Source organism: Pleurodeles waltl, chromosome 4_2 (assembly GCF_031143425.1).
Source record: "Pleurodeles waltl isolate 20211129_DDA chromosome 4_2, aPleWal1.hap1.20221129, whole genome shotgun sequence".
Classification (NCBI taxonomy): domain Eukaryota; kingdom Metazoa; phylum Chordata; class Amphibia; order Caudata; family Salamandridae; genus Pleurodeles; species Pleurodeles waltl.
Genome location: NC_090443.1, coordinates 489,132,443 through 489,276,621, shown reverse-complemented (window position 1 = coordinate 489,276,621; position 144,179 = coordinate 489,132,443). Strand labels below are relative to the sequence as shown.

The window sequence follows — 144,179 nt, the reverse complement described above, 5'->3', positions numbered from 1 at the left end:
GCTGCCTTGGAGCAGGATGATTTTGGGCGGGCTGTTGGAGTGAGGGAGAAGAGCCTTGTTGGGCCTTGTTGTGCCTTTTGTTGTTTTGAGGCAGTTAGGAGTGCCGTCCTCCAAAAAGAGGCTCTAACGGATGTTGATATCTGAGTGTGCTATCACCCTCAGGGGATTTTGGAGATTTTGAGGGCCTGAGTCCGGAGATGCTGGACCGTGCCAGACCTTATTGTGTCATGTTGGTCTCTCCCGCACCTGCCACTTGCTGCCCTGGGCAAGGGCGGGTGGAGGAGCAGGGCAAAGAGGGGGGGTGGGGAGGGGTGAGACCACGGACTGCCTGGTGGATCTACCAGGGTGGGTCGGGGTGGGGGGCGCTGCGCGCCCTTGCAGTGGGACCAATACCAGAGCCTGGACCAGCTTCCCTCCGCCCTGTTGCCCTCCTTGCCCTCCTTGCCCCCCTTGCCCCTTCGCCCTCCGCCCTTGCTTCCCTTCGCCCTCTGTTGTTCACTTGCCTCTTGTTGGGTGGTCGCGGGCAGCACCTGGAGCACCCGGAGAAGAGGGCCGATAGCAAGTGTCCTGAGCCTGATGCTGATGCTTGATGCCTGGTGTGCCGTCCTTGAGGGGTCCTTTCTTCTTCTTGCCACCCAAGGATTTACAGGCAAAGGACCCCCTATGCCCCTATGCCCCCCGCAAGCCGCCCCCACGATCGGGCCGCTTCCGTGGGGGTCCGCAGAGGGGGGGAGGTGATGGGAGACGCTGTCCTCCTCTGCTCGCTGTCACGGTGCTGGCGGCACCGGTGGCAGCTTAGTTGACAGTCAAGCTATGGGTAGGGTAGCTATGGGTAGGGCGCTCCTGGTTGATCCTGGGAGGCTCACCGGTGCGGGTGAGCTGTGTGCGGCGCTCTGCTTCCGCGCTCCGGCGCGCTGACCTGAACCCGGAACCGGAAACCGGAACCGGAAATGCATCTCGTCTCGAACGTCGTCTCGAATATTCTCCGTGGCTGAATTCAGGCTAACGTTCATTGTCCGTCATCTATTCTCTAGTCTGTGTTGTATCAGTAACTCCCTTCTCCTGCGTCTGGTTCCCAGGACCGGTACTAGTGCTCGGGACATTGTCGCTTACCGCATAAGGTGGCGGGTGATCATGTAATATCCGAACCATAAATTCTTCATCGTCTGAATCATCTTCTTCTTCCCAAGGTCTTTTAGTTTCTTTAGGCTTACTAGAATCTTTGTCTGTTTTCCCTGTGGCTTTCTTTCCCTGTCTCATCTCCCTGTGTTATTGCGGGGAACAATTTTAATCCATCAACTATTCCCCGTCTCCACATTTTGCTTTCATTATCCCACCTAGCTTCCGCATAAGTCTTTTCTGCCCTTTTTAGTCTTCTTTGGAATTTCTCTTGTCTCTGTTTAAGGGCCATTAAATCCCAAATCGCTAAAGCCTCATACTGAGCTGGCCTTGGAGGTGGTTTTTGTACACTTAACATCCATCTTAGATTTTCTAGAACTCTCGTATTGAACATCCCATGTTCTGGGAACGCCAAACATCCCTCTTTTTTTGTCAATTTATGCCACTGTTTCATCCATAAACAAGGCGCGACACCTTTTTCCTCCATAACTATGTAAGCCGGAGTTCCCAAAGGCGGTGTAGGCTCCCCTTCACTCGCCATAATGTATACATCTTCTTTCAGAGCACTCTTAAAAGCCTTGACAAAATTCATTTTTGTGTTTTTCTCTTATTTAATCAGAAAGTAACTTTAATTCCCAGGACACTCTTCACCTACCTTACTCAGCCTATTGCCTCTCACGGACGGCAGCCAATCTGTGCGCGACCCCTCTCGAAAACTGACCTATCTCAGCGCGGCACCACTGACGTCACACTCACACACTGCAGCTGACAAATTCTTGCGGCTCGTCCGCCCTTCACTGGATTCACACCAAAACTAATGCAAAATTACTGCGAGCACCTTCAACAACAACACAAATTTGCCGGTTTACTACAGGAAGGGTAACACATTCGCTTCAGAACTTTACAGAGATTTCACTTGAAGCCTCGGCCGCTACTCTCTCCTACTCAGTTCCCACACCCGCAAGCAGAATTTGACCCGCAAATCCTACTCTCGACTTGTCAGTGGTTCGTCCTAGTGCACTTTAGAACTTGCCAAATCTCCATCGAAGGTTTCACACATACAATTTGACTCGACCTCTACTTGTCAACCACGCCCGATTGACCTAATAAACCGCACAAATTACAACATAAACCCAAGTGTCTCCCACACTTGTCAATATACTCCGGAGTCTTAGACCACGACTGGTCCGTACATGAACAGCCAACCACGTGGATAATTTTGAGCACAAAGCGCCACACTCATATGAAGTACGCCGACTTCCCTACTCTCATACTGCGGAGTACGCCCACTCCTACTAAAACAACATTTACCTGGCCTAAATACACACAAACTTCACAAGTCACCTGCAAGAATGCATAAGCTGAGCAAGCGCAAACCCTACACCATACATGCTATGACGCCGAAAACATTCCCAACTCACTTAGGCAGGCTCCGAGATCCCGGGAAAGTCATGGTGAATTTAGAAACACATCATACCTCCAATTTGCATTATCTCATAAAAACAACGATTCTGCGTCCTAGGGCCCCAAAGGGCCAAACCGTCGCTCTGCTACTAGAACTATTAAAGCGTCCCTTTATGATAATTTATCACACATCGGGACTCGTTTTAGGCCAATGAATCTTTTGACCCAGTTGAGAGACACCTTAGGACGAGATAGCTAATCAATATATCAATCAATACATCAATAATATCATCAATATTTATCACGACAATGCATTTCACTTTAGTCAAAGTCATTAATCAATTCAAAGACGCTACCATGACCTTTCAGCCATGAATAACCACACTCTGTTTAGTAGAATTTCATAAGTTTTATTCCCTATTAGTTACAATCTAGAAGCAAATGCGTTAATCTCAACACCAAGAAACACAACAACATAGTCACGATATGGCTACTGTGATAAGATTTCAATAAGGCGAGGATCACAAACATCAGAACATAACACGGTGTGAACATAGATCAATTTAGCAGAGTGTCAATAATGCATCAATTCAACAAAGCATAGTCTCGGCCGTTTGTCTATTTGCGTCAGTTTGGTGAACACCTGTCCTAACCACTCATTAGCATTCGCATGTTGGGCTTCATGCAAAACAATTTAGAACACCAATTTGGAAAACATCTAGCTAAGGTCTCTGTCAAAAGCAAGCAGTTGGTACCTAGAAAGGAAAAGCAAACAGACAAATCACAATTGCATTGTCATAATTACCCTCCAAATGTTAGGTCAGCACACAGGTTCAGTCTTCGTCCTCAGGACATCAGTCAAATCGCTATCAGTCAAAACTCAGCTCCGGGGTAAAAGGGCACTTCCCTCATAAGGATGTAAAGTGTAAAATGGACAATCTAAGGGCGAGGATGGTTTTAAGTAAAGCAATAAGTCACCAAACAGAGTGACAGAGTTTCTGGATAAAATCAATAGCATTCCCTACCTAATTCTAAATGACTTCCCGTGACATGGGTTTTTATCCGTTTTTCGTTGTACATTCCCCCAAAATTCTATTGGACATTTGCTATACCTCACTATCTTTAACCTATCATAAAACACATTAGGTAATCTAACTCTTCACCCCATATTATTTTACAAGTTTCTGATTGGTCTTCGTAATTGACGTCTTCAGAGGTGGTACGTCCGGTATGATTTCATCCTTTTGTAATTCTTTGCAAATCTTTTGGTCAGCAGTTCCATTGTCTTCACCGGTTTGAATGACCTTGTACATTATATTAATTTACATTGTTTGAATTCACTTTTAACATTTATTTTGCAAACGAGAAGAAGCAGTGGGAAACGGATTTAACATGGTTACATTCATCTTCCAAGTCGAAGAAAAAGAATAAGCAGGGTCATGTCCCCTTGTGAGTCAGCACACTGGAAAATAGAAAAACGCATTTAATATGAGAGCCACGGCAGCTAAGCTTCGGCTCATGCTAACTTGAGGCCTATGAGGATTTCAATACAGATTTAATAACGCAAATGTCAGTATAAACTTATTTAAACATAATAAAAACATTTTGGTCATTATTATTAGTCTATGTATACATTGGTGGCCACTCATCGTGGTCACTATTCGAGTGCACGTCCAAGCAAAATTACTATTATTATAGTTTCTATGCGGCAGTATTACACATTGATTCACAAACATTTCATGTTAATATAGATTATATAAGCTACGCTCTCTCTACATCAACATCAACATTAAAAATATACATAAACAAAGTAAACTCAGACCCAGGAATGTGAGTATTGAGACTGAGGATTGTGTTTTCCCCTGTACTGTTACACGTTGTATTATGGTGGTCATTTTAAAGTCCTCCAGGTTAGCCAACCCCAAGTGTTTTGTCATATGTATTCAGGCCTCAAAACAATCAGTTTAAAACTCCTAACTTTTGGAACCTGTGTTACAGGATTTGTCAACGTTCTCACATGTCCATTATTGTTGCCCCAACTGGTTATGTACAAATGGTTCACCTTACGCTATGAAACATGGTTGATGGACACACACGACTTGGAAAGGCTTAGGCTTCTATCAGTTTGCGGAATAACGTAGCTCCTTGTGCCTTAGCACAGAAAAATCATCTGTTCAGAGCACATCTGATGTACTCTTCACCCCTCATTGGGGCAGACCACAGACTGGTATGGTGTACCTGAAAACGGGCAGACATTGTCAATGCTGGTAATGCCCTGAGCTGCTTTAGATACAAATCCTGTCCTGTGTCTTCCAAACGACATGCCCAAACAGTAAGGCCCAACAGCACACCCATCCTTAGAAGCCCCCAGCCCCACCCTTGCTCCCAGGTTGATGCAATGCCATAACCATCTGAGAAGCATCTCTGAAAGAAGCAGGGTCCCCCTAATGATCAGGACTTTACCCTTCCCACTTAATCAGATATTGCAATTGCCGACATAACCGATGGTATCAAGAATTGTATTCACTTCATATTCCAGAGGGTCCTTTACAAATAAAGGAGGGGAAACACTGTAATTGAGTTGAACTGAAGGCAGTGGTTTTATAGACAGGTATGTGGATAACCTGATGTGCAAGACTGTGGACAGAGAAGAAAGACATTCTTTGCAACACAAATCCATTGAACCCAGTCGTCTTGTTATTAGGTGCAGACTACACTTTTGTTGTTTGATTCCAAGATGCAGAGGACTATGGCTGCCAGGAGACCAGCTGTATTGGTGTGAGAGCGTTTTGCCTGAATGGAAATATTGCAAGTTTTCACACGTTTGGTACATCCGAAGATTGATGAGGTCACCACAACCTTTCGAATACCAGGTCTTCAGTTCATATGTGGTTTGGCTGTCCAGCAACCCTGGCATCATGACACAACTGCTTTAATGTGGTCTTGTAATTACTTAGGCAACACAAAGGGATGATGGACTGAGTGCTGAAACTTTTCAAACACTCACCCCCAGGCGCAGATCTGGGTTTAATTCACTGTATTTTTGCTCATCATGTCATCCTAGTTTGGACGCAGCCACATGCAAACCAGTCTTGACCCTGTTCCATATGGGAACAGTCCAGCCCAAACTGCCAGGACAGGACCTCCCTGGACCAGAAACAAGCATCCTAGGACCGGTTTCAGGGAATCACTCTTCATCTGCCAGGCTACCTTGAATCCAGAGGCCCATTGAACATGGGAGCCACGTCGGGGCATACCCTGCCCACTTAGGGCAACTTTACAAACACTGAAGGATGATGGACGGAGTGCTCAAACCTTTCAAACACTCACCCACAGATCTGGGTTTAGTCCATCGTTCTTTTGCTCACCATGCCACCCCAGTTTGGACCCAGCCATATGCAAATCAGTCTTGACTCTGTTCCCAATGGGAACAGTCCAGTCCGAACTGCCAGGCCAGGTCCTCACTTCACTAGAAACAAGCATCCTGGGACCGGTTTTTGGAGTATCACCCTTCATCAGCCAGGCTAGCTTGAATCCAGTGGCACAGTGAGCACAGGACCCACGTTTGGCCATAACCTTCCCACTACTTGTTCTTTTTGCAATTGTTGCCTTGAGTTGGATGGGTATGCCCAAACATGATTTGCATACGGCTGGTTCCAATCTGGAATCCTGGGTAGCAAAAAAATAATAAATTAAGGCCCAGATCTCTGTACTGGGGGTGAATGTTTGCCATTGTTCAGCATTTCATCCATGTGAGCACGTCTGGTCTTATTTGGTCTTTGGTCATTTATTTATAAGGCGACGCGTTAGAGGTTCGATGGACCTTTTAGCTACGCTTAGAGTGATTCTACCATGTACAAAAATCTTTACTCATAATCTAACCAGCAACATTATAACATGTTCAACAAATCAAATGTCAGAGACTTTGAGTCAGTAATCTTCACGCACCATGGCCCATGTGGCCGTGAATAACCACACCTTTAGTAAAGTTAGAAAGTTTATTTCCTTAGATTAACAATGCTAATATCACGTAAAGTAACGTCAAGACCAGATGATATGCACATACAAACAACACAGGCTGACCATAGCGGCGGAAGAATTTCAGTTTGACCAAAGCATTGATCATTAAGCATTCAAGAGTTACAGTACAAATACCAACAATAACTGGACAATAGAGATGGCATACATCTAGATTCACCAGGTGAACAAAATCAATTATTTGTTAATAACATTTGTTAATACATGATACACTAACTAACCCTCCAATTAGAATGGCATGTTTGGGCTTCATGCAAAAGAAATGTTGTCAATAATTAATTTGGAAAACATCTAACTGGGGCTCTATCAAAATAGCAGTTGGTACCTAAAAGAAAGAACAAAAATCTATAACAGAAACAATAGCATTTTTTTATACCTCTCCTGAATGGATCAGCAAGCTGTGATTTCTTCGTCAATTGGACATCTGTCTGGTCAGCTTCAGCATAGGACAGTGAAAGAGATTGGCTCAGCCACGGTTAGGCTCCAAGATAAATGAACCAACTAAGAATGGGCATCAAACTAAGAAACAGCATCAATAGCATTTACAATTAAGTTATAAGGCTTAAGTAAGGAAGAGAATATCAGGAACTGCTGTGCTCCTCACACAGGACTGGAACAAGACTAACAGAGTAGAATAGACTAAAAACAGAATGAACTCATTTCTGCTAAGTGTAGTTGGGATAAACTAAAATCCACAAAGTACTTTCTCACGTTGCCATTGGTCAGAGCCAATAAACATTAATTTCTAAATCTATGCTATAGCTACACAGTCCTTCACACATCAATGATTGGCTCCTCTTTCCCCGTTCCCATCACCAGTTTCGTCTAGTAACTTTTTAGTTGTCATCATAACTCAAGTCAGTAAAGCCATTGTTAAGGCCTGAAAACATTTGCTTCTTACGCAACAAAGAAACATTTGTATCCATATGTAGTACATTATGTTTCAGAACAGTTCTCACAAGAAAGTTTAAGACATCAACTTGTTTAACATTGCAAGGTTACAAATCTATTTGGCACCACTGCATGAACAATAAACAAGTTTTAATTCTCTGCTTTTGCAGAAAACACTTACAAACATTTATTTATGCCATGAAGCTTAACATGAGGCTCTGTCAACTTGGCCTAAAATCTCATAATTACTCTATGCCTAATATAGTTAAGCAAATACATTGGTTAAAGTATAAGTATGCTCCACTAATAAATTGTATTCTACATGTGCACATTATTTAAACTATTAATGCCAATTCTTTATTAATGTCCTACATGTTATGCTGGCCACTTCAGTGGGTACATTTTCCAAAACACTCGATTTTCTCTATGTTAGCATAATTCAATTCATGTAAATTCTTAGCTATTAATCAATGCAAACTTATTAGTAATTAATTCAGCTTTCACAATCCCTCCTCTGATGACTAAATGTGTCATCACACTTTACATCACTTAACACAATTTTTGTTAATCTAAAATTTTGTTTCATGATAATGTTTGACATTTCTTTTCTTTTTCCAATTTTTGTCGACATACCTATTCCTTATAATTTCTAATTTAATTTCTTCTCTCCTCTGATCATTTTTCACTTTTTGCCTTTTAATCAATGTATACTATTTACGAACTCCCCATAAACCAATGATACATCATAAGAATCAATATTAAATGTAATATTTTCACAACTATACCTTTCCCTAGGATGTCCAGCCAATATCCCACAAAAGCAAATCCTTTGCCAACCTTTTCTCAAACTCCAAGTTCTTTCAGAACTTTTAGGTCAGAGTTAATATTAGTCAGATTGTTAATAAAGCTTTTAATTTCTCTACTAATATCTGGAATATATGTGCAACAATTTTGCGATTTCAGCATTTTACAGACTCTGTTGTCCTTTGCTAAAAGGGTGTCTAATGCAAGGTGGTTCTGAAGAGTCATAGAACATACCACAGCCACTTCCGTGTCCATTAAGACCATGGCTTCTGAAAAACTAGTCAGCATGTTCTCCACAATAGTAGATAACTTTCGAACTTTCAAAGAATTTAGAATAACTCCTACTGAGGGAATCACTGCTCCAAATATATCTCCAATTATGCAAGTTGTAATTTATTCAGTTTAGGTGTCTCATTCAGGTTTTCAAGTTGATAAATCTTTGGGAACACAATTCCCAAATAACATGTGCCACACCATCCCCTTGGAAGATGGTAATAGGCATTTTGTCCACATATGTAATAAACAACTCAAATCGCTGTGTCTTATCAATTTAGCATGAAAATCCATTTACTCTGGAAGAGAAACACATGTCTGCATTCACTCGTTCCCACAAATAAGGTATCAGTTCTGGATTGTGGCCTGTATATAAAAGGCTTCACTACATGTTGCACATCTAAAGCTAATTTCCTTTGTGTTTTTGTTTCACTAAATGCCTGGTCATTTCTAAATGTTTTTTTAACTGAGCCTTTATCTAATTTGTCCTTTAATTCCTTTCTCCTGTCATCAGTTTGATCTAGAAAACTCTTTTCTACAGGTGTAAGCTAGCATGTAAGATTATTCCTATGCATGTAAGCTGTGCCAAACGTTAATGTAGGTTCAAAGAAACCCCTCACTAATTCTATATTATTTTTCCTAGCCAATAGGGACAAGAGAAAGTAAATCATGGTTTGAATAAAAATACTCTATGTATTCCTGGTTATAGAACCTTGTTAATAGGAGCCTGCAACTAATTCCATACGTTAGTGGCAAACTGTGGTAGATTATCCCTTCCTCTACTGATGAAGGAATGTGGGTGCAAACATAACATTCTCTCACAGTCATTGTCTCTACATATTCATGCAGCAAGCAATAGAAAACATTAGAAGAAAGATCTCCTTGTGAGTTATCTAGATGCAAATAACTGTCATCCTGCCTAAACGTCTCTGATTCTGTCAGTGTAGTGGTTTCTACAGAAGAGATATGATTGGTTTCATCTTTATTAAGAAAGCTCATACTCACAATCAATAACAAACATACTATCAATCACACAATTATTAAGCCACTACCTCAGTATTTACAGCACCTACTGCTCCTAACCTGCTTGTTGTGGTTATTCATGATCTGTAAAGAATCTGAAAGTAAAAGAGGAAAAGATTTCAACTATGCAGCAAAACAAAAATCTTCTTTGCAATTATTTACAGCTTTCAGTGTCTTTTCCAGAACTTCTTGTCAAAATCTGTTTAACAGGTTGTCAATTCAGTTTATCTCAAAAGTTTTTTCAGGTTGTTTTAATGTCTCTTTCTTTTGTTCAGTTTCACAGAATCTTTCTCAAAGTTCAGTTCATGGATCAACCTCACGTGCCAAAGTATTGACCTGGAGTTTCACAATTAAAACAAAACTACAAACATTCACTCTGCCAATCACCAGCTGTTGCATATGCCAATTCAGGCCCTGTGTATCTTCGATTTGCAATTCGTTTTCTTTTCAGTCTTCGATCACCTCTTAATTCTCCATCACTCGAGTCTTCTTTCCTAGTGGTATCTACTTCTTCTTCGATGGTTGACACTGTGATTGATTCTTTTCCCTTAGCTTGTGATTTCGGCCACTTATCTCCTTTCAGTGTTCCCTTTGTTAATGCTCTTTTCAATGCTGGACTCTCAGCTTCTTCTTGTTTTGCAGGATTTTGACTTGAAGTACCTGCGATTGCTCTTGGAGGAGTCTGGATCGGTTTGACTTTGATCTAACTCAACTCCTTCCACCGGGTCTGTAGGTTGCTCTGTCTGCCTTTCGAGCATGTCTGACTAGATTCTCCTGCGGCCTCTGCTGAGGCTGCTTCAGTGTCACTCTCCTGGAGGTCCTCCGTTTCGTCTCTCACCGGAGTACCTGGATTTTCTTCGGTATGCTTAGAGTCTGTTTCTGATTCTCCAGTTTTCTTCTCTGTTTCTGAAGTTTGTCCTGATGTTGTTGGTACTCTCAAAAACTCTTCTTAATTGTCCAATGGACAGGGTACTTTTTGAGTGTGACTAACATGAATCCAGTTCAGAATTCCTGCACAGTAATCAGTACTACTTGGTCAAAACCCTTAAACCAGGGCTCCAAGAAAGTCTTCCTCACATGTTTTCTGACCACAACTCAGTCTCCTGCTCTCAGGTCGTGACTCTGATTTTGGGATGGCAGCACACTTGTTGCTTCCACCTGATGAGAAAAAGAGTGAACCACATCAGCTAGACCCTTGCAGTAGTCCAACACTATATCATCTGTTATGTTCACAAGAGCATTGGCAGAAACCGCTGGCAACCTCATTGCTCTGCCCATGAGGATTTCATGCAGCAACAGTTTGGTTTTCCTGTTGGGTGTGTTTCTCATGCTCATCGGAACTAACGGTAGTGCATCTGGCCATTTCGGATTCGTGGACGCACACATTTTCGCAAGTCTTGACTTCAGGGTAGCATTCATCTGTTATACACGCCCTGGTCGTCAACTACAGTGCAACTTCTGCTCAATGTTTAAGGCTGAACATAGTAATTCAATTACTTCATTATTGAAATGACTTCCTCTATCTGATTCTAAAGAGACCAGAAAACCAAAACGTGGTATCAGTTCACTAAACAATAATTTTGCTACTGTAAGGCTGTCATTCCTACGTGTAGGGTATGCTTTAATCCACTGACTACAAATGCAAACAATCACAAGCACATATCTTAATCCTCCACACACAGGCATTTCAATGAAATCCATTTGCATTCTGCTGAATGGACCTCCCGCTCATCCAATGTGGCTCATGTTGACAATTGTCTTTTACCCACATTCATCTGTTGGCAGGTGATACAACGGCGGCAAACTGCATCGGCAACCTGTCTAAACTTTGGATTAAACCAAGTCTGCTTAAAGGTGTGAATCACAGCATCCCTCCCAACACGTGCTTGACAATGATAATATCTAGCCATTTGTGTCAGCAGGCCATTAGGCATAACTACTTGGCCTTCTCCTGATACCTATATGTTGTCAATCCTCTATACACATTTCATTTTAACCCATGTTTTCTTTTCTTCTTTGTCAACAGTTACCTGGAGGCTCTTTAGGTCATCCCAGGTATCTACAACAGCCAAAACATAATTCGCACAAAATTCTTCTTCAGGTAACAGTTCCAATTTATCTCTGAAAAATATACAATTCAGTGTGCAAAACCTTGCGATCTCTGGTGTTCACTGCATTTCACCACAGCAATTTTTTCAGGCATTTGTAAAGCTTGTAACAAGTCATGAATTCTTTCACCATTTCTAATTGGTGAACCAGAAGAGGTCATGAAGCCTCTCTGTGCCCATAGCTAACTGAAATCATGCACTATTCCAAATCCATTCTGGTTGTCTGTATACATGGTAATTTTAAGCTGTGCAGAAACATGGCATGCTCTAGTAAGAGCCACTAATTCAGCTACTTGTGCTAAATACACTCCCTAAAGCCAGGAAGCTTTGAGTATACCAGAAGTTGTGCACATGGCATATCCTGCTTTTAATGTTCCCATGTTATCTCATAAACAGGATCCATCAACAAAAATAATTTGGTCATTTTACTCCAATCGGATATCTCGAATATCAGGTCTAGATTTTGTACACAATTCATTTACCTCCAAACAGTCATGTTGAACATCTTTCAATTTGTCAATTTCAACATTTTCGTTTGGAAGCAAAGTTGCTGGGTTAAGAACTGTACACGTTTTCAGAGTAATATTTGGAGATCCAAAAAACCCAGTTTCATATCTGGTTAATCTTGCGTTTGCCAAATGTTGAGTCTTTGTTCGGGCAAGCAAAACTTCAATGGGGTGAGGAACCAAAACAGTTAAGGGATGTCCCATCACAATGCTCTCACTCTGAGTGAGGCTCATTCCAAACGCGCCTACAGTTCGCAAACAGCCAGGTAACGTTGCTGCAACTGGGTCCCAAGTAGCTGAAAAATATGCTACTGGGTGGTTTACGCAACCATGTACCTGGGTCAAAACAGATAAGGGATATGCATCACGCTCATGACAAAACAACATGAACGGTTTTCCAAAAGCCGGACCTTTGCACAAACTTTCTCCCAACTCAGTAAAGGCTTTCCTACAGGCTTGGACTAATTCAAGGGGATCAGTAACCTCTTTATGTGTCAGCTTCTGCAATGACTTTGAAATGATTGAACAATTGTGAATCCACTGACAACAGTAGCTCACCATTCCCAGGAACATTCTGACATCTCTTTGTGTAGCTGGGGGATTCATCTGCAATATGGCAGTGGCTCTCTCTCTGGAAATCTTTCTAGCTCCCATTTTATTTCACTTCTTTCTGACACTACTGCAATTTTGCTGGGGACACATTATGTCCGTCCTTTCCCAAATAATTTAGTAAGGCAATAGTATCTTGTCTGCATGCTTCCTTCGTTTTTGAAGAGACCAACAAATCATCAATGTACTGAACCAATGTCGATTGGAATGGCATTTCCAATGTCTCTAAAATTTTTGTCAGTATCTGGTTAAAAATGGATGGGGACTCTGAAAAACCTTGAGGAATTCTACACCAACAATATACGCGATAAATGAATTTAAAACAGAAAAGAAAATGGCTATCCTTGTGAAGAGGTACAGAAAAAATGCTTGTGATAGGTCCACTACGATGAACCATTCAGCATTGCACGGGATCTGAAATAATATTACTGCTGGATTTGGCACCACTGGACAACATTTAATCACAATATCGCAGATTTTTCTCAAATCCTGAACAACCCAAAATTTCCCCCAGTGTTTTCGCAATCCCATGATAGGTGAGCTACTTGGTCTACCCAATACGTAGTTTAGAATGCTTTGTCTTACAAATTCTGCAATTATAGGTGCAATCCCTTCAATAGTATCCCGTGTCATGTGGTATTAAAGAATCTGGGGGAAAACTACATTTGGCTTAACTGGGACTTTATTTGGCTCAACCCCTTTGATTAGACCAATGTCCTTCCCTGAAAAATCCCATACTTTCATCTTAACTGTTCCCTATGAGTCAGAAGGAAGATCTTGCAATGTGAAAACAGAAAAGAAGCTGATCAAGGAGTACTCCTCATTTACTGAATTACAGTCAGTTTCCTCAGACTGGTCATCTTCATCATCACTATTTGTCTGAATGGTAATCCCATCATTCGAACAGGTAATCGAACATAACGTTTTGCATAGCAAATCTCATCATTTGCTGCTGTTCCTTTGGAGCCTGAGGTATCTGAATTTGTTGCCTAGGTACCATTTGAACTTAGGGTTGCATTTGCTATAACTGTGGTATCTGCAAATATGGCATTTGCATCTGTTGCATTCTTGGTCCTCTCATGTTTGGAAAACTATTGATTTAATTTGTCTGTGGAACAACACCTTCCTGTCCCAGCATTGGACACTCCCACTTCCAATGTCTGAGTTCTTCACAAGCGTGACAAGGTAATTTCCTTTTCATAGTCTGCATATCATTCTGGGTAATTACAGTAGTCAAGTCAACACCACTGTTCACATTTTCATTTCCACCATGACCTCTACCTTTCACCTGATTCTGAAACCACACATTTCCCTGCAGCTACTGCGGGAAACTCCCTTGCATTCCTGATTGTGCCACTTTAATCTGCATCACCATTGCTTTCTCTTTCAACTTTCTCTGCTTCAATTCAATCTCATCACTATAGTACTTGGCATGTTTTAATACTTCATCAATCAGCTTTGCTTGCCAACAAATCAAATGACTCTTAATCATCTGGCTAATCTTGGGTCTCAATCCTTCAACAAATCTGAACACAAAGTGAATCATGTCTTTCGGCTCAAATGTTTCTGTACCACTGTAATTCTTAAATGCTTGCAACACTCTCTCATAATACGCATGTATGGACTCCTTTCCTCCTTCAGTAGTCCTGTCTATTCTCTGCCAATCTATATTCTTGGTCAAAATTTCAGTCACCTTATAATAGTATTTAATTACATCTGGAGATGGTGCACCTGTAGCCGGATCGCGTAGAAGTTCTCTTGTCGGCCAATCTACACTTCTTTTACATTCAATCCATAAATCTGCTAGAACCACTATTTCTTATAGGGTATTCAAATCTTCCAACAGGCATTTTGCAAGCTTAATGAACCTGTCTGTTTGTTGGTACCATTCCACTGGCTTCTCTCTCAATCTCGGGTAGTCATTTGTAAATGACAGAATGTTACTTCTACTCCAAGGGACATGTACAAAATTCCTTCCTGGAATTTCTCTCATTGGTAATTTTTTTACTGAATTATCAGTCTGCTGCACACTAGCAGTTAAGTTTGCAGACTCTATTTTCTTCTTGTCTTGTTTCTTTACCCATCTGCCTTCCCATTTACCTAAAGCCGCCCATGTCTGAATGCTCTGGATCAATTCCCTAATGTAAATTTCCACTCCCGGTGTTCTCATGTTCTCAATATCTTTGGAGTCAAATTATAATCTGTAACTTCTCCTCAAATGCTTCGTTTTCTCAATCGTTATGTCATATTTCTCTGCCAGGTCTGCTAATTTCTGGTGTACCAATCCTGCTTCCCAGGGATAGTCCTAAATAAGGAGGCCATGCAGTTCCGGTTCATCCACCACTTATCCCACCCTAGAGATCCTTTGTCAGTTTTGGGTTACAGCAAGAACAGTGCTCAGTCTCATACGTGACAGTTGACTATGTGTTCATCCTGGTAAGGAATGAGGGTAAATCTGCTTTGATGGCTAAAACCAACATAGATTCTGCCTTCCAGCTACTGCTTGTGCATCCCGAAAGCTTCCGTTTGTAGGCTTCCAATTGGGAGAGCAATACTCCTTTGATAAATGCCTGTCCACTTGTTGCTCTATATTATGCTCATATTCTGAGGCCTTTGGTACATTCCTAGAGTGAGACATGAATGAGTGGCACACAAAGGGCGGCAATGTGCACTACCTTGATGACTTTCAGTTTGTCGGTGAGCCAAATTCAGGGCATTGCCAGGCAAGGCTAGGCCACTTTACTGATGCTAGTCGAGATGCTTGGAGTACCTCTAGCACACAATAAGATGGTTGGGTGAGGATCTTCACTGATCTTCTGGGGTATTAAATTGGACTCGACGAATGGGGTCTGCAGGTTGCCCAAGGGAATTGTCATTGACCTGCAGCTAGAGATATACAGGCTGGTAACTAAAAGGGAGGTTACAATGGGCGAGCTGTGGCAACTGCTGGAAAAGCACTACTTTGCTAGAAGAGTAACCCCGGCCAGCACAACGGCCACAAAATGGCTGGCTGGGTTGACAAATGGGCTGAGCAAGAAACATCACCATGTCAGGTTGACAGTGTTAGTGAAGGGGGACCTCGAGCAATGGATAACCTTTTTAGCAGACTTTAATGGCACATTGATTTGGAGGGAACCATGGGTGACCACAGCGCAGTTGGAACTGTTCACAGACGTGGCAGGTAGCAAAGAGTTTGGCACTATCTTGGGCAGGGCATGGTGTGAGGCGAAATAGCCTGACAAGTGGAAACAGAAAGGGGCCATGAGGAACATAACTGTAAAGATAAGCGCCACAGCGTTGAGTTCTTCAGAACAAGTTTATTGTGATCCAAAAATATCCCATCCACATAAGTCCTCAGAGCAGCACAGCCTTCTTCCAGCTCCTCCGCCACCTTGCTCCAGCTCTCACCAGAATCTGGAATCCTCCTTTACATTCTACTTCTTGAAAGAAGCAGGATAGGCTTCACAGGAGATACCACGCACCTTTCCCTCAACAAATTTAGAAATAACCTAGCAGTTAGTGTAAACCTAAACTAAGGAAAAACTATATGCAGAAAATTGTTACAACGAACATGCAAATATAAGTTTCTTGAAAAAGGCTTGAGATGAAATTCAAAGCTAAAGGCTGAAAAAAAAAAAAAAACTGAAGAATGTCAACCATCCCTCTTCTTGGAAATCACCACATGGTTAAGATTCCAAATTCTTCCATCACTAACTTTGACCGCATTCCTGAACAACTTGGTGACCACCACCGGACCCCAATATTTACTTTCAGTTTTGCACAATGTTGGTTTCCTAATCAACACTGCATCACCTACTTTCACATTGAGGGTAGATGTCCTTTTTGTTCTATCAAAATACTCCTTCCTCATTTCTACTCCGTCTTCTTCATTCTTTCTGTCATGCTCCTCCTGAGACCAGGACACAGCTTCGTCCTTGTCCCCAGTTATCCATCCAGGCACCAATGTAGTATTGGCCTTTCTGCCTCTAAACAATTCAAAAGGAACTGCACCAGTGGTCGAGTGCGGAGTTAAAAGGTAAGCTACCAGAATTTTTTTTAGACCCTCTCTCCAATTTCTGCCTGCCGCCACCGCCAGTTGCACACACTCCTTAATACACTTATTAAATCTTTCTACCACTCCATTTCCCTCTGGGTGATACAACGAGCATAACTTATGTCCGATTCCCAATTTCCTCAAATATTCTTCCATCTCCTTCAAAACAAATTGGGGACCATTGTCTGTGAGGATGGAGTTGGGATACCCTTCCTGAGAAAATATTTCTTCAAGGAGACCAATTATTCTTTTAGTTTACACACTACTGAGCACACCGATCTCAACCCACCTGGAAAATTGATCCACTAACACTAGAATATAGTTGCTACCAGTTCTTGCATAAATTGGTCCCACAATATCCATAGCTACCACATCCCATGGCCTGCTTGGCATACCTCTGACACACATCGATGGGACCCTTGTTTTATAGATTTTATCGCTGTTTCAACAGTCTGGACATTCTCTAATCACTCTCTCAATACCTAAGTCCATTCCTGGCCACCAATAGTTTAAGCGATTCTAGCTTTGGTTTTGCTAATTCACTGATTTCCCGTGTGCCCCAATTGTATTATTCTGTTAGCAAGAACACTTGGAACAACTAACCTTCCTCCCTGAAACAATAGCTCTCCTGACATAGATAATTCATTTCTGCCTCTAAACAATTCAAAAGGAACTGCACCAGTGGTCGAGAGCGGAGTTAAACGGTAAGCTACCAGAATTTTTTTTAGACCCTCTCTCCAATTTCTGCCTGCCGCCACCTCCAGTTGCACACACTCCTTAATACACTTATTAAATCTTTCTACCACTCCATTTCCCTCTGGGTGATACAACGAGCATAACTTATGTCCGATTCCCAATTTCCTCAAATATTCTTCCATCTTCTTCAAAACAAATTGGGGACCATTGTCTGTGAAGATGGAGTTGGGATACCCTTCCTGAGAAAATATTTCTTCAAGGAGACCAATTATTCTTTTAGTTTCCACACTACTGAGCACACCAATCTCGACCCACCTGGAAAATTGATCCACTAACACTAGAATATAGTTGCTACCAGTTCTTGCATAAATTGGTCCCACTATGTCCATAGCTACCACATCCCATGGCCTGCTTGGCATACCTCTGACACACATCGATGGCACCCTTGTTTTACAGATTTTATCACTGTTTCAACAGTCTGGACATTCTCTAATCACTCTCTCAATACCTAAGTCCATTCCTGGCCACCAATAGTTTAAGCGAATTCTAGCTTTGGTTTTGCTAATTCATTGATGTCCTGTGTGCCCCAATTGTATTATTCTGTTAGCAAGAACACTTGGAACAACTAACCTTCCTCCCTGAAACAATAGCTCTCCTGACATAGATAATTCATTTCTGACTCTCCACTCTTTTTTTAAGTTCTCAGAGTCCCACGTGTTCTTGAGACAATGACATACACGCTGCAAAACAGGATCATTAGCTACTGCTTCAACCCACTCATCCTGTTCAATTACACCTCCAGTGATATTGCAGACACTGAACTCATCTTCGTGATCTCTACTGCAGTCTTCTTCCACTTCGGAAGCAAGTCTGGACAAGCAATCAGCTGTGTTGTTATATGCTCCGGGTACATAAAACATTCTAAAATCAAAATCTTGAAGGTTAACAATCCACCTACTGATTCTAGTCGAAATTTGGTCTAGTCCTTTTCTCATGAAAACCTCCACTAACGGCTTGTGATCTGTATATACATGGAACTTCCTACCCCACACAAAATTCGTAAATTTATTAATACCCCAAAAAACACCTAAGGCCTCTTTCTCAATGGTAGAATAATTGACCTCTGCTCCTCACAGTGTCCGTGAATTGTATACTACCGGTTTCCACTCTTGATCTTGTCCTTTTTGCAAGAGAACCGCTCCTAAACCTTTAGTACTGGCGTCTGTCATGATCACACACAACTCATTGGGATCAAACGATGTTAAACATCCTACATTAGATAGCTCACTTTTGACAGAATCAAACTCTCTCTCACACATTTCATCCCACACGAACTCAACTCCTTTCCTGAGTAACCTATGCATGTTTTCTGTTTTAGAGGCTAAGTTGGGCAGAAATTTGGCGTGGAATTCTACCATACCTAAAAATGCTAATAATTCTTCTCTCTTCTCTGGGGAATGTAACTTCAGGATGTTCTCAACCAAATCTTGCTTAGGACACAACCCAGTCGAAGTAATCCTGTGCCCCAGATATTCAATCTCTTGCTTACCAAAAGAAAAAAACTTTAAGCTTCAATGTCAGTCCATGATTCCTTAAGATGTTCAAAACTTTCCTTACTCTTTCTTCATGCTCGTCCCTCGTACTAGCATACACCAAAATGTCATCCTGAAAGTACTTAACTCCTTGTTCAGAGCCAAATAAATTATGCATTAAACGCTGAAACACTGAGGCAGCTGACACCAACCCAAAGGGCATCCTAACAAATCTAAAAGTACCAAAAGGTGTGATGAATGTGGTGAGATTCCTGGAATCGGCATGTAACAAAATCTGATGGTAAGACGAAGCCAGATCCAAAGTGCTAAAATATTTTGCTCCATGTAATAGAGTTACCATCTCCGTGATGTTTGGCAGGGGAAATTGGTCACTAATGACTGCTTTGTTAAGATTCCTCAAATCTACACATAATCTTATTTCACCAGATGACTTACAAGCGACGACAATGGGAGAAACCCATTCTGATGCCTCTACAGGTTCTATTATACCTTCGGCACACAACCTACGTAATTCTTTTTCCACATCATCTCTCATTGATATGGGAATAGGTCGCACCTTGCATACCACAGGTACAGTCCCCTCCTTGATTCTGATACGATGTACATATTTAGTTAGGCATCCCAAAGTGTCACTGAAGACATCACAGAACTCACGCACGAAATTAGCAACACCTTCAACCTTATTGCTCGCAGAAATCTCACACACACCACTTGACATTTGCACAAACTCCTTCTTAAGCAAAACCGGTGTTGGATTATTGGGATCCAAAATCACCTTCAGGTCTTTCTGATGTGGCCAACTTAATACACTATCCCCCATCACTGGGACGTAGATTTTCCCTACAATAGTGTTAGACTTTAAAGTAATTTCCGATTCAAAGTAACCCCTTAAATCTATGATTTGTCCCCCATATCCTCCAGGTACTACATCTGGATATTTGAGTTTCACTTTGTCACTCAAATACTTATCGAACACTTCATCTGACAACAAAGTCAGTGATGCTCCCAAGTCAAAGAGAACTTCACACTCAATGCCACACATGGTTACAAAGTCCTTAGGATGTTTCTTCTTCTTTCCTCGCGTGTCCACCATCAATATGCAATCCTCTACGACTTTAACAGACGGACAGTCTTTTTGCGACCTACAACACTTCGCAAAATGTCCACGTTTGTTGCACAGTTTGCAAATTGCATTGACCGCAGGACACTTCTTGTAAGTAGCGTAGTGTACTAGATTTCCAACCGGAAACATTTTGGGGGTCATTACAACATTGGCGGTATAAGGTGCTTATCGCCGTGCAGAAGACCGCCAATACACCGCCGCGTCCGCGGTAGACCGCCACATCTATTATGACACACATCACGGAATGCGCCGAAATCCAGACACCCACACAATACCGCCACACCAAAGGTCAGCGATAAACATGCGGAAACAAATCCTCCACCTCCACGCCAACAGAAACACGCCCATGCTATTATGACCCACGAATCCACGCGGCGGTCTTTCAACCGCGGTATTCCATTGGCGGTACACACTGCCGCGCTCAAAATACACACACATCTCCAAAACACCGCCACATTGGACAATTCAAAATACACACACCTGATACACAAACAAACAACACTCCCACACACCCAACACAATATAAAACACACACCCACATCACCCACAAACCCCTACGACCAAAAATTTGAGTTGAACGCGACAGAGAGAGCACAGCAATAGACAACCCCACCACACAGAGGCACACAACACCATCACCCACACAACATCCATGCACAAAACACCACATACCACTACACTCACCACACTCAACAACACATACACCACCCCACACATCACACACACCACCCCATGTCACGCCAAAGACACCCCCGCTTCTCCGAGGAGGAGCTCAGGGTCATGGTGGAGGAAATCATCCGGGTAGAGCCACAGCTATTTGGCTCACAGGTACAGCACACATCAATAGCCAGGAAGATGGAGCTATGGCAAAGAATAGTCAACAGGGTCAACGCTGTGGGACAGCACCCAAGAAATTGGGAGGACATCAGGAAGAGGTGGAACGACCTACGGGGGAAGGTGCGTTCAACGGTATCCAGGCACCACATCGCGGTACAGCGGACTGGTGGTGGACCACCACCTCCTCCCCCTCAACTAACAACATGGGAGGAGCAAGTCTTGTCCATCTTGCATCCTGAGGGCCTCGGAGGAGTCGTTGGAGGAACGGACACTGGTAAGTCAAATCTTAACTATCATAACCCCCACCCTACCTGCATGATATCACACACCCCCACCATCACACCCTCCCCTATCACCCCAAATCCTCACCTATCTACCCATTACACCAACCACCCATCCCAAACCCAAGCCCTGCATGACATAACTAAGCATCGACACCCATCACCAAAGCATGCCCACTGCACAGACCCAGAACACCCCCCAACCATCAGCACACAAGCCCCCCCACAGGAATGCCTGCACTGGGGTTCACGCACACCCAACCATTGCACACCATGAAACACACACATGCAATAATCATGTACTTATACCCCCGCAGGAACCCGAAGGAACGTCACCACACCAGAGGGTCCAGACAACACCACTCCACCCCCAGAAGAGGCCCACAGTGATGATAGCAGCTCTGCCCCACTGGATCTTGATGACCAGCCCGGACCATCGTGGGCCTCAGGACAGTCGGTTCCCCTTGCCCAGCCACAGCCCAACACTGAGCTGCCACCCTCTGGTAACACCAGCACAGCACCCACCCAGCGGGCCCAAACCTCCCTACCCAGGACAGGTTAATCAGCTGTGTGTCCACCACTACAGGGCACCCAGGGTAACCCACCACCCCAACAACAACAGGGACCTGGTGGCAGTGGTAGTGGGCACACGGTCCAGGGGACGGAGGCACAGGAACATAGGGGAACTGGGAGGGCTGCTGTGCGACACAGGGAGGACAGGCCAAGGGAACCCACTCTCAACGAGGCCCTCTCCTCCATCATGGGAGCCTACCACCACTCCCAGGAGACGATGGCCACGGTCCTGGACAAGTTGCAGGAGACCCTGCGTCTGCAGGAGGAACAATATTTGGGGTTCAGGGAGGAGCTCAGGACCATCGGCTCCGCCCTGGGCACCATCGTAGGGGTGCTGACGAACATTCAAAAGACCTTGAGGGACACCGTGGCACTCCAAGGGGCCCCTGACACTAGGCAGGACGACGAACTGCCCACCACCTCCGCCGGCGCTAGTGGACAGGACGTCCCGCCACATGACCACCACACCAGCACCCCACCCCCTGCAGACGGACAACCACCACGCAAGCGGGCACTGAGATCCAGGAACAGGACAGAGCAAGATGGCAAGACCCCCGCCAGGAAATAAGACCACCCTGATAGTCTTTCCACTGTCCCACTTTGTTACCCTGCCCAAATCGGAACTGGGCCAGCTCCACTTCCAATGCCCAGATGTGCAATGTACCTGTGAGACTAATAGACTGGACTCTGCCATGGACATTCCTCCACCATCACCCATCACCATTTTACAACCCCCCTTCATTTTTGTACACTTAAATAAACACCCTTCAAACACCAAAAAAAATGGAGTCAGTCAATGATTTGTAAATCTGTATAATCAATTACAGTTGCATAATGGGTTACCCATTGGAAGGCTAACATACCTATGTCACACATCACAAGTCCTTCAAGGATGCAAACAGTTGAATCGTAGGTTACCACACTTGTGGAACTGAAATGGAAGGGGACAACTCAGTTAACAAATAGTGAGTGAAATTGAGGTACAGGATAGAGGTAGATGTGTGAAAGTGAATGTAAAGGTAAAATAGAAAATGTGCTCACCTGTGTGTCACTGGAAATATTGCTGTATGACTGACTCCCTGTTGTCGTTTTCGTCTTCCTCAGCTTCATCCTCATCACTGTCCACAGGCTCCACAGCTGCTACAACACCGTCATCTGGATCATCCTCCTGCAGAAAAGGCATCTGGCGTCGCAAAGCCAAGTTATGGAGCATGGAGCAGGCGATGATGATGTCGCACACCTTCTTCAGTGAGTAGAATAGTGATCCACCTGTCATATGGAGGCACCTGAACCTGGCCTTAAGAAGGCCGAAGGTGCGCTCGATAACCCTCCTAGTCCGCCCATGGGCATCATTGTACCGTTCCTCTGCCCTGGTCCTGGGATTCCTCACTGGGGTCAATAGCCAGGAAAGGTTGGGGTAACCAGAGTCCCCCAATAGCCATACACTGTGCCTCTGGAGTTCACTCATCATATCAGGGATGCTGCTATTGCGCAGGATGTAGGCGTCATGCACAGAGCTAGGGAACATAGCATTTACCTGGGAGATGTACTGGTCTGCCAAACAGACCATCTGGACATTCATAGAATGATAACTCTTCCTGTTCCTGTACACCTGTTCACTCCTGCGGGGGGACCAGAGCTACATGGGTCCCATCAATGGCACCTATGACATTGGGGATATGTCCAAGGGCATAGAAGTCACCTTTCACTGTAGGCAAATCCTCCACCTCAGGGAAAATGATGTATCTCCTTACGTGTTTCAGCAGGGCAGACAACACTCTGGACAAGACGTTGGAAAACATAGGCTGGGACATCCCTGATGCCATGGCCACTGTTGTTTGAAATGACCCACTTGCAAGGAAATGGAGCACTGACAGCACCTGCACGTCAGGGGGGATTCCAGTCGGATGGCGGATTGGTGAAATCAGCTCTGGCTCCAACTGGGTACACAGTTCCTGGATTGTGGCACGGTCAAACCTGTAGGTCATGATTAAATGTAGCTCCTCCATTGTCAACAGGTCCACCAGCGGTCGGTACACCGGCGGATTCTGCCATCTTCTCATATGTCCCAGCTGAAGGTGCCTACGAAGGACAACCGTGAAGAAACAGTCACAATTCTTCCAGGTATGCACCCACAGTCACACACAAGGCTACCCCAGACAATAAACCCTTCCTGTATGTGTGTTGAGTGTAGGCCTCAGTATGTGTGACGCAGTTGAAAATGAATCCATGTGGGCCCCTGAAATGGCGGCTGCCTGACCTCTAAACTGGGACAATGGGATTGTGGGGTAACAGCGCTGGCGTTGCACACCGTCGCGGTAGGCGGTCGTAGAGCGCGGCGCAATGCTGCATTGGTTAACAATGGACCCTATGGGTCCCAGGAGCCAATGAACAGGTGCGCCGGCGGTGATGATGTGCCGCGGACGTCACCGCCGCGGACATCACCGCCATTTTCTATCTCTTCAATCACTAGATACCTGACCTTCGACAGGAGAGGACCTACACTGCTAGTGCTGCTGTAACCTTGGTCTGGAAGCGACGATGGCTGCTGCGTCTGGGGAAAGGGCCCCTGCCTTCACATCAGAGGAGTTGGAGAAACTTGTGGATGGGGTCCTCCCCCAGTACACGCTACTCTACGGTCCTCCAGACCAACAGGTTAGTACACAGGGAGCACGTTGTAGGGGCTAGGCCTGGGTGGAGAGGGCTGGGTGGAAGAGGGAAGGGAGCAGAAGTCATACTACAGTAAAGCATGGGAATAAATGGGCCACATGGTCAGAGTATGGAGGGGGCCACACACATTGATGGTGCAATTGGTAATGACTGTTCCTCTTCCCTTGTGCATGTCATGTAGGTCAGCGCCCACCAGAAGAGGGACATTTGGCATGCCATCGCCAAGGAGGTTCGGACCCTGGGGGCCCACCAGAGACGGGGCACCCACTGCCGGAAGAGATGGGAGGACATTCGCCGCTGCAGCAAGAAGACGGCGGAGGCTCAGCTGGGGATGGCCTCCCAACGTTGGAGGGATGCCTGTCGTAACATGACCCCCCTGATGTTCCGGATCCTGGCGGTGGCCTACCCGGAGTTGGATGGCCGCTTAAGGACATCACAGCAGACACAAGGGGGTGAGTACAAACTCATTCTGCGGACTTTGCGTGCAGTGGAGGTGTCTGGGTGGGGGAGGTGGGCTGTGGTTGTCCGTAGGCCAGGGCGAGTTAGTTAGGCAAGGCCCCTCCGTAATGTAGGCCATGTGGCACTCTACCCCACCTCAGAAAATTAGCAAGTTGAGGTATAGTTGCCCCTGTGGCATCCAGGTGCGCAGATTTCCAGCATTGCCATGTAGCCCATATCCATGAAATTGCATGTGCAGAGGGCAGGAGCGCGGCGTTGTGCATGGGGCTGCTGCGTCTGTCTTGTCCGCCAATGGTAGCGGTATGCCATGTACTAAAACTCTCTTACTTCTGTCCCCCCCCCCCTTTTCCTGCTCTCCCTGTCCGTTTGTACATCAGCATCAACAGGCGGAGGTACAGTGGCACCGGAGCACGAGGGAGCTGCATCCCACATGGCCATGGAGGGACACACCACAGACTCTGAATACACCAGTGGGACGGAGGGCGAGGGGAGCTTCACGTCGGCCACCGGATCACCAACCAGCGACACAGACTCGTCTGCCGATGTGAGGTCCCCTGTGGTGGCGGCACCATCTGTGCGCCCCACTTCTACAGGTACAGCCGCCACCCCCCCCCTACCAGCACCGCCCTCCCAGCAGCCCCTCAGCGTTCGCCCCGTGCCCGCTCACCCAGGAGGGTGGTCATCACCTTCGCCTCTGGCACCTCAGGCCCTGCCCCAGTCACCCCTGCTGCCCTCAGTGAGGAGGCCATTGACCTCCTCAGGTCACTCACTGTTGGGCAGTCTACCATTGTGAATGCCATCCAGGGTGTAGAAAGGGAGTTGCAACACGGTAATGCATTCCTGGAGGGCATTCATTCTGGTCAGGCTGCCCTTCAGCGAACCCTGCAATCTCTGGCCTCAGCACTGATGGCAGCAATTGTCCCTGTGTCCAGCCTCCCCCCTCCAACTTCCTCCACCCAGACCCAATCCCCTGTATCCCAGCCCATCCCTAGCACACCTACAGACCAGCATGCAGACAAGTCAACACACCCAAGTAGCTCAAGCAAACATAGGCACCACACACACCACAAGCACTCACACAAGCATCACACCCATACAGACACAGCAACATCCACTGTCTCCACTGTCTCCCCCTCCTCCTCTTCTCCCTCCTCCCTCCCAGTCTCGTCTACACACACACCTGCATGCACCACATCTACAGGCACTAGGATTCGCACCAGGACACCCAGCACCACACGCCGCTCACCTGCACTCACCACCTCCACTGCCATTTACACGTCCCCTGTGTCCTCTCCCAGTGTGTCTGTGACGCCCCCTCCCAAAGTACCCAAACGCAGGCAATCACTCACCCAACATCCATCCACCTCACGACAGCCTCCAGTACCTCCACCTGTACCCAAAACACCTAAAGTGACACCTCCTACAACCACCTCCTCTTCCTCCACTCCCAGACCCCCTCCAACTACCCATCCCAGTGTTCGTCAGAAACTGTCCCTCTGTCAAATTGACCTTTTTGCCCCTGCCCCCCCTCCCCCTCCAATTCATCAGTCCCGTCGTAGCGTCTCAGCCAAAAATCCTCCAGGACCAGTGGTGCCTGTTCAAGGTTTTTGGAGTGCACCGTCCACCAGGGCAGGCAGTAGGACCCGGAGCCAAGGCACAGGCAGCCCACCCCCTGTAAAGGCTCCGAAATTGGAGAGTGGACGACGGGACCGTGGCAAGACTCCTGGTGGGACAACAAGTGAAATGGGATCGAAGGCGATTGGTGAGTCAGCTGTAACTCCAAAAAAGGTGGGGAAGGTCCAGAGGAAGTCTGCCCAGCCTGTTGTGAGTGTCACGGCAGAGAAGTGCGCCATCATTTCCGGCGGTCCAGACACAACCGCCAGCACCGTCGTCACTGGTCCAGAGACCACCGCCAGAGTCACAGCCCAGGAGGGCTCAAATATCGTCACTGGTCCAGAGACCACCGCCAGAGTCACAGCCCAGGAGGGCTCAAGTATCGTCACTGGTCCAGAGAACACCGCCAGAGTCACAGCCCAGGAGGGCTCAAGTATCGTCACTGGTCCAGAGACCACCGCCAGAGTCACAGCCCAGGAGGGCTCAAGTATCGTCACTGGTCCAGAGACCACCGCCGGAGTCACAGCCCAGGCGGGGCCAGGATGCCACAGCCCCGCTGGGCAATGATGGAACGTCATGCCACACACCAATGTCCAGTGTGGAAATCGTCATGCCGCACACCAATGTCCAGTGTGGAAATCGTCATGCCACACACCAATGTCCAGTGTGGAAATCGTCATGCCACACACCAATGTCCAGTGTGGAAATCGTCATGCCACACACCAATGTCCGTATCAGAACCGCCATGTCAAAGCACCGCTGAAGAGGGCAAAGACCGCCATGTCATAACACCGCTGAAGAGGGCAAAGACCGCCATGTCAAAGCACCGCTGAACAGTCCTGAAACGCCATGTCATAGCACCGCTGAAGAGGGCAAAGACCGCCATGTCAAAGCACTGCTGAACAGTCCTGAAACGCCATGTCATTGCACCGCTGAAGAGGGCAATGACCGCCATGTCAAAGCACCGCTGAAGAGGGCAATGCACCGGGTAGGAATGAATGGCCCGCCACATCAGGCATCCTTATCCCATGAGCAGCTGGGACAGTGACAGGACACTACCATTCACGGGGAGACTCATCCAGTCTGGGCACCAGTCACCCCCCAGTACCAGTATGGACCTGCATCAACTTGAGAGACTGTGGCTTTGCACTCCCCAGGATGTGACAGTGGGCAACCCACCCACTGTATAGACTTGAGAGACTGTGGCTTTGCACTCCCCAGGATGTAACAGTGGGCAACCCACCCACTGTATAGACTTGAGAGACTGTGGCTTTGTACTCCCCAGGATGTGACAGTGGGCAACCCACCCACTGTATAGACTTGAGAGACTGTGGCTTTGCACTCCCCAGGATGTAACAGTGGGCAACCCACCCACTGTATAGACTTGAGAGACTGTGGCTTTGTACTCCCCAGGATGTGACAGTGGGCAACCCACCCACTGTATAGACTTGAGGGACTGTGGCTTTGCACTCCCCAGGATGTAACAGTGGGCAACCCACCCACTTGGGAGACTTGAGAGACTGTGGCTTTGCACTCCCCAGGATGTAACAGTGGGCAACCCACCCACTGTATAGACTTGAGAGACTGTGGCTTTGCACTCCCCAGGATACATCAATGGGCATGGAGCGCCGTCGTGGATCTGGCTTTGCGTTTATGTGGCTGAGGTGTCCCCCCTTCGTTTCCCCCTGAGGTGCCTGTAGTGTTTCTATCTGATGCCCCGGCAGTGTTCTCTCCGATTTTGGTCAGGTATCTATAGTGGGCCTCGCCCATGCATTTTTGGACTGTTTGTGCACGGACATTGTTGTGCACATATCTGCACTACTTCTCGGATTGTGTATATGTAAATAAGAGTGATTTTAGTATACATATATTTGTTTATTTTTGTATGACATGTATATTGGCACATTACAAAGTTTGTCCGAAATTTGCATTGTCTTTGCATTCTTCCGGGGGAATTGTGGGTTGTTACTGTGATGTTTGTGACTGCATTGGTGTGTATGTTGTAATATGCGAGGGTGGGGGTGTTTGGTGGGTGTCCCCCTAACTTTTGCCTCCCCCCGCCCCCGTGTCGTAGGTGCTGTACTCACCGGTATCTTCTGCGCCTACGTCGCTGTTGGTCTTGAAGGAGCAGAAAGACAAGGGCAGGTAGTATATGGAGTTCTGGGTCCATGGAGTCGTCGTTCCTCGTGGGATATGTTAAGGTGAGCGTTTTCCCATAGCAAAAGCTGTTTCCGCCGTGTTTTTATCCACGGTGAATCCGCCCCGGAAAAGGTGGCGGATTGGCCTGTTGTGATACTGTGGGCGGTACATTGTCTCCCGCCTGTCTGTTGGCGGTGACCGCCGCGATGCTTGTCTGTACCGCCGTGGCGGGCGAAGTGTTAAAGTGGCTGTCTTTGTTGGCGGTTTCTGCCAGGGTCATAATTCCCTTTTTTTGTCCGTCTGACTGGGTTGTAATGACCCCCTTTGTATCCTTAAACTTTGACTTTTGAACTTGACTGAGCTTTGTCTCCTCTTTTCCTCCATCACAGTCTCTGTGATCCTCTTGTAGTTCACTCTTCTGAGAAATTTTATTTATTGCAGGATGCTTGCTCCTCTCCAATTCTTCCACACATGCTAGGGTGTGCTCTATACGTTTAGCGATTGTTAAAACCTCCTGTAACGAAGGGTCGTCTTTGCTCCAAAGCTCTTGCCTGACTTTGTCACTAGAGTATTTTAACATGAATTGATCCCTTATGCGCTCCTCCATTGTCATGCCGAATTTACATGTTGCTGCTAGCTTCCTCAAAGCTGTTATGTACTCCTTAATAGATTCTCCTGGTTTCTGTTCCCTCATACCAAAGTGGTAACGTTCCCTTATAGTGCTAATTTTTGGCAGATAGTGTAGATCGAGTTTCTTTAAGCCCAATTGAAATTCATTTAGTTCAGTCCTATCATCATCCGGTTCAGGAAGAGTTTCAAAGGCTTCTTGTCCATCGCTCCCTAAGCAATGCATAAGAAGGGAAGTCTTCCTTTCATTGGACAAATTTGTACCACACACTCTGGTATAATGTAGGAACGATTTTTTCCACTTGGACCATATTATAGGTGCTTCGCCAGGAATTGTTAAGAAAAAAGGGGGCGGAGGTATATTTTGCATTGTGAGTAGAAATATTTATTAAAAAAACGAAATATATTTTAATTAAAGGAGAGGAAAGAGAAAAAAAAATGTTTCTTCTCTCCTTTCCTCTTTGCTTCTCTGTTAATAAACTAAATGTATATCCTTTTTAATCCTTTATTTGATGTAGATGCAAAAGAGCCGTTTTCTAAAGGAATTCTTGGTTGTTTTTTTTTTTTTTTTTTTTTTTACTTCTTACAGTCTTTCAGCTTTCACACGGAAAGAACACCTAAGATTCAGGAGAAGGTAAGTTCGCTTTATTTACTCTGCGTATTTTGTAAAAAACAATATAAATGGGAGCCGTTGGATCAATACAAAAAAAAATGACACGCGCGAATTGAAACGCGTGTGTTGTACAGCTTGGTTTGACAGTGGCCAAGCGGTGCACAAGAAGGAAGCACTCGCGAATATTGTTTGGTTAGCAGAGCGCGAGGGCAAGCAGGAGGCAATGCGCGAGATGAGCACACGCGCTGAAGTTTTAAAAACAAATAAACGGCAAACGTGAGCGCCGTGCACAGTTTTATACAAGCTCACAGCTGTTGAATAAAGCGCGAGGAGAGCACTCGCACTGACATTAAAGTTTTTTTTTAAATGTTGAGCAGAATGTTTATAAAGCAAGTAGATTTTGCTTGAAGAATGAAGGTCTGTTATAAACGAATAAACACAGCAACGTCAGAAATTTAAAGAATATCCAGGTGCAGGTAGCCGAAATGTCCTTTGATTGAATTAGCTAGTGCCATATGCATGTCAAATAAAGCGTAGAAATTCACAACTCACCAGAATGATTGAAGACTTTGAATGAGTTGAATTGAAGAACAATGATGGAAAAGTAGGGTAGCACAAAGCCAACACAATGGTATAGTCCACAGTCAATATTTCTGTGTTGGGATATTGTCACAGGAAGAGAGACTCCCTCGTTGCCAGTGTAAAGATAAGGTCCACAGCGTTGAGTTCTTCAGAACAAGTTTATTGTGATCCAAAAATATCCCATCCACAAAAGTCCTCAGAGCAGCACAGCCTTCTTCCAGCTCCTCCGCCACCTTGCTCCAGCTCTCACCAGAATCTGGAATCCTCCTTTAAATTATACTTCTTGAAAGATGCAGGATAGGCTTCACAGGAGATACCACAATAACGCTTCTGGAGCTGTTCCTCATTATTGTATTCCCAGCATAGAAGGAGAAGCTGATGAATAAACAGGTGCCTCTCCGGTCAGACAACTATGCATTGCTGCAACTGCTAAATAAAGGTTTGGCCGCTTGCTCCAGGTTCCTGTACCTTCATTGACACTTACTGAGCTGCTAATTCTGAGCATGAATGTGGCTATTAGAGTAAAGCAAGTGCCATTTTGCAATAATGACATTACAGATGCCCTCTCTTGATTTCAGTGGTCAAAGTTCAGATAGCTGGTACTGCAGGCTGACCAAGAGATGAAAGCATTCCTGCCCGAACTATGGGACCAAGCACACCTTAAGAATGCCGGTGGACAGGGAGCTGGCACCCAAGATTAGCAGCAAGTATCGTAAGTCTCCCAGCAAGTAATAGGGGGGCTTAGTGGCGATGAGGTATCTGTTGTGCTAGAAAGGTTAATCTTTTCAGCCTTCACCATTGGTTGGCCCAACAAACAGTTTCTACTACAGGGCAGCCATGAAGCAGTGGAGACGCCTTCAAGCGAGCGGTAGAGATGACAGAATGTCCTTTCAGTTTAACAAACTAATTGCGATCCAAGGGGCTCTGCAAACAATAAGATTTGATTGATTTGAAGCTACTTCCTTTAAGGTGGCTTTCACAGTGGCATTCTTTGTGGTGTACAGGGTCACTGAAGTAGTCCCTCCATCAACGTCTGAGGAGGGGAACGTCATGCATGAGCATGTACGACATACATATTTGAGAAGGTTCCATGGTACTGACTCTCAAATGATCAAAATCTGATCAGGAGGAAAAAGGCAGGCAGTGCCACCTTGACTGCTTACCTGTAGTGGAATATTGCCCTGTCTGTGTGACACAAGCCTATCTGCAAATGAGTCCACCTAGTGGGCTGCCTCTGTACTTACCTGGGATGGACTTTTTTGAGAAAGTTCCAGTTCGCAGCAGTCCTGATGAAAGCCCTAAAGAGGACCGGGTTTCCAGTCAATGCTTCAGTACACACTACTTTTGCATAGAGGTGGGCACAACAGCTGCAACATGTGTAAAGCAGCCAACAGGAGGCAAGACAGATGGGCATCTCAGGCTTTCAGTGTTTATATCAAGTCTGAATTGCGCTAAGCCTCCACTGCATTTTTCTTTCTATAGGGCACCCAGAATGCATGCAGACAGTTTGTCTGCTGGACCACTCGTACATCAATAGGTGAGTTCCCGGAAACAGTACAAAGGAGTGTGGCTGCATTACATGAGTCGGGTCTCGTTGGACAAGACGGGGATTAAATGGGTCCAGCTGCTGCCAACCATGCGCAAGACACTAGGCATCTTGTGATCAGGGATTATAGCCCCATTCGAATTGAGGAGAGGGGGATGGGTAGGCAACCACAGCGTGGTAGAGAGATCTAGGAGAAAACTTAAAATCTTGATGAGTACATGGTATAGGAGCATGGGCTAGGAGTTTGTCATGCACAGGCACATCATCCTGCGGGTGCTGGGCTACTACTCAGAAGACAGGGACCACCTTTCTGGAGTAGGTATGGACATGTTTTTACTGAATACCACAGATGCTGTGCAGCTGGTGGGGTGCTCTTAGATGAGTAGGGCTGAGTGACAAAAGGGGAGCTGCCAATGGTCGGTAAAATCACCAGCAGTGGAGCAGAGACAACACCATTAAGCAATAATATGAATACCTAAGGGTGGCTGGTATCCCGAAGGAACAGAAAGAATTGTCATACCTGTGTTCATTGGGATGCCTGACAGCAGGCACACTGAGAGGCAACAGAGATAGCCAAAGGGGGTAGCTGCAAAGTAGACACAGCACTTGCAGCCTGGGCATGGTCAGAAGTGCCTCAGATGTCACCCTTTGTTAACATTGGAAACAAGCATAAAAGCTGCTGCATGCAACCTGAGGGGCCGTCACATCCAGCACACATATGTGACTGTGACATGTGCTGTCAATGATTTATGGTGTTGCCAACCTCGATTGAGATTGGGTTCAGTGATTTATGACTGTCTGATTGATTTATGGCATGACTTCTGGTGTATAAAAAATGGCCTATCTGTGATTTATGACTCATCAAGCGATTCACGGCGTGATATTTATCAAATCTGCAGGCTTTTATGCATACCCCAGGACTCTGACCCTCATTATGCCATTGGCAGACAGGTGACAGCCATGCCGCTGATGGAGGTAGTGCCAGCACCAGGCCGGCGGTAATGACCGCTAAATAATGACCATGTTGGTGAACCCTCCCATAGACAGCCAATGTACCACACCAACCGCCAGTGCGGTACGACCACAGAACAGGGCGGTAGCCACCTACAGGAAGGTGGAAGGCAAGGATCCGTCCACCACATTATGATATAGCACACCGCAAGGATTTCCGGGACGGTAGCAACGCCACCAAAAGCCTGGCGGAAACACATCATGTATAAGGAGACACTCACCTCCATGGACACAGAGGAGTCTGCGACCGCCATGGAAATTGAACTGCAAGTCTTCCCGATGCTGTACCACGCCATGGCCATCCTGGAGCACCAACACCGACGAAGAGTGAGTACAAGGGAGGGAGGGAGGGGAGAGTGACACAAACATGCACAACACACACCATAAACACACACCACACACCCAGAACCAGCTGCATAGTAAATCGACTCAAACAGGACCCAGGAACAAAGAAAGCCAGGACACATACCTCTGTTCCAACCACTGTAATCCTGTTGGATGAAGAGCCCAAATCCAAAAAATACAGAACTGCATATTTACATGCAGGCCCAATGGCCAGTTCAAAGTCTATAATGCCCACAGGGCAAAGTCCAAGCTCCAACTTGACTCCTGACAACATCAGGACTCCACTGTTCAGGGGCATCATGTTGGAAATGGGCAGGCACCTCAGGGGGTGGAGGGGTAGGGTGGGAGGGAGAATTGCTTTTCATTGGGAGGGGGCTCCTTGTCCTCTGGTTCGGGAGGGGGCTCCTTGGCCTTTGTTTTGGGGGGGGTCTCCTTGGCCTTTGGTTTTGGAGATGGCTCTTGGTTTTGGCTTTATGTTTGGGAAGGGGCGGCACTTTAGCCCTCTGTTTTTGGAGCGGAGGAGTGTCCTTGGGGTGGGGGGCCGGCGTCGCACTCATGTGTCCTTTAGTGGCAGCTGAAGTCTTTGGGGGTGGTAGAGTGTCAGATTGAGTGCTGGAGGTACTGGGCTGGGGGGGGGGGACCTTCCTCTTATGGGGAGGATGTGGGGGGGAAGGGAAGAGGTCAGGCGGGAAAGGAAGGGCTTCTTAGGGCCAATGGGGAGGGATGTGGGAGGAGGGATGGGAGTGGAGGTAGAGGGAGTGGGTGTAGGTGGAGGAGGTGTGCTCGACGTGAGTGCAGGTGCATGGACAGTGTGCGTGTGTGAGGCGGATGGCTGTTGGGGGTCTGAGTACGATCATTTGTGTGTCTTTGGACAGGGTGGGAGAGGTCAAACAGGATGTGTGGATGGATTTTGTGGTGGTATCTGTAAGTGAGTTGGGTGTGCTGTATGAGTTGGTGATGGTGGTGGTGGTGGCTGCACATGTGATGTGTGGGGTGCATGTTTGCAGGTCTGCTATTGTGGTGACTGTGGGCAAGACTGTGCAGGTGGCGGGTTCAGGGACTGTTGATGCAGCGCATGCAGGTGTGAGTGCGGATATGACTGTGAGGGAGGAGGAGGAGGGGGAGACAGTGGAGGCAGTGGATGATGTTGTGTGTGCATCTGTGTGTTGGCTGTGTGAGTGCTTGTGAACTGAAGTGTGTTTGTCTGTGTGAGTCTTGTCTGATGTTTTGTGTGCATGCTTGTCAGAATGTGTGCTTGGGATGGGTTTGGGGTGAGGAGACTGGGAAGTGGTAGTTGGAGGGGGGACAAAAGAAACAGGGACACTGGCTGGCATCAGTGAAGAGGCCAAATCCTGAAACGATCTCTGTAGGGCCACCAAGCCACTGTGAATGCCCTCTAATGAAGGAATTGCATTGCTGCATCTGGGATGCCAGCCCCTGGATGGCATTCACTATGGTTGACTGCCCTACAGAGATGGATCTCAGGAGGTCAATAGCCTCCTCAGTGAGGGCAGCAGGGTTGACTGGAACAGGGCCTGAGGTGCCTGGGGCAAAGGGGATGCCCACCCTCCTGGGTGAGCGCGCACGAGCAACTTGGTGAGGAGCTACTGGGAGGGTGGTGCTGGTCCGGGGGTGGTAGTAGAACCTGTAGCTGGGGTAGTCCCAGAGGGGTCTGCCACCAGCAGAAGCGCCTATCGGAGTCGCAATCAGAGTCAGTGGTATCAGCTTCTGTCCCCCCTGTGGTGCTCCCCTTACCCTCCATCCCATTGGTCCCCTCGGCATCAGTGGACTCTGCCTCCTGGGTCCTGTGGGCTACAGCTCCCTCACTCACCGGTGCCCCTGCTCCTTTGCCAGATGATGCTAACGCACACATGGACAGGATGACAAAAGAGGGGGGGGGAAGAAACAGAGCACAGGGTCAATCACAGCACCAACAGCAAAGGTGGCATACACATCACTGTCACACACTGAGACTGAGAATGGGCAGTATGGACCACACTGGCATTCCATTGGCTAAGTACCACAGCAGGTAGGAGCCAAACACTGCCATCTAAACACCAACTGGGACCAACTAAGCCCTGTCTGCCATGGAAAGCCAGCTACCTACCTATCAAAAACACGCATTTTACCCAATTGACCTAAGCTGGTCCACGTAGCAATGTCTAAACTGGCATATTGGGGCATCCACTGACTAGTACCCTGCACCCAAATCCCATCCCAAGCGCCCATCCAGCTCTGAGTAGGCCACCGCCAGTATGCGGGCCATCAGGGGGGTCAAGTTCCGATGGGCACCCCTCCCTCGTCGGGAGGCTGTCCCCACATGGGCCTCTGCGGTCTTTTTGGCACAGTGTCTCAGGTCTTCCCACTGTTTCCTGTAACGGGTGCTCCGCCTGCTATGGACCCCCAGGTTCCGCACGTCCTTGACGATGGCATGCCACAACCACTTCTTCTGATGGGCGCTGACCTGCAGAGGAAACACAAACAGAGGGACACCATGAAAAAAACAATCCAGCCTGTCACACATATGGCCTACAAACTGCATTTGCCCCATATCAGGCACACACATGGCCCGTAACTCTGCATTAACACTGCCACCAGCCATACCCCCCAAATGACACACTGCCAGCACACACACACATCTACATGCAGCCATGTCGCATGCAACGTACCCAGGGTGTACTCACCTCTTGGTCTGAAGGCCCATACAACTGCCCATACAGGGGTAGGACCCCATCCACAAGCCCCTCCAACTCCTCTGACATGAAGACTGGGGCTCTTTCCCCTGTTGCACAGCCCATGTAAGGTTCCAGACACAGGTCACAGCAGCACACGCAGTGGAGATGTCGTCCTGTGGAAAGTCAGGAATCAAGTGAAGTGGTAGAAATAAAATGGCGTTCATGGCTGCAGCAGTGAACACCGTCACCGCCGGCATTGATCATCATTGGTTCCTATACTCCGTAGAGGGCCATGTTAGCCAATGAGGAATTGCACAGCGTTGCAGACCACCTCCCGCCATGAATCGAACATCGGCGGAGTTAGGTCACTTCCACCTGTCCCTTCATACAGGACAGACAGTTGCCATTTTCTACTGCTAGTACACATGTACAGATTTAAAAATGCGTAATTGTAGTCAAATGTACACACCTAGACAATTGCAGTGTCCAACATACAAGCATGCTCTGTGTACGCTGCTGTAGTGTGTTCATAGTTCCTGTTGTTACTCCCTTCTTACTTTTGGGTCCCTTAGGTACCAACCACTGCGGAGGAATAAGAGGAGGAGGCAAGCACCCATGTACAGACTCCTTGTGGACTTGGCTACACTGGAGTATAGACACATCATACTCACCTGTCGTCTGGACAGGGCCACAATCACAGAGCTGTGTGCACAATTGGAGCCTGATCTGCTACCTGCTATCCGTTGCACAACAGTAATACCCCCTCTTGTGCAGGTACTCTCAGTGCTCCATTTCCTGGCAACTGGCTCTTTCCAGGTGACAGTGGGCTTGGCTACATGAATGTCACAGCCAATGTTTTCTATTGTGCTTGCAAGGGTTTTGGCAGTCTTGCTCAAACACATGTGCAGCTACATCGCATTCCCCCAGGTAGATGAATTACCCGCTGTGAAGGCTGGATTCTATCCAATGGGACATATAGCACATGTTATTGTGGCCATTGACGGGACCCATATTGCCTTTGTCCCCCCCCAGGGCCAATAAACAAGTATACAGGAATAGGAAGAGTTTCCACTCACTCAATGTCCAGATGATGTTGTCGCGTGGGCTCTCATTATCCTAAATGAGACTACTGGATTTCTAGGTAGCAGGATCGTTCACGGTGTGGGAGACTGAGTCTGACCCACTTGGAAGGACCTCTGTCACCCTAAATCCGGTTTTGCTCCGGCTAACTAGCAGTGCCTCATCTCTCCCAAGGGGAAGGGATGATTTGGCAGCTGAGCGCATGACATCTTAGAACTTCTCAGGGAAGTCGTGGTCACTCAGATCCAAACCAGCTCTCTCATTTACAGTACGATCTCATATACAAATGACAAAGGCAGTTTGAGTTTTATAGATTGTTTTAATAAAACAACTGCATTTTAGATATTAAGGTGTGAGCCGCAATAACCAGAACCATACAACACAGTAGGATTGAAATAGTCACGAGGAGAGTGAAACATAAGAATAACGCTATCATGGTGTTAATAATTTCTACTCTTTCTCAGCTAGTTCTATTTCGAGCACAGCATGTTAAGCTTCTAACTTGCCTTTCAGATTCCCTGGGAAGCCATAACCCCTCATACCTGAGCAAAGGCCTGTGATCTGGTTCAGCATCTGCAACGAGGCAGTCAGCGTCTAGTTGTGATTCCCTGGTCGGAATCTCCCTCTTGCGTGTATTGGGACAAGGAAGTGTTTTTATAACTAACATGTCAGTGTGATCACAAAATGTCCCTACGCAAGAATGCCAAAGACTAAACTCCTACCACGTCTATCAGCAATGTACCAGACTGTATCCTTGACTGAAGCACAGAGTGAACAAGAATGTGTTATTGAGAACTCCAGTGCTGAAGTAGGCTAAACAGTGTGATATAAAAAATAAAACAAGACCGTAGAACTGGTTATTTGAAAAATAACAGTACGAAGCCGAATAAAAAGCATTTAGAGCAAAGTGCACAGAGGCTCTAAGCTGCGAGCAAAGGAATAAAATACATCCAGGGCAAAGTGCACAAAGGGCTGAAGCTAACGCGCAAAGGATACATAAAACTGACCACACTACAATGTGCTTGCTGACCAGTACATCTCCCACGTCACTGCCAAGTATCCTGAGCCTGTGCATGATGCCTTTGTCCTAAGGAATAGCAGCGTCCCACAGCTGATGGCACAAAATGTGGCTTATAGGTGAGCCTTAGTTCCCAACCAATGTTTGTCAGTGTATGCCTTCAAGAGTCATACCCCATGCCATTGTGCAAGGCTAATGTGTGTCCCTCACTTCTTGCAGGTGATTCTGGCTATCCAAACCTGTCCTGGCTCCTGACCCCTATTAGGAATCTGAGAACAGGGGCTGAGAATAGGTGCAATGAAGCTCATGGGCGTACCAGGAGGATTGCTGAAAGGACCTTCAGTCTCCTGAAGGCCAGGTTCAGGTGCCTCCATCTGACAGGAGGATCTCTATGCTACTCCCCTGAAAAGGTCTACAGGATTGTTGTTGTGTGCGGCATGTTGCACAACTTGGCCCTCAGACGTCATGTGCCCTATCTGCAGGAGGAGGAGGGTGACAATGCAGCTGTGGCAGCAGTGGACAGTGAGGACAGTGAGGAGGAGGAAGAGGAGGAGGATGTGGACAACAGGACACATATGATACAGCAGTACTTCCAATGACACTCAGGTAAGACTGTTGAACTAAAAACGTATCAATTTCAGTGTTGTGCAGTGTGGCTGTAGCATAATGCCAGTCACTACCTTTGCATCCCACCTGACTGTCACCTATGCCTTCCCTTATTGCAGATGTTGCCGTGGTTCCAACAGTGTAATGCTGTGATGTGTACAGACTGCTGAGACACATTTGTAGGATGGATCAACATATTACTGGACATTTGCACAGGATCATGCAGTTCATCACAGTTCAATACATTGTACATTACCTTCAGATAAAGCACTATTACTCAAGTTGTGTCCAAAGGTGTTTATTAATAATTGGTATACAATGCACGGTGCAATAGAGTGGGGTGATGGTTGGGAAATGTCCAATGTAGTGGGCCAGTCTGTGTGTTGCACGGGTCCAGTGTCCAAGGGCCCATTGGAAGAGGTGCTAAGGCAGTTCAAAGTGAACAAGATGACAGTGTGACACAAGCGGGACATTCAGGAGGGGCTCATTTCCTGGCGGTGGTCTTGGTCTTTTCAACTGTCTCTGGTGTCTCTCTGGGTCGCAGGGACCGTTTGCGGGGTGGTTCACCTTCTGCAGGGGATAGGGCACTGGTGGCCTGTGGGTCCTGTGGCAGGGCCTCCTGCCCACTAGATGCAGCAGATGTGGAGGGCCGGTCAGTAGACTGGCGATTGAAAGGAGCCCGCTGGTGTGCTGTGTTCTCCTCATGATGTTGGCCATGTCACCGAGCACCCCTGCAATGGAGACCATGGTGGTAATCAGGGCCTGCAATTCTTGCTTGATCTCCTGGTGGTGTTCCCCCTGCAGCCGCTGGTTCTCCTGCATGATGTTTAACACCTGACCCATCTTGTCCTCGGATTGTTGGTAAGCCCCCAGGACATTAGTGAGTGCCTCCTGGGCAGTTGGTTCCCTGGGCCTGTCCTCCCCCTAGCGCACCGCTGTCCTCCGACTGTCCCTGGCCCCCTGTGCTGTGTCCCCTGAATGGTGTTCCCACTCCCACTGACACCAGGACCCTCATTGTCTTGCCTGTGAGGTGTGGACTAGGGTCCATGTACAGGTGGGCACACTACTGATTGACGTGTCCTGGGGACAGAGGTCTGGGGATGTTAGGTGGCTGCTGTGGTGTTGGATTCTAGGGGGGGGGGGCTCTGCAGTGGACTGGGTGTGGGATGGGGTAGCCGGCTGACCAGTGGTCCCTGATGGGCCAAGGAGTTCATCCAGATCCATAGCTCCAGAGTTGCTGTCATCACTGGGGGCATCTTCTGGTGGGGGACTGGATAGCCGTGGCACCTCCTAGCTACTGAGATTGGCTGGGGGCAACTGTTGGGATGTAAGTGGTATATTATGCAACATGTCTGTGACATATTCTGCATCACTAGCTTCCCCTATGTTATTTCTGTTGCCCTGCCACCTTTGGTTGTGTATGGTGATGGATTGTGGGATTGTTAGTTCTCCATGCTGTGCATGCATTGGTGCTGGGTATACATGCAGAGCTGGAAGGTATGTGCATGCAGTGGTATGGCATGCAGGGCTTGACATTTAATTTTGCTAATTGTGGTTGTGCGCTGTGTGTGATGGAGTGGAGTGATGGGTGTCAGGGTGAGGGGTCGTGGTGGCATGCAGGTCTGGGGGGGGGGGGGTGATAGGTAGTAAATGTTGATTCACCAGTGTCCAGCCCTCCGGCTACTCCAGTGAGTCCCTTAGGACGCAGGACTGCCAAGCTGTCAGCTGTGGGGGAGGAGGTGGAGATCCACCGCCAGTACTCTGGATGATGAGCTGGTGCCTTGCTGCAATGGAATGCACCTTCCCCCATAGGTCGTTCCACCTCTTCCATATGTCATCCCTTGTGCGTGGATGTAGTCCCACAGCGTTCACCCTGTCCACGATCCTCCGCCATAGCTCCATCTTCCTGGCAATGGATATCTGCTGGACCTGTGCTCCAAACAGCTGTGGCTCTACTCTGACTATTTCCTCAACCATGACCCGCAACTCCTCATCAGTGAAACGGGGGTGCCTTTGTGGGGACATGGGTGTTGTGTGGTGTGTGAACGTTGTGCAGAGGGTGATGTGTGATGTGGTGGGGTGTGTGTGGTGCGTGTTGCATGAATTGGTACTTGTGATTTGTGTGTGCAGTTCTCTTTTGGATTAGTGTTGTAAAGTGTAGCCGTCTTCTTGTGTTAGAAAAGGATTGTGGGTGATATGGATGTGTGTTTTAAGGTGCTGTTGGTGGGTGTGTGGGGCGTGTGTATTTGTGTCAGGTGTGGGTTATTTGTTCTGGCCAATGTTGTCTTGTTTTGTATTTGGGTGGCCATTTCTGCCGCAGCAGTATTTACCGCCAATGGTTTACCGTTTAATGTCTGCTGTGGTGATACTTGGGCCATTATTTGGAGGGCGTAGTATTGGTGGCGTAACAATATTGGTGGTAGTACCGACAGTTTATCACATTCAGTGGGTCTGGCGGATTTGTGGTATTCAGTATTTACCGCCATGGTCATAATGAGGGCCTCTGTGTCTTATTAGATAGCAGGGATCAGTCTGTCTTGGTGATTCATGACCATCCTATGAATTACAATGTGATATTTAACAAAACTACTGCCTTTTATCTTCACCCAAGAACTCAGTGTGTTATTAGAAGGCAGGCTTCATGGAGGGGAGGCCGCAGGGTCAGCTTTAGTGCTGGTGGCACCCTATGTGACAGTTTGTTTTGGCACCCCTCACCCCATGACCACCTCCTTGGATTCACTCACTACCACCCGGCAAATGTGCCCCTCATCTCTCCTTCACCCCCGTTCACATACATTGATGTGTTTTAAAGCGCTTGTAAAGACTGGCTATACTAATCCACTCGGCTGTCCACATAAAATATAGTTCTGTTCTTAGCAGCAGGCATATTAAACCTCTATGCTACTTTATGGCGAGTCAAAGCTGCCGCTAGACAAAACTCCCATCCCTCTCTCTCCCTAGCAGGAACATTAATCACAAGAGGTATCTTAACATTTTAATTGTTTCCTGAAGGCTGGATGCACAAGGGACTTTTCAGCAGGTACTTTTAAATCGCAAGTTTTGTAAGTTATTGCTAAACACAGCGCCCTCCTGAGGTCAGCGCCCACCAATCCAGGTCAGCACCCAGTGCGGCTGCACTGCCCTAAAGCCGGCCCTGGGTGGACTGGATAGCCCGTTTGGGACTGTCTGAAAGGTGTGCTGGACAGGCAGAGCCCCAAGGACTCAGATAAAAGAGAGACAGGATGGAGGGGGTGGGGAGCTTTTTCTATTTGAATCCCGTGCAATAAGCCCACAAAAACATGTGGCCCAAAGTTTTATGCGATATGTACAGGAAGGTTGGATGGTAGGATTTTTGCCATTTTCCAGACATTGAGGAGGTTTGTCAACAAAAGTGAAGAGATTGTGGGGGTCATTCTGACCCCTGCTGGCGGCGGAAACCGCCCGCCTGGCGGGAACCGCCAGAAAACCGTACCGCGGTCAAAAGACCGCGGCGGTCATTCTGACTTTCCCGCTGGGCTGGCGGGCGACCGCCAAAAGGCCGCCCGCCCGCCCAGCGGGAAAGCACCAGCAACGAGGAAGCCGGCTCCGAATGGAGCCGGCGGAGTTGCTGGTGTGCGACGGGTGCAGTTGCACCCGTCGCGATTTTCAGTGTCTGCTAGGCAGACACTGAAAATCAATGTGGGGCCCTGTTAGGGGGCCCCTGCAGTGCCCATGCCATTGGCATGGGCACTGCAGGGGCCCCCAGGGGCCCCATGACATCCGTTCCCGCCAGCCTGGTTCTGGCGGTGAAAACCGCCAGAACCAGGCTGGCGGGAAGGGGGTCGGAATCCCCATGGCTGCGCTGCTTGCAGCGCCGCCGTGGAGGATTCACAGGGGCAGGGGAAAACCGGCGGGAAACCGCCGGTTTCCCTTTTCTGACCGCCGCGGTCAGAATTGCCCTTGATGCACCGCCAGCCTGTTGGCGGTGCATCCTCCAACCCCGGCCCTGGCGGTCCATGACCGCCAGGGTCGGAATGACCCCCTGTGATTTTCACAAGCCGATTCGCCCTCGATTTCTCTGAGACTCTAGTTTTCGGAAATGTCTAGGGTTAGTAGGTTTGCCTGGTGATGGCTGACCCTGGGCCTAAATACTGCAGATATCATGCATGGTAGATCCCCATCAAAAATATTTCCTGGTATGTTACGTGTAAATGTTTGTTCAAACATAATGAAAACTCACAAATGACTCATACCTCAGCAATCAGGAGACCGAGAGAAATATAGATGTGGGCCAATGATTGTCAGTGATATGTTCTTCTATGAGGAAGACTTGAGGGAACTACTATGTTTTGGTGAAAAATTGCTGAAAATCTGACAAATGTAATGTTCAACGCACTGTCCTGATCAGTCAATAAGGGTGAAAGAAGTCTGACACCCAGCAATAGATAAGGTAGGATATGTAGATGCTGATAATACATAATTGGGCAAGGTTTGCATGCAGACCAGGGGTGATACTCTTAATGATAAAACAGGCACCCTAAACCAGCATTTCGTTTTTATTTGAATTAAAAAATGTCTTGAATGTGGTGCACCCAGTTTAAAGTCTGTGGGCATACCCATACATGTCTGTAACACCTGTGCTCAGGAGATTCAGGGCAACATACATGTGGATTAAGCCTTTGCAGGAATATGTTATTGATTGAGGGACGCTGGAAGAAATATCAATGTTTTGGGAAAAACTACTAAAAAGCTGCCAATTGTCTTGATTACCTAATTGTGACCAGGCAACCACGGTGATGGAAGTCTGGCACCCAACAATAGAAACCATAGGATGTGTAGATGTGGAAAGTGTATCTTCTGTTATGTTGTCCATGTTTGTAGTGTGCACTATCGCCTAGAAGGCTATTCTGGTGCTGAGCAGATGTGAGTCTAGCCAAAACCAGGGCCTGATGGAACTACTTAAAAAGCCAGATCTTCAGCTTCCTGCAGAATTCAAGTAAGGAGGAGGCTCTTATGTATAGTGGCAGGTCGTTCAACGCTTTAGGAGAGATGTAGGAGAAGGCTGGACATCTGGATCTGTTTTTCCGTATGCGTGAGATGTGTGCAAGTAGGAATGTGGACAAGCAGAGGAGTCTGGAAAGATTGTGGAAGAAGATGCAGTTGTTGTGGTATGCTGGGCAAGTGTAATGTAGTGCCTTGGAAATGTATGTGAGGAGTCTGAATTGTGCTTGTTTTGTTTATGGGGAGCCAGTGGAGCTCATCCAGGTGTGGTGTGATGTGAGTGTGACATGAGAGGTTGAGAGTGATTGTAGCAGTCAACCTCTTAATAGTCTGCAGCTTTCTGATGAGTTTTTTGTTGATCCTGGTATAGTGTGTGTTCGTATACTCTGGCTTGCTTTTGATGAGAATGTGCATGATGGTTTTCCGGGTATAGATTGTGAACCATTTCAAAATCTTCTTGAGTTTGCTTTCCATGAGGATCACAAGGTTCTTACCACTGGTGGTGGGTGTCAGTCCTAACTCTGTTGATCAACAGGTGCAGTCCCACAGAGAAGTGATCTTCCCAAAGATCCTGATTTCTGTCTTGTCGGTGTTCAGCTTTAGACAGCTGGTCTGCATCCAGGGGGCAATTTCAATCATGTAGGCATTGCACTTGAACCAGGTAAAGGGAGTCTTGTCTGTGAGGGAGAGAATACGTTGCATGTCATCTGCATGGGCAGGACGTTCATGTTGTGAGAGCAGATGATGCTGGGTAAAGAGATCCTGTATACGTTTAAGAGTGTCGGGCTCAGGGAGGATCCTTCCTGAACTTTGCAGATGAGTTTGCACTGCATCCGAGGTGTACAGTTTTAGGCTGACTGATGGGTCCTTACAGTCAGGAAGGAGCAGATCCAATTAAGGGTTTGTCCTCCTTGGCTTTCAATGTTGTGTAGGTGTTTGATGAGGATGGCAGACCGTGTCAAAGGCTGTGAAGTCTGGGAGAATCAGGACCACCATGTCTCTGTTCAGAGTCAAGCAGATGTTATCCATGGCGGCAATGAGGGCAATTTCCATGCTGTGGTTGGGTCTGAAACCAGACTGAGTGGTAGCTAGGTGGTCGTTGAGGTATTTGGTGAGGTGTCTTTTGATTTTCTCAAAGACCTTGGCTGGGAATGGTAGCAGGGAGAGTGGTCTGTAGTTGGTGAGCATTGAAGTGTCCGGGGGGTGTTTATTCAGTAATGGGAGGACATTCCTTTGTTCCAAGCATCTGGGAAGTTTGTGGAAGTGGTAGAGATATTCAGAATAATTGTGAGGATGGAGCTGATAGGTTGCAGTCCTCTTGAGTAGGGATGGTGGGGGCCTGGGTCCAATTGGGTCCCTAAGTAGAAGGACTTCAATGAGGCAGTATTTTTGTCTGGGCTGATGGTGGGCCATGTTGTTACCATTAGTTCTTTGGATATAATCAGAAGGCAATTGGTGAGGTCTTTCGTGTCAGTTTGTGTGTTGAAGTTGTTTTAAATGGCAGTGATTTTGTTGATGAAGAATTGAAAGAGATTGTTGCAGAGGTCTGCGAGGGGTTAATCAAGTTGGAGGTGGCCTCTGATGAGGTGAAAACCTTCACAATGGTGAAGATTTATTTGCTACTGTTGGTGCTGCATCAATGTGGTGCACCAGACCAGCTCGTTAGATGGTCCGGATCATTTTGTACTAGAATCTGAGCGCAAATTTGAATATGCTTCTGTCTGCACTGTCCTGGCTCAGTCTCCCTTTGCGCTTCATTTGTTTGCAGTTGAGTTTCATCAGTCTTGGTTCCTCCTTGTACCAACCGGCCTAGGGTCTAAATCTTGTTGTAATGCTGTATTTGAGGAGGGCAAGGGAGTTGGCACAGAAGGTGATCCAATTGTTGATATTCTTGATGGCTTTTGGTAGGCTGCTGCTAAGTTTGGGTTGTTGGTGTTGAGAGCGGCGTTCCAGTCCTTGTCAGTAATGCTCTTTCAGTTTTGGCAGGCTGGTCTGGCAGTGGTGTGTATGTGGGGGGCTGGGATGAGAAAGCTGAATTTGACAAAAACTGTGTCTGTCCAGGAGACCAGTGTGGGCTGGTCGACTTGGATGTATGGTTGTTGTCATTTTCTATGCAGTCTAGTGGTGAAATATGTGACCAAATGATAGGTACACTAAACAAGTATTTCACTCATTTGCTTATAAAAGTTCCAAATTGTACTGCACCAAGTTTACTGCCTGTAGGCATTTTGAAACCAAAGAAACAGATATTTATTGTAACCTCCCTGCCCCACCGAGGAAATCCAGGGAAACATAGATGTGGGTCAAGTCTTTACGGGTATATGTGCCTGCGCAAGGGAGATTAGAGGGAATGGTCATGTCCTGGAAAACAGTTGCTGAAAATATGCCAAACAGCATGTTCAGCACCCTTAGCCAGCCAGCCAGCCATTCAAGGTAAAGGAATTCAGGCTTGCACCACTCAGTTCCTTAATTTGTACAGAAGGAGAAAATATATGATTTGTAATCTTTCGATATAATCCTGAATTTGAGATTAGTCAACAAATGAACAGTGCATCAAAAACAGTGATTCTGCAACAATGTAGTGGTCTGTGTTATTTTGACAGAATTGGTTGTACAGACTACATTCCCAGGAAAAACCCACAGGTATTAGACATTGCCGGACTACAGATATTCAGGACAACACTTCCTTTGGCAGCGTTCCAGAATGTATATTTCTTCATTTAAGAAATGCAACAGAATGTTGAGCAGATGTGTTAAAAAAATACAGAAATGATCTCCACATTTTTCATTATATTTTTAGAATGCAATGAGAAATTGATGGGAGGTCAGCACCCATGAATAGCCCAAAATGTGCTTAAACCCACATTGGGCCTTGTTACGAGTTTGGTAGTGAGAGGACCACCATGTTGGCGGTCCGACTGCCAACGGGCTGGCAGGGCAGACGGCTGTTTTACAAGTTTGGCGGTCAAACAAATAGGAAACTGCGAGCGGTCCGCCGCCACCGCCAGGCAGCACAGACTGCCACGGCCTCCTGGAAGCACAAACAAGCTGGCAGAGACCATGCTTCTGCCGGTCCCATTACAAGGTTGCACACCGCCAATGTGACCAGGGTGGTCAAACCAGCAGGGAGAAGCTGGCAGAAATGGACAGTATAAATGGAGACACCCACCTGCAGACAGCCATACATGTCCGGAGCTTCCATGGATCCCCTCAAAAATGTCAAGCTGCTGCTCGTGCTCCCTGAAAGTCAAGAAAATCAATGCCGACGTGGACGACAGCAACCATAAGTACATACACACCTACAAGTAACATCATCCCTTTAAAAACAGCACGTCACGCCGGCAAACAGATCATATGAAGGGACGCCACCACAGGCAGCAGCTACACCTATCATTCGACACACACTCACACACACTGCAACACGGACACCCACACATTCACAACATGCACACTTCAGCCAGCACACACACACTGCACGGCAACACCACTCACTGCTGGCTCTGAGCCAGTGGGGTGACGCTCCTCCACCATTTTGGAGGAACCGCCACTGGAAACCTGCCTCATTCTTGTAGTCCTCTTGGTTAGTGTGTCTTTCTTTAAAACTGGGACAAAAAGGTATTGTAGTCTTTGTTTCAAGATTAATGCAACAAACAATTTTGATATGTTGTTTTGAAATACCTGAAGGCGGCTAATGATATGCAGCTGTCATTGTGCTAAAACACAGAATATATGATAGAGCGTCCAGCATATTTTCCTGGAGGAGACACGAAACCCTCAGGACGGACAGCCATAGGAGCGTGACTAGTATGTACCCTCTCCATCTTGAAATGGTGTGTTTTGTTTCTGTGGTGAAATCAGGAATAAAGGGGAAGTGTGAAGGCACCATTTTGGAGTGGGATAATGAACATGCTGATAAAGACACCATGCATAAAACACCATGCTCTTCCCAGCCCTGACTTGCACCACCTGTTAAGTTGCTTCTGAACTCGGAGAACTTGTGAGGCAACCCAGCCTGTGGTGCTTCTCTGGGAACTTCTGAGGCTACTAAGGTGCCGCTCTGGTTTCCACCAGCAATTGCTGAATCTGCTGCTTGACCTTCATGTGCTCCTTGGTCGGATATCACTTCCATTCTCCTTCTGTAAGGAGAAAGATCCAATAAAACTGCAAGGAAGATCATCCTGACCCTGTTGCCCATTGATGACATTTTAAACTGGATATATTAGACCACCCATGGCATGATGTTTAGTTTGGTTGGATTTCATCTTGTTACCAGAGAGGCACCGGTCACAGTTGGGCAGGTTCCATGATCTTTACAAGTAAAGCAATCATTACCAGTTCCTAGGGGTATTTCCATCAACGTGATTTGAAAAACAATTACCTAGCAAGATGGGTGACATCTTTGTCAGATGTAAGTGTCTTGACTTTGAATCTGGAGCAGATGTACAAAGTGCTCATCGGTCCTCTGAAAACCTCTTAAGTTCAAATTAACATGTCTTTTTAATTTCTCTCCTGACCTTGGTTTCCTGCTTTTACCACACACCTTCCTGACGAACTTGCCATTCTCGTCAGTGCCCATTATTACCAATTAAAGTCTCATGATATAGAAAATCTTAATAAACTGGAATCCAAAATATATATCCTGGCAATCTTCTCTGAAATCGCAGGCAACCACCCCTTTTCCCAATAGAAAATCAGGGTGGAAAATCGTTCCTGAAGTACCCAGAAAAAATGGATTGAGGAGATAACTGAAAGTGCAGTGCAGGAGGGGAAGACTACACCATGGCGTGGCTCCTAAATTATTTTCGGATTATACCCATTAAAAAAGAAATTGATACACAGTGTGTCACAGCCATCTTGCAGAGACGTGATTAAAAGCCCCGAAACTGATCTAAATTTACAAATTGAGCTGTGTATATATGTAGTGTACCGGTGTAAGGGGACACAATGCAGTCTAGGGTGGCCCTTATTGCTGACAGGGGTTAAAATAATAACCCTAAAAGCTCTCTTTTGTGGGAGTTTGGGTGAGCAGTTAGGCTTATTAGAGGACAGTGTTAAGCATTTCTTGCACACACAGAGCCAGTAAGTGAGACACTCAATAAGAAATCCAACACCAATTTATAGAAATAAAACAGACTTTAAATACCAAGATCATCGGAATCAGGTAAGTACTTTTCAAGATATGAATTTCTAAAGGTTTCAAAAGTTCACACAGTGCAATTTCCAGAACAGTAATGCTATGCTATAGGGGGAAAACATATACTGCATATGGATACTTAGTAGCAACTTACAGGAATAATCTTCTGAAGTTAAGGTAAGTATGGGGCAAGATCCAAGGCAGCACTAACAGGTCACTTTGGGAGGCACTGGGGCATCCGGGTGCAGAGGTGCTTTTCAGCGTTGTGCTCCCTAATGTTATCCTATGGGAAAAGAAACATATACTACATTCGGGCACTTAGCAACACCCTACAGGACTGTTCTTCTGGACTTGAGGTGAGTATGGGGCAAGGTCTGAAGCAGCACCAACAGGCCACTTCGGGAGGCACTGAGGCCTCTATGTGCAGAGGTGCTTTCCTGCCTTGGTGCCCTAATGTTATCCTATAGGAAAGAAACATACACTGCATATGGGCACTTGGCAATAACTTACAAGACTGTTCTTCTGGACTTGAGATGAGTATGGGGCAAGGTCCAAGACCACATCAACAGGTCACCTCTTGGGGCTCTGGGGCATCCGTTTGCAGAGGTGTGTTATGGTGTCCGGTATCCCATTCACTTCAATGGAGATCAGTCCGGTCGGAAAGAGGCTGCAAGCAGGGACCTGGGGGCCAGTTTAGGAAAACACACAGGGGTGCTCGACCCTTGAGATCCTTGGGAAAGTATGGACACTATTGACCCACTTCTACTCAGGCTGTGGAGCTCAGGTGCAGAGGTATCTTTTGCCATAGGGTTCTTTGCAGGGGATAATCGTGGTTGGGGGGCCTTCAGAAAGAGGCTGCAGGCAGCGTCGGGAAGTCCACTGTTGGCAAACCCAAGCTGAGCTTTGGCTCTGGAGGACCTGGGGACCACGTTGGCACCGTTGTCCCTCTTCAAATTGGGCTAGGGGGCACGGGTGCAGTGGTGCTGTCCAGTGTCAGGTTTTGGCAATCCAGAGTCCTCCTGAGTCTTCTTTGGCACCTGTCGGGTGCACAGAAGCAGCTCCGCTACTCCTCAGGAGATCCTGGTTACTTCTCCAAGTGCTGGCAGTCCTCCCAGACTTTTGGAGGCAGAACAGCTGCAGGACGAGTCATCTTTGGCAGAGCTGTTGAGGACAGCAGGCAGGCCAGCAGGGTTGGGACCAAGGCAGTCTCTGCTCTTCAATTCGTTCTTTTCATTGTTCCTTGGATTCTTCTTCTTCTTCTGTAGTCCAGCGAATCTGAAGTCCTCTAAATACTCAATTTAGGGGTGTTAAGGGGAGTGAAGGGTAGTAGCCAATGGGCTACTTACCCCTGGAGTCACTACATCCCCTAGATTACCACTTTCTTTGGGTAGTGGGCATCACCCTGTCCTAGAATTCCTAATTCCATCACAGGTAAGATTTTGGAATTCCTAATTTCGTGTTCACTTCAGGCTGGTCACCCTAGAGGTATGCCCAGCCAGGCAGTGCAATACGTCTTCTGCAGAGCTAATTTCCCCACCTGTCCTGGTGGCAAATGGGCCTCAGGGACGAGGGTTGCCTCTCCCAGGTCTAGGAGAAGCAGGGGTTGCCTACCAAAGACAGCAGGGACTTCGAAGTCCTTGGTATGCAGATTTAATAGCCATCCTGTTGGCTGAGGAGATAACACATCATGCTGGAGCAGGCATTGTTTCTGACATCGGAGAGCACAGGCTCTCCCCTCCAGGGGGTCAGAAACTTGCCTGTGGTGGCAGGCTGGTTGGTTCCAGTCATCCAGCACACTAGAGGATTAGTAGGCTTCAGGGGTCATCTCTAAGATGCCCTCTATGTGCATGTCATAATAAATCCAATACTGGCATCACTACGGATTTATTATGATGAGGTGGTTGATTCCAAACATCACTATTTTCTGTGCTGCCATCATGTAGTTGGGTCACTCGTGCTGACCAGTGTCCAGTACATGCTTTAAAATGACTGTACAGTCTCTTGCAATGTCTGGGAACGAAACTAAACATTACAGGGGCATATCTGCTCATTCAGCTATGTCCTCACATGTATTATAATGAACCTTGCTTTGGGGCTCTTAAAGCCTTTTGTAGGGATGACTTACAAGTAATGCATGCAGTGACTTTGGCATGGCACAAAATGTGGGTGCCATGTTGTGTTTTCACTCAGAGCTTGCACCCAGACAAATAGTCTGCGATGGCAGTCTGTGTGCAATTTGTGTGTGGGTTCCTTCGGGTGACATAAGTTATGTTGCAGCCCTTAGGGACCCTCTTTAGTACCCGTGCTCTAGATACCAGGGGTAGCAATTACTAGGGACTTACAGGGGTACTAAAGTCTTGTGCCACTTGTAAACAATTAGACATACCTTGTTTTTAAGGAAAGAGCACTGGCACTGAGGTTCGTTTAGCAGGCCTCAATTCACTGGAAGAGTTGACAATCAGCCCTTAGTAGTTCCAAAAGAGGGCAAAATGTGTGTGTGCCTGCAAAGAAACCCAATTTCCTACAAACACCCCAGTATTACTGTTATAAACAAAGAGTGTCATGCAGTTCTGAAGTCTGGGGTCAGAACTTTAGGAGAACAAACACTTCACATTACTTGTACCATTTTTGACTGAACTCTTGCTCACTCGTTCTTATCTCAGCCTCCAGATCCCACACTTTTGGAAGAGTTTCCTCTGAGGCCTTTGCAGGGAGAGGGGGTGACTAAGGGTGCAGGACACGAGTGGGAGGGACTGAGGCACCGAAAGACAGATGAACTTTCATGACGTGCAGGAGCAGGCAGAAGAGCGAGGGGAGACAAGCACACAGGAGCAGGTACACTGGCCGGAGATAGCAGTGGGACCCAGAGACTGACACAGAGACAGCCATCTAGGTAAGCTATCCACAAGGTTAGGCGGAAGAAAAGCCGCGGAAGAGAAAAAAAAGAGAGAAGAAGCTGCCGGAGACGTCTGGGAAACAGGTACCAGGCACACGAGAAGCGACTGAGACATTCCACATATTGACAGGAAGCTGATGAAGGGTCATATCGACTGAAGTCTCTGCCAGGCCTCTCCGTGGACCTTCGATTGCACAGACAGAGTCGACGTGCTGGGGGACTGGCACGCTCTGAGCTTGGCACCCCAGGTCTGAGACAGCCAGAGCATGCATTTCTACGGCCCGGCGCTGTGAGGCACTAGATCGCCACCGAGCACATCTCTGGACAGGTACAGACACAGTGGGTGTCTGGCTCTCGAGAAATGGATGGGCAAGCTTTGCATTTTTCCGGTACTGACAAGGCGAAATATTAACTCTGGAGGACTGAGTGGGGCGGAATGGAAGTCACCGGTGACTACCAAAGTAAGCCTTCAGCCCCCAGGGATTAGGGGAGCCACAGTGCTAGATTTCGTGTACTGGTACAGCAAACAGTCGATCACTGGCACGTTTTTGGCTCAAGGACTGGAAGACGTCTTGGCATGGCACGGTGAGCTCTTGGCGCCAAAGGAAAGAAGTGGAAATGCCAGCGTGTTATACATAAAAAGGAGGACGCCTTTGAAAGTAAAGACTTCACTACACGCGGCCTCGTGGGCAAGGAGTGGCGGCAAAGTGAGAGGTCGAGGCCCAGCAAGCAGTATGGAGCACCACGTGGCGAGGTCCGGTTCACCCTTTCCCTGCGGGGCACTCTTAAGCCTCTTCTGCCTCCTGCTTGGCAGCAGCAGCCAGGGCAGAGCCGAACTGCCCAACACACAGGCACATATCAGGCGGCTGCCACCTGACGACATCTTCCGGAGGAAAGGTACGCGCTGTGGGCGTCTCTAACAAAGTACCCGAGGGAGCGAGGCAGGGGGATATGCGCTCTGAAAAGATGTTATATTAGTCAGTGCTGAAATTTGAAAAAAACACCCCATGGATTCGTAAATTGGGGCTCAGGGCGTGGCAGAGGAAACGGGGTGGGGTCACGAGGGACGGGGCTTAAAATGCGAAGCCTGATAGTGAAGTATACATTTATGTAAAGAAAAAAACTGCTGCAAAGAAGTTGGCAACACTGACCAATGTGACAGTAAATCTGTTCTAGCGCATATCTTTCAGAGTTAAGAAACTTGCTGCAGAGTTATTTGCGTACCCAGCAATGTTGAGGGGATTATACCTACGGTAAAATAACTATAGTGCTTAAGGCAGTTTTGGGAGTTCTGTGTTTTGTCCAGTCAGAGTTTGACTAAAAGTAACATAGAGGGTTAATGTGCCTGCTGCAAAGCACATGGTTTAACATGTAGATAACAGATTTCAGTTGTTTGTAGATAGGTAAGTGGCCCATTGCATTTGACACTTACATCCTTTTGTTACTTCCAGTACATAAGTTGCAATCCTTCTTATACAGCACAGTGATCTATTTGCCGCCATCAAGGAGCTGCAGGCAAAATGTAAGGCATGGGTGTAGATTCTTATTGTTTTTTTCTTTTGTTATTTTGAGATTGCAAAGAAGTGGTACTTTGTCAAGTAATGAAATCTTGTTAGAAGAGGCCACCACAATCACTGCATTACATTTTATATCCTTACTCTGTATTACGCCCGACCATTCATTCTTAACATATAATGTATACAAGTATGGATGATTTGTGATTCCTACCCTTTACAACCCTCATCGTCTTAACTAACATTTCACGTACATTGATTTACTCACTTGTATGATTTATTGTGCATCTGTGTGTGATGGAAAGCATCCTTACACCCTAGGCTGGGATGAGTAGTGCTGTAAAAGAATTGCATTTAAAACAAGCATTTGAAATGCAATGGGTCTCGCGTTTGCTCGAGTTAGAGCTATTAGCGTTGTAAATTCCTAACTGGACTTTTCTTGCCACATAATTCGAAAATTAAAAGTAAAACAGTTGACATAAGCAAGCCCATTCAAATCTCCACAGCTGCCATGAGCGCGAAGGAGAGACACAAGTGGAAAAAGAAGTTCGCTGACAGTCAAACGTATTGGCAAACGTGCAGTTATCCATGTAACAGGGTTGATGCCGAAGGAGGTAACAAAACTGCCCCACGGAGGGATAAACGTAAAGCTATTACCAATGATAACAAAGGATTTTTGAAAGGCACGCCCATGAACAAATGATAGTGATGGGCATGCAGTGGGCATGGTTAAAAGCCCACAGAGATGATAACACGTCAGAGCGCTTGTGCATTCACCCTAAAAATAGAGGGTGCCATTGAAATCATTATTTGTATAAACTCATACACATAGTTAAATCTTGCATTCTTACAGTGCATGCACATCCCTCACATAGGATGTTGAACAAAGTCTTGGGTCAACCGGATCCTAGATCTGGCACAGAAATAGGTGCTAGAACCTGGTGAGGTCCTCCTTCTATCCAGCACTGATGTTAGTGTAATTTTTATGGGATGACTGAATAAATTACATGTCTTTGCTTGCTGTAAGAAGTGATTTGCTTTCCAAGCACTGCAGAGTGCTGGGAGGGCAACGGTCCCTTAGAGTGAAAACCAGGCTTGTACCTATGTTTTAAAAGAGGATGCTGTAAAAAAAAGCAGGGGAAGCTGGAGTCTGGGTACCAGAGTTTGGCCCTTCAAAGGAGAGAACCCTGGCCTTGCATCTGTGACATGTGCCGAGAGGAGTCTGACTGCCACTGTTTGATTTCTAGAGTCTGAGGGCTCTAGGATGCCCTGCCTCTTCTTTGCAAGGGAAGGTAAGTCAGCAGTAGCATCTGCTCTTGTAGAGGGGTGCGCTCTGCATCCCCTTTGTGGAAGGTGCGCAGCAAGTGGGAAGTGACTGTTTCTGAGCCCGCTTAGCAGAGGGCTCTGCCTCCTTTCCCTCAATGGTGAGGAGAGTTGGGCAAAGCCTGGGCTGTTCAGGGCCCTGTCTCTTCAATGAAAGGTCTGAAGTGAGGAGGTTGGGACCTCAGAGGGATTAGGCTCCTTTGTATGTATGTATGCACTGATATTTCTGTAATGAAAACCTAGCTGGAGAGCAACTGAGCAGTTAACAGCAATTGTTAGCCCGAGGAAACGATTTGTGGTAATTTACAGGAAGCAGGTTATATTTAGTTTCTTATTGTGCAGGCAGGTAGTGTTCTTTGTACAGGAGTCTCCAGGTTCTTTCTGAATTACAGGTGGGTTTAGGAAGTTCTGATGTTGATGCAAATGTTGTTCCAGATCCTGGTGGCATAGCTAGAGAAAGCCCGTCAGTATTTTCATTTTTTTTTGTACTTCCCAAGCTCCAATCTGGTGATGTCTTGGGTCCTGGTTTCCCGCTTCAACCTGAGATGGTGATCTTCTCACCTTGGTATGCTGGGGTGTGATCTAAGACGTCCTTGTTGGTGTTCTAATGTGCTTTGAATATAATGCAGACGTGAAGAGGGGATCTGTGTCATACCTTTATGTTGGAGTGACAGGGTCAAAGCTATTCATGCCTTAGGTGAGATGAACTGCAGTGTAGTAGGATGCCTTGCAGGGACGCTAGTCTAGAGGTGGAGAGAGACTGGAAGAGGGGGCAGAAAGTGACTCCGACCACAGGAACTGAATCAAAGCATCACACAATCCAGAATCATGGCGAGAGCTTTTGCACAAGTGGATTTAGGATTTGTCTAGGAACGGGACCTAAACCAATGAATTGACTGTATTATGGAACACACACATAAAACAAAGGCACCCCCTGAACCATAAACTGAAGGTACAGTCACATAATGCAGCCTAGCGAGATTACTTCAGGTTATCCACAGAAACCATCTGTTTGTCAAACATTTTAAACAATTGTTTTGAACAGATCTTAGAGAAAAATGCAAAACAAAACACCAGAGAGCGCCAAAGCTGTTTAGCAGGCTGGTTTGAAGGAGACAAGCTTGCTTGGAGAACCCACGCCCTGAAAGAAGAGGGCTGAGTGAGCTAGATAAGAGTGTGCAAATGTGCGTGTGAGGGAGTGTGTGTTCGAAAATTGATCGAAAACTTTGTAACTACATGAAAGTTGCACACTTTTGGAGCTTGCCTTTCCTGCATCCAACGTAATTATTTTTTGCGACAATTTGTGCTGTATGAATCATTATTTACCATTAACAACCTGCTTCTTGCATAGATATACTTTGCAAAAATGCACGTAACAATGCCAAACCTTCAGCTAAACCTGACTCAGAGATTAAAAGTAAGGTTGACATTGCTCACTTCAAGTTTTATTGTCCCCAAAATTTTACATCAGGTGAAGACCAGTGCAATTCCGTCAGGCAAAGAACACACATTCTGAGTCTGTGCACTACAGTGCGGGGGAAACATGCACAATCAGTACCTTATTGTAGGTTGGAAACTCAGAATGGTGAGCAAATTGCACACTCGCTAATACATTCCTTGCGATACTGGTCTTTAGAAGGCAGACAATATCTCGCTACAAGTGTAACAATTGTAACTTCAGGTAAAATAAAGTAATCTGGGAATGAAGACGGAACCGAGAAACTACAAACTTTGTGTGGCAATAAAACAGAACTTACAAAACTTCGCCACCAGGAAAAAAACAGAATTTAGCATAGGAGTGCCTGTTTTGTGTGTCTGTGTATGTATTTGTTTTTTTCTCTTGAATGAAGTGATGCAGACCATTTTTGTTAAAACCACACTGGAGTGTTGAGGCTGACCACAAACGGCCATGTATTGGATGGGAGTTGGGCATCAAACTCAGTATTTTTTTTTTGCAATTTGGTACTTGTAGTATTTTTTTCCAGTGAAGCAATAGTTCGAAAACCTAGCATGAGGATGAGAAGATTTAGCGGTTCAGACGCAAAAGTGAGAAACTAAGAAATTGACAACAAGAGCGAGTGAACGCTTATTTCCCGCCAGCCCCGGCCATCTTGTGCGTCAGTACCCTCCGCCGTGAGACGATTACCCTGAAAGAGGGACAGAACGTACTTCAGCCTTCTTATCTCAGAGCAGCATGTGCTGTGGAAGAAGATAGTGTGTGTGTGTGTGTGCGCGCGCGTGTGGGTGGGTTAGCGCATATTGTGCTCCAATGGAATGGTGAGTGTGCCCCTCACCCTACTCCCCCTCCCGCTTGGCTCATGCCTACTGCAACCTAGATGCAGCAGGCTGCCACAATGATCCTCCACAGATGTCCATTTGTGTCATTTGTAGAGCTTGCAGTACAAGGCAGGGCTTGTCTCGTTGTAACTGAAATAAGGAGTCTAGGCAGCAGCGCGGGCATTCTTCTATAGTATCTTCGTGAATTTGCTAAAAATGCTAGACGTGGAGCATCCGTCCGAAGCTCTGGTGTTTTTAAGCATGTAGATGGGTAGTCTGCTAGAAAAACACAGACGTGGATGTTTCATTTTAAGCTCTGGTGTTCTAGGTGTGCACGCAGGTGATTTGTTGCAAACACCCGGAGTGACACTTCTTTCTAACACTTTAGAGTTCATAGGTATGCACGAGATGGACTTGCTGGAAATTATAGTTTGTGGAGACATGATCTGCAGCCTTTTTGTTCTTGCCTGCGGTGTACTTGACAGAAACATTAAGGCGGTCATGCGGTTACCACCGAATGACCGCCCCGCGGTCAAAAGACCACGGCGGCCATTCCAACTTTCCTGCTGGGCCGGCGGGCGACCGCCAAAAGGCCGTCCACCGGCCCAGCGGGAAAGCCCCTGCAACGAGGAAGCCGGCTCCGAATGGAGCCGGCGGAGTTGCAGGGGTGCGACGGGTGCAGTGGCACCCGTCGCGATTTTCACTGTCTGCTAAGCAGACAGTGAAAATCTGTATGGGGCCCTGTGAGGGGGCCCCTGCACTGCCAGTGTCATGGGCAGTGCAGGGGCCCCCAGGGGCCCCACGACACCCGTTCCCGCCATCCTGGTTCTGGCGGTGAAGACCGCCAGAAACAGGCTGGCGGGAAGGGGGTCGGAATCCCCATGGCGGCGCTGGGTTCCCTGGGCCAGGGGAAAACCGGCGGGAAACCGCCGGTTTCCCTTTTCTGACCGCGGCTTTACCGCCGCGGTCAGAATAGCCCAGGAAGCACCGCCAGCCTGTTGGCGGTGCTTCCGCTGCCCTCCGCCCTGGCGGTCATGGACCGCCAGGGTCGGAATGACCCCCTAGGTGTCGTTTTTTGTCTGAAGCTTTGGTGTTCTTATGTAAGTGTGCAGCGACCTTCCTAGAAACATCAGATGGGTTGGTTCCACCGGAAGCTCAGGTGTTCTTAGGTATGTACGTAATATTCTTGTTAGAAATTTCAAATGTCGGAGGCTTCGTTGTGAACAAGCATTTCTGTGATGTACTTGGTAGAAACGACAGAAGTGCAGGTTTGGTATGAAGTTGTGTTATTGTTAGATATGTGTGCGGTGGACGTGTTAGGAATGGCAGGTAATGATAAGTATGGTTTTGTCCGAAGCTCTGGTGCTCTGTGTGCAGGGGGCTTGCCAGAAGCATTAGTTGTGGAGGTATCATCTGAAGCTCTGATATTTTGGATATGTGTGCATACCTAAGAACACTAAGGTTCTGACAAAACTTCTAGACGTGGCATTAACAGCAAGCACATGCAGTGTATTTACTAGAAACAACAGGTGTAGGGTGCCCAATCGTTATTTGCCCAGTGAACTTGCTAGTAACACCGAGGGGCATATTTACAAGCTATTGTACCACCTTGCATCACCCTGGTGCGATTTTATTTTTATGCTAAGGGGGCTGCTAAGGTGGCCTTTTTCCTGCATCAGATTTACAAATCGGTGCAATGCTTGCATTCTGCCACTTTGCGCCCCCTTGCGCCACATTATTCCTGCGTCAGGCATAATGTATGCAAGGGGGGCGTTCCCACACAAGGAGGGCCGAAAAAAAGGTTCAGTGAAATTTACAAGATTTTTCCGTCATTCCGTCATTTTTAACGTCTGCCCAAGGCAGCCATTAAACTGGCACACCCATAGTAACCTATGGCCCTCCCAGTGCTTTGCTGCACTAGCGTCAACATTTTTGATGTTAGGGCAGAAAAGCGCCATAATAGAGTCACCATTTTTTATGCTATTGTGCTAATGACCGCCATGGTGCACCCTATTATAAATATGGCGCCACCATGGTGTTGTTTGGTGTTGTTTGGTGTTGTTTGGTGTTGGTAGGAGTACGCAAGAAAAGTGGCATATCAGGTCTGATGATCCACTTTCTTTGAAATCTGCCCCCAAGTGTAGAGGTCCTGTCTGGGGGCTGGCATAGTGCCATTTTAACTCTACTAGAACAGTGTCCCTTCTTTTGCTGAATGGACCCCACTTTGTTGATCAAGCAGAGGCTATCAGTTGTTGGTTCATATGAAAGTTTTGACCCTAAACCTGTTTTAGAGGTATAGCCTGTTGTGTGAATGATCCATAGTTTGAATGTGGTTTTCTGTGGGTAGCCCTGAAGATTTTTGAGTTGGAGGTGATATGATCCTATTTTCTTATTTTTGTTATCAGTCTGGCTAGGACATACCATGTTGTTCTGAAAGAGCAGGGCTGGTGTGCCACCATGCCTATAAAAACGTGTTGTTGGTGTCTTATCTAGGAGCATGAAAGCAGCTTAAGGATTGGACGCAGAGCAGGCTGGGAGCCTGTGCCTATAGTGGAGGAGAGGAGCGGAGAGGCACAAAAAAAAAAAAATATGTTTTTGTTTCCATCCCCCCCACGCTACGCTGCCCTCCCTTTTTCCCTCCTGCAAACCGCTACTGATGATTAGCTTGTAAAGCAGCTTGAAGGTGTAGCGCAGCAGAGGCCACTCAGCCTTCTGTGGTCTTTGAAGGTGCAAAACAAAGTTTTATAATGTGACTGACTCCCTTTAGAGGAGGGAGAGAGAAAAAACGTTTTTAGTACGCTTTTTATTCTAATCAAATTTTTTTAATGCTAATATGGCCCAACAAGGCTGCACCATATTTACAAAGTGGTGCAATGCATACATTGTGCCACTTTGTAACCCTTTGCACTACATTATGCCTGTGCCAGGCATAATGCATGCAAAGGGGGTGTTCTTCTATTAGGTGGGGGCGAAAAAGTGGCACAAAGAAATCTCAGAGATTTCTTTATGTCATTTTTCCCGGCACTTTTAATGCCCGCTCAGAGAAGGCGTTAAAAGGTGGCCCCCACTGGTTTCAATCGGCCTCTGGGTGCTTCGCAGGATTAGCGTTAGCTAATCCTGCAAAGTGCTGAATTAGGGTAAAAAATTCTGATGCTCGTTCCCTAACTACTGCCATGGTGCTCCATATATTAAATATGGCGCACACACGGTGGCATTAGGAGAGTGCTCAGGGGCGCAAGAAAAGTGGCGCTACACTAGGTGCAGGGCCACTTTTCATAAATTTGCCCCTAAGTGTATAGGTATAGAATGAGTACACATGTAAACATAGAGCATCAGAGGCCCAAAGGGTAAGGGGATAATACAAGGAGAGTGCACTGGTGTAACGAAACTTGTGGGGGCCCCCCTGCAAAGTACATGGAGGTGCCCCCTCCAGACAATCTCAAGTGCTCTCAGTGCAAGGTATTGTGCTGAGGGGACCCCCTTGAGCTCTGGGGGCCCCTCCGCACTGCAGGGACAGCGGGGGCCTTTGTTACCCCACTGGGAGATTGGATGGATTACAGGAGGTATCAGGTCAAGAGGTGTTGTATAACTTTCCTGAACGTCAATAGAATGGAGGACCCAGACACATAGGCAGTATGTTGCAGATGATGTAGGCATAACAGGAAAATTATTTGTTTTCCTCCTGTGCCTATGGGATCGGTTGTGGTCTGAGAGCATCCGTTTTTCAGCTTAGTAGTTAGGTTTGCTGTTGTAGAAGGACTTGTGAATAACAGTATTGTTTAGTAGTGTTTTTAGATAGTTTCATACCTTATCCAGTGCTCAATTTGTAAATAAAAAAGGTGCCGGTGCCCAAAGCCCTCCTCTTAAACACGCGGCTGCTGCAATTAAATGTGTGAACATTGAATACCGAGGCGGCGTAATCCTGAAGCCATCTCGGGCCTCTTCAATCCATATAAAACCCAGGGGTCTGGGCAGTTTCTCCAGCCCAGCTGTTCCACACATTCGGTCTGGAGAAACTTAGGTGCGCATGTGTGTTTGGCTGGCCTAAGACGGCTGGCCAAACACACATTCGCACTTAGGTGCACTCTTTCTTCCTCCCACTCCCCTCACCCCACTCCCATGGCCCAGCCCCTCCCTTCACATGCTGCTGGCTGAGCCAGCAGCTGAAAGATAAAACAATAAAGAAATATTGTTTAATTTTTCAGATCCTGGCTTATCCAGGGGAGCGAGGCACCTTTGCCATTACAAAGGAGCCACCCCTGGCAGCACTGCCAGTACAGTGAGCCTGTCATAAGTGGCCATTTAGTGATGATAACAGTAATTCTGCAGAAAGAATGGTGTTATCTCATTAAAACCTTTATGACAAAAGCATCACCTCTTGTATTGAACTTGTTGGGAGTGTGGGGGCCAATGCAACTTCTGGCAAGTCCCCAAGGCTCGGTCAAACGTTCTAGAGTTGTTGAGGAGGTGCACAGCTGTATTTAAATCCACAGTAATGCGTGGATGTCCACAATACCATGCATTGCCATAATCTAACATGGAGGTGACAAGGCATTGGCCACACAGGCTCATAAACGTTCAGAAAGGAAAGGCACACTTTTCTTAAAAATCGTAATTTGTTACTGGCAAGTGAAAACACCACTTTAATCTGAGATGAAAAGCAAAGACTCTTATCACTCTAGAAAGCAAGGCACCAAACTCATCCACGGGAATTGGAGCAATCCCCAGATAGGCTGGGCAAAGAGCGGGGGACCAGGAAGAATTATGTCTCAACGTCAGAACCTCTGTTTTAGAGACATTCTCTCTCAAGAATGACTATTTATCCAATACAGATTAGCTAACAAACACTATTTAATTACATTGAATGTTGATGGAGAAATGACCAAATCTCACAATGATTAGAGTTTGGAGTGTTACCTGCGAAACAGACAACTCTGAAGCTAAAAGCCTTGATGACATGAACAATGGGAACAATGAACAATGAGGAACAACATGCTCAGTCAAGAAAGACTTTTATAAACAAGGAGGGGTTGCTACACATTGGGTTCTACCAGACAGAAAGGATGCAAACCAGAACCCAGCTCTTCCTTGCAAAACCAACTCTTGAACGCATGACCAGGATTCAAGTAGTCTCACAGCAGACAGATCAAGCATTATCAGGCATTGGATCATTTATAGATTTACATGCTCGAATCAGAATAGAAAGCAGCAGCCATGCCATGATCCCTACAGGTAAGAACAATGCATACAGAGTAACCATTAAATGGATTTGATGAAAGAAAAGAGGCCTATTTTATTGGAAAATATGACATAAGACCGCATGGCCCTTTGCAGATTCCTTCAAAGAATTTATATCTATGTCTCATAAAAGTGTTGCAACTCTTCCATGTTGCCACTCAGGAGCTGTTCAACAGAGAAACTAAGTGCTGCTGCGGCTGGTACCACCTTGTGGGATGAGCCAGGAACATAGCGCAAAGGGGGTGGCCAGTCTTACAGTGGCATAGTACAATAACTTCTATAATCCACCTCACCATTGCTTGTTTTGAGAGCAGAAGTTCTCTTTGCTGGTGGCTGAAAGCAACAAAAAGCTGGTCTGTCTGTCAAAAGGATTTTTAGTGGGCAATGCAGATCTTTAAGCATCTACAAACATCATGCCATTTCTGCACCTCTGCAAGGGCTTTGGAAGAATACCTTGAGCATAACTGGTTAATTCAGATGACAGTCTGCAGGCACCTAAGAAATAATTTTCATATTGGTGCGCAAGAGTACACTCTTTGTGAAAATGCAAGAACTGAGGTTTAACTGTGAAGCCATGAATTTTACTGACTCTTTTAAGAGCCAAAAATAGACCTGTTTTTCATAACAAACCTGAGGTTTGTCCCATATATGGGATCAAAAGGTTCCCTCACAAGCTGATCAAGAATGGTACTAAGTTCCCATCAAAAAGCAGGTGCCTTTATGGGCAGGAACACTATAAACAGTCCTGTAAGGAACTCCTTAATGATTCTTGTCAATAAAAGAGATGTGGTTTTAAAAGATCATCCATATCTTGTATTAGAAGTCAAGTGAACCTTGATGAGGATGTACTTGAGGCCTGACCAGGCTAGCTGGAAAAGACAGAACACCATTTTGTGTGGTTGTGCTGTTATCTGAAGCATATCCATTTGGCTTGGTTAGTTGTTTTAGTAGAAGGAACTCTAAGGTGAGCCAAATGTTTCAGAAATCCACTGTGATAACTAGCTGAGCAATTTTCAGTGTTCAACAACCATGCCTATAAGCTCAGGAAAGCTGGTTCATGGTGGACAATCTGCCCATTCCTCGTCCTCGACAGAAAAATCATGGTGCTTGCCCAGGGGAAATGGAGAGGCCTCTAAGAGGTGCAGAAGATCGGTCAACTATAACTTGAAAGCCCAGACTCGGGTTATGACCATTACCAGGCAATGCTCTCCGCTGGCTTTGCTGAGAACTCTTGGGAAGAGGTGAAGCAATGGAATGGTATAAGCAAAGGTCTTGACTCATGAAATGGAGTAGCATAAGCAAATTGCCCCTTGACCTCAGATGCCACTGCTTCCTGCCAAAGCGCCAGCATTTCATGTTCAATGGTGTTGTGAATAGGTCTAGTACTGGGTTACCCCTCTGCCAAAAGGCCCATGTTCACCAGATAAAGATATAAATCCTGCTTGTGGGAGACATTTACAGTTCTGCTGAGGGTAACAGTCCATGTATCTGTCACGAGGACCACTTGAACCCAAGTTGGTCCTTGTTTCTTAGCTTCATTTTATGTGCTATATTTTCCATGTTTTAGCTGCATCGCCTTGGCTGTGACATATTACGCATCGCACTTTTGTGATATTATTCTAGGAACATATTGTACAAGTTGTTTGTTTTAGTTAGCCTTTCCTCAACATGTAATCAGTACCTTCTGTCCAAGGCTAGGAACACAGTACACAATATCTTAGTGCTTGCATTGCCCGTACACGAGACATCTTTTAACATTTAGACATAGCATTTCATTAGAGCTGTACTTCTATCATAGTGTGGTTTTATTACATAAATGATTCACTGACCCTGAAGGGGCAGAGGGCATCCCAGCCGTGAGTATCCTGGGACGAATGCTGTGTTTGACATGCTGCTATACTGGCGCTTATCTACCAGCTTCTTAAACAGATTGCCATCCACACTGCAGGCTGACACCTTTCCAGTTATGAGGCTAAGGCTAAACATACAGATGGGATAGGCAGAAGGGTACACCCGCAATGCTTTCAATATAGTCTTAGGGTTAGGTAGGAACCTCTAGAATGTCCCATATTTATCATGGAGGTCACTTTGCTTTGTTTCATCTGCCTAATTATCACAGTTCATTCTTTCTAAGCAAGAATTACAAGTGTTTCAATAAATGTATTGAAAACTTGTCTAATTTCTCTGTTATGTTTCGCATGGGAATGCATGAGTAATACCACGAAAGGCTGAGATCTGTCTCCACGACTTCCCTGAGGAGTCAGAGTGTCATTGTTAGGTTGCCATAACCACCTTTCTTTCATCCTGACAGGGGGTGTAGGTGAGGCACTCTGAGTTAGCCAGGAATTGGGCCGACAAGTTCTGATTGTGTTGATGGACTCAGTCCCCCACATTCTGAAGCTCTGCTGTCCTGTTATCTTAGTAGGAAGCGTATAATATATTGGTGATCCCCGGGAGACGTTTGCTCTCTGTAAGATGCTGTGCTCAATTGCACATCCCATAGGAGCTGTGCTTCTTCTAAGAGTGCTAAAGACATTGTTCTACCATTTTTTGTTTATATAAATATGAAGGTGGTATTATCTTTTCTCACCACCACCAGTGAGTTCTCCAGGTTTGAAAGAAAGGTTTGCAAACCCTACCAGACAGCCCTGAGCTCCGGGACATTGATGTGGAGCTCTTTTTCATGGATCGAACAATGGATTTTTCCTTCGAGCACTTGTAGGTGGGCACAGCACTTCTTCAAGGGTACATCCATTGCCATGACCATTTGAGCCACTTGAGGATAAAAATACAAGTCCTGTTGATTTGCTTCCGCCACCATGCTAAGGCTTCCTTAATATGATGTGATGTGAATGTTATCATCAAAACATTAGGATACCCCAAGCCACTGGGCAACCAATTCTCCTTGCAGAGAAGGCATCTGTAGCCTGCAGTAAGGTAAGAGCGGAGTGTAGTGGGATATCATGCCTAGTAATAACTTGAAGAAACAGCAGACCTTAATGATAACTTGTGGATCTTTTGAATGACTGACTGCAGAGAGAGAAGTCTTTGGTTTTACAGGAAGGCTTTGCCTGCCTTGGTCTCCAACATGGTGTCTAGGATTTGAATAGGCTGAAGATAAGATCTGGCTACACTGAAGCACAGGCCCAACCTGCTGAACAGTTTTGTGTATACTTGTGCAGATGTCTCTGCCATTCAAAAGTACTTCGACTTCACCAGCCTATCATCTGAATACGGAAAAATTGGTGTCCTTCATAACAAGGGAAAGCCACCACCATGCCAAAGGGTAAAACTTTGAATTGATAAATGCACCCAGTTATTCAAATCATAAAATATCTCCTCTTCCTGCAGCAATTACAACACTTATCGTAACATTACCACTTAGAACAACCATTTCCTCAGGCATTTGTTAGGTTGCTAAAGATCTAGAATGGTTATGCCATTCTTCTGATGTTCTTCTTGCCCTACAAAAGCATGCAGTCTCAATGGAGATTTGGGTCGGACTCAAAGTCCTATTTCTGGAGTATGTACAGTATCTCAGTTTGCAAGAGCAGGAGGGGTTGGTGTGTCATTCTCTCCAGTGTAACTTTAGAGGGTTTTAGGACTAATTCAAATAAGTGCATGCACTTCACCAGTCTCGATAATGCATGTCGGCAGAAATCCTCCTACTCATGGGGATCGGAGAAAGGGGTGATGGAGGCAAGGCAGCTGTTGCCAGCAAAACGATACTGATGACTTGAGGAATTTTATTGCTTCCTCTGACTGGTGGTCTTCTTCCTAGGCCGCTGTCTCAGGTACAAATAGAAAGGTTTTCTGAAACGAAGAGCTGACTAATGGAATTGCCTGTAGTAGGACGTTTGTTGGGTCTGTTGTTGTGATGGCGATGTGTCTGTAGATCGACCCTAAGGTGGACACACTTCTGTCCCTTCCTCCACAAAAAGGTAGCTGCAATCGATAATGCAGCACACTCAAGGAGTGAGCTGTATCATTGTCAGATATGATAGACTGTGAGGCCTCATCCACATGTCTTCCGAAGTGATTTCTCTAGTTGAAAGCCATATCTAAAATATGATGTGGTACTTCCAGGCTCAGTGAAGTAGAGCATAGTGATCCTTGTCATATTAAATGGCAGCAGATTGTATCTGTTGGAAGCCAGACACGGCCGCATCAATGGCGCCATTATGCTCCTCCTTTTTGCTGTCTGGTAAAATTTCAAGATTCGGGGCCATGCCGGCCCACATCTGGATATTGTTGCGACAGATAATGACTAAAGAGTTGGTAAGCTTGATTGGTCTCTTCCCAAAATTGAGCATTTTGTTACCTCGTCTGTCTAAACAATGCCAGAGTCTGCATGATATCACCCCCTTTCCATGTGGGATTGATGATGGTATTCGATTTTAATGATTTTCTGTTAGCCTTCGTAAAATCAAAAAGAACTCAATCTGTTTCATTGACTAAAATTTTATATGCATTTCAAAATGCTTTCAAGCTGTCTCTCTATAAAACAGAATTGTGCTATATCAGTGTTGGAGATGGTGGTGGTGTGGGGAGTCTGCGTTAGACTTGTGGACACACTGCTGCTGGGTCTACATAATCATTCTATTTATCTGTTGCAGCCCGTGGCTGCTGTAGCAGCTTTCCTTCCTTCCCCCCTTCTCAATCTGATTCCACTTGCTGAAAGCCTCTTGGCTGTGTTAGTGACTATGATGGACATGTATCATAGTGGGGCCTGCTCAGATAGAACTAGCGGAGTATGACTCAAACCCATGAAAGGCGTCCAAGTTGGAGGAAACCTGTGATAATATTCTTGTTTCATCTGCTGTAGGTCATTAATGAGGTCAAGAGGAACTTTGAGCATTCATGGTACTGGTCCTAATGTTTGTCATACTTGTGGTGACAGTAACCCCAAAGTGATTCCTCTTCTTCCTCATAATACCTATCCTGACTGCTTCTTCCCACTGATCTAGACAGTACTAATCATCTTCCTCCTTACATTTAAGAACAGGCTGTTTATAGTAGGTGGCGGCTATAAACATCATATGTAGAGCATGTTTGGAAGTGGCAGGTGGGAAGGTGAAAGTCGTATCCCTTTGATGTCTTCGACAATTGCGTCACTGATAGTTTTTGTGCTGTCGACACACGTGCGGTCATCAATGGTGGAGTCTTTGATGGTACATTATGTTCCATCAACGAGGAGGCAGATGCTGACGAGATGTCTATGGCATGAGGTGCAGATAAGGAAGTGTTGATGAAGCTTGAATGTGGACAGGGTGGAGACCGCTTCACTCACTATCATGAGGATTCATGGTGTCATCAAAGCAAAGTTTTGTGGAGCGCTTGCTTTTATGATGCACCTCAAAATGGCCTATCTGGCTAGCTGTCAGACTTTTTTAATGCATTATGAGGGGTTTCCTAGAAGTCCATGGCAGATTGTCCACAGACACGGCTTGGCATTCGAGCTACTTTTTTATCTTCAAGAGAGATGCTCTGACCAATATAGGAGACTTCGTCACTGGTGGTCTAAAGGAGCCAATAAAGTAGAGGACCTTCCCAGTCATACAAAGTCTTTGCTGAAATTTTCCGCCATATTTTGTTTTCTTTGGGTTTGAGGTGGAAGTAAAGGCAATATAAGTAGTCAGCGTGCGTGCTGTCCACATACATCCTTTTCTTCCCACAAGGCCCTCTTAGGCTGAATAAAGCATTTGTGGATTAGACATGTCCTTGAAAAAAACTTCCATAATCTCTATAATGGCACAGATAGAGTCAATGTCAAAAGAGTTGTAATTCCTGGGAAGAGAAAAATAAAAAAAACAATGAAAAGGTTGATCTCTGAGCAGAGTTTTGAGAGCGATTCTCTTCCACAGGACGTGCAGTTCAGTCCAGAGTGTGATGGCTTCTGGGGGAGTGGAGGTCAGAGAACTGTCGCCTCACTGGTTGATGTTTGAGTTTTTTTCTGATTAGCTGGCTGTGATACGGAATCAAAGCTGTTTTGTTACTGCTTTCTAAAGCAATGTATTGGTACTGTTACTGAAACATCACCACAGAGTTCCCAAGTCATTGATGGGGAATAACTCAAGCGTGCGAACATATGCAAGATCCAATGCCGGAGAAGGTGTTTCTCATACATTTATGGTGCTGCACTGCGTTGATAAGGAATATTAGGTCAGTGCATTAGGTTTATAGTTGTATCCTTAAGGTCCCCACGAGTACGCCATACACTTGTTAGTCCACAACAGTGTTTCCGGTGTCCTTCACAAATATTAAACTGTGAAGGCAAGTTTGACCTAATCTCTACTATTTTATGAAACACATTTTTATTTACCAGTATAACTGAGAAAGGTGCTTTAACATACAACGTTCTGAGACTAATTTTCAGTTAAGAAACCATCAAATATTCTTAGGACAAGCTCGTTAAGTGACAAGGAGACTGAGGATGTCCTAGATTTGCTGTTAGGACGTGATTGCTGTTAGGTTGAAGCATGAGAAGGAGCGACACCGACCAACTATGAGCGCCGCCATGCTGCTCTTTGGTGGAAAAATGCGAACGTGCTCCTTATGACATAACTGAACTCAAATCGATTATCAGCGGTGCAGTGACTGAAGCAAACTTCGGACCCCCTCCAGAATTTTGCGATTCAAAGTAAACATTTTGTGGCATCAAAATGGTTATTTTGCGACACAAAGTTGCACATTCGAGGCAATCTTTGCGATGTTTTATTTATAATATTTCTTGATTTATTGTAGTTTAAAAAACCCAAAACCTCAGACTCCTGCTCAGCTCAGCAATCACCCTTCTCTGTTATTCTCTTCCTCTGCTACCTCCCTCAAGCCATCACCTTCCCTTGGCATTACTGTTATGTCACCATCCCTTCCCAGAGGCGGCACCTTCCCATTGGGGAAGAAACGTCGCCCCCCTGGCTAAGCCAGCAGCAGAAAAATAAAACGATAGATCACTATCGTTTTATTTTTCTACTGCTGGCACAGCCTGCATGTTAAGAAGGGGGGCAGGGCCACAGGAGGAGGAGTGGAGTGCACCTAAGTGGTATGTGTGTTTGGCCAGCCGTCTCAGGCCGGTCAAACACACATGCGCACTTAGGTTTCTCCAGCCTAGCTGTTTTGAACAGCCAGGCTGGAGAGACTGCACAGGCCCCAGGGTTGTGTTTCAGCAGCAGTCCAAGCTGCTCAGACCAATCCTGACGCTGCTTTAATGCTATCTTAAGCATGAAAGCAGCACCCGAGTTGCTGGGGAGCCTGTGTTGGTGTCCCAGTGAATGCTGGGTCACTACATCGAGGGAAGAGGCGCGACAAGCAAGGCGGCAGGAGACGGCAGCATCGTGGCTAGAGGTAAGTTTATTTTATTGTTTTATTTTTATTTTCACCCCCACACTCTGTCCCCTTTGCCCCCCCCTTGAGATTTGCGGCGGCCACCGCTGCCCCTTCCTCTACCATGAACCTTGCCTCTTTTCCTATGCCACAAACCTCTCTATACTTTGCCATTACCCTCATGCTTTTCTGTCATCACCTCACTACGGTCATCATCCCGCTCTGTCCTTACCTCCCACTGCCATCACCATCCACCTCCTCTGTTGTCACACTTCTCTGACACACACACAAACACACACACACACATATGTAGAAAGATAGATAGCACTGTAACTTTTGTATACATTTTAATCACTTAAATGCTTAATATTTGTGTATATTTTTTGGTTGACTATCTTATCCTACATACAGTCTCCCTTACACTATGTGCAATACTTTTTTAAAGTGTAAGAGCCAGTGCTTACTTTGTAAAAGAATGTGAGCCAGAGCTCATTCTTTTCTTCAGAAGCCCATGACTGGTGCTATGGAAGGCCAGGGTGCTGAACACAGAGGTTACATACTTTTGATCCACCACCACACACTCCTTTCAACTTTAACTTACTCTTGCAGATTCTTTTTCATCCATGCACACTCTCTTTGCCACAGTTATTCCATATTTCCCTCCCTCCTTCTTTCCCACTTGTTTGTTTTCCTCTTGTTTCCTATGAATTAAAGTCTGATGAGGAAAAAGGTAAAACAAGTTCCAGCCCCAAAAGTGAGTGCTGCCTTTATGACTCATGTCTTTACCACATATGGTAAGTATTGGTAAGGTGTGTTTGTGTGTGTGCGTCTATATATTACGGTGGTGAGGATATTTGCTTATTTTAGGTAAAGGGAGGTAAGGCTAATTTTAGAGTTCGGGGAGAGCAGAGGTAAAGGGAGGTAAGGGTATTGGTTAAGGGAGGAGGTAATTTTAGAGTTTAGGGGTGGGTAGAGGTAGAGGGAGGTAAGGATTATTTTAGGGTTTAAAGATGTGTAGTGGTAAAGGAAAGTAAGAGTACGTGTAGAGGCAAAGGGGGTTAAGACTAAATTAAAAAAAGGAGGCATGCACTCCTTTCACACACATTTGTGCCAATGTATTTTATAATGAGTGTAGTACACTGCTGAAACCCATGACGACATACTGAGAACTTTTTCTGTCATTTGCTGTGTCCTCAGAACACCATAAAGAGGTGCCACCATTCCCCAGCCCAGTTCAAAGTTTCCCTGCTGAACAAACCATTTCCCCCAGATATGTTTAACTTGCATTTTTTGTCATTAAAGGTTTGTGCATTATATGTTGTAATGTACAGTTACTCGCATGTGAAAGGCAACGAATTAGTTAGAAAATAGTTCGTTTTTGTAGATGTGTGACCCTTCTAACATACTCACTGTGCCCAGGATCATTTGCTGTATTTCTTCGGTACTTTCGCCACTGCTTCCTGAACTGCTCATGAAGATAAAATAGACACATTTATCTGATCTGTGCAGCATATACCAGCGAGTCACCCAGTTATGCTGCACAGAGAGGAAGAAACTGTCCCGAGCTCTCCTGACAAAACATAGTAGGGAGGAGGAGCGGAGAGTTCTCATCTCGCCTGTCATGCCGCACACATACCTGCAGGAAGAACTGAACTATGCTATGAAGGCAAGCAGGCAGACACATATAGAAAGGCCACTCCTTGCCCTGGTGTGGCCATCGCACGTGACAACCTGCTCCTGCAGGGAGCGAAAACGAAATCACTTGGCTCCATGGAGGCACAGATTCACAAGCACATTGTGTGAGCGTTGTGCAGATCGCCAATACTACTTTAATTTATGTATGCCAATAGCCCTTAATCAAGTTAAAAGAGGCACAACGAGAAAAAACGGGGGGAAAACATTTCAGAGGCTTCTGTAACAGAAATCGTTGTCCGGTAAATTCGTGAATTGCGAAATCACTAAAAGCTGGAGGGTCTGAAAAGAGCAAGCGAGGGCAGCAAAGCAACACCCTCATGGGAAAATAGTTTCTGTTGGTCTGGCATGGATGGGACAAGCCTAGCATCTCGAGGGAAAGTAATTCGAACCAAGACAGGATTCAGCGGAGTCCCAAAATAAAAGTGAAAAAGAACAAAAGGGGCCAGGGTACGAACACACTGACCCCTTAGCTCTGGTGGTGGGATCCCAGAAGGACCCCCAGGGCTAAAAAGCATTTTTTTAAATGTACTAGAGGAGATGCAGTGGATCCATGAATCGCTTGTAAAATCTTTTAAAAAGACGAAGTGCGGTCTCTCACGCTTCTTTAGTTTAATGCCCTTGGGTGGGCCAAGTCCCGGGGGCATATTTTTTTAAAAAAAAGCTGGGGGCCTCCTGGCCCCCTTCCTGATGCGATGCCCGGGGACCACCAACCCCAGGGCCCGCTCCTGCTATGTCTCAGGGGTGCCTGACATGCAATAAGGTGTTAAGAGACCAGTTGCTCATGCATCATCGAAAAATATTAAAGAGAAATTGTGGTTGTGTGGGGAAGTGTCATTGAAGGCAGCGGTGGATGTAGCTAGAAATATAAAGGTGTTGGAAAAATGCATACAAACTGTAAGAAATAAGAATGCTAATGGAAGCGCTATATGTGCTGTTGTTGGAGGGAAAGATAATAAAAATAAAGGGAGAATGTTGGAAATCAAGACTAATGATGTGCACAATCCAGGCAATTCTGGCAAGGGGTTGTCATGTTTTAGACGTGGTTCAGGTAGCCATTTAGCTAATTCTAAAAGTTGTCCAGCTTTAAACAAAGTTTGCCGTACATGTAGGAAGAAGTGTCATTTTAGTAGTGTATGTAAGAGTGTGAGTACAAATAAGAAAATACATTTAGTTGTGGGTAATGTTGAGGATGAGAGCACAACTCTGCAGGGTGTAGTGTTGAGCGTGTATAGTGATCATGAAAATGAGAGTGAAGTAAGCATGAGTTTACCCAACTGAAATACTAGTATTGATGGCAAATGTATTGAAACAATGGTGGATTCATGTGCGTGGTGCGCTATTATTGGCAAAAGCATGTTTGATAAGTTGTGCCCTGGTAGAGAGTTATGTCCTTCTGATACTAATCCTGATAGTTATTCTGGGCACAGAATTCCTATGCAAGGATTTGTATGGGCAGATCTGGAATCTGGCAAGGTTTATGTAGCCACAAAAGGCACCATGATTTGGGGTTGGCCTCACACAGTATAAAAACAATAATATATAAAGCTAAATGTCAAGACAAAAACAATAACGATTCTGACAGTATTTTTCCCTTCAGACGAGTAAAAATCCCTTTTTTGAGTAAAAGTTCAACTGAAGAATTCCTTCACACGAAATGCAGAGATAGGACCAAACATGGGTTTTGGCTATGGCATAGCCTGCTGCTCTTTGGCTGAAAGAAAAAGAACCAAAGGAGATTGAAGACTTTCCCTTTAAATAGTTGTTAATTTTATTTTTTTTAAATGGATTGATCATGTACCAAGGAATCCTGGCATTATAGTAAGAAATATTCAAAGTGAGTGAAACTTTGAAAGAGCAAATGGTGCAAAAGAGAAATTTGAAAAAGGTCTTAGTACAAGCTTCTTGAACCATCTTAAGTAACCTGGAGAAACCATCACGTAGGTTTGGTGACGGTTCACATTTTTCAGACTCCGTCACCGACTCATTTTGCTTACGTTTAACTGTAAGTCCAGGGAAACTCTTCATAAGACACCAGCTGACCTGGCCCAGCCAAGGAGAAAAGTGCCCTGGCAATGCTTTCGACAACGGCTCACTAAAGATGCTCAAGCCTAAAACACCTGGCAAGCCAAAAACCAGCCATAGCATGGTGTTATAGCATTACTAGTTGGACGTAGTTGTAAGATAATGAAAGCTTTTATTCGTTTGACCAAGAACAATCTGTGTAGACATCTCTTCCATCGGCTCCACTCCACCGGACCTCAACCTCACGGGTCTGACTCCGCTTTTGAAACACAACATTCTTCTTAGAACAGAGGCAGGCCAGAGTTCCACTGCGGAGTGTTAGACTTCCTGTACTTATTCTAACATCACATGACAATGCATAAGTATATATACAACAAACTTGCAACAAACTTTCATCCAGCATATTCTTCTCCTCTGGAACCAATAGGAAGCTCTAGAAAGTACTTAATTCTAGCTCTTGCTAGGGTGTTTTGTAAAAGAATAATTTCCAAGCAATGGTAAATGTCTACCCACTTTCTGTGGGGCAGCCTAATTGGCTCATAGCCCAGCCTTCCCATGTGGCTCACTGTCAATATAAACAATACCTTCAGAGACACAATACTGTAGAGAATCCAGATTAGAGAATGTCACAGATAAATGTTTGAAAAGAAACCTAAACACCTTTTTTAACATCAGAAAGATTCCTCAGGAAAAACTGCTACAACAAATTCCTTACACTGAAAACATATTTCAGTCACTCGACCAGTGCTAAATCTAATTTAGCCCCTAACATTAAGATGAGCCCTAACGCTGCTCGTCAGACAGGAATGATTGCTCTACTTGTTTCAGCTCAGGCTTTTTTCTATGTATTTAAAGCCAGCATTTAGGGGTGATGAAAGACTTTTTCATTCGCCATCCTTTGGAATTCTCCGCCAACAGTAGTTTCAAAGGTGGGTTGGGGATGGGGTGAGGTGCCAGGCATGTGCCAAGAATTACACGTCAGTCGTGCCGGACCTTGTCAGTGATCTTCTAGTCCACACCTTGCCTTGCCTTCGGCCACCACATGGCTGGGCGGAGTGCCTGTCTTAATCAGGAATTGTTTCTAGTATACAGTACATTGTTCCTCCTAAAAGTTGAAAAGTGTGGGTGAGTGATGCGAACGACATGTTAATTTTACACCCACAGTTACTTCACTAAAATAGCTTTTGTATGGAACTCTTTCCAAAACAGCGAGGGCATCGCAAACTCATCATTTTGTTGCAAAACTACAGTGCAGTGGCTATTAACGTCCGCGCTTTGCTGTGAAATCACACTTGTGTGCTTGTCAGTATTTTATAAGTGTGAAGTTGCTGCAGTTCTAGGAGATAAAAGAATCCCAAGAAGACGTACGAGTGAAGGAGAATGAGAGTGAGGAAAGGGGCAAAACGAAACGAGAAGAGTATGGAAACGTTTAGGAGGGAGTGGGAAAAACTGTGAACAGGGCAGAGAGAGGGAAGGGAAATACAGGAGAGGTATCGCAAGGAAAGCGAGTGGGAAACATGGAAAGAAAGGGGTGTGTAGAAGAGTGGCAAAGGAAGAGAAAGGCAATTAGGAATGGCATAGAAAAGAGACAGAAGACAGATAGAGACCCCTGAAAATGGAAATTAATGGAAGTGAGAACATAAAATAATGTAAAGGCGAACAACTATTGGAGGGGCAGAGTACAGAAATAGGAATATATTGGCAGGTAAGAGAGTGAGGGGGATTTAGCGAGAAAAAATGCAAAGCAGGAAGAGTTTAAGTCTTGGAGGGGAAACAATGAGACAGGGAATGCAAGATTTACAAAAAATGGATAGTAGAACAATTAAAAGGAGTGAATTTCGTGAAAGAGAAATTAAGGTGTGGAGAGAAAAGAGAGCAAATGACAAGTGCAAACGAAAGGACAAGTATGAACGTGTGAAGGAAGAGGAATAATTGAAATGGATAAAGGTGAGTGAGAAAGAATGGGAACGAAGAAATGATTGAACGAAGAAGAGAAAGGGCAACAGGAGGAAGGGGAAAACACACCTACTTGAGGAAATAGATGACAGCATCACAAAAACTGAACACATGGTTCATGGTGTAAGCCTTATTAAGGCAAGTTCACAATATCTGTGTTGGCGGCAGTGCTTAATTTGTATATAAAAAGGTTCCGGTGCCCAAAGCCCTCCTCTTAAACATGCGGCTGCTGCAATTCAATGTTGGAACACGGAATACTGAGGCGGCGTAATCATGAAGCCACCTCGGGCCTCTTCAATCGGTATAAAGCCACTCCCTGCCCCTTCAGCTCACTCCTGCAGCTTTCTACTTTCTCCCTTTGTGACGCTTTTTCGTTCTTCCCTTCCCCTGTGTTTCCCATATGTGTCTTTTGCTCACAGCAAATGCTTGAGGCCGAAGAATAAGCCCCGGCCCTCAAAAATAAGTGCCGGTGCTCCGCACCGGAAACAACAAGCACAAATTAAGCACTGGTTGGAGGCTAAAACTGCCTGTGGAAAAACAAAAATCTTTGCTCTTTTCCCGGCGGGATTTTTTGCACCATAATCTGAGTTTCTCTGTCGGAACTGGGAAGTGTAAAACTTTCAAAACCTACGGGTATCGTTTTCCAGATGATTCCTTAAAAGCGGAAGCACATCTTAAATCTTTAGTAGTTGGCTAATCAATCAATTATGATTTCGTGGACTTTAAGTAATAATCCAGCACACTAGACTAGTTGTCAGTTTTCTTTCTCCTTAATAGGATTGCCCCTTACAGACTCCACATGACCTTTAATTTTAAGTCAAGAGGTTGACAGGTAAACATTTTCACCTGTAAATGCACCTCTCAGACCCTTTAAACCTGTCTGACTAAGTATTTTTTTACCCATGATTCTAATTATGTATTGTATGTGCATATGTGTGTGTATTCGTGTGTGTGTATATATATATATATATATATATGTGTGTGTGTATGTATGTGTATATGTTGTTTCTGCACTTGGCATGTTCGTGGATCATTGCATGGCTCCTGGTTTTTGGGTTGTTATACTAGATATCTATGAATTCCTGCTCTCATCTTATCACACTTATCTACTCATCACTCTTATGTCATGTCTCTATCAAACTATCCTCCATTCTCACTCTGACTCATCCCAAATCCCTTCTACCACTTTCATCTCCTAAATATCTCTGCCTAAGCTCTTCCCTCCACCTCCACATCTAACTCACCAAACCTCACTCTACCTCTGTGACCTCCCACACAACCCTACTAAATTCTCCTGCATTCATCTCACCCTGCTACTATGCTCTCCCTAACCCTTCCACATACTTCCTCCCCTTCTGCCCCCCTTTATTCATCCCAAGCCTTTGGGTTCAGTATATAAAGGATATACTCCCAATTAACACTTCTGGATTTCTTTCCTCCTCCACCCCTCCATTACTCCAGTCAATCTAACTAACAAACTCTCATATCCGCGGCTCAAATTAACTCATAATAATACAAAAACTGTACTCCTTATTAAACGATACTAATCCATCACTAATTCTTGTTGGGTTCCGGAGTAGCGTGCTACTCATCGAAAAGCGCTTTGACGCCTCGTCAGGGGTAGTAAGCGCTATATAAATACGATTACAATACAATACAATACAATTATCAATTCACTGTAACACAGTAACAACATTTTCTTTATGTTTGCTGTTGGTCAAACAAATCTATACCAGCTCACGTGTTGATCTGCAGAGTTCCTGTAGAAAGAAAATACCAGAGGAGAGAATCCACATAAGAAAATAAAAGGGAACTAGGGAAGTAGCCCCTCATTCTATAAATCTTCTCCCTCGGAGAAGGATCAACCCTAGAGCGATGAACCTGACTTGTACTCTACTACAACGCCAATTCTGCAGGCGGATATGTGCCCTCAGTCACAAAGCATAGCTGTCACTGCAGGTGTGGTGCAAGAAGAGCCATGGCACAAGGGTGGCTGCGTTGGCACTAGGCTGCTGATTTAGCGTAGGCGCTAGGCTGCTGATTTAGCGTAGGCGCAGGGGTAAACACAGGAATGCACCGTATTCTTGTAAATACAGCGCATCTCGAAGATGGGAAAAAGTTACATACCTATAACTGCAGTTCTCCAGCGTTGGTGTCTTGCACAAATTCACATGCTTGAGTTATCTATTCCCTGTTATTAGGCTGGGGACCTTCAATAATCAATTGAAACATAGCAGTGTATAAATACACTCAATAACATTGAAACAGTTGAAGACTACATCTAATAATCTAATTATGTAACCTGAGCTCTGTCCCATATAGTAACAGGACCTAGTTCCTGATTTAAAGTTTGACAGGCAGCCTGCCATCTTCCAGGGGAGCAGAGGTAATAGCTTCTGTGCACCTGGCGCACTAACCCCCACCATATTTAGAAATCTCCACTTACCTGGTGGAAATCTGTAGGTGGAGATCTCGAAAGCAGCAGCTCTCTGTAGGTGGAGATCTCTGACATGAGAGCAGCATCCATCACAGCAACTCTTCAGAAGGCATTGAATTTTTGCTGAGCATCCACCACGCTAAATGCAGCTACTCAGCAAACTATTTTTGTTTCACAAAAACAAACTCACAAAGCAGGAGTTTGTTAAAATTAATAACCCTGACACCCTGGGAGTTTTTATCAAGGGGTGGGAGTTATTTATTCTCTTCTGGACCAAAGGCTTTTCCTGGCAGTCCGGAAGAGAAAACGTACACCAGACTGTTCACTCTAGGTAGGGTGGATGGTCTGGTGTACTTACACCGACAGACCTGTAAGAGAGCTAGCATGGGTTCTACCTGTAGAAACATGATAGACCGTCTTGATTCTAAAGAGAACGGATAGACTTTCTGTTTAGTCAACAAGGAACTCCACTACTCTTGGTTTTGGAATGTTTGGGTTGCTTATCCAGCATACTTTATAGCTAAACATAGAGGCCTGATGTTGGTTGCTTCTTTGTTGCGGCCTTTTATAATCCTGAGAGGAGTGAAGATTCTGAAGCGATCCTAGGGACCTTACTGTTTTTATATCAGCTTTATATCAGTCTGAGGAGGGGTCATTGTTGAATGGCCATGGAGTGAAACCACTGTGAACATTTTTACCTTCAGGCCTTGTCGCCAAAATGAAAGTCAAACATCTCCAGCCGGAGGAAGCATGTACATGTGGACTGATGTAATGTGCAGGTGGATTGTGAGAACAACCATACATTCCCTGGGTCATAGAAACAAACCCAACCAAGAAAACAAACAAAACAAGTATCGAAAAAGTGACAGGGAAAGGACTCCAGAATAAACATGATATGGGGCATACCCCTACCCCAAGCATAATGCCATTGGGGGCAGGAGAACCCCTTCCCTCTGCCAAGGAGCAATGTACCCACCATATCCCAAAAACAGAAAGGACAATCAGGCTCCTCAATGCCCCTGCCCAGCCAAAAGCCACAAAGGAATATACTTATGAACCCCTAACATCACCCCCTTGCCCAGTGCTCTGAGGTCAGTGAGAATATAGGTTATACAGTCAGCATTGTGCAGGGGTCCAGGAGCCTGGGTTCCCTGTCCCAGGCCAGGAAGCCAGGTTGGATGCCAGGACCTGAATTCTAATCAAGGCTAAAAACACAAAGGTCGCCACATGGAAGTTCGGTACTGGGTTCCATAGCTACATTCTTGATCCCCTGAGGCCTGCCTTGTAGAGGTGCAGCCCTTTGGTCAGCTCCAAAATGTCCCGTCTCACTTGGTGAAAGAAGTGTCAGTACCATGTCACTGCTGTGGGGGGGCTGCAGTATCCTCAGGCTCTGAGGTACCCAGCATGCAGCAAGCCTGAGATCTCTCCATTACATGATGTAGGTTGCTGCCAAACTCAAAAGTAAGCCCAAAAGAGTTTGCCCAGTGATATCTGATGCCATCACCATGCAGTTTATATGTAATCCCTCGGAGTTCAGCTCTGCGCTGTAGAGTGGCTTGGGCGATGTCTTGGTAGATGTTGGACCTGGCCCTTTTTGCAGGGTCATCCCCAAACTTTTTCGCTCCTTCCTCCTAATTTTTCTCTTGGCCTTAGTACTCTGGGCACATTACCACTGCTAACCAGTGCTCAAGTGTATATGCTCTCTATGTAAATTGTATTGGCGATTGGTTTATCCATGATTGTCATATTTGATTTACTAGTAAGTCCCTAGAAAAGTGCACTACAAGTGCCTAGGGCCTGTAAATCAAATGCTACAAGTGGGCCTGCAGCACTGATTGTGCCACCCACATGAGTAGCCCTGTAAACATGGCTCAGACCTGCCACTGCAGTGTCTGTGTGTGCAGTCTTGCACTGTCAGTTTGACTTGGCAAATGTACCCACTTGCCAGCCCAAACCTTCCCTTTTTATACATGTTAGACACCCCTAAGGTAGGCCCTAGGTAGCCCCATGGGTAGGGTGCAGTGTATTTTAAAAGTGGGACATGTACTGATGTGAAATACTGCTAAATGTGGTTTTCACTGTTCAAGGCCTAGCTCTCTCAAAAGTTAACATGGGGGCTACCTTTAAATATTCTTAATGTGCAAATTCCCTTTGAGAGCACATAGAAATGTGGAGTTTGGTGTCCCTGAACTCACAATTTAAAAATACATCTTTTGATGAAGTTGGTTTTTAGATTGTTAGTTTGAAAATGCCGCTTTTAGAAAGTAGGCATTTTCTTGTTTTAACTATTCTGTGCCTCTGCCTGCTTGTGTATTCCACATCTGGGTCAGACTGACAGTTGGGCTGTTGTGAATTCCCTCTAGACAGTGACAAAAAGGCAACTGGGGTGAAGCCTGCATATCCTGATGAGCCATCTGGGCTAGAGTGGAGATAGGAGTGGTCCCTTACACCTGAATCGGCAGTGCCTGCCCTCACACAATGCAGTCTCCAACCCCCTGGTGTATGTCTGGGGCCTTCCCTGGGCAAGACAGGATCTTGTGAACAACAGAGACTTTCCTTTGAAGTTTGCCTACTTCAAAGGCAGAAAGGGGTATAAGTAGTGGACCCAAACCCCCAGACTTTAGATTTCTCTGCAATCACTTCTAGAACCAAGAGGAACCTCTGCCAAGGAGAAGAGCTGAGGAGAAGTGCTGCCTCTGCCTGTGACTGTGCTTTTCCTGCAGTTGATGCTTCTGTCTGTGAAAGGGGACAAAGACTGGACTTTGTTGTGCATTCCTGCTTGAAGAAGAATCTCCAAGGGCTTGAACTGAGCTTGCCTCCTGTATTGAAGTCTCAGGGCCATCAAAGACTTCCTCTGCCAGCACCTGGACTCTCTGCTGAGACTCCTGCCCTGCCAAGTAGTGCCCTATCCAGTCCCTGGGCCCTTGAAAGGTGAAGATTGCAGAACAAGAGATGAAATCCAAGCACAGAACGCCATGCAGGGAAATTATTGACGCACTATCTGCAATGCGGCTGATAAACGACGCGCCACCCGCATGCGGCTAAAACCGATGCTCTACCTGTACCGCGGCTGGGAGATTAACGCGTCGCAGCTGTAGAAACAACCCAACACCCGCTTGCGACTGCTGATAACGAAGCAAACCCCACGCAGTGCAGTTTTCTAACACCGTGCGACCGGATTCCTCATGCATCGTCTATTAGGCGTCAAAGTCATTGTGAACCTCCACAGATCTGAGGTGCCCTGCCCGTAAATCGACGCATTGCTTTCTTGCAAGGGAGAAAAACGACGCACCGCCTACCCGACTGGAGAAGAAACAATTCACATCCTCACTTGCGAGTAAGGAATCGACGCATCGCTGACTTTTCTGACGCATGCTCACTCGCCCGTGCAGCTTTATTTTTTAAGCAAAGCAGGTACTGTGTGTAAAATCAATATTTCCATTGTTTTCTATGGAGTAAGACTTATTCTTTTGAAAATTCATATCTTGATGTGTGTATGTTGGATTTTTGTCGTTTTGGCCTTGTTTGATTTAGATAAATATTACCTATTTTTCTAAACTGGTGTGGTGTCCATTTTGTAGTGTTTTCACAGTTTTACTGTGTGTGTTGATACAAATACTTTACACACTGCTTCTAGGTTAAGCCTTTCTACTCACGTAAAGCTATCAATGGGGTTACTGGAGGGTAACCAGGTGTGTTTCTCCTTTGCCCTGACTAGAGTGAGGGTCCTTGCTTGGACAGGGGGGTAGCCTGACTGCCAACCAAAGACCCCTTTATTAACAGTAGACTGAACAAGTGACATCCTGAAACAAGATTTCTCTGGCTTCCCTAACTTTCTTTACACTTCATCCTTTATGTCCCTAGGCCTTTGCATCTGGCCCGACTGCTGGGGGGCACCATATGAATTCGCTCCAGATGCACCTCAGCATGGCCGTCTCCCAGCAGATTAGAAAACATGGCAGTGAGGAAGGCTTTTAATTTTATGTTCTGATACTTCCTCTCTCAGCCCCAAAATCGATAGATTCTCCGTCGAGAGCAGTTCTCCAAGTCTTCAAGTTTGTCCATTGCCGATCAGTTGTTTATCCAGTATGGAAAATACTAGGAGTGAGAAGGTGTGCTGCTCCCAAAGTGAATCAGAACGTCCCACCACCACCAGGTCCAGGATGCATTACCCACTGAATCCATGTTCATAAGCAACTTCTCTATGTTAGATCCCAAGTCGGAATGTACAGTTTCAAGACCTTTATCCAGGTCATGATGCAGGTCATCTCTCAGTTCCAATTTAAAAGTGCGAAGACTACGCATGCTGTCCTTCCTAGTGAGCGCCATATCTTCCGGATCCAGAGGTGGTTGTCGCGCCTCAAGGGGAGCCTCAGTAATGTCACATCCCACTTTGTCCAGATAGGCAAATAGGCTCCCCTTACTGGTCTTTTTCGTAGAGGGCATAATCCTAGTGACCTTACCATTTCTATATCAGTGTTAATGGTCCCAAGAGCCTCATTGACCTGCTTTCCACACATTCTGACTGTGAAATGACACATCTGTAATCATGGGCAGGACTTCAGATTTAAAGGCTGGATTCTTGTATCGCCTCATGATTGTTGAATTACTGATTTGTCTAAATCCACAAATGGCGCTGGTCTCCTCTATTCAGGACAGTCATCATTTGCATTCTGTCTTTCTCTGGACATTTGTCTCGCAGCATCCAGGAGGCTCCTACAAAGTGATAACAACCTCAACAGGAGGCATTTGAAGTGGGCACAGTCAATCACCCCATGACAGATGTAATAGGCTGGTCCCCCTCCAAAAGTTTGGCGCACTGTCCAGAATCACCCAAGGGGGCACATGCCAGCAACTGCCTCTGCGGAGAAGGGCCCCGGCAAATGGAGTCAGCTGGGATGGCCCAAGAAAAGCTGGTCTTGGGCCCCATCTGCCGATGTGGCCAGGGTCTCAGCTCTGGCCGAGAGGCCCTGCTGTGCTCCACAGTGGACCCCACTTCTCACCTCTCTTGTGCCGGTTCTTGGTGCCCGCTGCCTCAGTGAACCCTTTGCCTCAGGGAACCGCCGCAGTGGGGCACCCAACCAAGCGTCAGGTGTGGCTATGGCAGTCGATGGTTGGGCCTCACTGATTCAGTCCTAGCCTTGCATCAGGGACTCTGATTCCTGCTTCGGGCATCAGCAGGGGCTGACATTACTCTGTCATCAGCAGCGCTGACCTTTCAGGACAGGAATTACTCCACTGGCACCGGCATAGGCCCAGGGGACATCAGGCCAAGATCCAAAAGAAGAGAAGAGCTTCCAGCTAGTCCTCCATATTGGCCACTGCACCCCCCCTTATTAATCTTTTTAATTGTCGTGTTCATGAAAAAAGGCCTCCATTTGGGCTAGATCCTGATCCTCCTCCTTATGGTCTTCTTCTTGCCCTGAAGAGGCATACTGTATCCATTTTTTTCTTGGATACAGAAGTGGAACTGGTGAAAACTACATCAACTGTAGAGGCATCATTGATGATAAAGGGAGCTGTCAGATTCATAAGATCCTAGTGAGAACATTACATTTGATGATAACACCACTATTGTTATTGGCAGAGGATAAAGAAGTCAGCTTTGTAGGTTGATCCCTTGTTGATAGGAATGAAGAGGCTTATGGTGACAAAGCCATCTTCATTGGCATTGTTGGTGTGCAAACTGACAAGCTTTTTGACAATATAATTTTCAACTTTTTCTATTGATCATCACAAACTAATGTGGGTACGTTTTTTTTAAAGAGTCTCTCATTTTCTCTTTTTCCTTAGCTAAAAGTTCTGACTAAAATTCTGAGCCTTAGCAGTTGGGCCTGGTGATCCCTTGGCCACTGTGGAATTGTTCACGTTTGATATCTCTTAGGCGGGTGCCAACTTCAATTTCCTTTTCTAGACATCAGGTGTTGCTCCTTCAATTTTCTCCCTTAGGATTGCTGCTGCTGGTCACCTCCCTCTGTCCTTCGGTGCTTTTGCTGAGAAGGTTGTACAAATGTCACATTTCTCTGGCTTATTCCCTGGATAAAGACAGTGAAGGTATTTAGTGTTTGGTCATCCATGTAGATCTTCCTTTTCTCATGTGAACCACGTACATTAAACAGGGATTTATTTTCAGAAACCTTGGCCATTCTCAGCTTCAGTTGAAAAGAATGTGTTGCCTCAGCGAAAAAAAAGAAAATCAAAGATGAATCACTGGTCTCACACAGTAGTTATAGGAAAGGATCCTAGTTATACATTTCAAACGCCTGTGCAAAATCTCAGAAAATATTGAAGTCTAGAGGTTGTAGAAAATCTGGCAGATGAAACACAATGAGATTAACTGTTTGTAGTCTGTGGCTGCTTCAATGTTATTGAGTGTAATTATCCACTGCTACCTTAACACTGATTACCCAGGGTTTCATGCCTGATAATGGGGAATTGTTGAAGCAGGCGATTCTATGAAAGATCCAGTGCTGGAGAAATATATATCATCATAGTACATGGTGGAATACCCATTAGACCACAGATGGATAAGGTGGGTAAAGAGTTAGTCTAAATAGCATTTCTTGGACATCTCTGAATGCTTCAAGCCTTTCCTGGGCACCAACTCATAACAATAAAAATGTGTCTCCCTCTAGTAGTGTGGTGAGCTTACCGCTCTGGTTTTCTTGTGTCACCTGGACCTCTGTTCTGCGTGCCTTAGTGAATAGGTGTTGAGGGGAAATGTTAAGTAAGGATGCTTTTCTAGAATGGGCTGTGCAATCATTGACTCATACGCATGGTAGTAGTAGTAGTAGCAGTAGCCCGCTTCTATGAGTTGCTTGGGGGAAATTTCTGTCCCTGAATACATTTTTTACTCTCTCTACAGCATCAATACTAATTTCCCAGGAATCCGAATACATCAAGTGCTTCACTCAGATTTTGGAAGATCTAACCTGTTTCTGGGAGGATGAGAAGGAAAGCACAGCAGCAGAGCAGTTACCATACAGCTTCTACTACCAGGAGGAGTGAGTACCCTGCCTACATATATGTGTCAGGGGAGCAAAGGTTGTCCATCAGGGGTAGACACAAGAGTGTTCCATACAAATAAACTCATTCCTCTGGAGGCCCACCCCTACAGCTGTGCATGTTCACCAATGACACAGATATATTAGTGCCATATATCACAATAATATAAAATAGGCTTATTAGTTACTTGCATAGTGTCTCAAAGTCCAACAATGCTCTAAGCACCAACTGCCTTATACTAAGTAGGACTCACTTGGGATTCACTTGACTTTTTAGACAAGGTTCAAGAAGGCACAATTTCTGCAGGGTGGGGAAGATGGGAATGCAGTGGGACACACAATGTCTAGAAACTCATGGGGTAATGAATAAGTAGAGGAATCTGTTCATTGGTTGCCTCTGGGCTTATTGGTGTTCACAGGGGAAAAGATGAGAAGGCCTGCATCCTGAGCATCCAGCAAACGGCAGCAAAGACCATGTACTACATCTGCTCCTTTCCCATGGAGGATGTGACTCTTTTCACCACCTTAAGCCTGAAAATCAAATCTGTCCACGGGGAATCCATACTGAGGCAGAGGAGCCTCTTGGTGGACCAAGTCGGTAAGAATGGGGAAAATAAAGTGTGGGTAGAGAAGGGCGGCATAGCGCCTAAAGTTTGGGCACTAAATATATAGAAACTTCCCCTTTTGTAAAGGAAACCTGCCTTTGCATTAAGTGTTAAGCCTTGTAGTAAAATACCCAAAAATATCAATCAAAGGTATTTAAATCTTACATTGCACATGAGTAGAGGCCAGGCCCTGCTGCCAACTGCATGCTGTGCATGGCCAAAGGATGTCTTCAGTTGGGAGGTTGGCTAGGGGGGGGGAAATAGGGGCAGCACCTAGCGCCACAATGTTCACGGCATAGAGTGAAGTAGACTGTTGTACAGTGGAGTGCAGGAGCATACAGGGTAGAATGGTGTACAGTGACAGAGTGTTGTAGAGTGCACTTTTATAGAGTAGAGTGTTGTAGAGTAGAGTGGCGTACATTGGAGTGCGGTACAGTGGCATAGAGTGTGCTAAACTGTTGTACAGTGGAGTCGAGCGGAGTGGAGTACATTGTAGTGGCGTAGCATAGAGTGAAGTAAAGTATTATAGAATGGAGTGCTGTGTCATAGAGTTGGAGTGGTGTGCTGGGTCGTAGGAGTGAGAAACTAGCATAAAGTGGAGTACAGTGGAGTGGCATAGAGTGAAGCACAGTGTTGTACAGTAGAGTGAGGTAGAGTAGACTAGAGCGTGATAGAGTGTGGTACAGTGGAGTGGGATAGAGTGTTGTAGAGTCTACTGGCATGCAGTGTCGCTGAGTGGAGCGGCGAACAGTGGAGTGGCATACAGTGCAGTCGTTAAGATTGGAGTGTGGTAGAGTGGAGTCCAGTGGAATAGTGTACTGTAGTGTGGTGCTCACTGGAGTGGCGTAGAATGGGGTACCATATAGCGGAGATGCGTAGAGTGGAACAGCGTAGAGGGAAGTAGTGTAGAGTGGAGTAGCATACAACAGAATAGCATAAAGTGGATTGCTATGCTGTCCTGATATGTGTTGGGCTATTAACCATCATCTTTCAGAATACACGGCCTTTTTAACAATGTTCAATCTATTCTGGAGAATTATTTTCGCAACACCACAAGTAGAGACTTGTTGTATTGTGCATACCAGTGACTGGTATCCAAGACTGTTTAGACATTTCCTATTCGCAAAAGACACATTTCTTGAATGCATATCAGATTTAAACATTTTTATTTCTTCTAATAGAATTTTCCTTTTAGTCTTCTGATTCATACCCCTGAAAGTCAATGCCAGTATTCTTAATTTACCCATACTTGATGCCATTACTAATCTGTCTATGCAAGAACTTCATCTGAACACACTTGGGCGGTCATTCCTACTTTGGCGGGCGGCAGTCGCCGCCCACCTGGCGGGAACCGCCAGAAGACCGTACCGCGGTCAAAAGACGCGGCGGTCATTCTGTCTTTCCCGCTGGGCTGGCGGGCGACCGCCAAAAGGCCGCCCGCCCGCCCAGCGGGAAAGCACCAGCAACGAGGAAGCCGGCTCCGAATGGAGCCGGCTTAGTTGCTGGTGTGCGACGGGTGCAGTTGCACCCGTCGCGATTTTCAGTGTCTGCCAAGCAGACACTGAAAATCAATGTGGGGCCCTGTTAGGGGGCCCCTGCAGTGCCCATGCCAATATGCCCCCAGGGGCCCCACGACACCCGTTCCCGCCAGCCAGGTTCTGGCGGTGAAAACCGCCAGAACCAGGCTGGCGGGAAGGGGGTCGGAATCCCCATGGCGGCACTGCTTGCAGCGCCGCCGTGGAGGATTCACAGGGGCAGCGGGAAGCCGGCGGGAAACCGCCGGCTTCCCTTTTCTGACCGCGGCTTTACCGCCGCGGTCAGAATAGCCCCAGAAGCACCGCCAGCCTGTTGGCGGTGCTTCCTCCGTCCCCTACCCTGGCGGTCTCGGACCGCCAGGGTAGGAATGACCCCCTTGATGTCCTTGGAATATGTATTGCTATATATTTTTTTTTTTAGTTCCATTTTTTAGTGAATTAGATTCCCTTATAATCTGCACATCCATGCCTCCGCCATCCAATCCCATAACCTTACCCTCTAGTGCAAATCTTCCCACTCTCCTCTCATAGGAGCCCCACCCATCTGGTCCTTATCACCCCCAATAGAGGAGCCATCCACTATTAGGGGAATCAACCCTGCCACACTTCTCTGCGGGAAGCCTTGCACCCTCTCTGAGAATATTAGCCATCACCCCACCCAAACAGAAATTTATAAATTAAACACATTTTGTTTCATTACAGAGTATCTAATAGCTCCTTTTTCTTGTTATCTGAAATAAAAATGTACACCCAAGGGTCTTTTTTTCACTTTATGACGGACTGGCCCTAACAAAAATCCTGGCAGATGTTATCCTGGGATGGCTTTATCAGACTCCGCATGTATCATCTTTCCACAATAATGTGGCAAAAGCGGGCTTTATAAAAAATTGCGCATGTGTGGGAACAACAGACCAGTCATGATCAGACAAAGGGGTCTCTTCTGAGGAGATCCTGTTCCATGTTCCATCTTACTTGTTACTGGGAAATTAATATTCTTTTTGTGCATGATGCCATTGCGCACAGAAAACCTCAGAAAAGGTAATTTTACAGAAAAAAGTCTGCCAGTGTTTGCCATTGTGCATAGAAAAGCTTAGCAAATGATAAAGGGCCTCATTTTGACTTTGGCTGTCCGACCATTGGACCGCCAAAGCCGAGCAGATGAGGCCGCCGTCATCCCGGAGGCCTCACCCTCCATCGTATTATGATGTTTCCACTGGCCTGATCTGTGAAATCATCATATTTTAACGTTCCCGCCGGTCAACCCGGCGGAAACAGTGCAGCTGCATTGGCCTCCGCTCCCTTAGGGAGCCAAGGCCAATGCCATCACAAACCAGCACCCTCGGAATGTGCACTGTCTGCATAGCATACAGTGCGCATTCCGAGGGTTCTGGCAGGGGGGCCCCTGCACTGCCCACAACATGTTCGTGGGCAGTGCAGGGGCTCCGCTGTGGCCTCCAGCACTGCCTTTCTGCCAGTCTTTCCATGGCGCTAAAACTGCCATGGCAAGGCTGGTGGAAAGTGAAGCTGTGATCAGCACAGCGGTGCTGCCATGGGCACCCTGTGGCTCACCATGACTTTGACTGCCGCTGCCCCATTGGGATCCATGATCCCGGTGGTGGCGGTCACCTCCTGGAGGCCTAAAGTATCTAAAACGGATTTTACATTTTCCAGCTTAGCTGGGGTCGATTAGAGTGAAAATGATCTCACTACTCAGTGAAAACTGACTTGCAGTGTGATAAAATTGCTCAAAATAAGGTAAACCAAGAAACTTTGCAACTTTGGTGAAGGGAAAAAATCAGTTGATTCACAAAACTTTGTACACCGTTAGTTCAAAGTGTGCCATTTCCGGGGTGCTTCTGGAAGCTGAGTGATGTGTATTAGAAGGTGCTTCATTACTAGGGAATGGAATGTATGGTCCCATGCCCAGCTCTTCCTGTGCTGCTGCATCCCTCTTGCTCCTGTCTTCTTGCTTTTACCCTGTTTTTTGAGTGCCTTCTCCTTGCTTTCCCCTGTTTTTGGGTGCTCCCTCCTTATTATTCCCTAGTTTTCACTGCTTTCTACCCCATTTTGTGTGCCTTCTTCTTGCTTTTCCCTCGTTTTCACTGCATTCTCCTTGCTTTTCCCTTGTTTTCACACTTTCTCCAGGACCTGCAAATGCCTAGATACTCTGACCGATGATTAGCCACGCTTTACAAATCCTGATTGATTTAGTGAATTGTGCTCAGGGAGAGGTCCATGCCTGTGTGATTACCTGTAGTGAAAGACAGAAATGTGATATGCACTGACCTCCTGGTCAGCGTCTGCTGCCTTCCCTAGCTCCTCTGGCTGCTGCTGCCTCTGCCTTTTGCCTGGGACGAACTGAGAGCCTCCTGACTCTCAGTTTGAGGCCCTCCTCCACCCTCAGGCTCGTGCCTGCGCCTCATCCCTGGTGGCCTAGTGGCCATCACAAGTAAGTATTTTCTCTCTGTCGCTCTTTCACTCTTGCTTTTCTGCCTTTTCTCACTCATTTTTCCTTTTCTTTTCCATCTCTCCTCCTTTCCTCTGCCCTCTTTCACTCTTGCTTGTTCTGCCTTTTTTCATTTGTTTTGCTTTTCTTTTCCATCATTTTCCTTTTCTTTTTTATCTCTCCTCCTTTACTCTGCCCTCTTTCACTCTTGCTTTTTCTGCCTTTTTTCACTAATTTTTCCTTTTCTTTTCTATCTCCCCTCCTTTCCTCTGTCCCCTTTCTGCGCCACTCCGGCCCCTGCGGCCCCACCCCCCCTTCCCCTGTGTAGCACCTTTCCTGCCCTCCCGCCTCCCAGCTGACTGCGCCCGACCCCCTCCTCTTCTTAACGACGGTTGCGTGCAGCAGCCACGTCGCTGGGGTGCCGAAGGACCGCGGCGAGTTCCAGGAACCCTGGATCTCTGTTACACCACTGCCTGGCCTGCCTCCGTTATGACGCAAAGACCCCCCTCTGCCTCAACACCAGACATCTCAGCAACTGCTGCATCATCTCCCCCAAAGACACCCATGGACCTTTCACCTGCAGGGACTGCAACTTCAGCACCAGCCTCAACAAGCTGAAGGTACTCTCCATACACAGAGATACCAACAACCTCAACAACTGCCTGCTCCTGAACATACGCTCCCTCCAGAAACACACCACTGAACTCTGGAATTTGATCGACTCCGCCCGACCAGACATCGCCTTCCTTACCCAGACCTGGACCAACCCCACCTCAGGACCAGAGATCGCCATTCCCAATGGATACAGTATCCTAAGGAGGGACTAGCCCTCCCGCCTGGGCGGGGGGCTCGCCATCGTACACAAGTCCTCATTACAACTCCTCCATCTGCGGAACCCTGTTGTACAGGCCACCTGGCCCCCTGCACAGCTTTCATAGAAGGTGCTGTAGACAGCGCAACCCCCCAGGCCCAGGGGTCAGATGACTACCTCCTCCTTGGCGACCTGAATTTCCACCTCGAGGACTGCGTCGAGCAAAACACCACCGCTCTACTCAACAAGCTCACCACCCTCGGCCTCAGACAGCTGGTCTCCACACTCACATACATCACAGGACACACACTGGACCCCATCTTCACCTCAAGCAACCGGATCACCATTGAGACCATCTCCACCCCAGACCGGACCGACCACTTCACAATCACTGAACCCAGCAGCCGCACCCGCACCCCTAGGACATCCCAAAGGAAATGGAACAAAATCACCAACGAGCAACTCACCTCATCTCTCGCCAAATCCCTCCCTCCGATGACGCCAACACAGCAGCCTGCAATCTCAATGCATTGATCACTGAATAAGCCTACACTCTAGCCCCCTCCCGCTGACATTAGCCAAACGCGTACCTAAGAAAGCCCGTTGGTTCACCACCGAACTCCGATAATCAAAGCGTACCCACAGACGTTTACAGAAAAAATGGAGGAACAGCCAAACCAGCGAAGACCTTGCCTCCTTCAGAGCCGCAACTGCCACCCACCACCGAAAAATCAATAACGCATGGAAGGACGCACTATGGGAGTGCATCAACTCCTCCACACACAACTCTAAGGAACTCTTCACAGTCATCAATGAGTTCACAGATCACCCCTCCGAAGCAACCAGCATACCCCCATCACAGGACCTCTGCGACAAACTCGCCACCTTTTTCCACCGCAAGATCCAGGACATCTATGATAGCTTCCTCCTGAAAAATCGTGGCACCGGATCCTGTGACCGACCCACCCCCCCAGAGCCCACCCAGACCATCCACATCTGGTCCACGCTCACCACAGAGGAAACAGTCAGCATCATGAACAGTGCCCACTCCGGAGCACCCACGGACCCCTGCCCACACCACATATACATTAGAGCCAGCGCATCCATCCCCGACCTCCGAAACACAATGAACTGCTACATCAACACTGGCACCTTCCCTGAGGGCTGGAAACCCACTGAAATATGCCTTCTCCTGAAGAAACCTTTGGCCGACCCATCAGAACTGAAGAATTTACAGCCCATCTTGGCGCTACCCTACCCTGTCAAAGTACTGGCGAAAGCAATCAACGTGCAACTACGGAATTTAATCGAGGCCAACGACTCCCTGGACAGCTCCCAGTGTGGCTGCTGCAGCAACCACAGCACGGAGACAGCCCTCCTGGCAGCCACTGATGACATCTGATTACTCCAAGACCGCGGCACACCACAGCGCTCATACTCCTTGACCTCTCAGCAGCCTTTGACATGGTCTCTACACCACTCTACGCACCAGACTCCACAACATAGGAATCCGCGGAAGAGCCCTGGAATGGATCCACTCCTTCCTCTCCGGGAGGACGAGGAGGGTCAGACTCCCTCCCTACGCATCCAGACCCGTAGTAGTCAACTGAGGAGTCCCCCAAGGATCCGCACTGAGTCCCACACTGTTCAATGTATACATGGCCCCTTTCGCAGCCATCGTCAGAAGCCACAGTATGAACATTGTGTCATATGTCAATGACACACAACTCATCATTACCCTCACCGAAGACCCAGACACGGCCAAAAGGAACTTCCACTCAGGAATGGAAGCCGTCTCCACCTGGATGAGAGAAAGCTGCCTCAAGCTCAACTCTGACAAGACTGAGCTCATCATTTTTAGAAACACCACCTCAGCTTGGGACGACTCCTGGTGGCCCATATCCCTCAGCACCCCCCCTGCACCAACTGACAACGCCCATAACCTAGGCATCATTCTTGACTCCTCCCTATCCATGACCCGCCAGGTAAATTCAGTTGCATCTTTCTGCTGGCACACACTCCGCAAACTTCGGAAGATCTTCAGATGGATCCCAGCAGACTGTTGCAGGACAGTCATCCACGCCTTAGTTACAAGCAAGCTCGACTACGGCAACGCCCTCTACGCCGGCACGTCGACTAGAAACATCAAAAAACTACAACTCATCCAGAACACCGCCGCCAGACTCATCCTGGACCTTCCACGCTGAGAACACATCTCCCAATACCTGAGGACCCTTCACTGGCTCCCGGTCGAGAAACAAATCACCTTCAAGCTACTCACCCACACCTACAAGGACATACACAACGCAGGACCAGCCTACCTGAATCACCACGTCTCCTTCCACACCCCTGCCAGATTCCTCCGCTCTGCCCAGATGGCACTGGCCACCATCCCTCACATTCGTAAAACCACAGCTGGAGGACAAACCTTCACCTACATCGCAGCAAAGAGTTGGAAGAACCTCCCCCTACACCTCAGACAAAGCCCATTGCTCACCATCTTCAGGAAGAACCAGAAAAACGTGGCTCTTCGGATGAGGCCCCTCCCCCCCCAGCGCCTTGAGACCCTCACGGGTGAGTAGCCACGCTTTACAAATACTGATTGATTGACTGATATGAGATGGGATGAGCATGGAAGACATGTTGCTGCTAGTGCAATGTGTGTTACAGAAACTGTATAAGAACTTGGTGTACCACCTGAATATCACTGTCAGAATATGGTCTAACATAAATATTATGCCCTAAATGTAATTTACAAACATATTGCCACATTGGAATTAATAACAGAAAATCTACATTGAATGAAACAATATTTTTGTAAATGATAAATAGTACATATATTTTATGTCACACAACATTTTTGTAGAGTATATTCTGGCACACAACCAGAATCAATTTGTACCTGTATATAATTCTTAAAGAAGTCTAACTGTATCTGGTAACACGGAAAACTGTAGTGCTAAATTGACTTTTCTTTTTTACAGACTAACCCTTTGATAGGCAATAATAGTTATTCTTTGTGTAATGATTGTGTTAAACTGTATCTGGTTCAACCTTTACACCACCACCCATATGTTAGATTTTGAGTGCTCGACAAACCTGAGAGTTAGCCAGGAAACATATAGGATGCTTACTATTGGTTCTGTGTTCTAAAGCGCCCAATAGCACACGAGGGAGGAATTGTTGCTTCTCTTCTACAAATGAAAAATATGAGATTAAACAAAAATTAATAACTATAATAGGTATGTCACATCGATCCAGACTAGGTATTATACCCCATGTCTCCTCAAATCAATTAAAATATCCCTATGGTCCTGCACTTAGTTTCAGGTCCTGCTTGTCTCCTCATACAGAGCCAGTTTGGGGTAATTGCTCCTCTGGCTTTTAACTCAGATTCTGGTTATTATTACTACTCTTCTTTTTCCCCAGATCAGGTGTCTCCAACTGGTCGATCCCGAGCTTACAGTAGCTCACAGATAGCTTCAGTAAAGATCGCAGCCTGTAATTCATTTTTAAATAAGCAGAGGGCAGCTGGAAAAATTCTTCCCATTTAAACAAATAGCTGCATTTTTCTGTTCTAAATATGGCACCGTGTCCGCGGTTTGTAACTGTGACACTTTGAAATAGGATAAAATTTAAATTATGAGTTTTATGGAATCCATATAAATATAAAATTAACTCTTCAGTTTAATTTTCCCCCTATTTTAAAGTGTCACATTTACACACAGCAGACATCTTGCTCCCAGTGGCTGGTAGACACAGTGTCATGTTTATGACTTAAAAATACAGTAATTTCTAAAGTGAAACATTTTAAATGCAGGAAAATGTTGCATATATGAACATTTTTGCAGAACATTTTTTTGCCCTTCACATTTCTCCCATTTAAAGAAATGGTTGTATGTTTGTGATGTATATGTAACAGTGCCACATATGGTGAAAGATATGTCCTTTGCCACAAGTAAATACAACACTGGCTCTCATTCACTCATACACATATATCCCATTTATACACACACATGTTCATACATGCCCATAGATCACACTCTCACTGACAGACATGGCAACTTTAACATTGTGCCCCTAGTCAAAGTATTTTTTTCAAACTATAGATTTCAGGCTCTATGGACATTAGGATTACAGTCAATAAAGGTAGGTATGGGGTTATTTGGTAACACTGCACAAGTGGCTGGACCTTCAGTAGCTCACAATGATTTTCACTGATCGGAAGTAGCTCTCACTACAGAAAAGGTTGGAGGCCCCTGCCTCAGATGGACTAAGTAGATATTTATTCCAATCCAAGGTCTTACATAATCTCAGAGTAAATGCTCTTTGAGTCTTCACTAGGATTTAGACAGAATTAGTGGCCATCCGTGTCTCACATAGATTATTTTCCTTTCCACCTCCAGTAATTTTAGATGCTCCATCTAATGTGTCCGTGCAGATAAATTGGACGAGGCAGCTGGTGATCCGGTGGCACCCACCTGACTTCAAACATTTGCAGGACAGCATCATGTACGAAGTAAACATCTCAACCTCAGATGTCCAGAAGGTAAGAAAAACACAAATCCCTGGGGGAGCCATAGGGACACAGGCTGGCCCATGGGGCTGACACAACAGCAGAGAGTCAACCCCGGCTCAAGTTCCAGTTCAGGTTTATTTTGAATTTTGGACATCGTACGAGGTCCCCACAACATAATACAGACAATTAATGCAATTCAAAACAAATTCTTAAAAACCTTAAAGTATTTATACATTTTAAAACAGTTCGTTTAATTTACTGGAAAAAGAACAGTTGTTGTGCTTCTTCTACTGAACTACAAAAAACTTGTTTGGGGAATTTTGCGGGCTCTTTTTATAAAGTGAAACAATAACGCTCCTGGACCAAGATTCAAGAAAAACCCCATAAGCGTAACAAAAACTAAGTATAGGTGTTAAAAACATGGACCAAAGAGAAGTCTCCTTTCTAATTACGGAGATAGGGATTTCATCTGGTCCGTAGCACACGAAGATCTGTCACCCCAAATAAAAACATTCAGTTTCCTTAGAATGGGGTGCATTAGGTGGAATTGTTAGCTGCAGACCCGGAGGCAGTTAAGGATACGGCATGGAGACACTAGAATTTTACGCATAAAGTTCCAATATATAATTGATCCAGTTTCTTTTTTTATTTGGGATTGGAAACGGTCTCACCCCTTTGCCGCATCCGTTCGCCATAATTGCCGAAAATGTCTTTGCATCTTTAGCTATTACTGCCACATGCAATTGAGTCCATTTTTATTGTTACAATACAGTGTCTTCTGAGAAGCTCTCTATCTTTCTCTCCTTCTTTTTTAGAGATTAATTATTATATTCTTTGCAGCAGAAGAAAATATTGTTACAATGGAAAACTCCTTAGCTTGAACATTAAATGAGGTTGGAGGGTTCAAATGGGCCATTTTCCTTGAAGGAGAAGCCTCCTTTTGGTTGTCCTCTGCAGATGGAAAAATAGGGTTTAATAATTAAGGTTCCAAGATTGAATAACTTTCTTCAAAAACTACCTGGATAATTTCTAGCTCCATTGCTAGGGCGAAGTGTAGTGTCCTCGTCGCTTTTTAATAATGCTTTAACGTTTTTTCGGTAGTTGCACTTTGTAGAATGTTGCTGCTGTTTTCCACCGTAGAGCACTTTTTATTTAGATTTTTTCACTTTTCCTGGAAAATAGAATAGACAGCATCTTTGCGCCCTGATGAGTTCGCAAGGACAACTTTTGAAGGAATTTCAGCCAATAATTCAGCAAAAAGATTTTATAAGGAAAATATCTCGAATCCCTCGTACCCCACTTTGAGATTTTTAATGTTTTTTAGACAGTGGGGTACAACAGCCTTTGCCCCAAAATTGCTAAACTTCAATTGGGATTTATAAACATGGTTCTGCTCAGGAAGCCCCTTTTTTCTAATCAGCTTATTAAGAATCGAGGTACAGTATCTAAAATATGAGCTGGGTTATTCGCCGATTTGTTGAGTAAACTTAAAATAGACAATAAAATTATTTCTAGGCAAAGCAAAGATTCTGAGTATGGGACAGAATTGGCAGGAAGATTACCTGGTAAACAAAAGTCTATGGCAGGGGTACCAGATAACTCAGGATAGATTCATAGACGTTTTTTGTTGTGTTAGAGGAATATCACATAGCTGTTGTTGTTTTTTATCTAATGCAGCCTTAGTATTAAAAACAACATCCATATTAGGTAGACTAACATCTTTCGAAAATGGAATTATGTTCCCACTGCCTACAGCAGCACACGGGAAACCAGCAGGCACAGGAGAGGGCCATGCAATCTACTCACACCTGCTCTGACTTGACACAATAAAGCGAGTGCAGTGATCCTGCTGCATGGGGAATACAGCGGCTGACTTGAGGGATTCCACGCCCCAGTAATCAGCAGGAGAAGGAGGGCTGGGCAATTCGCTCACACCTGCTCTGACCTGGTGGTATAAAATCTGTGCAGTGATCCCGCTCTGTGGGCAAACCAGCGGCTAACTTAAGAGACTCCACATCCCAGGACCCAGCAGACTAAGGAGGAGGCCCGTGCAGTCAGCTCACACCTGCCCTGACTTGGTGCTATAAAGTGCATGCAGGGATCCACTGCATGGGGAAACCAGCAGCTGACTTGAGTGACTCTATGTCCCAGGAATCAGACGGTGAAGGAGGAGGGCCATGCAACCCGCTCAAAATTGTTCTGACTTGGCGCTGTAAAATGCGTGCAGTGACCCCACTACACAGGGAAACCAGAAGATGACTTCACAGACTCCACGTCCCAGGAACCAGCAAACAAAGAAAGATGGCCATGCAATCCGCTTACACCTGTGCTGACTTGGTGCTATAACATGCGTGCAGTGGTCCCGCTCTCTGAGCAAACCAGCGGCTGACTTGAGGGACTCCACATCCCAGGAACCAGCAGACGAAGGAGGAGGACCTGGCAATCCGCCCACACCTGCCCTGACTTGGTGCTATAAAGTGTTCACAGTAATCCCACTGCATGGGGAAACCACAGCTGACTTGAGGGACTCATGTCCCAGGAACCAGAAGGTGAAGGAGGAGGGCCATGCAACCCACTCACTGTTGCCCTGACTCGGCGCTTTAAATTGCGTGCAGTTATCCCAATATGCAGGGAAACCAGAGGTTGATCTGAGGGACTCCACATCCCAGGAACCAGCAGGCAAAGGAGAAGGGCCTAGCAATCCCCTCACAGCTGCCTTGACTTGGTGCTATAAAGTGCGTACAGTGATCCTATTGGGCGGGGAAACCAGCGGCTGACATGAGGGACTCAACTTCCAGGAACCAGCAGGCGAAGGAGGAGGGCCGTGCAATCTCCTCACACTTGCCCTGACTTGGTGCGATAAAGGGCGTGCAGTGATTCCGCTGTGCGGGACACGCACAGGCCATGCCTAGGCAAAGCCTGGGCCTAGTGCAGGTCCATCTTGCGCCCTTCATCGACTGGAAGAGCCCTGGCCGGGCCGCCCCCCCACCTCTTGGCTCGAGAATCTGGGACAATTAGATTTTGCTGTGACTAAAACATTTATGGCCAAGGTGAGATTTGTGCCAAGATGCTGAGGCAACTGTATAATTCTTTTGAGCATCATGTGCACCTATTGACTATTGGGCCTGGTTAAAGATCTGTTTGAGGGCGTAATAGCACACCCCTTTCTGTGCGGCTTATTATTTAAGAGCTTGGGACCTTTGGAACTAAAATGGGCAAATGTAAAATACCCAACCCTAGAAAAACAAAGGATACCTCGCTTGACGGGTTTATAAAGCGTGCAGTAGCGGTAATTGACAAGGAAATCCTGCTTGCAGAATGTTGACTTTCTCTAGCTGCCGAAAATCTCGACTTTATCTCCCTGCTAACTCCGCTAATTCCACTGATATACCTGCTTTCGGCAGGGGGGAGCTAGAACAGGCAGCTTAGGTATTCTCATCATTCAGCACATGAGTCCAGTTTATCCACTTCACCAATCTTACCTCCAAAGGATTGTTACCCGCCAGCTAAGCGCAAGAAGCGCAGTAAATTATTAAGATCAGAGCCCTCCAAGGAAGGGCCCGCGATCAAATGCCCTTCGACCCAGCGATCTCAGGGTTCTGACTTTGGCTATAATGCTCTTATTTCTAAGTTGTTGGAGCTCCTGAATTAAGCATTAGTGTCCAGTCTTTCTACCACTCTTGAACGACTGACATTAACTGAAAGAAGATTGTTTGAGCTAGTGGGATCTGGGGATGGTGCACTGGCTAGGGAACATTCCAAAACAGCTCCCACTACTTGTTTCTCAACTTCTGCAGTCACCAAAACAGCTAATCTGCCACCAGGGCTCCTTCGCCAGCTTTCTTTCCAGCAAGAGCTAGGTGTTCTACTTCCTCAACAGTCTTGTACACCATTTTCATCCCAGGCTCCACTGGCAGCTTTACCTGCTTCTTCAGCTCAGGCAAAAGACAGGGATCATTTACCAGTGCTGCATCTACCACCCGCTGCTTGTCCAAACGTAGTGATTTTGGCCAATGTTCCTAAACTTGCTCCCACAGCCACTGAAAGCACCACCCACTTGATGAACAAGGTTACCTACTGGCCCCATTCTCATGTTGGGTGTAAGGCCAATTTGTTTTTATGCATTTTGTTCACCCACACAGTAGCCTGGGGTGGGCCACCTGGAAAAGGGAGAATGCATGGTCATTAATTTTGCAAATCCATCTGCTGCAGGTGACCTTATACATTCTTCTTACCAATGTCTGGCAATGGCAAGTAATGTGAAGGTCTTACCCTTGGGTTACTTCTACAGAGACTTACTGCCACGGTCTGGGGATTTGAGGGGAAGGCATGACTCCTGCATGTGAAATGTGTGTCTTATCCTATAGCCACCTACAATTGATTTTCCACACTGTCAGGGTTGGGCAATAATGGCTGACACAATGAACTACCATCTGGTTCCAAGAGATTCAGGCTATTGATTCCAGTGGGCCATGCCAGCTGAATTTAGGTTCAGGCCTCCCAACTAAACCTTATCCCAGATCGATTGGGGTACATAGCTTTGGCTGGAATGTAATAAGGTTTATCTCTTGGAAAGTAGGTGGCTTAAACTCCAAGCTTGGGTGTCCTAGCTGGGGTAATTTTGTTGACTCATTCCATATATGTTTCTTCAGGAAACTTAGGCAGTGTCGCCATTGCATAGGCTGAGGTTTCTGGACTATAGTGTAACTGGATTACCATAAACCTCTGGTCGTCTTTCTGCTGGGTTAACCATTTGGGTTGAAACTTCATTTGCTATAAAGATCAAGCTACTGGATATAAGGTCCCCTGTTATCCTGGGATTGCTTGTTTGCGCTGAATGATCCCTTCTGTAAAAATGTATATGTTTACATTTGTTGCCTCAAAGGTAGGAAGGACTCCATAACCTTACAGGTATTGGACGACCAGCTGAATCATGATACTAATAGTTATCTTCTACTAGTGGCTGGTGATTTTAAAACAATTTTTGAGCCCCAAAGAACTGTAAGTGAGCTGGTGGGAGAAGAAGACAGGGCCTGGAATATTCCTAAGCTAGATTTACCTCATATAGATAAAATAACCCCTGTAGCCTCTCAGCTAGGAATTTTTGCTCCTACTCATGGGTTACGAGCATGCAATGGGTGATCGCCTTCTGACCATAAACCTAAGTTTACTTTTAAGAGAGCTAAAAGTAAAAGCAGGATAGATTATATCCTGCTGGATTTACACCTATGGGCAAACAGGGAGGTGGTTGATAGGGCGTATAGTGACCGCAATGCCTTCACACTGTTGTTAACAGATATTTATGCCGAAGTTAGGATGGCAACTCCTTTCCACGTTGCAACGGTCTTTCATACGAACAATAGAAGTACCATTGGATCGCCATGAATTAAGGATTCACCCAGGAGATATGCATCAATTTATGGAATAGTTGCTGATTTATTAGATCCATACTCTAATGTGCCTGTCAAGGGAATCCCAATCATGGCTCTTCGTGGTTGCATGGTAGGCTAGCTTCGAGATCATTTCACAAAGTTGCTTTGATCTGAAGAGTGTGGCTCCGGGCACTGGCTGGTCCGAATTACACAAGGCAGTTAAGGGGGGAGGAAGAGAAGTGATCAGGCTCAAGTACAAGTTCACCCAAAGCATGAGTAAAAGGGAGTGGAAGGAAAGGAAATTGTAAAATGTATTTGATTGTTTGAAAAATAATAGTATCAGGGAATTTTGGCATCTTTTTTCTCAGGTCAGTTCTGATGCTATCAAGACAGATAAATTTTACGTCCAACCTGGGGTATGTACATGCGCTTTAGGGATCTGTTCGCATTGGTTGATCAGGGTAATGAAGTACCACCCTGTTATTTCAGACAGGCCCCTAAGGGGTATAGACAAGAGTAGCTTAGACCCTATTGTATTTATGTTTGGTGAAACAGTGAGGGCAATTAACTCTATGAAGGAGGGTAAAGCAGCTGGACTAGATAGGATTGGGGGCTGATTTTTACTGCTCAGAAATAACCGTTTGGGGACCATATCTTAACCTACTGGGAGAGGGGGAGGAATTATTCCTATTTTTAAAAAGGGTTCTAGTGATAATTCAGCTAATTGTTGACCCATTAGCCTCATTGATACTGCCAAAAAAAAAAAAATGTGCAGTCAGATTTTAGTTAAAGACTATGACTGGAAGTACAAGACAAAGGTCATTTCCCACTTGCAGGCTGGGAATACTAGCACAATTGACCAAGTTGTTCACTTTTCCCTAGTGGTCTGGAAGACAGTAAAATTGAGGCATGAGCATCTTTAAGTAGAATTTATTGATTTAAGGGCAGCCTTTGACCTCGTTCCCAGGGGCCAGCGTGGTTGGCCTTGCGAAAGATGGGCTTACCAGATTCACTACTGGCCTTGATCGTACAACTGTAGAGTAATACCTATGTACGGATTAGAAGGGGGGCCAAGGAGGAGCTGACAGACAGAATACCAATAGAAGAGGTGTTCGCCAAGGCTGCATGTTAACCTAAACCGTATTCATCGTTTATATAATTGGGGTACTCGAGCACTTACATAATCACAATAATGACTCCCCTAAGTTGGGAGGGGAGAAGATTCCAGCTCTCCTTTTTGGGATGGCAATCTCTTATTATCAAAAACTCCTAGGGGCCTCCAAACTTTGCTTGAAAACGTTGGCAATTTTTTTGACTCGTTTGGGTTAGAAATTAATGTTAAAACTAAGTATGTGGCTTTCAAAACCCGAGGTCCTTTAATGGCAAAATATATATACAAGGTGTCCCCCTGGAGGGAGTCAGAGAGTTCTAATATCTTAGGGTCCGATGGATGAACACTATCATGGTCAGCGCAAACCTTTATAAGTAAGGCGCTGCTGCAGCATTGGGCTGGAGCTGTTTGGAGGGCCTTAACATCTTCTTTTTTTCACCCCCCATTGCCAGCATTGCAGATATATCAAGTGAAAACAGTTAGTGTAGCTTCATATGGTGCAGAGATGTGGGGGTGTTGGTGTCTTAGTTGACAACAATAGAGAATAGCTTTAATCGCTCTCTTACTGGCCTCCCACAAAGTGCCCCTTTGATTTCTCTAAGGCTGGATCTGGTGCAGCAAAATATTGCAATTTTTAGGCCTCTTCTGTATTGGATAAGGTTGTGGTCGTCTGAAGATTTGAAGCATTAACAAATGGCACTCAAGGAGAAATAATACCTGGATGCTGGCACAAGGATACCCTGGCTCAAATTTGTTAAGATGTGACTGTCTAGTCTTGACTGGAGCAAGCTTTTGGATAATCCTTCCCTGTGCAAAAAGAGGATGGTGGGTCAACTGAACGGCAGGCACTGGGCTTTTGTTCATAGCAAGTGTTATCTGAAGTCATGCTCCGGCAGTCTAACAGAAACATTTCTAGATGTGAAATGCGCCCCTAAATTTGAAAAAGTTCTTGACAAAATTAAACCCTCTGAGGCGAGGTCCCTATACTTGTAACTTCGACATCGAATCCGGCCAGTGAGCAAGTATAGAATTACTTGGAGTGCGCAGCCTAAAATATATCCAAACTGCCTGCGCTGCGCATCTCCTTTGGAAACAGTCGTGCATTTCATGTTTTTGTGTCCCGCATATGCGGGCATTAGAAAATGTTGGCTGCTCCCTGTGTGCAGAAACCTTGGCCAGAGGAATTTTGTGAATGTCCTCAGAATCTTACCTACAAGTAGTACAAATGTATATGTGTTTACTGTGGCTAAATACTTGCATAAAGAATGAAGGTTAAGATATAGGTGTGATGTGAAGGAATCGTCCATACGTGAGGCCAGTAGTTAGTTTAAATAAGGCAATGTTGAGGCTAATCATTTGCACGTAGAACGCAGCTCAAATTGAGGAGGCCTCTGACTTCTCAATTATTAGGTAATTGGGGAATATCGCTTGGATTTGTAGCAATAACTCAAAGTTATGATGATGATGGTTTGTTCATTGACAATTATCTGTTGGCTGGTTGTAACTGGTCCTGTTTTATGTTTCCTTTTATTGATTCAAACTTGTATTTTATTGATGTACATTTTCTAATCGCTGTATTTTGCTAATTGGATCGCGATTTGTGCACATATGTTTTATGTATTTTATTGAACGTTTAACGTTTATTGTATTTTTCTATATGATCCTTTATGGCAGGGAGTGGTTGAAATAAATAAATATTTAAGAGATAATTTGCCTTTGAGCGAACTGGGGTTTGTTTATCTTGCTGGTCTGCTGGAGAGACACCTGATGGGATAATAATGGCATTATGCCAGCCCAAAGGCATCCTCCACTTCCAGAAAATATTTTGGAATGGGGCAATGCCTTTTAGCGCATTTAAATGAGATGATTTATTTCGTAGTGGATTAGATGTTGTCGTTCTGCGTGATCTGGTAGAGATTATTCTTTCCAGTATGAGTTTTCCGGCTGTCATTATAGACTCAATTAAGTTTGTGTAGTTTCACAGTCAGTTCTCCACCACGCCACTAGGTGGTTTATGTGGCCTTTGAATGTGGCTGAAAGCCGCGTGGAATCCTCAGTGCCGAGTACTAAAATACTGCAGGCAGCTCCGCTAGCCTGGTTGAAATACTGAAAGGCAGAGGACTGTTCACCCGCCTCAAATAAAAATACAGGCAGAATTTCAGCCAACAATCAAACCAGGAAAAAACACAGCAGTGGTGGTGAACAAAACGGAGCAGGCATAGTGGAGGACTGTACATCTGTGGAGGACCAGCTCCTAACAGGCACAGTTTCAGCAGTAATTACTACTCGCTCGCAAAACATCCAGCCTGGTCTGTAATTCTGATTGTCTGGGTGTACTGCACGGACAAACTGGGCGATATTACAGAGTGTACTTTGCTGTACAGGGTTAGGAGGTGGAGCAATAACCCTCATCCCTCTGTCTCTGTCAGTTTCTGTCCGCCAGCCGCCACCTTCACCCACTGGCTTTCACAGTATTCAAGTGTCCGGGGCCTTTGGGAGCTGCAGATAGACTTCGGTTAAACCACCCCCACCGCAGCACCCCCCCTGCGGCACCTCTGCCCTTGGGTGCAGCTCACCCCAAAGATGATACCGGACGCCAGCAAGAGGCAGGAGGCTTGGGGGTGGAGGGGCGACGCTGCCAACAGTAATCAGCTGCCACACTTCAAAGAAAGATGTCTCTTCTTTTTTCAAGGAGGGAGACTTTCTCGTAGGGTGACCACCTGGCAAGAAGGCAAATTCTGGGCAGTGACTGCAAGAATTCAGGACAAAGGGTCAAAATTCAGGACAAAAGGCATTTTTACGGATATATCTGATAACGGTGCACCATTATAAAACGGACAGCTGGCAGAAGTACAAGCTAAAATAGGTTCCTGTTCTTTAGTTTATAATGCACATTGTGGTATTGAGGAAACATTCACACGTAGCTAGACATATTGCAAGATGAAAAATCCAGCAAAGATATATACACCAAGCAGAATTTGACAGCCGACATATGGGGACGTTTTCTCAATTCTACCCTCATCAGCTCGCCCACCTCTCGCTTCTTCCCTGACAGGGACAGCTTTACTGCTGGTGGCAGCCAGCATGACAATCTTTGCTGGTGCCACCCCCGCAATCCCCAAATGAACAACTTCTCCACAAATTCCCTTAACACCACCATCCAATGTTGTTCCTCATCTCTCCACAGACCCTCTCATCAGTGCTTAATTTGTGCTTGTTGTTTCCGGTGCTGAGCACCGGCACTTATTTTTGAGGGCCGGGGCTTGCTCTTCTGCCTCAAGCGTTTGCTGCAAGCAAAAGACACATATGGGAAAGACGGAGGAAGGGAAAAACGAAAAAGCGTCACAAAGAGAGAAAGCAGAAAGATGCAAGAATGAGCTGGAGGGGCAGGTAGTTGCTTTAAATGGATTTAAGAGGCCCGAGATGGCGTTAGGATTACGCTGCCTCAGTATTCCGTGTTCACACATTTAACTGCAGCAGCCGCGTTTTTAAGAGGAGGGCTTTGGGCACCGGCACCTCTCTATTTACAAATTAAGCACTGCCTCTCATGTGTATTTAGTTTTCTTTATAAAACTATTCACTGCAGGTATATAGGCAAGGATGTAGACGTGCGTTACATCGCACACATATTGTACTGAGACAATGACTCATGAGTGTGTAAGTCAATGATACTCAAAGTACATCTCGGGGGACATAGACAGCCGTCCCGATCTTTACATGCGCCCCCCAGGATTGCAGCAGCACTGGGCTGCTGTTTACTTGACTCAGCACTAGCATAAAAAATGTTAAATAAACTGCTGACAGTCCTTTATTTAAACGTTAATTGAAGATAAAGGAAGAAACTAGGTTGTCCTGCACTGCGTAACTGTAGGAACTCCTTCATCCGTAAAGATATCTTGCAGCAAAAGTGTAAAGATAAGATAAGGTCTCTTAAATTTTCAAAAAGTGTATTTCTTTAACACAGAACCATTTCATCTTAGTACATAAGATTATATCAGGGCATTTGAGAGCTATTTTTTTAAAGTGATAGTTTTCAAACATAAATTCAGAAACAAGTCGGCAAGTCGTTTTGCTATGTGCATTTTTTGAGTGATCTGGTTTCCTATTATACATGAACAACATTATAGTTAAATCAAGCACAGGAAAAGGGTTTGTACAGTGCGCATCCTAACATCATGAATTGTGAGGTCCTCTTAAATATAACAATGAAGAAAATGGGGAGAACGCAAAATAGAGCAATTGTCTAGGATCACACTATTTGGTAAAGTGGGGAAGCGGGGACTAATCACAGGTCAGCTGGTTTCACTTTGAGCAATTCAGCTACTATATGTGTATGCTTTTCTGCCCTCTACACCCACCATACTGTCATAACCCCACTCCAAAGCCTTCTTTCCTTTGACTGCTAGCCTACTGGCATCAATGCGGCCCTCAGTCACACCACAAACCAAACTTGTGGCCCCTGGGAAAATGTTTGAGAGTATCCATTGCGTAAGTCAAAGTTTAGGAAAGGGGAGGTACATTATCCCACTGAACTATTTAGATGCTGTGCTACATAGACTCTGAAGTCTCTGGAAGATATCTCAAAATGTAAAACCCTTCCCCAAGGCCTCCACCCTCCCGCAGTGCTTGGCCCCTGGTGCGATGCTAGAGCCCCTGGATAAAGCAGAATGAACTGCCCTAGGCCGGGCAGGAGGAGGCCCAACACATGCTGAGACTAGCCCATTGTTATTTTGTACGTGACAATCAGCCGCAGACAGAATGACAATGTGAAGGTTGATCATCAGTGTGAGGTTGGGGGTGGCTGCTCTTGTGCTCAGAGAGGGAGTTTGGACGGAGTGCAGGTAGGCTTGTGGTCTGGCCGCTCAGTGATCAGCTGTAAAGGACATGAAGCCAGCACCAAGCCTGTGGGTGGGCACGAGCATGGAGCTATGGCAAAACATCTGCCGTTGGCAAGAGAAGGAGTCAAGCACCATGAGGAACAAAAAAACCTGCTACTCCTGCTTGGACCGAGTGGGCTCAATGGATTGGCACAGGGATGCAGAGCCAGTCAACCTTATGTCTTCACGGCCTTAGTCAATGATATTCAAAGCCTTGCAACTATGACTTTTTTAGCTCAAAGGGTTGGCACAGGGATACAGAGCCTGTCAATTCCATGTCTAGATGGGAATTCACAGAGGAGAACAAACGTGATATCTAACACTGAGGCAGTTCCCACCTCTCAGAACGAGGACTCTCACTGCTTGTTGCCGTTCTTAGAGGGTTCTCCCTCCTCGCGGTCATTCTCCGAGGGCTGTTGCTGTCCGCAGTCATTTTCTTAAGGGCCCTCTCTGAGATCTCTCTCTCCCTCCAAAGGTCTCCAATGCTTGCTAGCCCTTTGAAGTACCCTTAATGTATGTTGTTTCTCCATGCTTCTATGCTACACCTTGTGGTATTTCTCTTTCCAGGTCGAGGTTATAATGGAGAAAACAGAATTGGTCCTTCCTAATGTCAAAGGCCACACAACATACACCATCGCTGTGCGCGCTAAACCGAACGAAATCAGCTTCAATGGGTACTGGAGTGACTGGTCGGAGCCAGTGACTGTGGTGACGCCCAACGGTGAGTCCAAGCTTCACAAACAGCTGTCAGTCAAGCACAGGCGAGTATAGCATGCCCAATGGATTCCCCAAGCCCAGCGTTATAAACAGGTTTCTAGCCTGCCTTCCTCCGAAAACCTACTTGGGCTTTTCACTTTAATCCGATTTCCTCCTATTCTTCTTCTTGAATCTGGCCTCTCTTCCTGAACAGTAGCTCCATACCTTAGTAAAAGTGCTCTTTGCAACTATGTCATCAAAATGAATTATATGCACACGCCAAAGCAATTGTGTGTGAACTATTGATACACCCACTCTCGTTTATAATGCAGGAAGTGTTCCTTTATTATGGAAAGCTACCAAAAGGCAACGGACCACTTGCAGGTAAAACAAAGCGAGATCCACAAAGGCAAAGCAGCCACTGCACCACTTAAGAGAAATGTCTCAGTATTTGGCATTTTCGCAGCATCAACTAAGACTAGATTGACCTCAATTTTGAAGCCAAGAAACCGTCCATTTCAGAAAAATAGGACTGCAGTTTTACTTCTACTGTGCATAAAATGACAGTGCTCATCAGCATACAATTATAGAAGAGGCACTAAGAACATAAATAAAATGCAATTTTTGAAGCTAGGATAATGCTTTAATTAAATTGTTTTCTGATAACACCTGCTAATTATCTCTGCTTTGGAAAAGAAAAAAAATCATTTCCCACCGTTTTCAGGAGACCCTCTCTAAAAACCGGGACATGAACTACATTTCCTGAAATCTGCCAGGACTGCTGGTGAAAAAGCGGGACTGTCCTGGCAAATGCGGGACGCCTGGCCACCTTAGACTCTAGGAGACATTATTGCATTGACACAGACTGGCAAGTTAGTGGCCTACGGCTTCCTACTATACTTGACTCCATGATTGAATTTTCACTTCCACCCACCTCCGTTATTCTCATCGTTAAAGCTTGTCCCGAACGAGGAGATAAGCTTACTATTTTAATTTAAGTTTATGAATAACATAGAAGATTTTATGATGGAGAAGGAAAGGTTACTATTTTGAAATTCTATTTCTCCATCATGCATATCTTCTCTGAATTGATAAGCAACTTACCCCCCTCGCCATTAAACCAGCTGAATAATTGTAAAGTTGTTACTTGGATAGTCCCGCAAACTTTGTATTGCACTGAACTTCTCAACCAGCATTTTCTACGTTCTGGACCAGTGGAGCACCTCAAAAGGGTAGTCTAATATGAAAAGGTAATGCACCCTTGCCTTGTTGTTTTTTGGACTGGATGGGTAGGGACAGAGGTGGGGAATTAAAGTTAGCTTTTCAATGATTTAAAAGTACTTATTTTTAATTCTAATTGGATTTTTTTTTTAAAAACTACAAAGATATTGCCTATCATGGCCATATTTTTAAAATAAAAATGTCAAGTATTTATTTTTCGTGGGGCCTCACACATAAGTGGATATATTGTAATGTTTAAGAATATCAAATAACATCCCATTATTTAGAATGTTAGGGAGGCCAATTTATCTGTTGTGATTCTATATACCTCTGCCAATTTATGTAACTATCCTCATTAAAAAAATAGAATCATGAATGAATGAATGAATAAACATTTCATTTATATAGCGTGAAATGAGACTCAAACCAGAGGTATCCAGGTGCTTCTAAAATAACTTGTCCCCGATTGAGCCTCTGAGCTAGTGACAGAGGGGCAAGCAGGGACGGCCTCACAATTTTATATTGTATAACTATGTCTACAGTTGTCTGAGGAAGATGAGGAGACATTTTTGGGTCCCTCACAAATAAGGCATGGTGTTCCAGGCCTTAGCAGTGATTACTGCTATTAATCTTCCTCCAATCCTCTGTTTTTTTCTTGGAATAAAATAGGTTTTGGAAGGGCGATATGAGCGCTCTGGCTGGTATATGGCGGAAAAAAAGAGAGGACATGCGATTGTCCCTTCTTTGTGGATTAATCATAGCACCTTAAAAAGGCTTCTTATTGCCACTGGTAGCCAATGAAGCTGGCAAAGATGGTGGAAAATTGATGTTCCGCAGTTTAATCAGAGAGCCACGCACACCACATATTCTAGACTATTTGTATATTCCTTGTTAGGTACATAGGGAGGCCAACTAATAAAGGGTTGCAATAGTATAATCGAGATAGCATTAGGACTTGGACCAACAAAACCATCAACAAGATTGGCAGCAAGAGAAGAATCTTTCAGATGATGCTCAACATACATGTAGAGGTGAGCTTATTGTTTGGGGTTTAAAGGTTAAAAGGTTAGCTCATAATCAAACATGATTCCTAAATTTCTGGCCTTAAAACTTGAATTGGAGGAGCCCATAATTTAGGTGACCATCTCTTCTGTGACCATTAGGATGAAATGCCAAACACGAATACTTATTTTTTATCTTGTTTAGTATAGGATCATTATTCCTCATCCAGTCTGTGACTTCTTCCATACAATTTGAAAACTGCTGGGGTTCTCCGTTCAGTCTTAGGGGCTCATTACGACTTTAGCATTCGGAAAACTCTGAACGGCAAAGCCGTGGGGAGGAGGCAGCCGTCATACCTAGTACCTCCTCCCCGTTCGTATTACGATGTTCCCACCGGGCTGACTGGCAGGAACATTGTGTTGTGAAGTTCCCGCAGGTCAGACTGGTGGGAACAGTGCTATGGTATTGGCCTCGGTTCTCTTAAGGGAGCGGAATGTGCACTGTCTGCATAGTAGGAGTTCTCCGTTCAGTCCTAGGAGCTCATTACGACTTTGACGGTCAGAAAACTCTGACCGCCAAAGCTGTTGGGAGGAGGCAGCTGTCATACAGGCTGTCTCCCCCGCTCGTATTATGATGTTCCTGCCAGGTTGACCCACCATAACATTGTATTGCAACATTTCCGCCGATCAGACTGGCGGGAACAGTGCTAAGGTACTGGCCTCAGCTCCCTTAGGGGAGCCAAGGCCAATATCATAGCACACCAGCTTCTTTGAAGTGTGCACTGTCTGCCTAGCAGACAGTGTGCATTCCAAGGGTGCTGGGCAGGGGGCCCCATGCACTGCCCATGCCCATGGCATGGCCCACTGTGGCCCCATGCACTGTGTTTCTGCCAGCCTGTCCATGGCGGGGTCCCTGACATGGAAAGGCTGGAGAAAACAGGAGTTGCGATCAGCCAACTGTCAGCCCATCGGGAACCAAGTTCCCATTGGTGACGGTGGTCACTTGGTGGTCCAACTGCCAGGGTCGTAATGTGGCAGTCAGAATGCCTGTAGTCCAGCGGTCCAACCATCTCTGCAAGTCTTGTGGTACTTGGAATGCCAGACTTGTAATCAGGCCATTTGTATATTGTCTGTATATGCATAAATTTTTGACCATAAAGGTCAATTAGTGTCGCAGGAAGGGGCTACGCAAAGATTAAACAGTGAATATAAAAATGTATTATTAATTTCATTATTTTAAAAATACCCAGTAAGGTAGTGTGGATTGCTCATCCACCACGTTACCATCATTCACCTCCCCTTCATTTATTAGCCTCCATTTTCTCTTTCATCCCCTAATCATCCTTACACTTTAACACCTCTTATGCACCCTATTCATGCGCACTAGTCTCTTGGTCTTTCCTCGCTGCTCATGATTTCTGACCCCTAAATGGCTTTTCAAACCAGCTAATCCCATTCCTGGCTCCTCATGTTTAAGGCTGTCGCTCTCTGGTACCTCAGACCTTCTGTGACACCTCTTGGCTCCTATTTTATTCCTTTCTGCTGTTTTCGACAGCCCTTCTGTCACTTCCCTTTCTCAGAACTGTTTTGACGCCTGTCTATGTACTTCCATGTTTTGCCTTGCAGACTTGGACCCCATGACGCTGGTGGTGGCATCAACCTTAGCCCTGAGTTTACTGCTCATATCTGCCATCCTGTTCCTCAGCCATCGCAGGTAAGATGCAGTGCTGCATGTGATCCCTGCAGGAGCGCAGTCCAGGGATCTTATGATAATTGTTGGGGCCTGGTCTGTACTCTCCAAACGATAATTGTTGTGCTGCCAGGTTACAAAAACCTGCATCTGAAAGGTCCAATGTACTCATGTATTAATTAGTGTATTTTGGAAATACGGCTGCATGAATGATTTAAAAAAGGAAATCATTTATCATTAATTCTGGTTTGTCTCTTACTCATATTTCTCCCACTACACCTCATCCTGTGGTATGAACAATAAACGGGCCACTGACCTCTACATTTTTAGATTTGTTAAAACATGTTCAGGTCCTGCCACACGATAGCAGCATTTTGAAATAGGAACATGGAAGGTAAAAGAGAGAAATGAAACTATTTGTGAACATGCAATGTCAAAACCAACACAAACGGCTTGTATTATTTTGATGCCACAAGAGCACTACAGGAATGTATGCCTGTAACACACACAGGAGGCCCTGGATGACATAATTATTCCATGCATGACGAACTGTGAAGTAGAAAACTCATTTAGGAACTACAGGCCAAATGTAATATGCATTTTTATTGTTGCAAGCACTGTGATTCGGAGTTTGTAACCGTTGCAATGCCTTTTGGATATAATAATCCCATTTTAGAAGTTGGTAAATGTTCGGTATTTGGAAGAGCCCTTCTAAATACCAAATCGGTATGAGCCGTATCATTATTTCAAGTCTGTAATCCAGTAACAAAACATTGAAAAATTACCGGTTTCCAAGTTGGTGTAGTAGTGCATTCACCAAAGGGAAGGTGTTCAGGATTCACCCCTTTTGTGCATCATAAAAAAGGTTTGCTTAAGAGTAGGCAGTGGTCCCCAGGGACCACTCATAATTCCTAAACAAGCTTTCATTTTTTTTTTCAAAATAAATCTTTTTTTTTAATAAAGCAACCCAGTTTCCTTTATTGAAATGGGCTGCAATGAAATACGTTTTCTTTATTGAGTTTCCTTTCCAGACATGGTGGTCGGCTTACCCTAGTAAGTCACCGTCCCTGTGATGGCTTCCAATCAGAGTGAGTTGCAAACTGTGGCCTACCTTATTATTATTCACTCCAAATCGAAATTTTTACGAACCAACCTATTTTTATAAATGATTTCTGTAGCCACTTCTTTGTAAATCCGACCCTCCATTATCTATTCACATCATTAATGACGTAATTCAAAGTCAGTCGCACAGTGTAACCATGTGTGATATGCTAAGACCATGTTTTGACCACGTATTGATTTCATTAGCGCTCTCAACAGACTGCTAAAACTGTCTGTTATCAAATGATAAAAAAGTAGTCTGATTGAATAACTTGAATACATTAGGATTTCAGTGCTTTCGGTACTGGAGAACGGTTTCCAATTAGTGGGGCCACTATAGTGTAACATCACCTTGTGTAAACATGGCATGAATGTGTACCAACTCTGATATGTAGATGTAAAAATAGGGCCATGTAAACTACTACCACTGCCTGTTCCTATTTCGAATATGTTACAGACCACTCATTTTACTACATTGAATTATTATTTCCCAAGCATTAAAGCGATAAAGCTGAAAATAAGAGAAAACCTCTTATGAGGTGAGGGCAGGGGCATTTCTATAGTGTAAGTCGTTTGGCCAGCTCAGTGCCATGGAGGGTGTCTGCCTTCAACTGTTTCTGTAGGTGAAACCTTAGGTGCAGGAGACTGCTCTCTGCAGTGTCAGTGACATACAGCCATATGTTCATGACCAATGCAAACATACTGGTGGATGTAAACAGGCTTCGATAAAAACAACTGAGACCTTGCAGTCAGACAAAGTATAGCACTGTCTAATGCCCCGATGGAACAATCAACAATGACACCAATCAACCAGCCATAGCATGGCCTTAGTTGATTGTATGGTGTAGCATACAGGCAGCAGTGTCACTCAGAGGCCGGTTGTAGTAGGTCACTGTCAAATATGTGTGTAGCTGTTTGGTAGGAGTTAGTCATTAGAGTAGCAGTGTCACCTAGCGGATAATTTGAGGTCTTGCTTGGAGTCCTGAGGGAAGAAGCAGCCCACATAGCAGTTGTGCCAACCAGTGTTCAACCATAATAATGCAATGCATGAAATGTTAAGGTACGAACAAACACCAGTGCATGGGCAATGCCTAATGTCAAGTCAGTGTAGCAGTGTCCAAGGATTCAACAAAGAAAGAAAGGAGCAACAGTGACGGGTAATGTCCAGACATAGTCCTGCACTGGCTGAAGGCACGAAGGAAAATAACAGACAATGGTGTTAGGGAAAGCTATATTCATATCTCCACTGAACATGTTCATTGACTTTTAGCCCATGTTCTCAGTCTAATCTACCTGTCGGTGAAGGCATGGGGTTTCAACATTGATGGTTATTCCTGGAAAATAGTTTGCCTTAGAGACAGAAGGTCCATAAATCAACAAAAGACATTTAATTTTGGCACCTAAAATCTACTTCCATCCCACTCTCTTAGAAGACTGAGTCCATCAACCCTTACTGCTCTTCTTCATGTTACACATCCAACCTGTCTTACACATCCAACCTGTCTTTCTGCTCATTGCAGGTTTCTGAAGAGTAAAATCTGGCCACAGATTCCGGACCCTTCCAACCACTTTGATGGTCTTTTCACCACGCACAAGGGTAACTTTCAGGTACTGTGCCACTAAGTTTTATGGGATGCTGTGGGGAGGGTGAGGTGGTGGGGTATGGGTTAGAGTCTTGATTGATCTTGAACCTTCAAATCATAAACCTAGCTCTCCTTCAGTTAAAAAATATGTAATATGTAGAGACTGCAATCACTGCAGTGAAATTTCAGAGAAATACTGGACAAGAGATGGACTGGAATAAAAATCTGAAATATCTGAGGGAAAAGTCAGATGCAGAACAAGAGAGCTAACTGTATTCTATTGAAAAGCCCTTCACTTACGCTACTTACCCCTTAAACACTTCCAGAAATCTTTGCTTCCACTCCGTTGAAGAAAATAAATAGTCATGCTCTCTTCTAGGCAACACTTGCTCTGGGTTGTTGGGATCTAATATAATTTCCAAATTCCTTTGATCCACCCATCCACCCATCCTAAAAAGCAAGACTAATCTTTAGCTAGACAATCAGTGCCAGATGTGTTGTCTGTCTTAAAAGTTAGAATGGCATAAAACTCACCCAACCGATCAATAACTTTCCCCTGTATGTGAGGGGTCACTCATTGTCACATTTTGGAATTCACTCCAATCTCCCACACCAGTGAGGGTAAATAGTGACCATGAATACCCTTGCTTTATTACATTCACACCGACCTGCATCATAAGATCTTCATTCTCACCACATTCACTACTGGGAGCACAAACACCATCAACACAAAATTCAATAATTTCTACACTTGAATCTGAAACTGCTTGTGCTCCAGTTCAGGAAGGACCTGGCTTAGCAGTACGGGCGGGACTGTTCCTATTGGAGCAAGGTGAAGACCTGGGTCCAAACTGAAGTGGTATGGTGGGATAAACAACAATGTGTTGGAATGCTACACTGAGTGGCTGTCAGTGATTACGCTTACTGCAAGCATTCGTCGATCACCTTTTGTGTATTTGTAGTGAGAAAAGAGGTATTTCATCCATGTAGGATGATGTATTTCCAATGCCATTTCCAATTTCTATTGCTTTGTCCAGCATTATATTTGCAGTGTCAACAAGGTCTCTTTTTTCTCCTACACTTAGGGCCTCATTACGACATTGGCGGTCCGAGGACCGCTAATGCCGCAATGGCGGTCGGATCACCGCACTCCAGGCGGTCCGACCGCCACATTACGACCCTGGCGGTCATACCACCATGGATCTGCCGTCCCTCACCAGGATCATTGTTCCCGACGGGCTGACAGCAGCACTGATCACAAGTCCAGTTTCTACCAGCTTTTTCACGGCAGGTATACCACCATGAAAAGGCTGGTGGAAACCCAGTGCTGGGGGCCACATGGGACCCCTACCCTGCCCACGACCATTTCTATGTCTCTCCTGAATCACATTCTTGTGTTTAAAATGTGTTCAACATTTCAAAAGCAGAGGAATATTCAACCTCAGCATTGCCCTCACCGAGTATAGTCTCCCATGGATAGTGTTTGAGGACGTTTCCGCTTTCACAGCTTAGTGCTGAAGTAAGTTCTTTTTATGGGTAAACACATCCCTCTCAAAGGCATCCTAGTGAGTTTCAAACCCTACTTTCATTGCTTCCAGTCCACAAACAGCTGGTCAGAGCTGGTGAGAAAAGAAGGTGTGGGGATAACATTCTGCTCCATATTAAAAAGAGCTGCTGTGAGCCTGCTCAAAATAAAGAAAATACCACAATAAGACACACCACACAATCAAGTGTAAAGAGCCCTATAAAACACCGCACTCTGTTATATACAGCCATAATAAGGATAATTCTGATCCATGAATCACAACACAGGTTTAGTTAGCGGACAGAGGTGTTTGCACAAATTATTGAATATAAAATATTGTGTTACAAAAATATTGTGTCAAGAATATCGGGATGCCAAAAATATTGTTTACGGAATATCAAAGGTAAGAATATAATTTTAAGTTTTGTTTTTATTATCTTTAGTAAGTGCTATTCTACATGTATTTTATTGTAGTGTATTAAGTACTTCTTTATCTGTGTGTTTAGTACAATAATTTATTAATTATGACTTTTTTAAATTTGCATTTTTAGTTGTATTAATGTGTAAAAATAATGTATATATAATTTTATTTTTAGTAGTAAGATGCTGGATTTTCAGATGCTAGTGTTGAGGAGATTTTTAAAAAGTGAATAGTTTAATTTAAATGTAATCTTAATTATTTTATTGGTATGTAAATTAATGTTGGAAAAGGTATTTATTTACATTTTTACACAAATAATGTTCTAAATAATATTTTAGAACTATTTTGAATACATATATAAATCATGTTACATTTAAAAATAATTTATTGTAAACATTAAAATAATTAAATGTTAATATTTTGTTAAACATGTACATTTATCAAATTTAAATTTAATAAGGTTACATTCTGTAAATTTACTTTTATAAAACATTCATATTATTTTCTGAAGTGATGTTTTTACTTGTAAAATATTTCAATGTCTTTTTTTTCAAGGTTGGAAATTATGTTATAAAAAAATGTTTATTTACGTTTATTTAAAACAGTTTCAAAAACGTGTGTAAATCAATTATGAAATTAGAATAAATATGTATTATTCATAACAACAAAGTTATATTTTGTTCAATATTCATGTTATAGACATATTTAAAATGTATTAAACAATATTTTATCAATAACATTTTTATTATGTTTACTTTTGGAATAAGTTCATTTTAATATAGTCTAAAATGAATATTCATTTTAATGCAATAAAGATTATTTTATATTTAATTTAAAAATTTGTCTTATATGTTTCAACTTTTATGATTTTCATTTTTGAGATCACTAGCGCTGATTACACCGCTAGGGTAATCTCAGATCACTCCCCTCTCATCGCTCATTTCAGATGGGGCAGCCCGCGCGCATGCATCCCAACTTGGCGCCTCCAGACCCGATTGTTACAAGACCCCCCTTTCCGAGATGAATTAGCCATACACATATCCTCTTACTTCATCCAAAACAAGGGGACAACGGGCTCTAGATCAACAGAATGGGACGCACATAAGGCAGTCATACGAGGAACATGCATCTCAGCAACAGTCGGCGCGCGTCAAACACTAGCACGTGAGCTTAGTAACTTAGAAAAGGAAGTACATTCTTTTGAGAAAGACTTCGCCAGGGGCGAGATTACACACACAGAACTAGCTGGAAAGCGCGCACAATGGTACGAAGCTGATAGACGACTAGGTCTGTTTGACCATCGACACTACATAGCTCGTAACCACGCAGAGGGTGACAGATCGGGTAAATTACTGTCATGGCTCATACACAATGGTGGCCGGAAATCCCCCATAGGAGCCATCCGATTAGAAACAGGACTAATAGTAAATGCACAGGCCGATATTAACCTAGCCTTTAAGGAGTATTACAGCACACTATACAAAGCTCCCGTCCCCCCACCCGAAACATCACTGAGCGAGTTTTTTACTGTTATCGAGCTGAAACAACTAACGACCGCTCAGGTTGCAGACCTGGAAAGACCAATTGATATCAATGAGATACAGCAGGCCCTAAAACAATTGCCGCATGGCAAAGCACCAGGCAACGATGGACTGCCTATTGAATACTATAGCATGTTCCCGACTCAAACACAAACCCCATATCTAGAGATGCTGACGGAGGCGCTAGAGCGTGGACAATTACCAGACACATGCCGTGAAGCGCTGATAGCAGTGCTACCTAAGCCGGGGAGAGACCCATTGGATGTACGTTCATATAGACCACTATCACTACTGAACACAGACTGTAAGCTACTCGGTAAACTGCTAGCCAACCGTTTGCTCCCATGTATGCCGGACCTGATACATCACGACCAGGCTGGATTTATACCTGGCCGGAGCACATTTAGCAATATCCGAAACTTATTGCGCCTTATGGCGAACTCACGAACGGATGACTATGCTCAAGTGGCAGTATCACTGGACATAGAAAAAGCATTTGACACGCTGGGTTGGCCCTTCTTGATGGAGACGTTGCGCCGTATGGGCTTCGGTCGAACATTCATCAGATGGATAGAGGTACTCTACACTAACCCTTCTGCAAGAGTCAAAACGGGCGACACGATTTCGCAACCGTTTAAAATAGAGAGAGGAACCAGGCAGGGCTGCCCATTATCCCCGCTTTTATTCGCCCTCGCAATCGAACCCTTAGCAGCTCACCTACGAGCGGTAGCCCCTGCATGGGGCATCCGAGACGACCACACACACCGTATAGTGTCGCTATATGCAGACGATGCACTTATTTTCTTACGAGATCACCAAAAATCCCTACCTGAAGTGCTGAAGTTACTGCACAGGTTTGGCACGTTGGCCGGACTCAAGGTAAATTGGTCTAAGTCGTGCATATTCCCTATGTGTCCTGTTCCTGAAGCACACAGATTATCCTCCAACCCTGGCGAACTGAAATGGTGTTACACCACTTTCAAATACTTGGGTGTAAACATATATCACGACGCACGAGATCTCAGGGACGGCAACTTGGGGCAGGCGATTCGATCCATTAGAGGCTCCCTGCCCTTCTGGTGCTCACTCCCTCTATCACCATTGGGCAGAGTAGCCATAGCGAAGATGGTGATCCTGCCCCGATTGTTGTACTTCTTCATGGCCCTCCCACTGACTCTCCCAGCCTCTTTCTTTAAACCTCTGAATAGCCTATTAATAAATCTCATATGGGGCAACGGCAGACGCCGAGTGGCACTAACAAAATTATACCACCCACTAACAATGGGTGGAATGGGAGCGCCTAGATTCGAAATGTACTACGCAGCTTCCCAGTTACAATGGATCTCATCCTGGCTAAGCCGTCCAGACGGAGCTGAATCACAGATGATCCACTCGTCTTTGGGGAACAGGGGCTTAATACAATACTTGATGAATCGCGAATCCCCCAAACACCCACGCAACATACTACTGAAAATTGCGCACTGGATATGGGGCCACCATGTGATCATGAACAATAAAACACCACAATATTCCCCCAGGCTTCCATTTTTGGCCATCTCGAAAATAGCCAACATAGCAGCTAGAGTTGGCCTGAACAGTTGGTCAGAAAAGGGAATACGCACCATCGGCGACATCTATAGTGAAGGACGCCTCCTAACTTTCAATACACTAATTGATAAATATGAACTGGGGCGCGGAAGCTTTATAGCATATGGAGCTGTACGCCAGACACTAAGGTTTTGCTGGGGCAATGAAAACTCAGAACCAAATATCTCCCCTAGATTGCATGAGTTGCTAGGTAGCATAGAAGATTCAATAAATGTGTCAAGAGCATACATAATCTTAACTTCTTGCGCTGAAGATAAACAAGTACAATCAAAGAACAAGTGGGATGCAGTGCTAGCAGAGCCTCTACCACAACCCGCTTGGAATCAGGCGTTGACAATGACAAAAGAAGTATCACGCAACCCGCGTTTTCGTTATACCCAGTTTAATTATTTACATCAAACATATTTATCACCTCATCGAATAACCCGTATTTTCCCCCACTCAAAGCAAACATGCCCTAGATGCGCCACTCCCGAAGCCACCTTTTACCACATGACCTGGGAATGCCCCCCAATCCGGAAAGTATGGGAAGACATAATAGTACTGCTTGTTGATTGGACAGCTGTTGAAATGTCCCCCACCCCGGAGCTGTGTTTGCTGGGTGTAGGTCCAAGCCTTAAAAGACGGAAACAAACCCTAAGATGCATAGCGCTGGCACTGGTGTTGTACAGACGCCTCATAGCCATGCACTGGAAGGCACCAGCCGCGCCGAGCATTGAACAATGGCGATCGGAGCTGCGGCGTTGGGCCAGGGCCGAAGCCGACACGCTTCAGCTCCTATCAACAAAGGGTGTTCTGGTCAAAGGTCTTGACACCTGGAACTCTTTCGTAGCAATAATAGAAAGAAAAGATGACGAACGCCCGCCCTGAACGATCCCCCCAACGAACATTAAAATCTGCATTTTATAGTCCTAAATAGCTGTAACCCCCCAGTGATAGCGCGCAACCACCCTTCATCAGGCTCGAATCAGAATGTCAAATAGAGGAAGGCGGACAGGAGCTGGGAGAGACAACATGAAATTGTATAACCTAACAGGCGGTAACCAACTAGCAATAACACCAGCACACAAAGGGACGCATGACCCAATGCTCGCGCGCGTGCCTTCCTTTCCTCCTCTGCCCCCGCTTCCTCCGTCTTGGGGGCCCCCCCCGGCCTTTATCCCCCCCCACAGTATTTCCCCTCTTTCTCTTTCTTTCTTTTCTCTTTTCTGTTTTTTTTTTTTTTTTTCTTTCTTTCCAATGCAACAGGATGCTTTAATATGATGCCCAGTCAGGACTATTCCCCCCCCTGCTCCAGCCCGTGGCAACACGTTCTCTCTGGCAGTGGCGCGGAAGTGGGCGAAGTACAACATAGCCCAGTCATGGTACATAAGCCGTCTAGGGTGATGTGATGAACGAACCTGTTGCAAATGTTATTCTTATTGACAGCTTTCACTTGTGTAATTTTGTTGTGTGATAATAAATAATAAAAACACATTTAAAAAAAAAAAAAAATGATTTTCATTTTTGGATTATGATTTTCTTTTGTTGTGTTTCAAGCTTACACATTAATAAATATCAATAAAATATATGAATTATTAATCGGATAGACATATTATTTTATATGTTAATGTTAAATTTTAAATATATATGTTTTTAGTTTGGACTATAGTGTCTTTTAAGTATTTATTAATATATTTTATATCTGTAAAGTTATGTGTGGGGGCTGGGACCAACTTAGTAAGAGCTGCGTTGGGGGAGGAAAGGGGACGTCCGCTAGGAAAACAGGTGCCTTTTGGAGGGCCCAGGACCTCCTCTTCCCCCTCTGTGTGACCTCTGATCCCCCCCCCCAACGGGAGAGCACCACCCACGACAATAGGGGCCCAGCACCCAGATTCCCCACTGGGAGAGAGGACAAAAAGACGGCGATACAAGGGCCGTGTCTACTGCTCCTCTTGGGTACACATTAATCCAGCTGGGGTTGCAGGGCTGCCTGTGCTATGCAACACTGGCCGTGAAAGTGTGTCCCCAGCTTACACCCTGCAACAAGGGAGGTGGGTGGTGGAGGTGAATGGCCCGTGCCCCTCACCCTGGTGACAAACTGCGACAGAAGAGCCCATACGAGGGGGCACTAGCAGAGGGCCAGGGAACCACAAGCCCCAAGTATGAACAAACATGACAACGGTCAAGGAGGCCTAGCAGCCTAAACAGGGCAAGATAGACTGTTACACAACTTTGCCACCCCCATTGACGGACCCAGACGGTCCTAATACACTGGACAATGCCACTCTGCTACAAGTGATCCAGGCCTCAAGAGAGGCAATGGAGGGTGGACAGGGGGAGGTAAGATCAGAGGTCTCCTTACTTCGACAAGACCTGCAAAATGTTTCTGAGAAGGAGGCCACCACAGAAACAAGGATATCAGGGGTGGAAAACACAACCATTGACCTCCACCAGGAGGTCACAGAACTCCAGGTGATGACAAAAGACTTACACTGGAGAGTGGAGAATGCTGAAAATCATGCCCGAGGAATAACCTTTGATTTGTGGGCTTCCTGGAAGGTGCAGAGGGCAACAACACTGGGTTCTTCCTGCTCACATGGCTGAAAGCCTCTCTTTAGGAGGCTCAATTCTGCCCTTGCTACATGATAGAACGAGTGCAGTGTAGGGGTACATTTTAAAAATGGTTTGAATCATGGCTTGTTCTAAGTCTATGATTATTTTTTGTGGGTAGTCATTTGTTTTATGTTTAAAGTGGTTTAGGAGTTTGTAGTAAGTGCTACTGTGTTTATTTAGTAGTCGGGCATATACATAAGAGATTTTTGTGTTTTAATATTCACCATGTATGGCGAGTGAAAGATTTGGGACACACTTTGGAGGTCCCATCAATCATCCAGATTTGACAATGACTTAGGGCCTGATCACAAGTTTGGTGGTCGGAATGTCAGACCGCCATGTCGGCGGTCCTAAAAAGATCACTGCGCTGGTGGTTCCTAGCCCACAGTATTATGATGGAAACAGCCAGAACTGCCACCCGCCAAGCAGGAAAGCAGACCTCCAGCGGCCCTGTGGTCTTGGATCCAGGCGGTCGGTCCTCCAACGCCGCAGACAATCAATGAGCCCATTACCAACACACAGTTGCCGTGGTGGTCCCCTAGCAGCGGTTAGCCAATGGCGGTCGACCATCACGGAACGCGTTCAGCAAAGTAACAGACAAGTGCACATCGGATGAATTAAAAAACACCACAGCTGTCACACATTGGTCCAGTGGACACATCTGCAAATCACACTATAAAACATACCACTTCAGAAACCACAATTCTTTGCATCTTCCCTGGATGGAAGACACCAGAGACTACTGTTTTCCTAATACTGATAGATAAGGCACCCCTTTTTTCACCATCCCATTTAACACCTTGCACACACTTTGGTCCATTCACTCCTCATTGCACTTCCCCTGTTAAGTAAGTCCCTGTCACTCACCTTAGTTGTCCAACAGATCACGTGCCAAAAATCCCTGTTTCTCTGAAGATGAGTTGGGGGCCATGGTGGATGAAATCATAAGAGTAGAGCCACAGTTGTTTGGAGTCAGAGTCCAGCACACTCCTCTCAATAGGAAAATGGAAATGTGATAAAGGATCATCGACAGATTGAATGCTGTAGACACCACCCTGCGCACAAAGGAGGACAGCAGGAAGAAGTGGAACGACCTGAGGGGGAAGGTGTGATACCTGGCCTCCAGGCAACAGATGGAGGCCAAAAAGACCGGCAGTGGCCCTCCCAGTGCTCCATTAGGACTCTTTCCATGGGAGAAGAATGTCTTGGCCATCCTGCATCCTGAGGGCTTGGCAGGAATACCTGGGGGAGTGGAGGCTGGTAAGTTACCACAAAAAAACTGTTCCAAAAATGCAATGTCCTGCAAGCCCACAGCTTTGTATTTGCCACTGTGTTGTTCATGCACCAACATTCAATGTGCAGAGAACCTGAGATGTAAGACTGTCAATGTGTATTGTTAGACCCAACATCACAGCTACCAAGGCCCATCACATCCCATACGTCAAAATGGTGCCTGTAAGTCTTTCAATATCAACAAATTAGCCCAGGAATCATGGTTTGTCTCAACATGTAAATGTATGCTCAAACCTAAATACAGTCTGTCTACAGATATGTAATACTCAGTGTTTGGCTAGTGTGTGAAGTACAGGGAGTGACATGACTGCAACTCCCAAGAGGCCTTGTGTCTGTAATTCCAACCACCAGCCGAGGGGTCACTTGCCCATATACCCCTGTTTGTTAGCTCTCAATTGAAATGTACTTAGCTGGGGGGATACCATTTGTCAAGTGTGGGAAATAGAGGGAGTGACCTGACTGCAACTCTCAGGAGGCCCTGTGTATGCAATTCCAGCCACCAGCCTAGTGGTCAGTTGCCCATATACCCCTGTTTGTTAACTCTCAATTGAAATGTACTTAGCTGGGGGGATACCATTTGTCAAGTGTGGGAAATAGAGGGAGTGACCGAACTGCAACTCCCAGGAGACCCTGTGTCTGTAATTTCAACCACCAGCCTAGTGGTCACTTACCTATATACACCTGTTTGTTAACTCTCAATTGAGGGGTACTCACCTCGGAGGATACCTTTTGTCAAGCGTGGGAGGTAGCAGGAATGACCTCACTGCAACTCCCATGAGGCCCTGTGTCTGCAATTCCAACCACCAGCCCAGTGGTCACTTGCACAAATCCACCCGGTTGTCAACTTTCAAATGAAGTTTACTCACCTGTGAGTGAGCAATATACAGACCTTGCTCATCTTGACCTGTTATCTCAAGATTAAACTATTGAGGACAGGAATGACAATTTACCATGAGTGTACACCAAGTATTCCTAAGGCCTCAAGCCAGATTGGTATCGGCTTCAAACACATTGACACAGCACTGCACACAATGAGGACTTAAGTTACACATACAGCAACGTTCTGTGTTTGCCTGTGTCTCACTCAACAAGGCCTCCAAATGGTGGAAGGCATATGTTGGCTCTCCACTATGTTGGTGTCACTGTTGGTAAGATGTCATTTTCATTCCGTCATCCAAATTGCAACTGATCTGTACAACTCATCAGCTGCTTGAGCCAAATAGATTAGGCAAGCTTCACACGTCATGTCAAATACTCCAATACCTCCTTGGGTTGCATTCATATATCTAGCCAGGAGACTGCAGCCATACAATGGCATATCTGTGGGCATGATTGTTGTAAATGTCAAATGACATATATGTGCATCACAACATGAGCTGTGTATATACTGTTTGATTCATTTCAGGTTCTTGTTAGCAATGTGTATAGTGCCACAGAGCACTCAGCCCACATCTGGCCTTGGCAAACTGTTGTATGAGAACCATATGAAAATCACTGTGCCCTTCAGAGTGCCACACAAGCCACAACCCACGTAGCGGATAGGCACATGATGTACTGTCATGCATGCAAATGATGGAAATGTGTGTTTAATGTAGGTTCTGTGTGCTCAGCCTGCAGAGACATACGTATGTCTCTTTATGGGATATAGGCCAGGCTGGGGTAGAGTAACTGTGGCTATGCTATTGTGGAACTAGGCCAACTCCCTGTAGACCTGCAGATCCTATCATGTGGCCACAATGAGTCTCCAGTGCCAAGACCTGGCCTGAAGGCCTTTGTCCATTGACTACATTAGGAATGTGTACTGGGGTTACTCCATGACCTATTACATATGTAAATTTTGCCTCATTGTCAATGTGTGTCATTGGCTTATGACAGTTACTTTACTCCCACAGCTCTGTTGTCACCTTTGCATAAGTTATATTTGTACAGTACATGCGTATTGCACAGGTGCCAAACCAATAATGCAGATATCTGGTTGTGTCCAGGGAGGGCATGGCATGTGACACATTAGCTTGGTTACATGCAAACAATCAGATGAAACTGACCTAAGTATGTTGGATGCCATCTCTGTAGGATTGCCAAAACAGTAAAAGGTGTGTCATGTGCTACAAGTACATACTACACAAACCCACGTGAAGTGGTATGAGTTAACATTGGGTAGCCCACATGTCCACACATGTACAGGAAAGTGACTTTCCGTGCCACCCATGGCAGCCCTTTCATTGTCACTTAAGTGTTAGGTTGAGGTCTGTACCATGGTATTTGCCTGGAAGGACTGTATGCATTGAGTCAGTGTTGCTGGATGTGCATGTGGCTGTCTGGTCTGGCCCAAGGACTTTACCCTTCAGAAGGCGACAATGGTGTGTTGTGTGTCATTGTGGCTCACGTCACAGTGCATGTGGCTTGAGCCCGGGATAACTGATGTCAGTAGGCTTGCTTAGTCTGTGTAGACAATGAGCAAGGTAGTGGGTTATTCTGCAGATGAATTTAAAATGCAAAAGTATGTAGTCATGTCCCTGTACTTATCAGCATGTGTGCTTTACACTTGTGTTGTGTTTGCAATTAAAACATTTTGTGGCTGGTGTTTCTGAAATGTGAGTGACACAACCATTTGGGCAAAAAAATTGATTTACAAACTTTTGATTTGTCTCTTGCATCCATACAGGCCAACTCCCACCAGAATAAGGGAATTTTAGAGAGCCATCACCCGGAAGGTTCGGACCCTGGGGTCCATAGCTAGCGAAGCACTCACTGTCGCACGAGGCAGGAGGACCTGAGACGCTGGGCCCAGAAGATCGCAGAGATCCAGCTGGAGCTTTCCTCCTAACGTGGGTGGGGTGCATGTTGGAGCCTGTCCCCACTAATGGTCTGTATTCTGGTGGTGGCCTGCCCTGAGCTTGATGGGCATTTGAGGGGCCTGACCCCCCCTAATGTCCCACATTCTGGTGGTGGCCTATCCTGAGCTTGATGGGTGCTTGAGGGGAGCTCAGCAGCAACAAGGGGGTGAGTCCAGGACATACTCCTGCCTGTTACATTGCCAAGTTGATGTGTTAGAGTATGTCATCTCCTCCTGAAGATTGGAGATGGGTCATGTGTGACACACAGGATGAGTGATTGTGTAGGTATGGAAGTTGGTGCATGCTGATGTACCTTGCCTGTTGGCCCATTAACGTAGAACACAACCAAGTACAGTCCACAACCAATTTACTCTTCAGGGCCAAAACATGGCTGAGTACAGTGATCAATCAGGTCATGTTGTTTGTTGCTTTGAGTGTCATTTGTACCCAACAGTCCACTTGTCTTCAGTGTGTCAGCCCAAACAACATGGAATAATAGATCACTGTACTCATCCATGTGTCTGGTCAGTGAGTATATTGGCATCTGTTCCCCACAGGCCACTTGTCTTCAGTTTGTGACGAGTGTTGGTGCCTCACTACTGTTTGTCATGTGAACTTTGCCATTATACATATGACACAGCGTTCATTGCTCTTTGGGTGCAGTCTCAGATCAATACTTTCCCTTGGTAAGTAGTGATTGTCCAGTAACATGATTTTGGTGACATCCCTGTAGCCATCTTTCCTTGAGGCTACATGTTAGCATGTGTACCTTTCTCTTTTGGCATATCATTTTCGCTACTGTTTCGTGCATGATCTACCTGTATTCATGGGATGATGTCTGATTCTCTCACATATTTGTGCATGCCAACATGTGTTTGGAATTGGACATATGTGATGTGGCTACAGTAAATGTGGTGCCACAGACAAAAGTGTGTCACCATTGATTGGTGGCACACGTATACCCTCAGCCATCATTCCATGAACTTTGGCAAGTACAACTGCAGTAGCAATGAAGGACATGACATGGAGGACTACAGTTTTTATCCACAATGTGCTTTTCCAAACCATTGACGTAGAATCATTTAGCAACATGTTAAGTGTTGACATGTATCAGGGAGTGACTCGCAGTAATGTGAGAACCATATGTGGTTGTGTACAACCATTCATCCAAGGGAATCTGTGTTTGCATGACAGAAAGAGACAGTGCTGTGCCTTTCCATTGAACAACATGTTAAGGGCCTTCTACAGGTAATTGAGAGTCCCTGGGCTTCTACAACATTCAATAGACTATTGGTTTCTACTGATGCAATCAGAGTATGGTATTGTCTGGAGTACCAATCAAGAGAGGTGATTTCCCTGGGGCTACCTGATTCATTGTGATGTGGATTTTGTAGACATATCTCCCTGAAATTTTGCCCAACTTGTCTCCAGTGTACATTTCTTTACACAACGTGTTATCTATCTGGGCAACATTAGTACAACCTCCAGGAGTCCATTTAGACAATGTCAATATATTGAAGTAACCATTGTTGATTTTTTCCAGTGTGACATGGGTGTTTCCATGTCAGCTTTCTCTGGCTTCTGTACTTATTTCAGCAACATGGCTGGATTAATAGGCCATCATTTCTTCATGATGTGGCATTGGGTATATGAATATGCATGACCTTGAGTGGGATCAGTGGGACTGAACTTGGCATTGCTCTACTGTTTGTGACAACAGGTAACTGAGGGATGCTACATAAGGCAAGCCAGTGAAGGTGATGAGGTCTCCTACTTGTTGAATGAGTACTAGGATTGTACAATTTCACCCATGCAATTGGAGTTGTCTGTCATTCTGAATTTCCCATGGGCAACTGTTGACAGTTCATGTAGCATGCATGCATATGGTGTGGTAAACGTTGGAGACACTTTGCTGGAGCTTGTGGCTGGTGGCTGAAGTAGGTCATGTTAATGTCTGAGGATCACAGCTGTTGTTCAGGTGTGATCAGGCACATGTAGTGACCCTATCTGTCTTTGCTATTTCAGCATCATCCTAGGCAAGTGGGACCTAGTGGCCCGGAGGGTGAGGAGAGTTCTACGGAGGACACAAGATCCACATCACATCTTCAAATTAGTCCTCCAGTGGCCACTCTCTAGTGGTGGCAGACACATCAGGACCTGCTCCTGTTCCATCCTTGTCTGCCACCCCAGTCCCATCTCCACCCTCCTTGCTATTCCCCACCCCGTTCGCCATGCCCACTCACCCAAGAGGGTGGGCGCCTCCTTCACTCCAGGCACCTTACCCCTGCCCCCGTTACCCCTGTTGCTCTGAATGAGGAGGCTATTGACCTCTTGAGGAGCATGTTTGTGGGTCACACTGCCATTCTTGATGCCATCCAGGTGCAGGGCAGCCAGCTCCAGCAGATGGTTGCATACCAGGAAGGCATTCATAGTGCAATGACTGACCTACAGAGATATTTTCAGGCTCTGGCCTCCTCATTGACAGCAGCCATCTACCCCACAATCCTCCCCACCACCTACTTCTTCCCCATCCAATTTCCCTATTCCCCTACCTGTCCCAAGCACACAGACACATCCGTATGCACCCACCTCAGCACACACAAGGAGCACACATAAACACAAGCACCACAAGACACACGGAAGCATTCACAGTCACTCACACACACCACTACACCCGAACTGCCATACCCACAGACACCAACCCAACACCCACTGACACATCTACCACATTCAACATTCAGACACATTGGGGTGCACCCTCAAACACAGCCACCACATCCACCAAACCCCTAGGCACCACCCCAACACCCACAGGCACAGCCACCACATCCACCATACCCCCAGAGACCACCCCAACACCCACAAACACAGCCACCACATCCATGATATCCCCAGATACCACCCCAACACCCACACACACAGCCACCACTCCCGCATTACCCAGCACTTCCACCTCACAGACCCCCAAGAAACGCAAATGCCCATACTTATACACACAACAGACTCTACCCAAACCCAAGCATTCCTCTGACATGCACACACCAGCAGCATCAACACCCACAGGCAAGACAAGCACTCTCTCAACCTCCCAACCCCTTCTGCACTACTCTTTTTCCCAAAGAAAGTTTCCTTTCTGACCTTGCCCTTACCCATGTGATCCCAAACTTCCCTCCCAAAATCGAGAACCCCACCCACATCTCAACCATCCCTTCAACATCCAATTCCTCCTCATCACACCCTTCCCACCTACAAGCAGCCATACCCCTCTCACCCCGAAGAAGATGGCCACCCCTCCTAAGAAGAAGCCCACCCCTCCCAAACCCAAACTTGACCCAAACCACCCAAGTGCCTGCATGCCCACTTGATGCCCTTTCCTGTGAAGGTTCTCTAGCAGGGATCGGATTCAAGCTAGTGCACAGTATTGTGCTTGGACCTATATGTGGCCTGGCCAATGGCCTTTGATGTTCATTGTTTTATCTTAATAAGCCCAAGCTGTTGTTTTTTAGGTACAGATTTGTCCTGCCTTTAGTTTTCTACCTTTTTGTTGTTCCTGAGTGATTTGTGTTGTATGTCTACAGTTGTGTGTGTTTGATCCTGACTGCTGATTCATTTGCTGTGGTTGTCAAGATCTGATTTGTGGGCACTGCTGGTGTCACCAAGGACAAGGATAGATGTTCAATTGATGGATATGTTGGTGGTAATCCAACTGGGGTGTCATTCTATTGTGTTTTGTTTAATATGGTAAGTATTTCATCTTTGCCATTGTCAGCATGTATTGTGTTAGATTTGTCCCCCTGATGTAGATTGGACATTCATCTCATGTGCGGAAGCCCGAGTTTTGTTTGTCCACACAGAGGGTTTTCAATTGTGCTACCTTCCTTTACATTTGACTGACCATTTGTCCATTTTCGTATGTGTACCTTGCAGCTACTTCATCTACATGTGTGACCCATACTGTTACTGTTGTATTTGCTTTCTTGACTAGCACTTACACATTTGGTAAATAGGCATGTCATTTGGTTTTACTATTGGTTCTCCCTGAGATACATGAAGGCCCAGTTCCTGTGCAAAGGTGTTTTGGGGCATGTGCAAAGTTAAATGTGTCCCAGGGCAGCATCCTTCCTGGATTCCCCCTGATGCCCCCATCACTTTTGTGCAGGTATTGTTTACATTGTGAGCTTTAGATATTTGTCTCACAAAATATTGTGCATCCCATTGACCTTCCATTGTGTTGCAATGTGGGTAATATGTTTGGGTCCATCACAAGGGATGTTTCATGGAAGGTGTGTTTGGGTTAAATGGCACATCCAGACCCAGACATATGTGTCTTTAATATCACAACAGGCCATGGCATGTGAGCAATGTGACAGTGTCTGTTTAAATACATGTTATGTTGATGTGGTGTTGCTGTTGTGTGACACAATGTTCTGTACACTTCACTCTCGCTGAAGCAGGGATGAGCAAACATGTGTTTTGTGGAGTGTGTTGGTGCAGTGTCAGTTACCTGCCCAAAGGGGGCGTCATGTAGCAGTGTATGGGTCATTCGTTGTGAACAACTCTGATTCAGACCACAAAAAAAGTGTACTTGGACAATATAGCCTAACCCACATAGCAGGTGTATCGCGGTATGACGAGCTGTTGTAGAGTTTCGGAACATGGATAGGTGTGTGATCTTACCGTTGGTTGTTTTCACTGTGGCATGGATTTTGGGCTTTATCTATGAGCAGCAGCAGGACGTGTGTAATTGGCTCCATGGTAGCACAAGACGTGTGACGCTGCCTGCAAGTGAGTTCCTTCCTTTTATGCCTCCAATTCCGCCAACTGGGATGAGGTTGTTGGACCGCCACAGTCACGTTGGTGGAAGTCAACAACATAATATGTCTGGCAGAAACACTGGCTCCGATTGCCTCATTGGCCTATCTTACCACCACGGGGGTCTGCCCTGCCTGGTGGTGCAGGCGGGACCGCGGCGGTCTTTGGTCTATGGAACCACATGCAACGTAATAGGGTGGTCCGACCGTCAACCCGACGGGGTCGGACCGCCCCCACCGCCATTGTGGTCCACGGACTGCCAAACTCGTAATAAGGCCCTTAGTTTTTGTAAATTATCTGCTGTCGAAAATATTAGGATTTGTCTATCATTGATTAGATTGTCATATAACAGGAAGGGTTCCTCATTATTAATATTTTTTATGTGTTTAGGTATTTTTATATCTAGGTATCATCTAGGACAGGAGGAGTATCACTGGTGGCTTTTTTAGTTTGTGCAATTAAACGTTTTAAAGTGGGCATAGGTGGTAGTTGGCCTGTGATGTGTTCAGGGACTTTAGAGGGTTTATAGTTTAGGAGTTTTGTTGTGGGCTCTTGGGAACTATTGCTTGCCATTCTTACATCCTGCAATACCTCCCTCACTTCTTTTTCTGTTACATTTGGGGGGGGGGGGGGGCGTTGTGTTCCCTTATATTATTTACAACATCATATTTTGTAGTGGGCCCCGATAGCATGCATTGAAATAATATTTGGTACATTTCCAATTCCCATTTTCCATTGATGTATGATAGTCCATATGACTTAGTAATTTATTTTCTTTCTGGGATGTTATGTATCATGCTCTTTCTCTTACAATGCCTTGGAAATGTGTAATTATAGAACGAATTACATCTTTCAAATGTTTATACATTTATTATTTACATATAAAGTTATGATAATACTTATTATTTATACTTACATGTATGTTTTTAGATGTTGAACAATAAAAGAGTGTCCGTTTAATTTTAGATTTGAGCCGGCGGATTTGCAGGGGTGCGATGGGTGCAGTGGCTCCCGTCGCGATTTTCAGTGTCTGCAAAGCAGACACTGAAAATCTTTGTGGGGCCCTGTTAGGGGGCCCCTGCACTGCCCATGCCAGTGGCATGGGCAGTGCAGGGGCCCCCAGGGGCCCCACGACACCCGTTCCCGCCAGCCTGGTTCTGGCGGTGAAAACCGCCAGAAACAGGCTGGCGGGAAGGGGGTCGGAATCCCCATGGCGGCGCTGCTTGGAGGATTCCCTGGGCCAGGGGTAAACCGGCGGGAAACCGCCGGTTCCCCTTTTCTGACCGCGGCTTTACCGCCGCGGTCAGAATGGCCCAGGAAGCACCGCCAGTCTGTTGGCGGTGCTTCCGCGGTCCGCGGACCGCCAGGGTCGGAATGACCCCCAAAATGTTTTATAAAGAAATCTGCATATTTACACAGTGGTTTTAATACAGAATCACAACCAGACACAATAAGCTACCCCAGGGTTTTTCCATATGCTTATGTATCTTTGGCAGCGTGCATATGGTACAAACTCTAGGATGTGTGTTTTTTATTAAGATAGTCATGTTCGAGTTTACTCAGAAAACCTTCCATCAAACTTCTGTCAGTCACTGATCTGATTAGTGGCTCTCCTCTTGAGGGATTAGACCGTAATTTCAAAAATACTGATCTTGGGCACTCAGTTGTTGTAGGACCGCAGTCATGTACTGTTCTCTATCTTGAATGACTATTGCATCCCTCTTGTCGGCAGGCTTGATCACTATTTTGGTGTTTGCCTTAAGTGTCTCCAATGCCTGTATCTCTGCTGTAATGGCTTTGCATTTCACATATTTTTAACACCCAGTAATTGTGTGCCATTGCTGAGTACCACCTGTTCAAAGGCTAATATTTTGTGTATACCATACATGCTGATGGGGTGAATGTGGACGGGGATCTCAGGCCTGTCGCATCCCGTCTGGCCTGATAGGACTGTTTGTTATAGTGATACCTCACTTTGATTTGCCTGAAAAAATTGTAAACTTCCATTTTATGTTAAAGGTGTTAGTGATGTTTGTGGGGACAAAAGAAAGACCCTTGGATTGAATCTCAGATTTTGTAGGTTTTAACGTGTAATTTGAAAAAATTATGGGGTTGGTGTGTACCTTCTGTAATATTGCCGTCTGATCTGTCTCTCTTCGTGACTTTCTTGACTGAAATACCTTGCTGGTCTCCATCCCCTGCTCTGTCTCTGTCCATCCCTGGTCCCTCTCCTGACCTTTGCCCCTCTGTAGTCTCCATCCATCCCCCCTAAAAAAGCAGACTCTTGGTAGGAATCCTCGTACTTGGGAGAAGGTGTGTATGCTGTGGAACTAGAACCTGTTGTTTGTCGTCTCTTTTTGAACAACAGAAATACATGAATACCTGAATCATGGTAGAGGACTAAGCATCATCCAGCCCACACACTCGCTGGTAGGACCTCATGAAATTCATTGCAGGCCTAGAGTTTTTTCTTATTTACTTATGTTCACTCTGCCTTGACGCAAGTTTAGTTGCTATTCATTGTTTCTGTCCCTGACTATGGCTTAGCCTCAGGCATTCCTTTGGAGCAAAAGGCTTTGATGTGGATGGATCCTGTGAAAAATGGCTCAAAAATAAAGTATCTACATCAGTGGTTCCCAACCTTTTGACTTCTGTGGACCCCCACATTATCATTACTGGATCCCGGGGACCCCCACTCAATCATTATTAGAGTCTGGGGACCCCCACTGAGTCAGTTCTGAAAGTTGGGGACCTAATTTGTTAATCTTATTTGATTTTCTAAGCAGTTGTAGAGTGCCCGGACCACAGGTTGGGAACCACTGATCTACATGATTCCCAAAATCCACCAGCAACTTCTCCCTGCTTTTGGATTGGCATTGATACTGGCATCTTTAACAACTACTTCTCAAAATGCCACATTACATATTATTCTGGAGTTCAATACCCAGGTCAGTCTTCTGCCCTAAATGCTCTTAAACCCCTAAAACCTTTAATTAAGAATGGGGAGAAACCTCTGACCACAGTTCTGCTTGCAGAAGCAAGCAGTGGTAAACTTAAAAGGGAAAAATAAACTGGATTTGTTTCTAATACAAATCCAAAGGTAATAAACAGATCAATCTTTGAAAAAGTATAGTGTCAAATCTTACATACTTCCCAAACTCTGAAGGAAACCTGCACAACTGCAGCCTAAACAGCCACAAAATCACACCCGCTTGAGACAACTCGCAGACATGTTGAACTTGGTACTAAAGAACAAAATTAAACAGTAGAGGGCCTGATTTATGTATTGGTGGGTGGCCCATTTCTCTGCCAGGGAAGCTGAGTAAATCAATCCGTCGCCCTGACAGATGTGCTGCCCTCCAAATTTAGAGATGTCCACAGATCCAGCAGACATTTCTAGTATTGATAGGAACAGTGGTTTGTGCCAATGTATTGTAAGTTTGACAGAGGGATCCGTCAACATGATGGAGCAGTGCGGGAAACCTACTGTATTTATTTCTATTTTCAAAAGGAAAATTTCGAAATCAGAAAATTTTCTTTTTGTAAATAAAAAAAACAATGGCCCCTTCGCCTTGGGAGATTCCTCCCATAAAGAGGGTGGCATGGAGCATTTTTAAATGCCCTGTACGATCAGGATTCTCCTGGCAGTGATGGAATCTGAAAATCAGCTGTATGTCCGCCCATCTAACTTAGGTGGGCAGGCATACAGCCATACGCCATAGGGCCCTTACGTCTTCAGGCCATTTGAGGGGTTTGACCAGGGCACAGACGGAGTAGTCTCTGCCATCGTCAAACCTATGGTCTGTAAATTCGGCAGGCAAACCAGAATGTTGTTGGGGAGGGAAGTCCCTCACAGTTGCAATGGAGCTCCTTCTTGCCAAAATATAAATTGGGCCAAAAGTTTCTAAAAATGCCACAAGTTTGGCTCTTAGAAGGTGGTGCCCTTTTCTACCAGAGCTGTTAGGTAGATGCTTGCAGTCAAAAGTGTACATAAGTAAATTCTTTAGGAAAACTCAGAGTACTGGGAGATCCATGAGCAACCTAAAAGTCAGAAGTTTAAAGTCATGTAATAGCGTAGTGGGATTTTGCACTTGTGGGAGACCTCTCTGTGTCCCACGAGGAAGACAGGCTTGACCCTGACAGTCCAGTGGGTTTATATAATGTCAGCTGCTGATTCCAGACTGAAGGTAATAGGTTTGACTGTTGATAAGGGAGCTGAGTTGCTTTGATGTGTACACTGCAGAGATCTATATGGATCCCGTTGAACTTGTTTTACAATCCTGGCATGTTAACTCGACTGGTTAGTATTGTCACTCAGTGTTCATAGTAATCCTGGTTCAGAGTTTAGGTCCTGATGAGTCAATTCAAAATGCAGACATCCTTGTCTAGTGGGAGGTTCACTTGGTGAAATACTGAAAAACTAAATCATCCTTTCATCCTTGTGGCGTTAATAAAATGGATTCTATAGGGTTGTGAAACAATAACAGCTGTTATTAGGCCCTAAACTCATTTCTGTGCCCACTACACAAGTGTTTGCTTTTCACACGTATTTCTGCATTTGTTGTGTATGGTATCTGACCTAAGCTTGTTTTCTCTTGCAGCAGTGGCTTGGACACAGCAGCTTGCATCAGTCTTGGAGGCCTTGTATCTACAACATGGAAGGCCCGGTGGCTTCTCTGGAGGTTCTCTCAGAGCTAACGCCTGCAATACCTGGATTCCCTCTACCCCTGTGCAATGTTCGGGGTACCGAAGACATGCCCATTTTCGCCCCCCAAACACAAAGTTCTTTGGAAGAGCAGGGTGCCAGACCCTCCATGCCTTCACAGCTGCCACCACTCTCAATGGATAGCTACGTAATCCTGGGCGAGAACCTCATGCCATGCAGATTACCAATGGACTGCAATGTAACAAGTCTGGGTGGCCCAATCTCCCAGGCCATGCTTGAGCGGCAGAAGTCTGTATGCACAATCTGCACAGAGTCCTCAAATAGCAGCAAGGAGCCAGGCGACAAGGAAGAACAGGACTCTGGCAGGTCTGGATCCTGCATTAGCATCTCACCAGGTGCCAGCCACGAAGAACAAATATCCACATCCAGCTTTGAGTACGCTATCTTTGACCCCGCTAAGTTGGCTTTGTCTTCCCGGCCACGGGCAGGCCAGACTGATCTTAAATACCCCTACCTTTTGGTCTCAGATTCCGGGGTCTCGACAGACTACAGCAGCATGAATTGTAGCCCGGGCCTGTACAGCAACTTGTATGAGAATGGTGTGAGTGTGAGCACATTTCCTCACAACCATGTCCTGTACTCACAATGCTGAGGATTTCAAATGACTGAAGACAACATGGAAATGTAAAACCTCGATTCTCCAAAGTCTTCTGCTAGGAGAACATGTTGTGAAAAGGCAAGCTAGGCAGTTTAGCCAGGCAATAACAGAGGATCTCACCATCCAACTGTATTCCCAACTTTCATCAGCAGCACGTGACATACAGACTGTAGACAAGACCTACAGCCATGCCCTGATCTGAAATGCCCAAAGGTACCAGATGGTGACTACTCAAAACCATCCTAGAGTAGATCCAGTTCCCTCTCTTCAGAACCAAGGGAGTGGAGAATGACTGCACGTTAAGTTGACAGCCAGGCATTTCAAAAGATCACTTTGTATCAGAAGCAAGATGCTTACATTTAGCCTTTCAGGTGGTAACTGGGTAACTTCAACAATAACTGTATTCCTTGTGATCCCTTCAAAATCATTGACCCATATTTTTCTGACAGAAGGGGTCTCTAAGAAGCGAAAAATGAAATCCAGAGGAACTGCTTATAGCAGAGAGATGTTACTGTTGCTAATAATGTGGAGGTCAAATCTGTAGCTTTCAGCACTCCTACATAACAGAGCAGAGAAAACAAAAGTCTGCGGCTCATTTAACAGTTCCTTCGCCTTAAACAGAGGTAACTGTATCTCATGCAGCATAGCTCCTATTGCATCCAGAGACCGGAACAGGAAGCTGAGCTCTTTCTGCCGATAGAAGATGACAGAGCCGGAGCTCGGTGTATGAGCTCTAACGTCTTATACAGAAAGGAGGTCAGAAATGCAAAGCTCAGAGTAATGAAGCTCCGACTAATTACAGAGACTAAAACACAGCTTAGTTAATAAAACAGCTACTCGTTGCACAGAGCCGAACACATCACGAAACACAATTCTGACTGCTTCTAGAGAACTTCAGCTATTAAAATACAAATGGCAGCAAATGACAAAACTGAGTATTACTCTACCCATACCCCCTCTGTTTAGAAATTTCCATAAAATAACCTGAGATTGGGAAAGAAAAGAGGGCTTGATAATCCATGAAAGGGATGTGGGATGCAACATATTATCCGAAGATGCTTAAATGCGACAGTACCTAATATGATCAAGAAGAGGAGACCACGGAGACGCATTGTAATGCTTCTGTATATTATTGTGTACGTGTGTTCACCAAACCTCAATGGTGGTTAGGGGCTTCCTCATGATACAAGTCCATAAAAGAAATCACAACTACCAAGACTATACTTGGAAATGTCAGGAATTATATAAATCCTAAACAAGTATAAAGTACACATTTGCCACAGCCAAGCACTGCCATGTATTTTGTTTGCATTACTGCACTCAAAGGTTCCTAGAAAATATTATGCTGGCTTTTGGAATTGCCATGGACTGAGCTGACAGCCACTGCCATTGCAGGCACGCTCTATGAGTGTTTTGCGAACAGACAAATGGATAGATGGATGAAACAGGAAGATTTAGATAAATGGAATATCAATGATACTATTGGGCATATTTATAGGCACTAATGTCCCCTACCCTGCGCCATGGTGTGCCGTATTTTAAATACAGCGCACACATGGTGGCAGGAGAGGGGATCTAAGGGGCGCAGGGAAAGTGGGGATGCACTCGGTGCAACGCCACTTTCCATAAATCTGCCCCCAAGTCCTTTAACCACACTGAAGATCAATATGTTATTATTAATGCTTTTCTATGTCATGGGTCACCGATGTACATAATATTTGTTGAATATGTGTTGCAGATGGAAAAGTTACTTTGCTGTAACCCTAGTTCTTCCTCATGGGTAGTCTCTCTGAATCCATAAACAGTCAAATATATCTGTGCATGTGCAGGATCCATGGAAGACCCTTCTTTTAGATTAATTATTAAGTATATTTTTCTGGTTTTAAAAAAACAATTCCAATTAACCAAATTAAAAGTCAAAGCAGTAATGTCGGGTGAGTGTGTACTGAAATCCAGGTTGAAGCAATGTGGATTTATGAAACTGGCACATTTGGAGTAGTATGTGCTTTAGGTTACCAAGAAGGGTTCTGTTAGCCTTTTGGTAACATATAATTATGCAGGACACTATCTATTAAGCTATACTTTGCTTAGATTAAGCTATTCTAGTACAGACCACTCTGTAATATACAGTTATTTCATGCTTCTAATGACTGGTTTTGTCCAAATAGCTCTTTAGATCCCCCTTTACATCTGGGCCATGAAGAGATATTTCTGCAGGATAGGGAATGCTCCAGGAAGGAGGCCAGGAGTGAGACTGTCAGATTAATATGAAAATCCGATATCACTTTGGGTTGGGAAGAAGAGTGGGTCCTATGGAGACCTTCTTACAGTGGAAATCCACATATGGTTTCTCCAAACACAGAGGTAGAAGCTTACACACCTTGCTTGATGAAGTTCTAGTCATAGTTAACATCCCTTTCCAGAAAATGCGTTGCAAATCTGCCTTGTGAATGGACTCAAATGCAGACCCGTCAATTTGGTGAGAACAATATTATGCTCAATTTGACAATCTCTTGATTAATGAGAACATCAATCCTTCTTTTTGCGCACCAGCTCATTATCTGAGGAGTATCGGCGCTGATGTGATTGTTTCCTCATTGCTGCCTTGTCCTGCCTCTGTGATGAGGACCAGCAATGAAATGACGGAATATGAAGCTCCACAGAAGTCAAATCTACTACATGTTGAATGGTTGTAGGTGAACTCATGGCCGCCAGGATGATAAGAGTTGTCCTTTCTGGACTGGACTGGAGCTTTTGAGTAGAGGGTTGCGGCTCCTGAGGAGATATATAAAGTATACATCTTCAAGACCTGACAGTCTTCCTATAGGCCAACGTATTGTATATGGTTGTAGAGCTACCAGAGGAACTTCTTGCAGATTAAGATGCACTTTGATGAATGTGGCTACACTGACCATCTCAGTCCTCCACATTGAGGGGAGAATGTCTCAAAACCAAGCGCCTCGATGTTGAACAGGAGCACACACACTGGTGACTCCGGGGAAGACAGGGTGTCAGAACTGGTCACACCAGGGTAGAAGAAGATGAATTTGCTTGCCCTTTTGGAGCTGGTAGACTACAAGTCTAAATAGCATATTTCTCCCTAAAGCAAACTTCTTCCCTCTGTCTGAGATGCCTATATGTCATTTCTATGCACATCCCACACATCCTGACAGGATTGAAATATATAAGGCAGCTGACACACACATCTGTTATCAAAGACATCAGGCATAATGACTCTAGAGACAGAGGTGAGGAGAAACACCTCTGGAAAAAAACAAGACAAAAGGCACATACTTAAGGAAAATAGAGGATGCTAGAAAAAGTGGGGTGCAGGACACACACCTTACAAATGTAGGGATTTAAACCAAAATAAGTCTTAAAAAGGTAGCAGTGTTTATGGATCCTTTACTGGTAGCCAGATAAAGAACTTCTTCACTGACCCTGCACTGCATGATGAGAAAGCTGGCTGCCTTAAAATTTAGCACTATGTATGCTTAGCCTTTTAAAGGCTACGTTTTTCCTTTACTCACGCTTTTAACAAACAATTGAATTAATTAATGTTTTCAGCCAAATACACTATAGTTTTAATTTGGTCTAGTGGAATTGTTTTTTAAAAGCCTCTTAAGGCATTTCTTTTGTGCCTAACAGTTATTTTGAAAATATTGTGTTTCGGGGTTGCATGTGCAGGGAGTGGGGGCGTTATAACAGAGGTGCCCAGTACCAGCTGTTGTGATGTGTTCTGACTCATTTGTTGATTTTGTAAGATTTGCATTTTTATACAACTTTTGTAATAAAGTTTATTTCTCTTTTTGTATTTTATGTTTATATTGTAAAGAGGAAGTTTTAAAAAAATGATCCCAGTAGCAGAATGTGTGAGATTTCATTCAAGTGCATGAATCAAGTGAAGAGCAGTGAGACTTGATTACATCGTATGAGAACAGTGCTATGTAATTACATAAGCTGCCCTGATGATGGGGAATGAGTGAGGCTCCTTTAAATGCTATGAGGCCAGTTATGTGTAAAGTGAATGAAGAACAAGTTACTGACCTTCAGTAATGCCTTACCTGGTAGAGGCAATATCCAGCAGGAGATTCTTTACCTTTGAATTTTTTTCCCAGGCATTAGACTGGATCCAGAATATTTTTGTAAGCAGTAACCCTGTGCCACGCATTAGGTAGTGTCAATTGGCTCTGCGTTCCCTGTCAGCATCGTCCGCACCAGATATGATGTTGCTAAGGCCCTGAAAGGGGAGTCCCTGCCCCTAGAAATCAGTTCCCAGAGCGGGGAGGATGGGTGGGTCGGTAAGAAATCTATAGATATTTATTGTGTCCACCAGATAAGGCGCTACTAAAGGTAAGTAACTTGTTCATCTGATAGAGACTTCTAGCTGCAGATTCCTTATCTTTGAACAGACACCCAAGCAATACCATTCCCGGAGATGGGTCTCAAATACTAGAAAGTCCTGCAAGACTGAATGGGCAAAGTGCCTGTTCATACAGACCTGACTCTCCAGGTAGTAGTGTTTGATAAAGGTGTGCGAAGATGCCCACGTTGTGCCTGACATGTCAAGGACTCAAACTCAATGTGCTAACGCAGAGGTTGCAACTTTAGCTCAGTTAGAATGAGCACACAAACTGGGGTTGCTTTTTGGCCAGTATGTAGCAGGTCTTAATGAAGAGTACGACCCATCTGTAGATGGTTCACTTCTGCAATGCCTAACCTTTCTTCGCACCCACATACCCTACAAAGAGTTGGCCATCCACCCTTAACTCTTTTGTGCGATCAAGGTAGAACACCAACGCTCTTTATGGGTCCATGCGGTGGAGTCTCTCCTCATCCTTAGAAGGATGTGGGATGCATAAAAAATAGGCAAGGTGATGGATTGGTCTACATGAAAGGGCATAACACTTGTGGCATAAAAGAGGCCCTAGCTGAATCACCACTTTGCCAGGATAGACAGAAAGGTAAGGTGGCTTAGATGACAGTGCCTGCAGCTCACTCACTCTTTGGGCAGGTGTAATTACCACAAGGAAGGCTGTTTTCAAAGTAAGAAGTCAGAGAGGACAATTGTGGAGAGGCTCGAGAGGAGCGCACATCAGAAAGTTCAAAACTAAATTCCGATCTCATTGGGGTACAATGAATAGGGATGAAGGAAAAAGATGAATAAGGCCTTTGAGGAACCTATGTACAATAGGGGACTTAAACAACGAAGGTTGATCAGCCAACCTCAAAAAAAGCAGCAATAGCAGACAAAAAACCTTTAATAGTGTCCATAGCAGAGCCCTGCTGAGCCAGAGAAAGTATGAACAACAGGACCTCCAAGAGAGTGGCAGAAAGAGGGTCAACAAACTTGTCTGTGAATCATGCCACAAATTTCTTCCAATGTTAGGCGTATACCATTTTGGTGGAGGGACACCTGGTGCGAAGATTACATCACAGACTTTGGGAGGAAGGTCAAAGGCTGTCAACTATTGCCGCTTAGTCTCCACGCAAGAAGGCGGAGTGGACAGGTTCGGGTGCCAAACCCTCCCCTGCTGATACGACAGAAGATCCTCCTGGAAAGGCAGACTGATCAGAGGATCGATGGCCTCAGCACCTCGGGATACCAGACTCCATGCCCAGTCCGAAGCCACAAGGATTACTTGGTTCCAGTCATTTGTAATCTTCTTGAGAACTCTGGGCAGAAGTGGTATGGGTGGAAAGGCTTACAGGAGGCCTGAGTTCCAGAGTCTCCGAGCGATTGCTGCCTTGGAAACGCCAACATGCAAAACTTCTGACATTTAGAGTTCTCTGCGGAGCGAACAGATCTAACCAAGGCCTTTTCCGACTGCTGAAAGAGACCTTGTTCCACCTTTGGATGGTGACGCCATTTGTGATCCGCTAGGCATTTTTGACTGAGTTTTATCCGCCCTGGCATTCAGAGATCCTGCCAGATGTTGAAACACCACGGATATGCCCTGCTGCTCTAGCCATGTCCAGAGGCTTAGAGCCTCTCAACAAAGGGTCCACTTAATGCCAGCCGAATTGCACAGAGCTCCAACACGTTGATGTGAAGGCCCATTTCCGCCAGAGATCAGATGCCTCTGATCCACCTCTCCCAGATGTCCGCCCAAGAGTGATGCATCTGTCACTACTATGAGATCTGATTGCGAAATGGAGAGGAATCTGCCTCTGAGCGAATAGCGGTTCATTAACCACCACTGCAGATCTTTTGTGGCTCCCTCTACGATCTGGACTTTGTTGGAGAGATTCCCATGATGCTGCGCCCACTGGAACTTCAGGTCCCACTGCAGTGTCCGCATATGCCATCTGGCATGTGTCACCAGCAGGATGTAGGAGGCCATGAGGCCCAGCAGCCTCAGAGTCATTTGCACTGAAATCCAGGACAGAGGCTGAAACATCAGTATCATAGCCTGAATATCCTGAACTTGCTGCTCGGGAGGATAGGCCTGAAACTGCACTGTGTCCAGAACAGCTCTAATGAAAGGGAGTGTCTAGGAGGTAGTCAGGTATGACTTCAGCACATTTATAGTGAACTCCAGCGAATACAGGAGGTCTGCTGTAGTCTGGAGGTAGGGGATGACAGCCTGAGGTGAGCCCGCCTTCAGCAGCCAGACATCAGGATGGGGGCAGACTGAAGACACAGCAGATGAGCTGCCACCACTGCCATCACCTTAGTGAACACCCAAAGGGTGCTAGTAAGGCCAAAGGGGAGCACGGTAAACTGAAAATGCTTGTGGCCTACCGTGAACCACAGGCAATATCTGTGGGCAGGCATGACAGGGCTATGAAAATAAGCATCCTGCAAGTCCAACATCAATATCCAGTCTCCTGGTTCCAGGGCAGATAGAACCTGAGAGGGACTGAAGGTCTAGGATAGGGAGAAGACCATTGTCATTTTTGGGAACCAGAAAATAGTGGGAATAGCAACCACAGCCTACTTCTGTCACAGGAACCACCTCTATGGCTCCCTTGGCCAAGAGAGCCGCAAACCCCTCATGGAGAAGTGACAAATGATTCTATGTCTTGTGACAATAGGAAGGTGGCATTGATGGAGGAGTAGTCTCGAAGGGGAGGGAGTAGCCCCGTCGGACTATATGCGAAACCCACCTGTCTGATGTGATGAACTGCCAGCGGAGCAGGTGATAGCGAATCCTGTCGCCATCTGGCCCATGGTGGGGAAGAGTCAGACTGGGAAGGTTTAGAGGCTGCTGCAGAGGGGGAGGCAGCAGACTGTCCAGACCACTGGTCACCTCATCCACGAGGTTGGTGCATCCAGCGTCCTTGGCCATGCAGAGGCTGGGCAGCACGCGCAGCACTGTAGCTGGCCGGGAATGGACGTGGTTGGAGGCCCCTTCTGTAGCCATGAAAGGGGTGAAAGGCAGACTGGTGGGGACGTGGGGCCTTGAAGCGCTCGAGTGCCGAGTCTGCCTTGTCTCTGAAGAGATGGGTGCCATCAAAGGGCATGGCCATCAAGGAATCTGGGACATCCCCTGAAAAGTCAGACATCCTCAGCCTGTTGTGGCACCTCGGGCCACTGTTGATGAAACCGCTCTGCCTAGCGAGTTGGTCGTGTCCAGTCCGTAACGGATTGTGAACTTTGCTGTGTCTCTTCCATTGGCAACAGCCTGAGAGAGTACAACCTGGGAATCCTCAGGGACCTGTGGCAGCACTTGTGCAACCATATCCCGCAGTGTGGAAATAATGGCCCAAAAGGCATGCAGCGTTTACAGACCCCAGTGCAAGGCCGACGGAAGAAAACATATTCTTCCCAAGTGAGTCTAACCTTTTGGATTCCCTATCTGGGGAGCAGAACGCGCCTTTGGAGGTAGAGGCTTGGATGACCAATCTCTCAGGGGTGGGATGTTGTGCCAAGAAACTTGGGTCCCCGGGTATAGGCCGATTGTGGCAGGCAGTCCTCCTGTACACAGGAGCCTCTCTGCTGGATTTGGACAAGGTACCCAGTAGGATGTCAGTGAAGGCTTCATCGAATAGGAGCACGGGTTCTGAAGTGGAAGCTTCCTGTTGCAGCATCTCTGTAAAGAGATTAGTCTTGATGGCTACTAAGGGCAGCTGAAGTTCCAGGACCTCAGCCGCCCTTCTCACCACCATAGCATAAGATGCTTCCTCCTCCATAGCTATGGTAGGGGGACAACGCATGCAAGTATCTGGAGAAGTATCCAGTCCACTGGCCTCACCCAAGTCTTCATGCCAGTCCATTCCTTCATGGGGCTGGTATTCTAAAGGGTCCAATGACCCCTCCCATTCATCCCCGGAGCCTAACCCATAGTAAAAGGGCTCAGAATCCGATCTAGGAGGCAGAGCTCCTGTCAGAGTCAGTGTCACATGATGCCCATCTAGCTGTCTTTCGGGGTCAGGGATTAAATGGGGATGGATCGGCCCATAAGTGCAGACAGCACCAGGGTCAGGACTGCATCCCTGGGTGCCCCTCCATGCCAAAGCCGAAGCTGAAGGCATGGATCCCGAAGTGGCCCATTCCACAGGGGCCCAAGGCACTCCAGAGGTGTTGGGCTACCCAAATATGAGGCACATGGCCTTATAAAAGAGGGCAGGGGTTGCTCCCACTCTTGGTAACTCGGGAGGCGTGGATTCGGCCCAGGCAAAAGTTCAGTAGAATGAGGCCTAGAGCGCCAACACTACCTCGTCCAGTCAGTCGAAGCACAAGAAGTTGAAAAATGCTTCAACTTCTTGAATTTCTTCTTGTGCCTCGATTTACCCAATCGCCCTGAGGACTTGGAGTGGAACGGCGATGATGGAGAACTCCACAACTAATTCCAGATCTTTCCTGTCATCTGAGAAATCGACTTGCACGGAGTTGAGCATCGGGCCACCATTAGCTTCAGAGACCGCTGCCTCAAAGTCTTCAAATGCATGGCTTGACACTTGGAGCATGACTTTGGGTCGTGCTCCAGGCGCCAAAGACACATGAGGTGCTGATCTGTCACAGACATCACCCAA

The 144,179-nt window shown here is 45.7% G+C and overlaps 1 protein-coding gene across 1 annotated transcript; it reads left to right on the top strand.

The window, feature by feature from the left end:
• Window positions 1-51,761: 51,761 nt before the first annotated feature.
• Window positions 51,762-139,014, top strand: EPOR (erythropoietin receptor). Its single transcript, XM_069231878.1, has 8 exons — window positions 51,762-52,784; window positions 84,538-84,676; window positions 85,096-85,274; window positions 94,480-94,622; window positions 106,520-106,673; window positions 110,497-110,584; window positions 113,182-113,269; window positions 134,478-139,014. The coding sequence occupies exons 1-8, from the start codon at window positions 52,253-52,255 to the stop codon at window positions 135,192-135,194; spliced, it is 2,040 nt and encodes a 679-aa protein (XP_069087979.1). The 5' UTR covers window positions 51,762-52,252; the 3' UTR covers window positions 135,195-139,014.
• Window positions 139,015-144,179: the final 5,165 nt, after the last annotated feature.

Coding starts and splice junctions, on each gene's coding strand:
- EPOR (XM_069231878.1), top strand. CDS start 52,253: ATGGGCAAGCTTTGCATTTTTCCGGTACTGACAAGGCGAAATATTAAC. Junction 106,674..110,496: donor GACTGTGGTGACGCCCAACG/GTGAGTCCAAGC, acceptor TTTGCCTTGCAG/ACTTGGACCCCATGACGCTG. Junction 110,585..113,181: donor CTGTTCCTCAGCCATCGCAG/GTAAGATGCAGT, acceptor TGCTCATTGCAG/GTTTCTGAAGAGTAAAATCT.